This window comes from Anser cygnoides, chromosome 8, assembly GCF_040182565.1.
Source record: "Anser cygnoides isolate HZ-2024a breed goose chromosome 8, Taihu_goose_T2T_genome, whole genome shotgun sequence".
NCBI classification, from domain to species: Eukaryota; Metazoa; Chordata; class Aves; order Anseriformes; family Anatidae; genus Anser; species Anser cygnoides.
This window is the reverse complement of record NC_089880.1, coordinates 19,572,912-19,713,940: the sequence shown is the minus strand read 5'-3', so window position 1 is coordinate 19,713,940 and position 141,029 is coordinate 19,572,912. Positions and strand designations below refer to the sequence as shown.

General features: G+C 37.1%; 2 long non-coding RNA genes across 5 annotated transcripts; one reads left to right on the top strand and one right to left on the bottom strand.

Moving 5' to 3' along the window:
* Positions 1-19,842: 19,842 nt before the first annotated feature.
* LOC106033976 (uncharacterized) lies at positions 19,843-82,386 on the bottom strand. Of its 4 annotated transcripts, none has more exons than XR_010833244.1 (8): positions 81,767-82,386; positions 80,732-80,837; positions 79,858-79,949; positions 33,113-33,154; positions 31,938-32,184; positions 30,115-30,492; positions 29,723-29,904; positions 19,843-23,632 (listed from the first exon to the last, which is right to left on the bottom strand). It is a non-coding gene; the product is annotated as an uncharacterized lncRNA (long non-coding RNA). The 4 variants fall into 4 exon arrangements; XR_010833243.1 differs by lacking the exon at positions 30,115-30,492 and having other exon boundaries at positions 19,843-22,806; positions 23,329-23,632; XR_010833242.1 differs by lacking the exon at positions 30,115-30,492 and having other exon boundaries at positions 81,767-82,384.
* Positions 82,387-123,438: 41,052 nt separating this feature from the next.
* Positions 123,439-136,823, top strand: LOC106033977 (uncharacterized). Its single transcript, XR_001205733.3, has 3 exons — positions 123,439-123,584; positions 132,045-132,096; positions 136,499-136,823. It is a non-coding gene; the product is annotated as an uncharacterized lncRNA (long non-coding RNA).
* Positions 136,824-141,029: the final 4,206 nt, after the last annotated feature.

The following is a 141,029-nucleotide window of genomic DNA, read 5'->3' as shown; positions in this document are numbered from 1 at the left end:
ATAAAATCTCAAGCTATGTACTCATATTCATATTCATTTATCTCCCATGGGATGAAGAATGAGCTGTTGCTGTACTTTCCTTGTTAGCCCATAGTATAGACTTCGTTGAAGGCCAACAGAAGTCAACCAAAAGAAGGCTCCTTCTTACAAGATACTCTGCAAAACATCCAAGGACTTTGAATAAGTGAAGTGAGAATTCACTTTTAAATTCAGTGGGATCACCGCTTCATGCAACAGTACTTTTCTTCCATCAATTTGGACAAAAATTTCCTATTTCATAAGGGAGTTTCTTTGTGGAGTCCCTTTCAGAGACACCTGTCAGAATATCTTCATATTGGTTGCTGTCATTTACGCTACATGGGTTCACTAGCATTTGGCAGGGAGGAATCAGGCCTAGTCTAGGGAAGGTGAAAAAAAAACAAAATAAAAAATAAAAATAAATCAAGAACAACCAGGAGATTAAAATTACAACTGCACTCAAGTCCATGAAATTTCTTTGCAAGAAAGAGGTTTCAGAAACAAATTTATAGAATAACATGGACGTGTATTTCAAATGAACTTGAGCTCCACTGAATCATAGTGAAATGAAGTGGGCAAAATCATTGTTAACAATAATACACAGTAAAAAGTGAGGCTTATGCTTTGTTGCTTTCAAAAGTGTTTCCTTCTCTGAGCTTTGAACTTAGTACCATTATATCAAATGTAGCCATTAAAAAGGAAATCAATCCACATATTCAAATTAATGACATGTACTGTACAAGGAAAATAATAGGTACTGTAAACTTAGGTCACGAGCATGGTTTTTTGTTTTTTTTTTGTATGTTACGAAGCTCTGGGAATCTTGTGGTCACAGTTACACAATAACTCCAGCACAAAAGAAACAAAGCCTTGTTATATTATAAAAAAAATCAACATACATCAAACAATTAAATGAGACTTCATAGGCATAATAATATGTGTAAACAGGAGAATTAAAGATCAAACCAACTTAATTAAATGTCAGACTTTACAAGCATATCCTCACCTATGATACGCAGATTTAAACATATGTAGGCAAGACTCACAGTAGGAAGCATTCTTTGTTTTTATTAATTACTGGCATATCTAAATAGCATTTACTGAAGAAAACATAGGCTTGTCTAATGGAAATGCAAAAGTTCCTAACAACTTCCAAGGTGCAAAAAAAAAAGAAGTGGTTTGATCTTGAACCAATTATAGCTAGTTGCTATAGTTGGAAAGCAGGCATAATTACAAAAGTTTAAATTTTTAAAAGAAAAAAATATTTTTGAGTTAAGAAAAAAATGACTAAAATATAAAATTCTGAAAAAAAAGTATAAAATAATTTCAAATTAATTATAAATTGGGAAAAATTCTCAGATATGAGTTGCACAAATTAGAGCACTGCAGAAAGTAATGATTTGTATGGTCAGTCCCTTACAGAGTAAAAAATGCAAGGCTCTTTTGTCTTAGCACATTTCTGGGATAATATTTTCTGATTATTTTCATTCTGGAATTCTTTTTCAAAATCAGGTAGCAACATACATTTCTTTAAAATACAAACGTGATTTTGTAGAGCTCTGAATTAATTGTTTACATGTCTGAAAGACTAATGGAATGATTTTAGGCTAGGTGGGTACAGAAGGACATACCCAAGACTCCTGCTGAATTCTTGTCAATTCCCTTTCTCTGCAAGCCAAGCTTTGGCTTCTTCAGTGAGGCCACATGCAGGTACACAGGTGTCAAACACATCTATTGTACTAAACACAAGATCAGTGAGAATTCCAATTCACAAAAGAAAGAAACAAATAAAAAATGGCATATTTCCATCTCTTAGTTATTATAGACTATCACTGTGAAGCTTCTTCGTGTAAAGATCAAAAACTATTATCCACTTTATATAATTATCATTCTCATTAAAAAAATAATAAAAAATAAGAATCATACTTAAAATTCAGGTAGAGTTCAGTAATTGAACTATAAGGGATCCAGCCCCAAATTTAGTGATACCAGACATATCTTTCCATTGAATTAGAGGCTATGAATGAAATTTGAGACAACTAACCTCAGGACATACAGTTAATTAAGAACTGAGATGGAATAAAGCTCTTGGCTTTCAAACTGAAAGCTAATGTGTTGCCAGCTGGAACGTATGCCACCCCTCACACTCCCCATGGTAAGATGGTAAGACTGAAAGACTGCAAATACACATTTGTAAACTGTGTAAGTTTTAAGAAAACAGCCAAGCCAGGTAATAAAAGAGCATCTATAAAAGTTATAGCATGGCCAGAAATGACACCAGATGGGAGAAAGTCATATATGCTCAACAGTGTGAAGAACTTCACCTCAATTTTGTGTTTTTGTAAACAGGAGAGTAATATAACTAGAAGACACAAATCCATAGAAAACTACAGGTATCTTCTTCTGGTGCTTATGGAACTATTGGTTGTTTCATTGTAAGAATAGACTGTATAGCACATTTTAAAGTATCTAGGGAAAAATACAGTGGTCATTGTGGTTCACACCTGTACTCATGGCTCCTACCAGAGAACTTGAATTCATAATGTTAGTGGATTAGCTGACTCTTGAAAACAGTCTCCAATCTTGTCCGACATTATGCATTATTATGTAAATCGTCTGGTATTTTTTCCATGAGCAGAGAACCTAATGACCATAATGTAGCTATTTACTGGTACATGAATGTTTTGGAATATAAAATATTTATACTATTTAAGTAACCAGAGAACTGTTTTTCCAGTTTCCTTAACAAGCTCTGCAAGAATCGCTTCTAGAAAAACTTGGAGACAACTTGGTGATTGATGGTCATTTACATTAGGCACAGTTTAGATTAATTTGAAACAGATGTTTAGCTCATGATTGAACAAAAAGCTCTACCTCCTAACTTTAATTAAACAATAAGACTTGGAAAAATCTGTCAAAAAAGGCCAAGTACTTTGCATCTGAACTGTTGCACACATGCTAGTAGGCATCATGTTCATAGAATGAATTTTTACCAATATAGCATGCTACACCCATGGAGGAATGACTTCCTGAAGCCCTGAAAGAGGGCTTTCTTTCTGACAGGAAAGAAAAAGAGAACCAGACATCTACAAGTGAAAATATGCCTGTCTCTGAAAAAAGATGTTAATTTTGCATTTATACATTTTCACCTTATTCCTCCTAAACTAGTAAACTTCTGAAGATAAAAGGGAAGCTGCATTACAGTACCATGAAGAAACACGCATTTAGAAACTGCAATTTAGTTTCAGCATAATTGGTGAGATTACATTGGCAAAAGATCTGCCAAGAGATCAGAATTATCATTATTATTATTATTATTATTATTATTGTTATTTTAAAACCAACAAACAGGAATGATATCAAACTTAAAGCAGTTACGTAACACGCCAGGTAAACACTGTACTGTCTATTGTGCATTCTGGAAAGAATATAAACTTTCATGAATAAAGAAACTGAATTTATTTTTAATTTGTCATCTCTGATATTCATTAATTTATCTGTTAAAAATCGTAAATAGGTAACAAGCAAAACCCAATATCGAAAGCTGATATTCACTCCGTTGTTTAAATTAAACACTTTTAATAAATTAAGTCAAATAATTCACACCTCTGCATTTACTAACTGGTTAGCTAATCCAAATTGCCAGCAAGGATTTACTAATGCTAAAACTGAATTCCTCTGTCCACCTCTAAACCATTTTAGTTATCTGTTATGCAATAAAGCAGGAATAATAGGATTCTTGCTTCTCTAGATTATATATATTTCGTAATTTAGAGATAAAACCAATTAGTATTAGATCCCTTTTAATATCTTATTTTAATTGGTATTGTACTGAACATTCTTATTCTTCTTTGGGTAGCTCCACTAGCAGAATTCTAATATTAGCATGTCTTTTGTACATTTTAACTATCTGAAATGATTCCAGTAAGGATAATAATAAGACTTCTAGATTTTTTTTTCCATTTACTAGTTAGCTAACACTGTAAGACTAATATTTAATGTTATTAATAATTCTCAAGTCAGGAGTTAAGGATTAAATAAGGGATACAAAAAGACTGCTAAGTTTAAAACACTGTTTAATTTTGGTAGAAGTATGCAAATCAAAAACTGGAACAATGCCCGGGAGAAAACTATTTAAACATGCTTGAATTTCTCTTTAGTTCTGTCTAACCCTCAGTTTTTTTTTTCCTGATAAACATTTGCCCTAATGCCTGCTGTGCAAAGAACAATATGAAAAACACCAAAGCTCCCCAAACTGTATCAGTGACTCTTCCTGATACAGTTCCTGAGTCATTATCTTGTAGCTACCATAAGTAGCATGAAAAGTCTGATTTTTACCACTCCCAATAGGGATCCAGTGCAAAGTATTCAGCATGATGTCTTGCACAGAGAAATCAAGATCTAGAAACTACCTTGGTACCTATCTAAACAGTCTCCAACCTCAAATGCTAGAAGAAAAATATTCTTAGTACAGGTTAGAACTTATGTGATTCTACTTCTCATACTTGCGTAAAACTGCAGCCATACAGTATCTTTTATTACCTTGCTGCTTGATGAGCCCATTGACTACTCTACTGATGACAGCTGTCAACAAGAAAACAAAAATCCTAATATGATCTCTTGAAAGATTGTCTAGGTGGGAAAGCATATTCCAAGAATGAAATTGCAGTGTAGAGCATTTGCTAAAGCATTATAACTTTATGTAGCACATTAAAATACATTAACCTTTTTTAATACATTAGACGTTTTCCTTTCCTGACAAAAACTTTAATCTTACAGACATCAAGACAGTTTTTGTTTTGCTTTTACAGCCATAAAAACAATTATTGCGAACCAGGACACTGCCTTAGGAATACTTTGTTATTAAGTTTACTTTTTTTTCCCCCTACATTCCTGGTAATCTTAGCCTGAAACAATTTTATGTCTAACATTACTTAAAATATAGCTATACATTATTTGAACAGAAAACAGAAATAGGTTTTTTGTGTATGTATACACGCACACACACACACACAAAAATAGACAACATGGGTGAAAGAATGATTCATTCTTCTCTCTGTTGCCTTAAGTGCTTGAAAATCCATATTTTCCAGGAAAAATACTTCCATGTTCTATACATACATGAATAAATGCAAACTATTCTTAGAGAACGTACATGGTATAACTGCTTTTCAACCAACGTCAGAAGTACAACAGAGAGTGATTGTAAATCATAGCAATACCATGCCCACCTGTACTTGTTACATGCATTTGCTCTTGGCTGAGAATATACAGCTTCCATCAGTTATCAGATGCAGGCAGACCTGCAATAATATTTTTTTAATTAGCAAATGTGATATAGATTGATTCAGCATTTACTAAGGTAGAGGAAGAGATGTAAAGAGTCATATATACTTGGAAATTAAAGAACAAGTAAACACAAATCAGAGTTCTGCTCTGGAACTAGATTATATCCGTGACATTTTATCCAAGAACTTTTTTCTGTCTCCCCTGCTATTCTTTGCTGGAGATCTGAAGATATAAAACTTCAAAAGTCTTATGGGGACAAAGCTCAGGGGGTCAGAGAGAGAAAAATAGCCTGGATAAAAGGTCATAAGTTGTGGAAAAGGGCATGAAGTAGAATCCAAACATAAGTACCATGTATGACAGATTCCTAGGTGTATTTCCACTGAAATTATCACTGTCAAAAATCTTTGAAAATAAGTGCACCCATGCACCCATAAAAACATGTGAGACAATAAATCAGAGTGAGAATAAATGCAAATGCCACAAGACAGTGAATTGTCACTGATAACAAAATGTTGAAGACATACAGAATACACACTAATGACTTTGCAGTTCTTTCGACTACAATTTTTTGAGGTTCAAATTCTTTTTTATTTTTAGTAGGAGTTTGTGTTATTTTTGCCTTTCAAACTATAGATTGCTGTTGTATGTTTTATAACACCAATATTTCAATTAACACATTATATAAATATATGAAAATATATAATATATACAGAGAGAATTCCATTCTTGTCATCCTTCAAGTATACCTGCTACAACTAATTGTATTCAGAAAATGCAAAAATGGTCTATATACACTTTTTCCTCAAAATGAAATCCAGGAATTGCATATGATATTCTTTTCAGGCAGAGTAGTTTCCAAATTGCTATCTCTCTATATATAATTAAAGATGATACTATTTTGTGTACCATGACTGTTTTTACAGTTTTGCATGATTACCTCAGTATATATAAGTGGCATTATGAACACAGATTAAAAAAAAAAAAAAATTAATCCTTTGATCCTATTAAACTTGAGTTAAAAGTTACCAAACACTGGGGCAGCCTTCACATAAATATAAAAACTCTTATACCACCATTAAGAAAATAAAACTGGTAAGTTACTGAGCATGGTTTCATAACCACAGGAAAAAAATATTTTTCTACGTCTAACACATAATCAAAAACTAGCCCATAAAAATCACGCATGCTTGTTAAGAGAAATAAATACCCATGACCCTGTGAGAGAACAAATCATTTTATTTCATTAGTTACACTGTGTAAGGCCTTCATCAAACAACGATTTATGCATGTGTTTATGCACACAAACAATCTCATGGATAAATCTAGCACATATAATTCAAGACAGATTAGCTGCTACAGGATCAGATCCCAAATAAGTGCTTGCTCAGATGATTGGGAAGCCGTTCCTGAGATTGATACTCAGCCATCCTCAATGTTGGCTAAGATTTAATTGAGTAATTCAACTGAGTGCATTTGAATTTGATTACTTGTGGAGTTAATGCTACACAACATGAGAAAAATGGCAGCTTTGCACCATTAGAGATGACAATTTTTGGTTGATCAACCTGAAGGTATAATCATGCTGCAACATTAATGAGAAGCCTGAAAAAAACCTCAGGGGAAAGAATCAAAGAAATGTTTCTTTAATTAAAAAATATGTTAAAATCTTTAGTCATTATTATCATCAAATTTATTTTCATGCATTGTTTGGGAGAATTAACCAAGCCAATATTGTAGATATCATAGAGTAATGCCTTAAAAAGCTGTAAACATGAAACAGAAAATTACTTCAGTGTGTAACGTTAGCATGCAGAATAAAACTAATTTTTTTTAGTGAACTTTGTTCCTACTTAGTTTCAGTCTTACAGGGGCCAAGAAGATTACCTAGCTTAGCTCACAACAAAATGAATTCTGTAAAATGCTATGATTCCTAAGTTACTACTTAATTTTAAAATCCCATCTATCCTGCCCTGCCATTACCAATTGATGAGCAATAAGGAGCATGAAATCAAACTAATTAAGGGCAATATGAAAAAGACAGTGCATTTTAATGACAGCATATTAATTATGCCCTGTCAACGCACACTACAGCTAAATAAATGGTCACTGCAGAAAATACTAGTGCAACTTATTCTGATTTCATGAATCACCACTCAATTGAATTCTATTTGTCCTCTTAGATTCCACCTCAACATTCCTATAAGCTGTTCCAGCTCACAGAGCTTTGTGAGGAATTTTATATTTAGAAATGTGCATGTTTGATAAAGGAACGCAACTCTCCCTCCCCCAAACAGTTGCCTGAAACAAAATGGCTGCCGCCACATGTGGAGGTGGCTTCTGGGTCCTTATACCACATGGCAGGACAAGAACATGGCTTCGGGAGGGCAGGCCATGTGACTGCCCACAGGGACGTGGCACTTAACCTTGTCTTGAAGATCAGGGCCCTTACACTGCTCCTTTTAGTATCTGCTCTGTCATGTTCTTCTTATACTTCCCTGTTTAACATAGGTTTGGTGCTGCAATCAAGGAGTGACTGTATCACATAATACCTCAGAGATCAGCCACATGTGACACACAACGTGGAGCATACATAGCCCACAGGCTGTTTTCAAAATTCCTTGTGAAAACAAATACATTATAAGAAATCAAATCCTGGTTTCTATAATTCCTTGCAGACAACATGATCATTATCTTCCAGCATACATAGGATAGTTTGCTGACAGAGAAAGATGTCTGCTTTGCTTTTCAGTACGTTGATGGTGACTCACAGAGAAGTACACTGTAGTACTCCATGAGGAGAGTGATAGGATTCAGGCTTTGTGGGGACAAACCAATCTATTTGCATCTTTTTTTTAATAGAAGATTTATATAATTTAATAGAATTATATCACTTTAGGATTTATCTTGAGTGGGTAAAAAGGTTCTGGCCAACACTGACAATGAATTACTGGAGTAGATAGGCCTCTAGTCTAATCCAAAGTAATTTCCATATTCTTAATATCTGAAACTCTGCATCCCACATATTTGATTGTGGAACGTGTTTTCAAACCTGAATTGTTTGAATCTTTTCATATGAAATATATAAGTGTTTCTAAGCAGCAGTAAGAAGTTGGACACTGCAGTTGATTCAGGAGGCCGTTTCCATCTGGGACTGACAAGCCTTCAACAGATAAAAGAATGAGGAAGAGAACCTATAGCCTTGGCTTAGAAGTCCAGAGATAACAATTTGTTTTGTGAATGATATTTAAATATACATATATATATATATAAATGCATATCTCTATATATAAAATGCTAAAAACTTAAGCTGTTCCCACAAGAAAGAGCATTTTAAGTTAATAGCCAAAATGAAAAAGAAAATCCCATATGGAATGAATAATTTTCCTAACATGTCTTTTTTAATTTGAAATAAGATTTGTGATAACAATGTTAATGCTGGGGATTTTAAGTGAAAGAACATTATTCGAACACATTCTTTTAAATAGTCTCAAAAAAAAAAAAAAAAAAAAGCAGCTCCTTTGTTAGGCCTAGTTTAGGCCACCTTAAAGCTCCTTTCAATCAAAGTATAGCTTCTCATTAAGGGAAAAATGATTATTAACATCCTCATTTTGCTTCCTCTTGTGAATTATTTGCATTCAAAAATGTGCACGGCATTAGTTTCAGGGTAAATGCAAATATGACAGCGGGATTTCTCACCAAGCTCCTTTTTATTATTAGCTCTTTTTATGCCCTCCATTTATTATTCCCTCATCATTTTTCACAATGTATTAAAATGTTACATTTCCTAAAATAATAATATTTTCCTTCATTTGGTAATTGTTTCAGTCCAGTCTACAAAAGTCTCCATCACAGTGCCTACTGTCTATAATTTGGAATAGTTTATAATAATTGTTCATCATTGCTTCAGGGAGCCTTGGGCATTAGCTATCATGGTTACAGAATCCCTTCTTTCCCACTGAGTATGTGATTATTTTAGGTAAAGTTCACATGACAGGTGAAGAGGGCAGGGGCACTGACAAAACTTACACTGCGACTACCCATGGTAGACTCTCAGTCTGTGGTTTAAAGATAAATTGGGATGTTTTAAAGTTTTTAAGCTTCACCTGTCCCATGTCTAACAAAAACAAGGTCAGCTCTGAAACATTATTTTGAGATTATTTTAAATAAAACACCAAAACAAAACAAATAAACTATTACCCTGACTCATATTCCTGACATTTTAAGAGGAATGATCTTGGATGCTGAAGATTAGTCAAAACATAGTGTGTTCAGTTAGAAAAAAATTAAGTTACCAGTGGCATACTCTGCCAGGGTTGTATTTGATAAACTGATTACAATTACTTCTTTTTTTTTCCCTGGTCATATTAAAAAAATGGAAATAGATCTGACTAATAAAAGCAAACTAATAAAATCATTTGATCATCCTGATTCACCGCACTTCATCGTGCCAAGCTTCCCTGTTGACTCTCAAATTGTTATTGTCAAATTCTAAAACATTTATTACCTTCAGGATGACTTACATGTCCCTTTTTTCTATCAGTGTTGATGTCCATCATCACACCATCACCACAGTCTAATCAAAACAAGGCAGAGTAAAGTCCACTCTGATACCACCCTGTGAATGTGAATTATTTTTTTTTTTTTTATTCAGAGTAATGTATTCTGCAGTAAAATTATCTACTGTGATCTGTATTGACTTGAACATAAATAACAATAAATTCAGAAACGTATCTAAATATGCGTAGAAAGAGCTGTTGGTATAATTTTTAACTTCCAGGTGAGTCCCTAAAATTTATCATAGGCTCATTTATCAGGATATATTTGAAACATTACTACTGAATTTGGCCTACTGATGTTGAAAATTACTGAGAGAACTAGAACCAATAAGGCAGTTACTAGCAGGATGTATGGTAAAAGCAGATCATATCCTGTTTATATCTTTCTTATGCCTTATTCCATCTCACTTGCAAAAATGCATGTGCCCATTTTGTACTCACGCGTGTCAGTATGAGTAATCAATGTAATACTGAGTTCAAGTAGCATAACTTACTGCCTTGGTATTTGTTCTTTCTCATAAAGTGCTTTCTGAGTTATGGTGGATTAGATTTCTAGAAGGTTTTGTGGAAAAGACTTGGGTTAACTTAGGGTTCATCACGATATGGGGCCACAAGAAGCTGAAAGTGGTGAAATAGCTAGATGCGTGTTGTCCATATCATTCTGTGGAGACCCACTTAGCCAAATTAAAACTAGCATAAGTGAACTTCAAAAATTGTACTACCCATGTGAAATCAAGACAGACATGAATTGTGGGGAGGAGGGTGGATGGTGGGTGAAGGAATGGTAATGGCAGTGAATTCTAAAGACACTGCAGGCTAAAATCTTTGCCCACTGATCTTCTGTTAACAAGGCTGTTTCAGATTAGCAGGTGAATTCCTAGTGTTAGTAACAGCCAATAATGACTTCCACATTGAAGTAAGCTTTTAAACCTGAAAAGTTCTACTCAGTGTTCCTATACTCTCTTTCTTTAAAATCGAAGTTATTTTCTATAGCTTATTTATGTCTTCCCTTCTCTCTCTCTATTTTTTTTTCCCTGTTCTGATAAAGGGATATGCAGCAATTATCATTATTTCGTGTTTTTGAAAACATATTTGGCTCTGTTACATTCCTGTTGTTATTTAACTATAGATAATTACATCAATAACTTATATTAAGAGAAGAGATATTGGTTGCACAGAGCTTATTCCCTGTTTTTTTCAGGAAGTCCTTCAGAGCACTAAGCCTTTCATTTGGGCAAGTAGTACAGCTTATTAAAATAAATTCCCTTTAATGTCATCTAATTCTGCAATGATCAGTTAATTATGGACTCCTGTTTAGTTTTCAGTCCAAGACTAAGTCATAAAATCATCACCTGATGAAGAGAGGAGCATGTTTCGATGATTTAAACCATGCTGTAGTACTCAGATACACCTTAAGTAGTTCATTATTTCAGGAACAGTAAGGAAAGGAGAACAGGTTGTATTGACTGTTTTATTAACTTTTGCCTCCAAACTCTGCCTCCAATTCCTTTACCACATGGAGATTTTCTGAACATTGGACAATAAAGCAATATCTAAAGTACAGATAAGTCACAAACACAAAATCAGAATGTTCAAAACAAACAAGACAATGCCATTTTGCCATTTTCAAGCAATTGTAATGTGATTTTTAGCATTCGCATTAGATTTTTTTTTTTAAGAGGAATTGCATACATGTGATATTTTCTTTTAGAGGTAAAACCACAGAAACCAAACAATCCTTCCAAAACATTTTGAAAGTTTTCTTACTTGAAGAGTGGTGGTTTTCTGTCTTAGAACCTGACCTCATTTTCCTATGCAACTGTTTTTCCTAGTGGAGACAGAAAAGAGTTATTTCAAATATTTCAAAGAGTTACATTTCAGAATAGATAATCTAAGATCTGTCTGGTGTTTCTGTTCCACAAAGCAGATGGCCTTACAACCTTTTGTCAAGCAAGTCAAGAAAAGTTTTTCTCTTGCTCTGCCAAACACTACATGATAAATCTCTCTTCTTTTCCCTCTCAGCATTTGTCTTTAGCTGTTTCAAAGCCTATCAGAATGGGACAATGATCTGTCTTTGGGCTTACGGTACATCTAGATCAGAAGATGCGCCACAACCATCATAACATAGCAAAAGAGGTCAAAGAGATTCACCAATTGAAAGGTCTACCACAGGGACAGGATACAAACTGTAGTTGGCAGAACACATCAGCTACAGGCTAAGAACATATTGTTATTCTTCAGACCTATGAGGCCAAATCCTGACCTACACATCTACTGCTTGTTGGCTGCATAAATATGTTTCCCCTAGACCAAATTTATAGAGGTGGGAAATCTTGCACAGCCCCAGGCAAAAGTAGCAGCATGAACACTGGCTCAACTTTGCTGAGGTCATAGTCTTTACAAAGGACTGATGTATAGAGGTGACCATTAATTTTCCCTGGTATGATTTTACTTTTCTTATTACTTGCAAGAGTTTTGTTCCAGACTAGTAGGCTATGGCTGCAGGCCGGGGAGAATGCACTCAGTGAGATAGAGCTCATAAAAAGTGTGACAAACTGCAATGCCAGGGTTGCCTTGGTTGCAAGTGATGTGCCAAAATTAAATCCCAGCCCAGACAATAAGGACAATGCTATGGCAGTTGGGCCTCTTAGAAACAACACAATGAGACATAAGGCCACTACACTTGGAAGCAGACATTTCAAAGAAAATTACTAACAATAATTGCCATCTCCACAGATATTTTTATTTACTGATTTCACTATTTTTCCTTTTGCAATCAGGCCAGTAAGATACCCAATAAAAAAAATAATAAGATGTTTCTACATGTTTTAGTAATGGAAGGGTGGTCGCCATTAATGCAGGAATAAGCAAAGTTTCTTCAAGGTATTTTTTAAGAGAAAAATATCTCCTTCATCTACCTCTATCTACATCACACCATGCAATTGTATATATTCAATTTAACTTTATTTTCTCTCTCTTTTATTACGTATACCATTCCACCTGCTGTGGAAGTTGAAATGTCTATCAACATATAGAAATATATATATAGGAAGAACTGGTCTGGTTCTTTTATTAGTACTCTTTACTGAAGATAGATTCTTGTCTCAGTTGAACACAGCTCATCCAGGACAGAGAGACTGAGGTCACAGTGTTGATCCATTTGGGCCAAGTCTTTTAAAAGTTTATTGCTGGGAAGTAGTTTTTATTGATGGGAATAGATATTACAGGAAGAGTCAGGGAAGCATTACATGTCAGAAGGGAAAAGAGGAAGAGGAAGTTAGTGAAGTACAAAAGAGTTGAAAGGACATTCATGGAAAAGGAGCATGGAGTCTGTCAAGCACTTCTTTTTCCCTAACTACTCAAGAGGTTCAAAAATACTAAATTTAAGAACATATGAACTGAAAATATTAATTCAATATTCAATTAGAAAATATTACTTCTATAGTGCAGAGTTACGATACAAATTGAATTTTAAAGGTACATTCCCAGGAGAATTTCTGAGGGTCTTGAGTTAGTCCCTTCATTGTCTGCTAAAACAGAAATCTGATTTGACAGTTACCAGGGCTGATGAATTCCCTTTGGAATGATATTAATAAATATTGATTTTAATATTAATATGAATAAATATGAATTCCCTTTAAACGACATTAATAAAAGTCCACGAAACTTCTGTAAGAGAATAATTATAATAATAAACTCAGTACATACTTCTTCAGGAAAAACTCGGATTATTCCAAATAAAATCCAAAGAATTGAACAACATTGTTTTAGCAGGAGACAAATTATATTCTGGTGAACACTGAGAGCAACCATGAACATGAAGCAGGAGGAAAGACGGACTTGTCACCTGTCTAGATTCCTTCTAGATTATAAGTGAGTACACAAAGGGATTTTTCAAATTTACCAGAGCTACCCAGGTGTAACAGCATTAAAACTGTACGTCAATGCTATATGCACCATATTCTCTTTTCACCACCCCAAGTGCCTATGCATATTCCTTCGGTCTTCTGTAACTTTCCTCTGATGTCAATATTATGCCATGCCACTATGCAAGTCCCAGCATTGTGCTCTATTTTGTCACTTTTTTTTTTTTTCTCCTCCAGGAGAGTTCTAAGGCAAATTACAGTGTGTAGAACTCTTGCATAGCTGAACCAAATTTACTAAACTATTATTGCTCGTAAACCAAAACATGAAGAGAAATAACAAGATACAGTCCATTTCATTTTACATCCATGAGGTTAAGAATTTTCCAGATTTTGCATTCTAACTTGACAAATCAAATCCTGAAGCTTTGTCCTGACAGTCTTTTAGACAAGAGCATTTATTTCAGCTTTCGTATTAATTCCTTTATGAGATGAAACTTTTACTTAGTCATATTTATATTAATTTTAGTAGCCAGCTTAGTGACTCAGCTTTTTAGGGGGCTATCTTCTGCTTTCTTTCCTTAAAAAAAATAGAAGCAATTATTTGTGCTTATGAGAGCAATGGGAACAGCAATGCACTAAAGACAAAAATATATGAAATTATCCACAGGAAAATTACAGAGAAGCTACAGCTGCAGTAAGTGTTTCCACTAACTACCCATTCACTGACCTCCTTCTTGAATTACTTACTTGAGTGAATGACACAGCAGAGACAATCTAAAAGACCCGTTCAGATATCACCCCGCTGAAAATGTCAGCTGAGCTTGTTTGTTGAGGAATTCTGTTCATGTTGATCAATTGCTAAAAACCTTAAAACAGTAAAGGCTTAGCAAGCACACAGCTGACTTCAATGACAGCATCTACATAAATAAAAGCACAGATTTGTTTGAGTCTTTGTAGCTTGATTGCTTTACTTGATATAGAAGTTTCCATTGCACTGGGAAAGGCACAGTTTAAAAATGTACAAAAACCTATAGTCTTAACTAGGAAGGACAGTGTCAAGAATAGTATTCTCCTAATTTTTAAAGAAAAATATTAAAGCCAGGATTTATTTATTTAGATTAGTTGGCTATTGTACAAATGTCATTTGACATCAAAAAAAAAAAAAAAGGAGATATATACTAAAATGGGATGGTAGAAAATACAGATATACTATATATTAGTTTTCAAAGCTGACATTTGACTTGGAATGGAGAATGGAAGCACAGCAAGTGAAGAGAAGAATGCTGTGAGTGATTTGAATGAGAGTTACTGGTGTTGTTACCTTGCTGCTGTTGCTGACACCTTTCTATATTAGTTACACTATTTGTATGGGGATGAATTCATCCTGCAAACATCTCTTGCCCTTAGTAAAAGTGAAATGTATGAACCCTTAGACTGTAGGTAGAAAGGCATTTTTTTAGAAAAGAGCAGGTTCAGTAGAACAGTTGTGCTAGCACTTATTAAAACTTTCCAAAATGGTATTTCATCTTGTGTCCCTAATTACTGAACCACACTTCTTGTATCCTGACAGATGAACCTGTTTAAAATTCTTGTGGAGGCTGAAGAGAAATGACGTATCCAGCCCAAAGCACCTTCCACCACATCTCTGACAACATTCAGCTCAAGGCATTCTGACCCCTCAGTTGATTATCTGTGACTTGACAGTACTGTCTACAAAAAATGCCAGAAAATTAGCACTTCTGAATGCCTGTTTTGCATTCTTCAAGTACATTATTAGAATTCTTTTGTCAAAAGAAGCATGCTACATCATTGTATTCATAATAAATGCTCTTTGATTTGTATGACTTTGTGTTTGTAATACACCCAAACAAAGATCTCATTTGTTCTGCTGGCAAAAGCTAATCTGTACAAGGATTTTTTTTTTTATTATTATTTTCTGCAAAAACTGCCTTTCTGAGCCTAGAGATTGGGTTAGCTAAAAGCTTCACATTCATTATCTTTAAGGTACCATGTTAATGAAAGGATTTTAATCATTGACATTGCTATGTGAATTATTATTACACAAACCCCTGCTGTTGAGTTAGACAAAATTAACCCAGTGTAAGGGGCATTAAAAAAAATCACAGCTAATTAGTAAGCTAACAGGAACAAAGAGAATGTATAACAAAGATGTTGAGAGGAAGACACTTACGTAAAATCTGTAGCTTCCATTCCAACATTGATCTTTCTGTATGGAAATCTTTTTTTCTGTCTGATTTGTTCCATTAGACTTGAGCATTTTTATGTTTTGTAATTAGTTTTCTAAGCCACAATGTCTCACTTCTCTCAAACTGTGGAAATCCGAAGGCTCATAATAGAAAATGGAAGATATTTAAAAATGCTTTTAAATTATTTCCCCAGCGATCTATATCAGAAGCATAAAGCAATTCTCTGGATTATTCTAGGAAATTATTTCCATATTCTCTGCTGTTCTCCATGAATTGCAGAATACTTTAACTAATCTAGCCAGGTTCCTTTGAAATGAGCCCTTTATTTTAATGGATTGATACTATTGTCCAGGTTACAATTCCATATGGAGCAGATAAATGAAGCTATAGGTTTAAATCACTGCACGGCTTGTCTTCTACCCTCCTAGTCATGCTGATTTCCAATGGGCAACACATCATTGTGCTGGTGTAAGAGCCAAGGATGAGACGATCAAACCTCAGAGAAGTATTCATGCTGGGTGCCATTTGTTTATAATTGCTCTTTGTAAGTTATAGTTTCAGATAAAGCTCCCAAAATGGAATGAAGAGAAAATAATAATTAAGTCTGTTTCTCTTTTTGAGCCTGACAAAGGCTTTACTTTTTTTTTAACGGGTTTGTCCTTCCGTTCACTATTCCACACATTCCTCCCCACCATTCACCCCGTTTCTCTTTTGTTCATCAGGCTTTTCAGTCTGATAATTAAGACTCAAAATATTTGTTGCTGTTGGGTTTTTCCAAGCCATCATTTGGTTTGTGTTGTAGATGTGGAACAACAATCATCTAGTTCTCTTGTGTGCCAGTAATTTAGTATTTCAATAATCTCCAATTGTTGAAAGGTTTAAAACAAATCAACATTTTAAACAGTTTAACAGTTTTTCTTTGTTGGGGAAATATATGTGAACATAACATTTACAGCATATACTCTTATCCCTCCCCCCCCCCCCCCCCCCCCCCTTTTTTTTTTCTTCCAATCCTTATGAGGGAATTAAAACACAGGGCAATTGCTGAGCATAAAATAGAAGACTCACTTCAATAACATTCTTGCACTGGAGCAGTTTTTACAAGCAGTATCATTGCTTCAGCTCTGCTTGTGCTGGATAATTCCTTTATCTGTATTTATCCAAATTCAAGTAAAATAAAAGAAACAGGTAGTATCTAATATATTCTGAAAGTAGTATATTTCTTCTATGTAGAAGTTTTCCATGTGTTTTCTTACAGCGTTTTAGAAGTATTGGCTAACCGTGCCAAATTGGTATAAGTAAACGTTGTATTAGTTCTGCAGTGTACTCAATAGCTCTGGGGAGGTTAATGACAAAACTGGGAACAAGGTGTTCAGCACCTCAGAAGACATTTAAGAGAGTAACAAAATGTATTTTATTTCCAGAATCCCCGAGTAACATTCTTCTCTCATAACTACCAAATCCATGAGGAACTGTCTGAGAATGGAAGGTGTTAATCAGGCCAGTTGTCTAAAATGGATTTAGAGATCCAGTTTATATAGAACTAAACTGTTTGCCAGTGAATGGCCCAGAGTCAAGTAAATCAGGGATAAATCCTGGAACAGAACCTACCCGAGAGTCCTCGAGTCCTCACTCCCAGTACATTATTCCTTTTTTTTTTTTTAAGTTCAACATTGGAACAAAGGAATGTCAGGAACAAAAAATATTTTTTACTGCATTTTTTTACTGCATTTTTTTTAATGCATTACAGTTTTCCTATAATACAACTTTTAGAGCACAGGAAAGCAACACAAAATTATCCTAAAATTTTATCAAAATCCACATGTGATTCATCAGAAAACCTAGCAAAGACATTTGAGTTGCAGATAAGAGAGACTACGGACACCTCTGCCTTCTTTAGAAATTGGAACTGATTCATTTGTCCAGTCGTGAAATGACTGGCAGTCACAGAAGACACTATCCACCCTTGCCAGTGTCAGCAGCCAGCTTTCCAGTCTTGGAAGTGAGGAACCTTCCAGGCAGTGAAAGATAACAAAGCTGCTCAGTAACATATGGTCTCTCTGCAGTCAAAATTCCTATAATGCCATCCAGTCTTCAGTTAGATTAAATTCTCTCTTTTTAAAAAATAGCGATGTACAGATGTGGACGAAACTCCTTGGATAATCACAGAATTCACAAACTTCCTTTCAACTTTTAGATTATTCTGGCAAAGACTTCCTTTAGATCTTCCCTAGCCACCAAAGTGGTTACCTTTCCTTCCGTGTACTAAATCACCCAGAATAATGCTGACGTCTTGTCAATCTTGCAATGGGAAAAACTATAAATAGTTTTAGCTGTAACAGCCCCTATTTATATACTGGATTAGAGTGAACATGAATTGAAAATAGAAAATGTCATGAAAGGAAAGAATCTGACTTCTCAGATGTCCACAGCAAATCTCTGCTGTCTGTTGAATGTCATTCTTTTACTGATGGTAAATATCTATGTATTTATGAAAATCAGATACAGGTCTATCTATTTATATAGGTATTTTTTCATGTATTTCTATATGTATGCTTTCACATAAAAGTGTGTATGTGCCCTTGCCTGTAAGAATTGCATAAGAAAACTGATTAGAAAAATAAAACTATTGACCCTGATCCATTTGTGGTTTTCAGCTTTGTATGCTATGCAATTATTTGCACAGATTTCATACCGATGTCAATGAAAACTGTATGCGAGCAATGAATGCATGATATACAATAGAAACTTATTATTTATAGCAGAGTTTTACTTCTTCATAAATACTATTTAAGCTAGCCACTAAAATATGAAAATATAGAGGTGGTCCTGACAATGCCAGCAAGCATTTCATGTTATTAAAAATGTTTCTAGCTCTGGTTCTTCAAAGCACTTATGTATATGCTTATGAATATGCTTCCATATTACTACAAATTTAAGTTCTTGCTGAGTGAGGCTGAAATTCTGCATTTTTTTTACATATATACTTAACATTCTAGTGGCAAAACAAAAAAACAAACAAACAAACAACAGCAATACAAACAAAAAACCCCACCACTTCTTTAAGTCTTATACAAATGATTTACGAAAGTTTTTGAATTTTCATCTTTGCTCTGCTGAGCTGCAAAGCAGTTATCAGACCCCATTGTGAACACTTTGGAAAAACACAGCCTCGTTGACAAATTAGTAGTATTTGGTGCTAATATTACTAATTCAGTATTTGAAAGGGCTACTCACTGGGGAAAAATAACATGTTCTCTAAGTCACAGGAGAAACTAGGGAGATAGTTAATGGGTGTTGGCTGTGCTGCACATACTGTGCACAATGCTGCTCACATTGCAGCTGACTGACTGCCAATAGATGTGGAAGTAATTGTCAACAAGATTTATTGTTACTTTCACATTTATACAGTTAGAGAGGAAAGGTTGAAAGAGTTTTGCGAAGTTCAGTGCTGACTTCTACTGAACCATGGCAACACACACTGATTAGCACTAATGCATGTCACTGAAAGAATTTTGCATCTTTGGAGGCCTCAAAAGTCATTCTTTCTTGTCAGAGCAAAATCCCCCACAATCCTCAGTAATTTTCTTCTGAGATCAATACCTAAGCTCTGACTTTAGTTCTAGCTCACAAACTACCAATTTTTCAGAGTACAACTGGAGTTGGAAACCCCAGACATTTTAACACAATTAGGACATTCAGGGGTAATTAAAAAGTAACCACTAGACAGAAACAGATGGATTTTACTTGAAATTAAGGATTGTAAGTTTGGGGTGTAGAGGGTGAGGCACTGGATCATCTTTGCAAAGTAAAGACTTTAGTTCACCGGTTTGAAACAGCATAACGCACATTATACAAATGTATAAACTCCGGAGGCATGAATTTCAACGAATGCTTTTTTTTTTTTTTTTTTTCAGCTTCTGTTCCTGTGGTTTACGCTTCCAGAGAATGTTTTTAACCTAGCTTCACTAAGGCAAAACTGTCTGATTTGCATATAATTTTGTGTGTGTGCATATCTATATGTATTCTAACTTTAAAAGACTAGATTTATTTTACCAAATGCTACAAAATTCAATCAGAAACCAAGACTCAATATCTTGGCATTTTTGTGTCTATCCATAAGAGAGCAAAAAGTTTCATTTTGATGGCTCTTTGTATTGTCTTGTTTGAATCTCAGGTGGTTTTATTTTTTTGTTTCAGATGGAAATCAACTAAGGTGAACTTAGTTAAGTTTTTGCTTTTAAAAGATATCTCCAACTCTGGCATCTTGTTAACTAGCAGCTCAAGACACAGACTCTGACAGGCAATACACAACCTGACTCTTTCAAATATTTCTGCGACGAGAGGAGGGGCTACATCAGAGGATTTACCCAGTGCTTCCAGATGTTGCCACAGTCTGTATCAAGATCTCTGAAAGCAAATAGGGAAGAGATTTAGGCCCAGTTATTATGTGTGAAACATACTCCTTCAACCATGCACAGATACATCTGTGCAATTACCCTATCTGTGATGAAGATAATTAACTGCTCAGTCTCTGAGGTGGACACCTACTTGTTCATTTAGCAGGATATTTTGTCAGTTTGTGTGCACATAATTAGTGCTATTAAAGTCTCCATTTCAGACAGTACTGGTACTGATAATATTTTATTTTATTGTACTTTTAAAGTTCACTGTAGCTAAAGGCAGCAAGAGCGTTTAGAAATGCTTCCTGGAAGCACATTTTTGTTTGGTCGCAGTTCTGTACCTGCCTATTTGGAAGCATGACCCTAATCTGAAAGCTAGGTATGCAAACATATGCTAGGCAAACAGCTGATAAAAGTCTTGCATTCATTTGTTTCTTGCCAAAGAGGGTACAGTTCATTATAAACTAATAATAATAATAAAAAAAATCTCTTCACAAAACTTGATCTTGTCTTCCAATTTCAGGTGGCATTTCCAGGCACTGTCGCAAATGTTTAGAGAATTATCTTAGTAATGAAGGACATCTGGATAAAGAACAAGAGTGTCAGAAAACTGGACAGGAAAACAGTTATGGCAGTTTTGGATTGCAGTAGCTCTAAAATGTCCTAACAAGTACTAATAAATAAATAAATAAATAACAACACAACAATAACAACAACAAAACAACATTTCAGATAAGGGACCTGTTTATCTAAACATTATTTACATGGAAATCACTTTTTTTTTTTTTCTTTTCAGGAAGACATCTGAAATTATAATGCCAGTTTCAAAAACTATATTTTACTACTTAGAAGAAAATGAAAACTTAGAAGACAATGAAAAAATCTGTTGTTAATTAGCCAAATGCTGTTACAAGATACAATATAGAAAAGAGTCTGAACACATTCTTGTGAAAGTAATGGATTGCAACCTCAGTGTTGAATGCTCCTGACAAATAGATTTGGCCTAAAGGTGAAAACATTTTATATCTATGTCCTTCTCTCTTTTATGATTTCCCCTGTTTTTCAAAATACCTACTACTTTATATTACTCTACATAACCTCTATACTCTTATTTCTCCAAAAATATATGAAAATATTGTATTTGAAAATAAGGTTATAAATGTTATCTATGTACAGGAAATATGACTGCTTTTTTCACAAATGCTGAGAGCTCCATAGTCCAAGTACTGAACACGCATTGACACACACACACACACAAACGAATCGCCTCTCCAAATCTGCCTACACTGCCTGTCCCCAGGGTCACTAACAAGCCATACACCCTCAGGCAAATTTAGTCTCTTATAGTCAAATAGTTCCCAGAATTAGCAGAAGTCTGAATAATGTGGAGTGCTGAGAAATCATTGATGACTTGGGTATCTGCATGGGATCGCATGAGCCAGAATGAGAGCACTCATGCAGCTGTAAGAGAATCAGAAGATAATGCAAGGTAAAACAGAGTATTAACAAGGGTAATTTCTGAGAGAATGAGGCCAGAGGGCTAGGTAAATGCTGCATTGCCATAGTGCCCAGAAGAGACTTCTTCTGGCCCTTCGATCTAATAGTTCTGTGTCATGCATATGAAATACATAAAAATTGGCTACAGAAGGATATGCTAAGTTGAGCTGTTCAAACTTTGTGGGTTTGGATAACAAAAATATGTGCCAATTACTTTCTCCCCTAGAGAATCAAATCCAAAGCTTCATCAGATTTTCCTGAACAGCCTTGCAGACTGATAACAGGACATTATTTGGTCCTCATCCCAGGTGAGGAGATGAGATACTCCTACTACTAACAAATAATAATCAGCAAAGTTTTCCTTGTCAAAGGTTAAAATCCCGATTTATTTCAGGGCTCACATCACCTGTACCCCAATATTTAAGTGCTCTAGTTCAAACAACAAAAAAAAATGTTTAATGTTGTAAGAAAACTTCAAAGGAGTCAAATCCTATATCCTTGAATATTACTGTAAGCTAATTGGTAGAAACCTAACAGCCTCAAAAAAGAAGTGCATTTGTTGGGCCATTAAACATAATTTGTATGGGTAGAGATACAGTTGGCCAAATTTACAAAGAAGTCAAGCAATGCAACAAACGATTCAGGAAACAAAAATAAACACACAACAAAAATATTTACTATGACTTGGTTTTGGTTTTAAGATAGCATTACAGGTCTCTCTCATCAGGCCTACCTCTTAGAGGCAGTGAGGGAAGAGCTATATTCGTTACAAAGAACCAGTGTAGCACATACTGCTGTTTGGCAGCTGGATGGCATTAATGCTGAGTAATGCAGAAAGTTTCCAGAGATAACATCTTCATTAGCAGGACTACAGGGTCCTACACTGGCTTGCTTTTAGGCCCACTAGGCTGAAACGCAAATACTACAGATGCAGCCTTTGGATATCCTGAACAATTTTGTTCCATGTTTGCTGTAAAGAAAGAAAAAAATGTTGAGGCATAAAAAAATAATCTGGTGACTGATGCAGACAATCATCCAGTGCCCTGTTTTTCTGTCTCCCAAGCATGTCTGAGGCATTCAACTGTCTGACATCAGCCCCTCACCCCCCTGCTCACCTTCCCTTTTTATGTGTCAGTAAAAACCTAGTACAGATAAATTAAGGTAGTTCAGAGCGTATCCCTTGGTTTCATCATCTCCTCAGTTACTAGCCATAGGACAGATTACAATTTCACAGATGCTAGGAAAGGAGATATTATAGGAAAGCAGTAGTGCCACTACAGATAAGGTTAAGATGGCACTTCCATTAAAAACACCTATTTTCAGTGGCTTATAACTTCAGGCTACAAATTTCTCTCAGGCTGAAACCTGGCATATTTGGGCTCAGGTTGGTAATGGCTTTCCCTGTCTCCTCAGACCATTTTGATTAGGTGTTTGCGATACGAGAATGCAAACAAATATATGTCTCTGGTGGTTTGAAATGGCACTGAAATACCTTTGTTTTGTGAAAGAACCGGAGGGCAGGATGTTCCTGTCATTCTAGCACCCATTTTACTCTCGGCTATTTCCCCCAAAAGATCATTTTAAAGTGACAAAATTCACATCATTATTTCCAAAAGACGTTCAGGAGAGTTGAGGGGTATGCTTCTTGCTGATGTGCTCTGAAGGACATCCTGCGGCCCTCTCGGTGCCGGGAGCTCGCCGTGCTCGCTGGGGCCGTGCTGTCTGGGCCAGGGCTGTGATGAACCCGCCTCCCCCAGCAGGACAGCATTTCGGGGAGTTCAGTATCTTGACCAAAACTTCCACATTTTGGAAGAAGGAAAAAAACAAGCATTGTTATATAGCACACAGACCTCATTATTTTAATGAGGCATTCATTCTAATTGTCTAATTATTTTGAATTCTACCTCATTATTAAAATCCTGTTTTTTCACTCTGATCTTTAATGAAGGATGTAATGAAATCCCTAAATACAGTATAGCTTTTTTTAACTTTTTTTCCTTTCTTTTTTTTTTCCCCTGCTGTCTTCTCTTCTCATAAAGTTTAGATTTTTATTTTTATTTTTATTTTTTTTGCCAAGGATAACAATTTTTCACCAATCTTCCAAAACAATAATGTACAGAAACCTACTTGCCTGTCTGTCTTCCTGTCTGTCTTCATTCATCTCTTTAACCAGCTGTTTAAGAAATAAGCATCTGCAATAAGCCTTTTGAATGAGTATTGTTTTATGAGGTAAAACACAAATTCTGCGTTATGTTTTCCTTTGTATTTCACAAATACCAAGATATGTGCTGAATTACTTTATCACAACCAGTGCATGACCTTTCTATTCTTTTAATGAGCTGAGAGGATGTTGTATCAATCAAAGCATATTTTTAAAGAGTCAGACTCACAGCGGACAGAGTACAAGAGGACAAAGAACTGGAAACAGGAAGAGGAGAGAAAGAAAAGGCATACCAACATCTGGACAGGGAATATAAAAATGACTGAACATCAGTTACTGATATTTTTCATTAAAATATGTATATATATATTTCTGATTACCTTCATCAACTTAATTTTGCCAGCATATCTAGTACACACTACAATGCCTTTGTAGTTCTGAAACATGTGGTATGTACATTCTTCAGGATTCTGGTCTGTTGTAAATGTGCTATGTGCACTCCTCAGGACAATGGGCCCAGATATGCTGTAGAGAGGAAGCAGTATGGATGGCATTGCATTAACTAAATCTCCCTAAAGTCTCTTAGGGACATTGTAGTGATATTTATTTTAGACAGCAGACATTCAGGTATAGACAGCAGTATGAAGCATATGGAAGGAGGTGACATCCTTCTTACTCTGGTCACTCCCAACTCAAAACATTTGGCAGGATTGGAAAGAGACCAAAAAAAAAAAAAGAAAGAGAGAGAGAGAGAGAGAGAAAGAAAAGAGGGTGGGTTATGAAAAATTGGAACAATAATGGCAGAACAAGAACATTAGGAAATTCCTACATGGAACATACCCAACAGAAAGACACCCACTGAAACAGAAAAGCCATAAATTAAATATATGCATATACTGTACTGTGAGAGTACATCAGCAGTGACTGCAGTACACCAGAGAGATACCCACACCAGCTTTAAACTAGTGAGCCAGGGCACTGCCAGCAGTCAGCTACGGCAGCACAGATCTCAGCATGAGCTAATTTACCCAGCTTCTCAGCAAAGTAAATTGGCTGTGCTGAGCTCAGTGCTGCCTTGGTTAGATTGTTACCAGTGTTTGAATTTAAATCTAGCTCAGGTTTCTCTGCATTACACTGCAGGCACTTGACTGATTGCTGGGTAAACCTACCGAAAGACTTGTAGAAAGACAGTTTTTAGATAAATTGTACACCTATGGAACTCCTAAAAATATTATTTAGTTAACAGTATAGTGCAGTAAGACTCTGCTCCAAATACTAGCCGCAGAGGCAGTAGGAACATTCAAGGTAGTCTCACAGAGAATGAAATTGCAAAGGCTATAAAGAAGAGATATTATTATGCTTCAGGGTATAAACCCCAATTTAAAGCTCCTTTTAAACTGCTGGTCCATGTAAGGATTGGATGACAATCCCATATGGTGTATTTTACATGGATGACAATCCCGTATGGTATATTTTATATTCCTAATTGGATATCATGATTAAAAGTACCTTTGCAATGATGTAGAAGAATCTTTTCAGTAAGTATAAGCCATCATTATAAAGAGCTAAAAGCCTAAGTCTAATCTGGTAAAAGGAATAACTTTCTAAGTCAATGTGACTATACCAGGAAGAAAAAAAAAAAAAAAAAAAAAAGCAAACAAACAAGCCAAAATTCCCTAACTTAGGAATGTTTAGCATTTAGTTCTAAATCTCCACTCTCAAATGCTGCCATCTATCTCATATGTTAATTTGGTAGTGAATAGATTTGGCTGTTGTGGTTGTGTCAGATGAACGTATGTTACACAAAAATATTCCTTGAAGAGAATATATGCTTTTTTTCTCTTTGTAAGAAGGATTGGCAATGGTTCAGTGGGACTGTGAAAATACTCTCGAATTAGGCATGGGCTGGTGATAATTGTTAGTGAATGAATGTCAATGGGTGAGAGTTGGAAAAAAACCCAACATATAATGGCAGATGATGGTATGTGAAAATGCTGGTTACGCTGACACAGTATCACTCTATCAGACTTTATAAATGCGGGGCAAATTAAATTACATTAAATATATGGTTATTTAACAACAGTCAACCAAACATTTCTTTGCTGGATAGCAAATAAGGCTTGTATTTAACCAAAGATTAGTGCATTCCAATTTTAATACCAATGCAGTTTGTTTTTATTGGAGGATCTAAACAGCACATTATGTTGACATTTCTATTGCGTATTTAATGAACGCATATCAAATATGCATGGCAAATAAATACTGTGTTCCACGTAAACCTTTCCCACACACTCCCTATCTTTTCTGCTTTGAAATGTATTTGTTCTCATAAAAATGCATATCACTACAATGTAACTAAATCTTATTTCAATTTTTTTCCCAGACAAGAAAAAGAAATCTAGATCATTATAAGTACTGCTGTACTGATGCTTTAAAATGTGGCTCTGAACTGTACCTCTGCCTCTCTCTAAACAGTCAGTCTGGTGAGAAAGTACCCTTCTGACAGAAGAGATTAAGGCTATCCAAAACTCCTTAATCTACTGTCCATATAGAACAGTGCTGTACTATTGCAACTGATGCAACCAATAAAAATCAGACCTGGCAGCAGATCCTAACTATGTTCTTCAGCCTTCCTCGCTAAATGTTTCTTTGTGCTCAGCAAGACCAGAGGAACACTTTGTTTGATAGCAGCTGGTTAGCTCTAAGTACAGGGGTACATTTTCACCACAGTGTTCAACTTTCCTGGATAAAACATTCATCACTCACATCCCAATGGATTCTAGCTGAAATTTACTTCATTTGGAATTATAGGGGATGTGGAAATATTTGTCGGGTGTTTACTATGTAGGAGACTAAAATGTTGTCTCTATTTAAAGGACTATTTAAACATACTGGGAAAAATAATGTATAAAGAATACATAAACATATTTCTACTGCACGTATCTTCTGGCTACTTGTAAACAAGTCTAAAGTTATGAGAATTGTTCCAAGTTTAATTTTAAATGACATAATCTCATGTATCAATTTAGCACTTAGGTGCCCTGAATTTCTTACTGTTTCTCTTGAGAAAAAGACAATTCCTTTATCTGTGCAAAGACATTAACATAAAGAGAGTAATTGCTATTTTTTTCCTTTTCTCTTTTCTTTTCCTTTTTTGATTCACGAGGGCTTTCCAAATAATATTGCAGATTTTTTAAAGGAAAGACAAACATTGTATTTCTTTGGTATCTTTGAGTCCAGAAACAACAAAAAACAGATTCCTTTGCTCCATGGATTCTGAAACGAATGCTTATTTCTGCACATCTTCAGCTTCTGGTATTTATAAAGGAACTTTAACGCTAGTCTGCCTAGTAATTCACTATGGGATGTCTTTATATACCACTGACAGTAATACGACTCATTTTGGGTGATTAACTTAACCCCCAGTATTGCAAGTGCCTTGCTACATTAGCATATCTTTCAAGGAATAGTTGCAATGTGAGAAAATTGCCTGTAGGATTATTTGCAACTAGGAACCTGTGAAATGTAAAATAAAATTGAAGACTATAAAGTAAAACATCAAAGCTACCTAAAATATTAATAGCCAGTACTCCAAAAAGTAATTTAGAAGAATTGTATGAGGGAGTGAAAATTACTAATTTAAAAACAGATAGCCTTGGCAAAATAAAGTCAGAAGTTTAGAACAAACAATAGATAATACAAATTCATTGTATACACAATATGAAAAGAATGCAAGCAGCACAAGCAGCCTCACCAGCTAAAGAAGTCTGGGACAAAAATGCCTGACCAAGCAAGCAAGGAGATCTGCACAAACAAAACAACAAAGTTGCAGTATATTGAATTTAGGCTTCTGTAGAGAAAGAAAAACAAGTACTCTTTAATCCATCTAGTTTTCTGTTACATTTTCATTCTAATTGAACACAGACAGAATTTGCGGGCAGAAGGATTTTCGTTTTAATTGATGCATTCGGAGCTGAGAGACATTGTCACGCTGTTCCAAATCATGTTTTCACCTGCTCTGTGTGGGGCAAACCGTGTTGGAAGTTTCAGTCGGTTTTCTGTGGGAGATTACAGGCTTCAAAGCTAACATTGTGAAACCTGTTTCCCTTTTGATATGCACTTCTTCTTTTAATAAATTTCAGAACAAAGCAATAAACTTAGATGAATCATAAAGGCACAGAAAATAGAAGAAAAAGTCTTTAGTCTTGAATCAGGGCCCAATTCTGCATGACATGTGACGGAACTTCGAGTAGGATTCGTGTTTAATCTTCTTATGGAACCACTGCCTCAGAGAAGATCTTATGTGCTTACATTGCTTACTGCTCAGGGAGTGAATGCCGGGCCAAGAGCAGGACTGTGAACTAACTCCGCGTGAGTCCTTCCGGCTGCCAACCATCCGGGGCTGCCCAGCATCTGAACACTTTGCTCAGAATTACACAGACCTGAAGGTGACTTAAAAGGCCCTATAAAATTCATGGCACATTCAAAACTACTCCAAGTTGCACAGAACACCTGCAAGTGAAAGCAATGGGACTATTCTGTCCTTGTCTGCTCTTGACTTTGTACGAGGTGATTCCAGGTCAAAGTCTAGGTAAGAAGCTGTGATTCACTGAAACACACATTTGACTTCTGAAAGTCTTTAATGTGATGTTGCCAGGGCTGTTCAGTGAAACCACATTAATGTCATAGCAGGTGCAGATTTAAACACCACCAGTGAAATATATGCTGTACAGCAAGGAGGAACGGAGCTGAAGAAGTTGCTGTATATCTGGGGTCATTCCCTTACACAGCTGAATACTCCACAGGCATATTTTATCTGTGACGTCCACCCCACCCCCCCCACCCCATTTTTTTTCCTGAAATGGGCAGTGCCCTAATGCTGAAATTTCCCATGATAAAATATTAGTAAATGTTCTAAAAAACAGTCTGTAGAAAACAACATAGTTTTGGTTGAAGGGCACTGACTCAATGAAGAGGTCTTTGCTTAATCTATAATAAGAGTGATCCTGTTATTTTCCTAGACAGCCTATAGTACAGGATGACAAAAACAACTTGTTTGGGAAGTTCCGGTACTTAAAAAGGTAAAGAATTCTACCAGCTGCTTCTAATATGAGAAAAGATTTTTCTACATTAAATACTCCAAACTAAATCCTTGATACTGTTTATTTATTTTTATTTTTTTTAACTTGTGATTAATATATATCAAGGCCCTATATGTAATCATGCTCACATATATCACCAAACAATGTAGATGAAATTATTACAAAAATAGGGTTGATATGACATTTCTAGCTTATGTTTAAGAGTCAGGGAAGGAATCTTTTTCAAACTGACCTATCCATCCAAGTAGCAGATGAAAAAACAATGCCAGCAGCTATTTTCGGATGACCTACTCTGAGTACTGACTGGAATGCAATACCTTAAAAGAAAGGTGCTTTCTACTCCTCTTTGAGCTAAAATGTGTAGAGCAATAAGGGAAAGGCTCCTTAGATTGAATGATTCACTCTCCTATAATAATGTGTGGGGTCTGTTCTTGTTATGCCAGACTTACAAGGTAGCAGAAAACAGCTTTGAAGTGAGTTAACTGAATCATAGGGATTATTCTATGGAGAGCCTACTGCAAAGCTGCTGTATCTTTTTTTCTTTCCTGCCATCTTCCACAAAGAGATTTTTCCTAATGAATGCTGACATTCATCATATTGATAAACTCATGATCCCAGCTAACCTGTATGTCTTCTTTGGACTGCTGGTTACCAGGAACAATTTAGAGCAGCATGAAACAGTTCCAAAGTCTAAATCAGTGTGGGTTGAGGGGTTTCCCAAAATTCTTTCACATCTGTTTACTTCCATGTATAATGAGCTATTTGATCAGAAGTGTTTCACCCATAATGAGGGCAAATGAGTGACCTGCATAGAGAAATTTGTTATAATTACATTGTCCAAGCATACATTCAAACAAAAGAACAGAAAAATAAAAATACCCAGAGATAATACTGTGATTAAACTGAGGCTAAATGGCCACTGATTTATTTCTATTTATTTTGCTATTGATTTCTAAAATCAATTACTTGATGTATACTAGGTATGCTAGACTCTTTACTCAGGAAATATATTCACCAGGATTTCTTGCTCAGAAGTCAGTGCTGATGCAGGCTCTCATCCACTATGAAATGGAAGGTGATGTCAACCTTTTTGTTGTTGCTCTCGTTCAGCTTTACATTTAGTATTAACCGTAGCTATGCTTCTGTCAGATCTGAAACACTGTGTGCAGTGTTGCCTTCTGCAGATCTGTGATCCTGATGCTGGTGGCCACACAGATGCCCAGACTATCTCACGGAGGCTCGTGCAGTCCTTTCAGAAGCTGAATATTTCAGAAATGCATCCGTATACTGACTGGTTCACCTTTCCTCTGGGTGTGATGCATTTTGTGAGGCTGCCTGCTCTCTCCCACACTTGTGGTCTGACTGCTCCAAGCACTGGGCATCCACGTACCCACTGAAAGCAGTGAGAAACACAAGCGCTGTGAAAAATTCAGCCATTTGCTTTGAAATCATGTGCAAGATTTATATTGTTACCTTACTTTTTTTGCTAGCCAGGGTAGCCAGCACAAAAAAGGCTTGCAACTTGGAAGGGTTTTTGCTTTGTTTTATTTTTATTTCTGAGAACTTCCATTCTATTCAGGACCATACAATTCTATGACTGTAAGAAATACTTGTTACTGAAGTACATGACATTCCTATAAGAATTTGCAGACACTTGACTTCTGTGTGCATGTTGATAACAGTACTATTTATTACAGAAGCCTAAAGTGTCTCTTTGAAAAGAAATTACCAAACATAATATTTCTCTTTGTACAAAAATATCCTGTAAAAAGATTATTTTCATGAATAGCATCACTTTGCTTCAATTTATATGGCTATTTGCAATTTCTAAAGAACCTTTTAGATAGATCTCATTTCTATGAGGATTTGATAAGACAACTCAGAGGAAATAATAAACAGATTCTATTTATAATGGACTTGCTAACTAGCACTCAGAAAAGGCTTTTATGGGTGAGGTCTTTACTTTGAATTGATCTTCACTGGGATAAAACTATTATCATAGGATCCTGTTCAGTCCATAAGTATGCAGGGATTTGATTCTATCTGAAAACAGATCTAAGGAGAAAATTCAATGCTTCATGGAACAGTAGGTGATGTTAGCATACTGGTGTTTCCATTAAAAATAATATTTTGAAAACTAAGTGACTGTTTTCTCCATTTCAGGATTCTTGGAGAGACCTCATAATGTTGTACCTACAATGTCAGAATACTTTATCAGCTGGTAATATTCATACCTAACCAGTTTACCAATGAATGAGAACCTAGCCTACTTTTCTTAGATCTCCTATTGTCCTTAATAAGGTTTATTGTATTTATATACTGAGAGGTGAAGCTTTCAGGGGGTCAGTGGGCTTACTTTCACAATTATGGGAAGCACAACCTTCCAAAAAAAATAGCTTAGCATGATTGACTGAGCTAATTGATGATTTGCACATACAAATATTTAGATATTTAATGAGCAGAGGCTCTAGGAGTGACAGTCAAGTTGCCCATGCCTAGTTCATGATGTCCAGTAGAAATGTAGAAAACAGTAAAAAAAAAAAAAAAAAACAGTAAAAAAAACAGTAGAAAAACAGGACTTTTTCTTTCTTCCAAAATGCAACACCCCAGAAGAAGACAGAGCTGGTATGATACTACTAGTGGAAAATTTAACTCTGCAGCCCCATTCCCACTCAATCAGCAAAATTTTTGTTCGTTCATTTGAAGAGCTTGTTTATCTAATCTGATTCTCCCAAGATGCAAGGCTGTGAGAGATCCCTCCTACTTTCCGGTTGTGTGCGGAACATTATCTGTACTGCAGAGACTTGTAACTAGTTTAGATCAACACTAAATTCTTACCTCTGCTCAAGGACCACAAGGAGCTCTCCAAATGTTTTTGAAGACCTGGGGTAGGAAAATGCATGGCAGCTGGGGAGAATATTCACCCTGAATTGGAGGGGGTCCTTTCCCATAGTAGACAGCTGGGTAACTTTGAAAGTTCAAGCGTGAAGTATTCTCCAATACATTAAAGGTTACTGCTTAAGTCTTCCTGCCCCACACAACTGTTACCATCTGATTAGGCTGTCTAGGACAGTCTCAGGAAACACTGCAGAAACAAATGACAAACACATACTTAGAGCAGTTATCTCTAAAACATTACGAAGGAATTGTATCACAGTAGTGTAAAAGAGTGAAAAAAATAAAACACCTTGACTTTAAAAGCTGTTTTTTTTTTTTTTACCACTGCAATTTGTTGAAGAAAATAAAAAGTATAAAACACTTTACCATTATTTTAATGGATACATCATGTTCCCCAGCATCAAAATTACAAAGGTGTAATTTGTTGTATTTATAACCTCTATCCTCATTTGCAGTGAAAATCTTACACATTTTCTGTAAAGAGATTTCACTTGGAATACTTACCTACCTTGCTATTTTGCTCTTATTTATGATTGTTACACATTTTATTCTATTCTTTCTAAGAAAATAAATGGCAAAAGACTAACTCATTATGCATGATCTCATAAAGCTCTCACATTTCTTAGAAAAAAAGGTTTATGCTAAGATTGGTACTGACAAGCCCCTTTTTAATTGTTAGTAATGTATACACAAAGACTACAGTACATATTATAAGTGATAGTGCTGCTGAGGCTATAGTAATTTTCTCTGTATCAGGAGTCCATGGTGTCATTTTGTTCTCTAGAGGATATGGCTTGATTAGGACAGTCCCATTGTTTCATCTGAAATCTCAGCAGATTAATACTTTCATCAGAGCATCAATTTGTCCCACTTTTCTTTTTGCTGCTCTTTGTGAGTGACACAGCCAAAGGAATGCACCTCTTTAAACTGTCATTCAGTTTAACTCCTCCTCTGCAATTATACTGGCATGCATAATACATCATAACAAATTGGATTTTGCAAAGAAGCAACAACAGAAATTATATTTGCTTGTGGCATAAGATAGAAGCTGTTGTAATAGGAGAGGGAGGGGGTGAGTGAGGGATAAAGAAATGTAATGAATTAAAACCACTTACAGAAAACAGCAGTTGCCATTTATTTTCTCGAGAATTCTTCTTCTTTAGCATAAAGACCAATTGCAAAAGTAAAATGGAGGGAAAAAAAAAGAAACATTAAATTAAATAGCATTACAATTAGCAAAGGCTTTATAAAATGAAACACTGTGTTTGTTGTTTCAGCAGGGAGATTTTCTTCTGGCTTTAGAGGTCAAAAAAACCCTGCCTTAGTTCAAGGAAAGCTTTTTGTTTGAACAAAATTTTTTAAAGAGAATTTGAAAATGTAAAGGACTTTTCACCTGATGAAAAGTCCTGCATTGTATAGCACAAATATCTTTACCAGATCTCCTGGCAGGAATAAGGAACTTCCATTTTCCTTTGCTGAGTAAACCCCCCTCCCTCATCTACCAAACGGTGAGGGTCTTCCAATTCTCTTTAAGTCTGGCAGACTCAGTGGCTCATGATCTTCCTCTATGCAAATGATTGCCAGAGTTACTGAAATGGCAACGCAGCATGTCCTCAAGTAGCTGACCAATGCCAACAACACACCCCCAGAGTGCATGGGACTTCAAGACAGTAACCGGATCAGCTGTCTGCTCCAAATCCCTCAGAAAAGCCAAAAGATGCATTTGGCAGGACATCAGCAAAAAGACTTGGTTTACAAAAGAATTTAGATGAAGCAGAGGAATGTTTCCAATGGAATGCTGACACCATTCTAATGCTCTACCTCTGAGATTGTTTTTCTTCAAGATTGTTTAAAATTTAAAATGCCCCCCCCCCCCCCCCCCCCCAACTTCTGTTAACTTCAGTTAATCTCAATTCTATGGCAGGTAACAGAAAAACAGAAAGGGGATGGGGGAGATCAGCTTTGCAGGGACTAGCAAGAATATCTATGTTCTTTGGAAAAATATAGACTTTTTGTATAGTATCTTTGGCTCAGTGTTTAGAAAACATTTTTTTTTTTTTGTGGGTAAAATCTGAACATTTAATGTGGAAATAGAACTGCATTGTTCAGAAGCTTTGCATCCTTTACCTTTTTTTTTTTTTTTTCTTTTAGTGCAGAGGTGTTACTTCAATAACCTGACAACATACTGGTATGCCACAAAAGTGAAAGCAAAGAACAGGAAATAAGTAAACGTGAACACAACAAGAAAAAGCACAAAATCTAAGAACAGTAAATAGTAGCATCTATGAAATCCCAAACTTTTTTGCACACAGATTTCATAGAGTCAGACATTCCTTGGAATGTTTCATTTTGCTTGAGGATAGTAAGTAGCAGTTGTGTAGGTGGTGACTTTGCATGTCACAGCTATAAGTGACCCAGATATATGGGATATCAGTGATAAAGTGATATAAGCTGCAAGTTTAGACAAGTGAACATTTCAAAATACAGGTTAGAGCTATGAAGCACATCTTTATAGATAAAGGATTAATTCTTATCTCCTCTAAAACTATATCGCTCCAACTTTTACCTTAATGATGGACGATAGCTTCAGGGCCATTGCAAGTCCCCACAACACAGAAGCAGTGTTATACCAATTAGGTGGAGAGCAGAAATTAGCAGTAAGATGACAATTTCTAGACTGATCTTAAAATAACCAGGCTCTTTCCTTCCTATAATTAAGCCAAGAAGTTCCTTTTCGATTAGACTGGCAGGTGGATATAGTTATTTCCAATATGTATGTGTATGTCACAGGTGTAGAAATGAATTAAGAACTGGGAAACAGGACAACCTTATGCGAACAGGCAAGTTTGGCTGCCAATTATTTTGGTTGCATTGGCAGACTGCTATGTCAGATACAGCTACAGCCAAAGCTGAGAAAGGTGGTATCTTCATAACACGTACTGTGTTCATCTACAAATCATATTAGGATGCGGCATTTGGTTGCTTACACAATTATTATCATATTAGTGACCATTTTCAAGATGTGCCCTCCAGCTAATGCTTTTCCCACACTAACACTGCTAAAACAAATCACAGATTTCACTATGAGTAAAATGTGTATCTTTTGAGAATGATTAAACAGACTGAAAGCACATTTCTGTAGTTTAGTATCTTCCTGTCACTAGCCTTTCTTGCAGTAAAACTGCATTTTCTTTAATAACCTTTGGCTTGCACATTTATTTTAATACTAATTATGTGATTGTATTGTTACCCAGATAATTGTGGGAGCTGTCAATTAAATTCTCATTTATGTTCAAGCATGAGCCTGTTCTTAGTTCCTTATGCACATGCATGAAAAGAAGTCTGTCTCTTGTAAACTGTAGTTTGCTTGATATATGCAGTTTTTTTCTAGTTTATCAGATATTATTATGCTGAAGACTTCCATCGTCTTCATTTTTTTCTTCAAGGCAGTACTGCATAAGCATGTACTCTATATTCAATTTTTTCAGACCATATTTTAAATTTCTTTTTTTTTTTTAATGTTAAATAAAAAATAATGAAAAATTCCCAGTGGATTATGTCCAAAGATCATGATCAGGTCTGTATCAGGGTAAGATTTTTTAAAATCATTTTTCCCTTCTGTTGAAGGTAGAGAGCATATTCCATGGCACTATTCTTTCTTAACACTATGAAAATACTTCTAAGTGTAGGGCAGGCAGAATACCTGAATGATAATGGGTAGTGCTGTCCACTACATAATAGGGAATTTCACACAGAAAGAAATGAGCTGAGGTTGATCTAGCTGTTCCTGATTGTCATGCTAATCAATGTGCAAAAAATATAGGATCACCGGTAATGATACCAGTCAGAGCAATATTTGTTAGGTTTTTAACATTTCTCTGCATTATATGTGAACCCAAACAGTACAATACAGTGCAGTTCAGAAAATAAAAGAACTTTCCTTTTTGTCCAAATTAAACAGTATATGGACTAGCAGCAATAGGTGGTGAAAAATAAATTACATTTAGAAAAAATACATCAATTTACTAATTTAGAGTGTAATTAACAATAAGAAAATCTACTTATAAGTTTTAGCCTATTGCGTCCCTTTAAGTGTAAGGTGGACCTGCCACTGAAATCAAAGGAAGTTTTGCAGTTGACCTCAACGAATGCTAAGACTCGCACAGCAGATTTTGCAACAGTAATACTTACACTGATCTGGAGTTGTGGATACTTAGGCTTTGCCTGAAAATTAAAGACCAAAAAAGAAGGCTATACTGCCTTGACAGCCTAATTCACAGGCTACATTATCCTGCCCAGAGGTTAAGTGCCCTCAGATTGCAAAAAAAGCTGTAGTTATTTTCTCATAAAATGCAACATATGATACAGATATTTAATGGTCTCTGCAGCTGGTGAAGAGTTAGTCTCAGAGGGCTGGGAGGTTCAGTAACTTCCTTAACTTTTAAATACTTAATGGACCTCCCCAATGAAGCTAGAAATCTTGTGAGACCAGGCTTTTAAAAAATACCCAGTTCTGCTTACTTCTATCCAGATGAGATGTGCCAAGAGAGCAGCTTATATAATTAGATCCATGGTTGATTCTCATTTTCTAAACCTACAAGCTATGCTTGAAATTCTGCAGTACCAGATGCTGTTATTCAGATGTTATTGATTATAGCAAAGATTTGTTTTGAAACCAAACACCCAGTAACGGTAAGGACTTGAGACACACTTACCGCCTTTTTACACGAAAAGAAGACATCCACTGGAAAGCCTCACCAAATCCTATGGGCTGCCTGGCCCAGAGCTGTTAAACAACATTATACCGTCAATGCAGGCGTTTCATCACAACCTGCATCGTAGCGCTTTTGAATTCAATGTCTTTTCTAGCTTAAGAAAAAAGAGCAAAAATAAATAAATAAAAAGAAAAAAAAACAACCTTAGGACATCCCTGACAGACCTAATCAATGCATCATTGTAGCAAGGACTATCATCGTGGTCTAGCTGTGAAGAATTCAAGCAGTGCAGCTGTAGTGGGGCTGACCAGCACATAGACTAAATAAAGAACCATATTGCACACCCTCAAGTGGCAGAGCGGTGGGTAGATGGTTAAAGAGGACAGAAAACTGTTTGAATCCTGGTATGAGTGTTCATGCCAGCCATCCGGATAAACTGGGACTGTTCCCTTTCTCCTTCAAATATGCCATAATTTCCCCAGCCTTAATGATAAGACCACCCTGCATATCCAATTAATTTCAACCATTGTTTGGTGGTAATCTATGCATACTTTAAAATGCTCATAAACAAGATAGATAGACAAAATTTAACCATAAATAAATGAAAGAGTTCCTAATATTCTGCACCTGAAACAACCTAGAGTAAATCTGGACCATGAAACTGAAACAGCTTAGAAATAGCAATGGATCTTTGATCATAAATAGGTGGAAGACATATACACGTTTATTGTCCAAATGCATTCATTCAACATTTGTTTGTGAGAAGATGCCTTTTTTTTTTTTTTAAGAGAAGAGTACATGGATTTCAGTTCAGTCCTTGTCAGAGTAATAATGAGGAGTTTTACTTCATTTGTGGTATCGTACAAGAGTCAATTTTTTCTCCAGTCCTTCTCTATAGTATTCTCAATCACCTAGGTGAATTTCTCAGATTATCTAGACTTATGTCGCAATAAAACAATGAGGGTATTCAGCTTTTCCTATTTTTTTTCCCACAACTCCACTATACAAAGTACTTAGATAAGATCAGTCCATCTATAAAAACACCTGGCTGCACTTGAACCTAAAAAAGACAGAGTGCTGAGGGGCAGAGGAAGACATTATGAAGAATTTGCAGGAAGGGGCATTTGTCTTCGATTGAAAATATTGGCGACAAATTAGCCAGTTCAGTCCAAAGCTTGAGGGCATTTGGATTCCTTGATGCAGCTAAGTTATATAGCAGTATCCGTAAGCAGCAGTTTCTATTATCACTGATTGCTACAAGGCTCCATCCCATCTTGGCAGATGAAGCCCAGCCTTTGGTTATTTACATGTGTCACCTCTCAGCTGGATTACAGCCATATAATTCCTGGGCATGAAGCCATCACACCTTAGGAAACTCCAATTAGAACAAAATGCTGTAATACATGAGCTGCCCTGAGCAAATCTATTCTCTCCTACACTGGCTCCTTATTGATTCTTATATCAAGGAAAATTCTCGGTTACTACTTTTAAGATAAACAGTAGCCTGGGCTCAAGATTTTTAAAGGACTAAATAAAAGTCTGGGATCCAAAACCTTAAAAAACATCTTTACCTGTTTGGTATCAGAGTTACAGGTTGTCTACACAGAAGACAGAACATCCCCAATGACTGAAGACAAAAATTAATTCAGTGCTTTCTTCTGTGATCCTACTGTCTTTACCAAATACTCATTGTCCCCCCCTCCCCCAAAAGAAAAAAAAAGAAAACAAAAGAAAAAAAGAAAAAAAAAAGAAAAAAGCAAGAAGCAAGAAGCAATCAACAATAATACTGCCAAACTCAGCCTCCCCTACACATGCTTTCTTGCCCCTAGGGAGAATATTTTGAGAATAAACAAGAAAATGCAATAAGGAAATAAGAAAAATTAAACAGATGTTTCCTAATAACATACTGAAAAGCACTCGCAAAAGATTAATGAGTGCAGCACAAAGCACAATGCCTGTACAGAACTGAGAGCATGGACTACCTGACCATGTTGTCACGCCTCCAGTCATTTACTTGTTCTTCTTCCTGCACATATCACATCTATGGGTTAAACGGGATTGCTGATGATCTTAGAGGTCTTTTCCAACCTAAATGATTCTATGGTTCTGTAAAAGAGAAGGTGCTGGTGCCTTGACAAAAGCTTCATTACCACCTCTCAGTGTTCACTATCACCCTTCTAAGAAAAGCCCAGCTCCTGGTAGGCAGATGCCTATCTCCAAATTGGCACCAGTGCAGAGCATCTTGGAACAGGCCATGGGACATGGCACTGAGTTTTTGTCTCCCTTGATGATTTTCCCTCCCGGTGCAGTGAGCAAGTTCGAGCTGGTGCCGGAGCAGAGGCTGCAGTCGCTGCCCGGTCACTGCCTGCGCTGCACCTGTTCCGCGCTGAGCGCAGGGCTGCAGTCTCCAGGGTTACCAGCCGGCACCTTTCAAAAGCACTAAATTAACTCTGAAAGAAAGAGATTCCTGTTGCAACTGCGACGCGTGAGGAAACGATGCCAACTCTATGAATGATGAGTGTTCTGCTTGCCATGTTGAAAATGTTTGTCCTGTTGTGCATATCCATAAATTAAGCAGCTGTTATTTTTTTTTTTCAATTAAACACAGCCCTTACAATGCATAATAGGTCATTCAGATGTGTGTCTAATCTGTCTGTCCTCACTAAACAAAAGACTAGATTCAGGCTTACAAACAAGGAGTCAGTTGTAGCACATTCATTTTTTTTTTTTTAAAAGTAAAAAGTAAAAATAAAAAAAGCTGTAGAGCAGAGTTCTAAAAGGATTAACATTGGGAAAAGCTCCAGACCAATAAAATAAATGAGAACAAGTGTGTCCACACTCCAAACTTGATGGCAAAACTTCCTCCCAGTCCTCTGTGCTATTCTAGAGGATAAAACAGGCTTATGTGTAATTAAAAATAACTATGTATTTCCACTTGCTAAAGTGACCTTCAGACCACATACAATTTTTCAATAAGGGACATACAAAATTCTTTGTTAATTTGTTATCTTGGTATTCAGCTGGTATGCAGTTTCCATTGGACAGGTGAAGCTTGTGTCATAGGTCATTAATCAGCAACCATCCCCCTCATACAAGAAAGCACTGCAATTGATCAGTCATCCTTAAATCTCTCTGAAGTTACTGAAACAGCAAGAGTTCAACTTTTCCTAGAATCTGAGAAGCTGAATTTCATTACAAACAAACCACTCTCCTGCCACATAGAGGCTGTATTAGATAACTCAAAGGAAACACTGGGATTCCACGATGCACATAGAATAGCCTGTCCTTTGAATATATTTATTTCTTCCATCCACTCCACTCCCCAACTTCTATGCTGATAAAAGAGCACATCTAATCTTTATGACCTTGAAAGTTGCCTACAGCAAACACCTGTACTTTTCTTATCCATACAAAATGTGATTTTCTTGGGGCTCTTATTCAATAATTTGTGATCAGTGTTTCTTGGAGCAGAGGGCTCCACGGATGATGAAGGCAACATGTGTCAACAAGAGCGACGCCTCCAAGCTGGAGCCTCCATTCCAGCTGAGCTGAGCTTACTGGAGACTGCAAGCAGATGAAGACAGCGTTGAGGGCAGACTTGAGTCGCTAACTTCAGTCTCACTCTAGGGAAACAGTCACAAGCTTAAAAGCAGGTGGACCACAGTTATACCTCTTTATCACGTGCTGCCACCCTGGGAGGCCACAAAGGAACTTCCAGTCTCATCTCCTTTCAGTCCTCATCTCTCTTTTTGCAGTCAGGATGAACTGACTGAACTAACCTAGTATCTGTAGTATTTAATATCCTGTTTGGCTTGGAAACCGTTCGTCCCATTGCTATGAAATGACCAGCTCTCCAAGGCATTGCCTGTTTTCTTCCCTGCAGTTTTGGAGTGGGTAAGGGCTAATGAGACCACAGTAGTTCAGGCATGATCCAGCCAAAAAGCACAAGGAGTCCGGGCAGCTCTCAGATTTCAAGCATGATCTTGGTGTAGTAATTATCTGGGCAATTCTTATTGAATGAATTCCCACCCAAAGGATTTCACACCTCCCAGGGAGAGTCTGGTTTATTAAAAATGCCAAAGGTCTCACACAAACTGAGCATCAACTGGAATAAAAATTTCTTTAACTAAAATTGAAAAAGACAGTTCAGTGATATTTTCACCCAAGTTTGCTACCATTGCTGGTTTTACTGATGTGGGCCTTTTAATCTGCCAGTAAACTTTGTCTTCTGCTAGTGAGAAATGGGACTTAAAAAAAAAAAAAGAAAAAGAAAAAGAAGAAAAAAAAGAAGGGGGAGAGGAGTGGGAAGAAAAGACAAAACGCTGGAGCTTAAGAAATTTTCTTAAAGAGAATTTACTGAAGCTGTTGGCAGCCCTGGTAGTTGGTGACAATTATGTCTGGGGGAATAAATCAATGCTGGAAAAGCTGCAGACTATTAGATGACGTTTTTCTCAGGAGACGGTGTTCAACTATGTCTCCTGGCATTATCATCTTTTCATTGGCTTTGGGACAGTAAAGAAGAGTGAAGAAAGGATTCGGATCAGAACAAATACAGGACAAAGGCAACCAAATTAAGACCTTCCACATGCATCTCACCTTCCCCAAATCTTCATTGTCTGCTTAGACTGCAAGGATGTCAAATGGGGATAGCTTCCTGCTGGAGCTGCTTCAGGGCCCTGGTAGGTCTGGGCACCATACCAACAGCCACTTACTCTCACCACTCATCCTCTTCCACTCTGATAATCACAGCAGCAGGTTGATTATTGGGTTGTAAAATACAAGGGATTTAGTGCTGACTGCAGCACAGAGTGCCTCCTCAAATTCCTCATTGCAGATGATTTTCATAAAATTTGTCAAGGGTCTTGTCTGAATTGTATTTTCACATAGTTAATCCTCTGTCTGTACAGCAATCTGGCCCTGTGCTGCTTGCACTGCAAAACGCGCCTGTGGCTGACCTCTGTGCACTCTCTGCACATTTATCAGGATGCAACTGGCCCAGCCACCCACTTAGCTGGGCCTGACAAATACTGCTACACACACATGTGGACTGACCACAAAGGAGAGTAAAGACAGTGAGGAAATGAAAAGAATCTAGAGGAGGTAATATGAGATTACTGCTGACAGACTTCCCCTATGCACGCCCTGCAATGTGTAGGAATAGTCCGCGGAAAGGCGTAAGAGATATCTGTGACTTCAGGCCCTGAACTTTGGCAGGGCTCATGGACAAGTTCACTGGGAGCCAAGCTGAGCATTTTATGATAAGGAGAAGTTAATAAAATTGAGAATGAAATTAACTGGTACCTAATACTAGTAGGTATAGTAGGTAGAGCAAATTCTAACTAAGAGAAAATAATAACAAACAAAAAAACAAAAAGTATTAAAACAAAAGTTATCTGCTTAGCCTTAGTGCCGGAGAGCGAAATGGTTGGGATTTTCCCCATCCATTTTCTGGTCCAGCCTGTTAATTTACTATATTTCTGTTTTCCTTACTTTCTTTTTAATTATGGATGCTGAAACTCTTGTCACCTATGATCCCACCTGTGACTATGTTCAAGGTATTTATTCTTTGCAGCTAAAAATCTTTTATTTCTTTTTATTCTTCCTCACAGATTTCCATTGTCTTACTACTTACAGGGCTGAAAAGGACCACAAATAACTGTCTAGAAATGGGAACAGAACAAAGGAAAGATTGCACAAGAACTCATTGTGCTTTATCTTGACAGACAACAATACTCTCCTTAGATCATGTTTCCATCCTGAAAGTTAAGTATGGTGGAAAACAATGAAAGTACTTTGTAAAGGAAACAAAGATTATATTATTCAAGAACGAAAGGAAGTGGTACAAAAATACCTCAGGAGGAGACAAGAAACAAAATGTCAACTACTTCAATATTTATTTTTGGAAGCACCATCATTTTGTTTTTAACTAATATCTAGCAGCCCATATCTAACAAACAATGCTTTCTTCCACACTCCCCTTCAAACACAGGCCATTTCTATTATGCAGTCATTTCCCCAAGTATTTTTAAAGCAGTTTTCCTAGTAAGATGACTGATTTGTGAAGGAGAGAAAAAAGCTTGCTGTGCAGCTGAACTGAGAAACAGGACTTTGCTCACTCTCACTAATGGATCAACTGACAGTAAGAAACGTAGCTGTCCTTTTGTTTGAAGGACAGCAGCTGAGTTAGCAGAATTCAATGAAGTTTTCAGGTGAATTCACCCAAAATTAACTGGTGTTTTATTTAAAAAAGAATATAAAAATCTATTAAGTTTCTTGGCTCAAAAGCTGTGGGAAATACATAAATACACGTGGCTCAAAAGGTAACAGAAATGTATAAATATAAACCTTCAAACATAGAATATTTTTGTTGCTCTAACAATACTAAGGTGCCTGATGACCTGAATTCCATAGCAATGCAGCATATAGTGCATACAGTTTTTTATGCAGTAACATGATCAACCATATTATTCCCACCACTTCTTTCTTCATATACATTTTAAATAGTCTCCATAAACAGCAAAGTAATAACAGGTACTTGCAGGCTTCTGTTACAATTTGTCAAGTGGTATTGCAAAGGTACTTTAAAATCATTGTTTTCCTGTGCTCAAATCATTGCCTTGTGTTCATAGGAAATAACTGATGAAGACGCCTTCATGATTGTATTTATTCCTTTTGCCAGAGCATAAAAAATGTTTCTTAGCAGACTTTTGCACTCAAAATTATTACTCTGCCACTAATGATCTACTTTACAATACTTCCAATATTTTGCTACATATTCACAAGCCCATTCTCATTTCTGAACTACAGGCTTATTACCATATAATTACTTCTGATAAAAATAAGATTATCATTTCATTTAAAATGAAGTATATGTGAAATAGTTCTATTAACTTCAGGGGTGACACTCCAAACTTAAAGCATAGCTATACTTTGGCTCCAGTACTTAGTCTTTAACTCTCAAACACCTGAGCGCACAGAATAAATAAATCCTTGTTTCTCATTTTCTTGAATTCAGAATGTGTTGGTATGGCAGTGTAGCACTGACAAAATATTGTAAGGAATAAATTCTTTATAAGCACTTTCTATTTAAAAATCTGTATTCTCTTTTCTTCAGATAGCAGCTACTGAAAAAACACACCATATTGTAATACTGAGTAGTGAACAATCACTATCACCCCCAGGCATTCTCTAAGTAATGTAGTAGGAGCCTGTGTTTAAACACATTCTGAAAGTCAGACACACATACGCTATATGATAAGCGTCTGTCAGGATGGTGCTATCCTAGGGCCATAGACTCTGAACTACTGCCTTAACCCGCAAGGTAAGATTTTTGAAGATCAGGATTGAAATACTGTACCAATGGGGAAAAGTAAAGATACTATTACCGTAGGAATTCATTACTGGATTATTCAGTTGTGTCCTTTTCACAAACACTAAAAATTCCTTAAAAATACATAGAATCCACAGGAACAAAAAAAATACAATAGTTTTGACTCCCAAGACAGGGAAGGCTGGAGGCTTGCAGCTCCTGGCAACAACCAGAAGGCAACTTCTCTGCCTGATCTGCAATTGCAAAACAGTTTCAGTGCCCTGGCAGAAGGTGAGGGGAAGAAACCTCTGTCCTGGGTAGTGTCAGAGCAGGCCAAATCTGAACCATCGGTCAGCACGGAGAGGATGCAGGAGTGACAGTAGAGTGAGACCTCCCACTGCAGGGGAGGTGGCCCCATCTGCCACCAGACTGGCCGTGTGGGAAGGTTTGCTGCTTAGTGGGGGCACCCCTGAGGCCAGCTGAGCAGTGGAGCAGCCATAGAGGCTGTGCAGTCTCCTTTCTTACAGGTTTCGAGCCCTGAGCAATCTTGTCTGACCTCTGAGCTGGCCCTGCTTTGAGCTGGCGGATGGACTAAAGACCTCGTGAGGTCCCCTCCAAGCTGAATTATTCTGTGATCCCATTAGGGCAGAAGAACACACTACTTGAATTACTGTCAAACTCTGCTATTGTGTCTTCCCTCAGCTACGGTGGCCTTAGATCATGTGCAAAAATGGGAGTAAATGAATGCCAGCCTACGAAAAGGGCTGGCAACAGGAATTTGTACAAAAAAAAAAAAAAAAAAAAGGGAGATGTAGAACAATCCCTTCTATATCATTACAATGTTACAATGTCTTTGGTTTGTAGCTTCAGGCCTGGCCAGTTCAGGTGTAAATCCCCTTACATCAATAAACCCAGAACGAAAAGCAAGGACAATTTTATAATTGTGGCAATACATTGCAGCTGCGATACATGAAAGCGGAGACAGAGACAGCAGCAAATGCAATAGCAGGTTCTGCAGTCTTCAAACCAGCAAGAGGAGTCACTGATGTTGTTATTCCTTGCTCTTTACACCCACACTTAATCTATTCTCATTTCATTTATCCCCACTGACAAAACTTTCAGTTTACTCAACTTCTTTGTCTCTGGCCATTCTTTCAAAGAAGGATTGTGGAAAGCACACAAAGCCTTTCTAGACTCAGCTTGGAAACTTGCTCCAGGCCCTTGGCCAGGAAGCCAGCAGTGCCAGTGCTCTCTGTGGACAGCCCTGAGGAACAGCATGTCAGGAGGCACGGCCAGAAGAAACCTTCCTTTCTCCCTGCACCCTCAGGAGAAGACTAGCTAAGCAGAGAGCTTTGGTGGATGGCCATGTACTCAAATCCCAGGTGTAGGGAGCAGCAAACAGATGCAATCACAAGCTCCTGATGTCAGCATCAACCCACTCTTCTGATTCTTTGCCCTGCCATTTTGTAGCCTGCCATTAAATGCTCAGAAGGTCTGAAACATTTCCAAATGGGAGAAGAAGTGTTTTACAGGCCCTTTTCCCCCAGCTGGTGTAAAGAATCTGTCCTGTTCCATTTAGAAGTTGTATCAATGATCTAAATGACCTCTTCTAGGGTTAAACCCACTTTATCTCCCTCAGCCTTCCTGATGTGAAATCTACATGCCTGGAGTTGCATCCTGGCCCAGTTTCCTACTGGTAGCCAAATAGTATTTAAGACAAACTGCTCCAATGGTCAGACATTGGTGTTACAGAGACAGAGTCAACAACTCTTACTCACTGTTGTAAATCTGCCCTCCCTTTCTCTGGACAGCTGATGCATCACAATGTGAGCAGACCCAAACTAGCTGTACAGAACACTTCGCTGTGGGAGTGCATGCAAAGAAGATGACGGCAGCTCATACCTTTTAAAAAATGACTAATGTATGCCTCTGCCCGTAAATACGTATTTATGACAAAACAGCTGTTTTAGTCATTTTGTAGATGTTTAACTTATAAGATTCCAATCTTATAATCAAGGCGAACAAGTCCCATGAGAACAGACTGAAATATAAATACTCATTTTGGTGATTCTGACTGAAGAATGCTATACCACAAAATTCGAAACAAGAAAGAAAAAAGTATGTAATATGATGAGAAAAATCACTAGTAATTTATGTTTTTCAATCATTGGTATAAGTGGTGAAGCATTGGTAATCTGTACTTACCAATAACTACAACAGCCAATGGAAAATTTCAGTTGAAGAAAGATGCATACATCTTATTCATTCACTTTATTCATGACTGAATACTTCCATCTATCTTATTCCAGGCTTTCTAGGCTCTGCTGTATCACAGAGCCCCTCTGTGAGTCAAATGTTGCTTCTTCACCAGCATTCTAGGGTATGATCAGATTGATCCAGCTGAGAATTTGAGATTTTCCACCTCTGCCTACATATGGAATATGCCTAAACAAATACTGTCATGATCAGGCCACCTGTTCACATGTGACTCAAGCTGGTCACTGTTGCGTTTAATGCCAAGTAATACCTAGAGGGTGATACTAAGAGGGTTCTTAGCAAAAGGCTAGCACTGAAATGATTTTGTTTTCCTTCTCTGCCGCAGGAACCATGGATGATTTTATGGTATTCCATGTTCTATAGATTTACAAAATGTAGCACAGGAAAGGTCCTGATCCATGACTAAACCCTAAACATTTTAATAATATATAAATATAACTTGATTACTGCTTTTCTTTCTTTGAGAAACCTTATTTTTAAACTAGGGATAGCCACACTGTGTGACCTCAAAAGAGTTGCAATGTTACACTAGTATCTTTAAAAACTTTCACAGTATACATCAAACAGAAAATCTTAGCAAACAGGTCATATATATATTTGTTTACAATAAGCTTCTTGTTACACTGTACTCCTAATGAAAAAATGTCAATGTCAGAACACCCACTAGGACAATTTTCACCCTTGCTGGTAGTCCAGGAAGAATTTACAATGACTAAATGTACATGAAGACTGGCTTCTCAGTTTGTAAAAATTCTACCAGTTATGGCCATGATGACTCCTCCTTTGGTAAATGGTCTTAGCCCCACATGTTTTCATTGTAGCCCCTTTGCCTACTAAAAATGCACTTAAATTTAATGTGTATAAAATTCAGACTTTTTTTAAGCTATGAGCTCCGGAAAGCATTGAAATATTTGACCAGATTTCATATATGTATATTTATGATGTAGGTATCTATTTATTGAACTAATGTGTGTGTTTACACAAATTAAAAATTTTATACAAAAAGTATATAGTAACAGATGCTTTATACAGATTAAATGTTATTTTTATATGTCTCTGAAGTCTGTGCCTCACATTAATACAATGGATTGTCAGATTTTTCCATTGTTCCACTTCAAAGCATGCAATTATATTACCTTAATTGGAAGCACTGATGTGTTTTCACCAAAGATGTTTATTTGTATTCTGACTACTGAGATATAAATATGGGACCATTTGCTATATTTAGTTTTCTACTTACATTAATTTTTGTTCTCTCCATTTTGTCTTTACAAACTATCCTATTGAGTTTATTTTCAATGCAGGAACTACAAAATTAAATGAATATAATCTAAAAACTTTTTTCTCATTGGGATCTCTAATCAATTCTATATAGTCAGAGAACTTGTTGAGTCTGCAGAGCGCAGCAGTGAGGAAAAACCACAACTTTTGGACTTGTGAATTGCAGCAAAATCCAACTAGTTAGAAATTCATGCACTGCATCCATTAATCCAAAGGATGCTTGAAAATTTTGTGTGTCATTTGTTATCAGTGCGGTCAGCATAGATACCCAGAACTTTTTACAGTTTGAGCGTTAGTGAAAATACAGTGTACGTGAGATGTTCTGAACTGTTGGAATGAGGATGCAGTTCTTTTTTCAGGATTTTTCGCCTAGATAACATTGTTACCTCATCATACAATATCTGTATCAAATTATACTAATACTTTTTCTAATCCCACAATGAAAATACATTACCTTAAATTTTGTTTACTGCAATACACTTCTGTTTATCCCCATACACACAGAGGTCTGCACACTCTACAATGACACCTGTGGTTAATGGCTATGAGAACAGTGGGTATTCATTAGAGAAAGTCTTACATTTCACTCAGTAGAACATGACATCTGAGAGTATTTTTCTTTAGATAATTTCCTATTAACTAAAAAAAAAAATGTCATTCAAAAAAAAAATCTGAAGATAACTTATCAGGTCATAGCACTGTACATTTTTCATCTAATTAAGGTTTTACTCCACAAAAGGGTATGTCTTGGGCTTTGCTTTGACTCATCTAATGTGCAATAAATGTATTACTGAAGGTTTAGACTTGCTTGGTTTTTGGTCTCCTGGTGATTTACACTTGAATTTGCATAATAGCACCTATGAGACTGTTTCAGAAATGCAATTCCCAACACAAGTCTAAAAAGTGCACATGAAGTACCTAGCTGTAACCTTATACAGTCACATCTGTTCACCTCAGAATTGTCTAATTTGACCTTTTGAAGTTAGCTGGTTTTCTTGATATTCACCCAGCGTTCAACCCAATGAGAAAAACATTTCAAATTCCTCACAATGTACATCTAGAGATGAAATGTCATTTCTCTGGGGGATGATCAGAACACGTTTAGTGTTACACTTGCATTAGTTGACACGAGTGCTGATTAGATGAAAAGGTCTGCAGCCTTCCTAAGCCGACGGTATACAACATAGTGCAGGTACTAATCATGCTTCCCCTTTAGCTTGGAGCATGAAAATAAGTGAAGAAGAATAAAATGAGGAACAAACTATCCCAAATCTGTAGGAGAAATAAAAAAAAAAAAAAAAATGTCTGACAGCTCCATAGATCACGGAATCAGTATCCGTATTCTCAGCACTCATCTGACATTTTGGGGCTATGGTAATAATTTTCAATGGTAAACAGGAACTGAATCAAAATATTGTGAGCCAGTATTCTGGACTTCCCTGTGAAGCTTCCCTATAGGATCCCAAATTCAACTTTCTAGGCACGTTCAGATTTGGCAAGTGACCATATGCTGAGATATTTTTGAATGCTCGTCCCACTGTCTTACAGCTTTTTCTTCCATATGACACAAAAACATTTACAGACAATGGCAGAAGAGTTTTCACATGTCACAAGATGTGCAAGGTAAGAACCTCTTTCAATTTGCTTGGAAGTGGACTGCTGTTAAAGCTCCAACATTAAAGTACCATTATTGAAAAGCCAGTTTTGCTGATATGCAGATATATCAGAGGTGTCTCCCTTAAAAGGGGTCTCTTTCTTTGGACTGAGCACATGTACAGGAAAAAACTGGATAGTTTTGTCCAGGCAAGTGATACTGGCCCCATATGTGGGACTCATCTAACAAAATAATAGTGTGTTCCCTTAATTTCCTTTTCTCTGTGTTCGTTGGTGTGTCCCACTGGTACTACATGAACAAGGCAGATGACATCTCTGTCACAGATCAACCTTGTATGTGAGTGTATGGCTACCCTGCGATGCCACTAAACTGCTGCAGCCCAAATTATTGGTAACAGCAGGTGTGGGAAAAGGGCTGTTATTGTGGAGAAGGAAATGCTTTTATTAATCATACTTAGACACAGCAATACTGCCATAGTAATAACTTCAGCCTTTGCTAAAACATTTACAAAGGGCCAAGCACCTCAACCGTACTGGGACCAAGTGGCTCAAAGATCCACCTGCCAAGGTACAAAAATATGTAAAGGTAGGTAGAAAAGTGGTAGTCAGATAATCAGGAGATGTTATTCCTCTTCTGACAGGAACCAGGACAACCATGCTATACCGCTCTTCTCACTGCATGGGGCAGAAGGTAAGACATCTCTCTTGTCTTCAGAAGTCTATGTCTTCAATAAATAAAAAGAATTCCTTGTCAAAGGATTTTTATAATTTTATACCTAATACATGCTAACGAATTGGGTGAAATAATAGAGCTTCCTTGTCTTTGCTGGCCTGAATGTAACTGTTCTTAGAGCAGTAAAGTTCTGCCTTTGGAAGAGCTCCTTCTCATCCTTTGTGCATCACAAATGGCTTCAGTTCACTAGAGGAGGGCTCCAACCTGCTGGAATCAGTTGTCAATGATACAAAATTAAATGAAGTCAACATACTGCCCTAGGATATCACCGACAGAGCAGATTACATTAAAAATAAAATAAAATAAAATAATTTCAATGAAGTTTTTGTAAGACTTTCAGCAGGTACCCCTGCAGAATAAGATGTAATATGATTCCTACCAATCCGGATAACTTCCTGATAATTTCCTACAAAAAAAAAAAAAAAAACCCTCACAATCAGACAAACCACAATGTCCTTTCACCACCTGCAAAAGCTGAAAACATTTCATAGACATGTCTCCTCTGCAATTCGCTGAATGACAAAGGAAGCTAGGTTATAACACTCATATCTACATTTAAAAGTAAATATGTTGGAGGATTTGCTACTAAACATGTAAAATATACTGGTTTAGGTAAGTATGAAATAATTATTTTTGTGTGGAAAAAGAGTCTTTAATGTAAATGAAATAAGACGGTAAGCGTGGCTGTGTGAGAATGGAGTATTTCCCATTTTGTGAATTCTAAACAGGAATGGTTCACTAAAGATTGCTTCTCTTTAAATGAAACAAAAAAGTCAACATTCCCCATGGAACAAGTAATACGAGCAAAGGTCTCCATATGTCCCTTAATGATGGAACAAATCTTTATACTGCAAACCATAAGGATGATTGAATGGTTCCTCTGTAAAATGTGAAAAGATATACAGGGGAAAATATTTTAGAAGATGCCATACTAAATTAGGAGTTTCACGCCTGTGAAGAAAATCTGAGGAAAATCTATCTACAGGATAGATTTTCACTTTATTACAGTAGAACTAATTATACGTTCATTAAAACAATGACTGTTTTGTAAAACATGATTCTTTCTGCTGCATATTTCTCCTAATGAACCCAAACAGATCTAATGCTAATCTTAACGTTTTATGCATAACAATTAGGAATAAAATATATATGGGTCACAAGCCTGCTTTTCCTTAAATTATTTGCCAATGACTACAGAATTAGGACCCATGTATGTTTTGGTCATACAAATTAACTTAACTTAAAATACTAATTCTCGAACACTACCAGAAAGCTATACCTCATAGTACCAGCATAATAGTAAACTTAACATTTCATTAAAACATTATACATCTACTGATTTTAGTAACAGTTTTTATTATTTAAGAATTCATCATAAAGAGGCCTTTTCAGGAATATCTTTTTTAGATATTTTGCAGCCTAAAATATTCTCAAGAGTTCTTTTTTTTTTTTTTTTCCAATATTACACAATTAAATAAAATTTTATACCCTATGCATCTCATTTTCATACGGGAAATTTGTAAATCATGCATTTATTAGCCAATATTGTTCTATATTTTAAATTACCGTCAAATTACATAAGTCTGGTAACTCCCTTTGAAGTAAATGAGTAACATTTATTCTCTATAAAGCTCTCATTTTAACTAGGCACATTAGATATCATTAGTACAAATTCATTATAAATTATACTCCAGATTTCATACAGAGTTATTTACGCAGCCCTTTTTATACTTGAAAGTTAACTAAAATAATATTAATATCAGTGTTAGTAAATGCCCTGCAGTTACCTAGATTTTAATATGAAATTATTTTCCCTTGTTTTCTGTTATATTCACAAGGCATAAATATATAACTCAGGTTTCTTTCACAACTATCAAATTATCAGTCTAATATTTATTTTCATTCCAATGATATATAAAAATTTGTAAGAGTAATTTAAAATGATGCATTGTAAACTACTATTTTGAGTGTAATTAATTATGCTAAAAGGTACATGAATTCTAATCAGTTGCCTAATTAGCAGTGAACTTAATGCTGTTTTATACGATCCTTCTTTAAGAAGTGATATCTGCTTAACGTACTACTTTCAGCTTTATATGTTAGTGTTATGATACCTACATCCATTACTTTTAGTAAATTAATGGGACAACTCATGATTTTTGCTCTGCCTCCAGTGTGGATACGAGCCCCGACAGGAGCTGTTGTCGCTCTGGAGAGCTGGAGGCTCTGTGCAGGCATACGGTGTGTCACTTGTACTCACATCATACCTGTTGTGCTGCTCATTGAAAGCTGCTAATATGCCTGATTCGTACACCAGAGCTGCCAAGCACCACACACAATAGTACAAAATCAAAGTAAAGAGCAGGACATAGAGAGAAAGAAAGCTCAGTCTTTCACCAACAGCGTGTCACTAAGTCACCCTGGCGAGGCAGCAGGGGAAGGGCAAACACACTTCCCTGCCATACTTGCATGCTCTCGACCTTGCCTGCCCCGGGGGTTTCCTCCAAGGCTCCCCTGATCCAGCTGAGACCCACTTCTACCAGGGCGTTAGTTGGCTTTGCTCCTGCCTCGCCTCAGCCACCTTCTTGGAGGAGAGGCACAACCTCAAACCAACACACAGGGACAGTGAGCAAAAGGAGCCAGCGATCAGTTGATCCCAGCCCTCCACGTCTTGCTGCTGTACCAAGAAAAGCTGGGCTCCCGGCCGTGACTTAAATACCCTTCTCTTTGCCCTCCTCACACCTGTACCCGCACTATGGCCCTGAATGAGAAAATACAAACTAGAGAGTATGGAAAGAAAAGGAATTCCTGCAGCCTCTGCAAGGGCCAGAGTTTGGCCTTAAGTAGCACAGTGCCTGAGTATAAAAGAAGGAAGTATAACTGAGAACAAATTACCAGATTTTTCTGTCAGAAAGATTTATGACTTTTTCTTTTGCCATAGAAATGCCAGGAATGAATAATATCACAAGCATGAACAACAGAATAGATGTGCAACGTGACCCTTATAATTAAGTAAAGGATGCAAATGGCAAATCTAATGAGGGAGAAAGTACATCCATGATCACTTTACACATCTTTAAATATTTGTTTTCTCTGTTTACATATAGATATTTTTCCTTTTCCCCCCTCACAAATTAGGTAGGAAAAAAGAACCAGTGTTTGGGTAGGAAAAGAAGCTGGATCTCCAGCTGTGCCTGCAGCTAGAAAAGCAGTATGAAAGAGGCAAAAGAATTCTTGTGCTCTTAAAAACAGCGAAACAGCAACAAAGGACAAAATAACCTTTTCCCTTTGCCTTCCTTTTTCAATCTTTGTTTCAAATGGGCAAATCACTTCAAAATGACTGTTCTCAAACAATCACCAGACTCACAAGATTTATTCTGTCCACTGAAAACAGAAGAAAATATATGGAAAAGCTCAATATGAAATGTAACATGGTCTGATTTTCAAAAGCTGTCAACTGCCACAACTTCTGAGACCTGTAGCTGTTTAGCAATTAAGAATAAAACCTCACTCAGCCTTGTTAACCTAGTTGTTACATTTAAAAAAATAAATAAATTATAAATTAATAAACTCAAAGAGCTGGAATGTACAGAAGTAAGATGGAAAAACGTAGTTAAAGCTTTTGTCAATCACATCACATTTTCTTCTGGTCCTATCAGTTTTTTATCTTTGATATGGACTTGGCCAATATTTGAGTATCTTATAAATCAAGACTGATTTGAATAAATCTTCCCACCAAAATTTAAGAACAACTGGTATATGACTGCATAGGAAAACAAAACAAAATAAAGCAAAAAACAATGAACCATGTGAAAGAGTGAAAGAGAAGGTAGGACTTCATAACATTATTTCATTGAAATACAATTACAGGCAGATATACTCTAGGCTTGTAAACCTTGAGCTGTCCTCACTGTTTTCCAAACTATATGGTGCCAAGCTAGGTATCACTGCACTAACTTCCCACACTCAGGGCTGAGGAGTACTCGTTGAACAGAGGCAAACTTACAGCTGTAGGTGAGTTCCCTTACAGGGTTAGTTTTTGTCAGCTGTGTCTCCACTGTGGAGTGTGGCAGATCCAAACTGGCCTTCTATACCCATATGTCCTTCAGAAGCATCTCTGGCATCACACCCAAATCACTTTGTATTTCTGAGTAAAATAATCTGAACTATGGCAGTACTCTCACTAGCACATTCTGTAGCTCACGTTTCTAACATGGCCTGGGAATTGTTTGCTGTAAGAATCTCCCGGTATGAAAAATTCTGTCTGCAAAGTGGTGCTACATTTCTGGACTTCTGGCTTCCGCTGGGACCTGCCAGATTAAGTATAATACAGACAGCATCACTGAAATTACTTCCATGGCAATAGAGTCATTACTTGGTGATACCTGCAGATTGATATTCACAATTACAATTCTGAAGTCTGGGGTGATGTTACTCAAAGAAACCCTGTCAGACCCTATAAAAACGACAACATTTTTTTTTCCCCTTAGGATAGTTTAAAGAAAATATTGGGTGTATGCTCATCTCCTCAATGATTTTATTATTTTCACAAGTCACAATGTATGCCAACAATTCATGATATTAATGTTTCACTTTTATCTGCATTACTATTATTTGGCACAGGTAACCCTTCTACTAGTACTCTTGAAAAAACAGCATATTCTGTGCTATAGACTCATATCCAAAGGCAACAGTGTTCTCCTCTCAGTGCCCTGAATAACCTCTGACAAAAAAAAACAACTCACATGTAATTCGCTTATTCACTGCATGGTGTAGTTTTTGTCAAGTCAGAGGCTTACTGCATGTCATCACGTGTGGGGAACCAGAACTATCTGTAGCAAGAAAAGCTTCCAGGCTGTGGTGGCTGTAGAAGCCACAGGGCTTCTGCAGGTTGCATCATCAGATGCAAAGCAATTTGACAGCCACTTTCAGGAGTTTAGAGGCCCAGTCCCAGGCCCCAGCAGTCCTACAGCCACCCAAACAACTCAGGAGATTGAGCAAAGGAACATTTAAGTAGTAAATAATATAACAGTAAAAGTCCATATAAAGGGAAATACAGGTAAATCTGGGGTAATGGCAGTTTCCAAAAAGACTTTATATCTTTATGAGTGTAAGTGTATATGCTATTTTCATTAAGATTACTTTTCTTAGCTACTGTTTCACCATATCTCTGAGGTTGACTGTGGCCCGCTTTCAACATGGCTGTTTCATATGACCTGGAATGGTAACGGTGGAAACACAGCCTCCTAAAAAACCCTTGCATTTTTATAAAAATTCCCCTTGCTTATGAATTATTTAGTGTCTCAGACTTTTTAATGTTGATTTTTTTTTTTTAAGAGGGAATTTAAGAGGTACCCAAACAAAAGCAATCAGAAAACAACTTGGCAAATGCAAAGTGCCAGGATAACATTAGCCTTATTGTTACAAATTAACTTTATAAACATTATAAAACACAACTAAGAAAATGAGGTTAAAAAATACTGTAAGATAAAGTAAAAACAATACATAATTAATGCCATAATAAAAGAGCAATATGATGGAAAACTGTAATGGAACTAAATACAGCACTGTGAAATGCAGCCCATAAATGTGCATAAAATATGCATAAAGGTGCAACTGCTCTCAGTCTGGTCGCACAAAGGAGGATTTCATGAAGTGACTAATGGTTTACTTTTTCCAACCTGTAGTCTGGAAAAGTACTGAGAGACAGAAATTTTATTTGTCGCTTGTACCATTGGAATTGACTGAAGGAAGAGAAAATCACCAGGGAAGTGTTAAGGGGAGGGTGGAGTGAGAGGGGATGCCAAGAAAGCTGAAAGAGCCTGAGAATTACTACAGTCAGCAGTGGGAAATTTCTTTCTATCATTATTTATTCATACTATGGTCATACCTAAGTACCATAATCAGGGATCAATGCCCTGTTGCAGAGGGCTCTTTGGCAACATTTTTGTTAAGGGTGGTATCACCATCTAATTTTATTTGGTGTATTTTAAATGCCATGCCAATTACTCTTCAGCATACAAACCACCTACCAGAAAATACAAGAGAAGGGTTATACTGTATCTTTGTTCTGTGATATTTTATAATCCTATGTAATAGTAGTTAGGCTTTTGTTTAATTAATTACTTTTGTAATTATTGCCCAAGGCCATCAAAACATTACGAGAAGAGGTACAAATTATATTTTTAATTACAGCAACTGTTCAGAATCAGGGCTGCACTGTATCCCAAATACACACTGAGCTCTGTTTTCTACAGACAAGGATCAGTTAACTCAAGGACTCTGCTGTACACGTTAGACTTGGATACGCTAGTCACTTGCTGATCATGAGGGTAACAAAAGTTGACTTTCACTCAATGAGCAGAATGAAGATTTCTGAGACTGACTGATAAAATTTCCTGGGTTATGCTGGGCTTTTCAGCAATGAAAAGATAATTCATGTCCCCTCTTTTTAAGTGGCATCCATCTTCCTCCCCATTGGATATTTGTCCATTGGCATGGACAGATACCTGATTTCACACACATATAGTTGAGACACACAGCTATCTGCATAAATTACTTGAAATCCTGTTCTTAATTCATCTTCAGAATTAATGGCTGAGATGAAGGACATTTTCTATGTTACTTATTTACTATTTTTACTTAGCTTGTGCTCCAAGCTAAGACCATGCTATACTGAATCACATATGGCTGTGTTCTATGCTATATTAATCTTTAGAAAAGTATTTTTATTTTCCAGTATCCTGATATGACATATTCCCAACCAAACCAGCATACAAGCTATGTGTTAGATCCCCTTACTGAAACCAGCGTACAAACAAAATAGAAACAGGTTTTGTTTTAGGATGAATTATGGGAGAGAGGGCACTTGAAAAGTAATGTAGGAAGAAAAGCTTTCTTGAGTATGAGAATCATAACATCATATAACTAAAGATGGTATGGTTTATTTCTTACTACTTTACAAACATGCTTTCACACCATAATAAAAGTACAACAACAATTTAAAAGAAAGAAGGCTGTATTATATAGCATAATATGATAAAGAAAGAGAACCTTGCTTTGACTAGGATGAATTATACTCCTCAAACACACTAGGATTATATGAACTGGTGAACAAAACAGTGGATAAAGAAGAAGCAATGAATATGATATACTTATGACTTTTGAAAGGCTTTTGATAAAGTTCCTCACAAGAGACTATTAAGGAAATTTAGTAACCACAGTGTAAGAGGTAAATTCTTGTCAGTGATTAAAAGCTGGTTAATAGGTGGGAAGCAAGGAGTAGGAATAAATAGCCCACTCTCAGTTTAGAAAAGATTAACAGTGGGATATCCTAGGGACTAGAAGCAAGGCCAATATTGTTTAATATATATACTTATGATGAGAAATGAGCCAAAACAAAACCCTCAGTTCTGAATATTTCTGATGCGGGAAGGTTTGAAATACGGATCTGGCGCTTGAAACTTATAGCTCAGATTTCTTCCTTTCAACAAAGAAAAGCTCAGAAGAAAATTGAGGAACATCACAGAAACACCATACATGTGGTCTAGAAAAAGCAACATTATGTGAAATACGCCATCCAAAATATCTGAATTTCAGCAGTTGTTATTTAAGTATATGAGGTAAACTTCTTTAATCATTCAGGATGATACTGACTAAGGATAAGTTCTTTGAATTACTGCCCCTTCTTGACCTAAGCATTTAGTTGAATTTCAGGTCTCTGCCAGGAGATGGAATTTCTTCTCTGAAGAAATTGATGCAATTCATTCTTCAAAGACATGCACAAAATTCTGCTCCTGTTTTGTTCATGTATTTGTTTATTTAGGGCCAAACTAAAAGTACACTGAAGGTTTTGGTGCTTTGTTGTTGTTTGTGTGTATGTGTCTGTTGCTTTTCTGCTAGCTTTTCACCAGTTTGTTTCACCTTCTTGTCATTTCCTTGCAGACAAAAACTTCCATTAAAAAAAAAAAAAAAGTCAAACCACAGCTATGGATTCTTTGTGTCTGATTGGTTTGGGACAAATGTAACTTAGAAACCAGTAATGTCTAATACCACATAGTGTAACAGAACATAAGGGTAACATAGAATAAGTTAACAATAACTTTGAGTCACTCCTTTGACTATATCATATAAATTAAATCTGGTGAGAAATGCAAGGGACAGAATTCAGTGGTCTTGATAGACTCTTCAGTTCTATGTTCTTGTTGAACTCACACTCTTAACAGCAAATTTATTAGTAGTTGTCTTTCTCTTCATGAATCTGTAACTTTTTTTTTTTTTCTGGAACTTCTATGACTGTTTAAATTGCAGAGTGTATATAAGCAGTCTATATTTTACACACCTTCTCGACCAGCGTAGAGAAATAAATTCTATAATACATTATTAAAAATGGATCTTCTTTCTATTGATAGATCTCAGATGAGAAGCAAGATGTAGCACAAGAGAATATATGAGATTAGTGAGTTGTATAACAGGTCTCACTTAGCATGGATTTATTGCTGAATCCCACCACCATATGTTCCATACTGGAACTTATTGTATCCCGGTACATAATATTTCAGAGATAAATGAAAAGACCAGAGGAAATTTAATTCTTCACAGCTCAAGAGGGCTCACTGGCATTAGGAATTTAATTTGGCTGGATCACTGGGAGGAAGAGGGGAAAGCTGCAGGGCAGGATTGGGAAGTGGAAGGAAAAAGAAATACTGTCCCCTACCCTGGGGTGTATGTAGCTTAGAAGATGGAGGGACTGGGTGCCAGTATCTAAAAGCAGCAGAGACTAGGAGCAGATTATAGACAAAGTAGATAAAACAGCTATTAATTTATTTGCTTCTCTCTCTCTCTCTCCCCCCCCCCCGCCCCTTTTTTTTTTTTTTTCCAACTACAGTTGAGAGAAAGATAATTAGGAAAAGTCAGGACTTGCTCCCATAGCTATTGAGATCTTTCCAGAAAAGCTACTAAGAATTATTTGCTGCCTAAGATTTTTAGATTTAAACAAAGCATTGTATGTAATAGAAGACCCCTGCCCAGTTTATCAATGCAAGTAAAAATAGCAGAGAATGCTATTCTGATGTTCTAGAGAGGGCAGTGAGAGGATATGCTATCATTGCACATAGTGGAAGCTACATTTACATGTGCTTATGCTTAATTGTACTGGTAAATAAAAGATTTTTCTAAAACAGATTAAAATGGAGCAACAAAGAGCACAAAGAGCAACAAAGTCTGCAAAGTTGCCTCTTTAGAGTCTGGATGGCTGTCCTACAAAAACAGTTAACAAAAGCATGGTAATCAACACACAACAGTAGAAATTAAAATTGACAAGCAAAGGAATGAACTATCTCTGAAAGGTATCCTGTTCAACGCAGGTTTTGGGCATTTACAGAAAATTAAATATAAGAACTCACCTGCAGCCATGTAATTATTATAATAGTCTTTAGGACCAAACTGCTAATTTAATGATTACAAAATGCCTGTGCATAATGGAACCTTCTTGTTCAGAAAATCAGTTACCTGTGTGTTTCAGAGAAATATTTCCTTACTTGGAGTGGAAAAATAAGTTTTTACTGGTTTTGTTTGTTTGTTTTTTAACTCCTGTTATTCTTTGTATTTGTCCCCTTCCTTCATGGGCCATTAGTAAGAACAGGATTGTTTTGTAATTCCTGTAACACTTGCCTTACTGTATCAAGCCCACCGATTACATTCAGGGTGTCTACCTGCAAAAAACAGGAAGGATCTGATGCACAGACCATCACTGAATGATGGTCCCAAAGACGTTTGTCTCATTGACAGTGTGCGATTCTATAAGAGAGATCACAGAATCACAGAATCACCTAGGTTGGAAGAGACCTCCAAGATCACCTAGTCCAACCTCTGACCTAACACGAACAAGTCCTCCACTAAACCATATCTCTAAGCTCTACATCTAAACGTCTTTTAAAGACCTCCAGGGATGATGACTCAACCACTTCCCTGGGCAGCCTATTCCAATGCCTAACAACCCTTTCAATAAAGAAGTTCTTCCTAATATCCAAACTAAACCTCCCCTGGCACAACTTTAGCCCATTCCCACCAGGCATGTGGGAGAATAGACCAAACCCCACCTCGCTACAGCCTCCTTTAAGGTACCTGTAGAGAGCGATGAGGTCACCCCTGAGCCTCCTCTTCTCCAGGCTGAACAATCCCAGCCCCCTCAGCCGCTCCTCATAAGACTTGTTCTCCAGACCCCTCACCAGCTTCGTTGCCCTTCTCTGGACTCTCTCAAGCACCTCCATGTCCTTCTTGTAGCGAGGGGCCCAAAACTGAACACAGTACTCGAGGTGCGGCCTCACCAGAGCCGAGTACAGGGGGACAATCACTTCCCTGGCCCTGCTGGCCACACTGTTTCTTATACAAGCCAGGATGCTGTTGGCCTTCTTGGCCACCTGAGCACACTGCTGGCTCATATTCAGCCGACTATCAACCAATACTCCCAGGTCCTTCTCTGCCAGGCAGCTTTCCGACCACTCATCTCCCAGCCTGTAGCGCTCAAGATAATCTGCTCCATGAGCTTCCCTGGCACTGAGGTCAAACTAACAGGCCTATAGTTTCCCGGGTCTACCTTCCGGCCCTTCTTGTAGATGGGCGTCACATTTGCTAGCCGCCAGTCGACTGGGACCTCCCCTGATAGCCAGGACTGCTGATAAATGATGGAAAGTGGCTTGGCCAGGTCTTCCGCCAGTTCTCTCAGCACCCTCGGGTGGATCCCATCTGGCCCCATTGACTTGCATACATCCAAGTGCTGTAGCAGGTCGCCAACCATTTCCTTGTGGATTGTAAGGGCCCCATCCTGTTCCTCATCCCCTTCCACCAGCTCAGAGTACTGGGTATCTAGACAACAACTGGTTTTGCTGCTAAAGACTGAGGCAAAGAAGGCATTAAGCACCTCAGCCTTTTCCTCATCTCTCGTCACTAAGTTTCCCCCTGCATCCAGTAAAGGATAGAGATTCTCCTTTGTCCTCCTTTTTGTGTTGATGTATTTATGAAAACATTTTCTGTTGTCTTTAACAGCAGTAGCCAGATTGAGCTCCAGATGAGCTTTGGCCTTTCTAATTTTGTCCCTACACATCCTCACAACATCCTTATAATCCTTCTGAGTGGCCTGCCCTCTTTTCCAAAGATCATAAACCCTCTTTTTTCTCCTAAGCTCTAGCCACAACTCTCTGTTCAGCCAGGCCGGTCTTCTTCCACGCCAGCTGGCTCATCTTTGGGCCCATGGGGGCAGACCGCTCCTGAGCCATTAAGATTTCCTTCTTGAAGAGTGCCCAGCCTTCCTGGACTCCTCTGCCCTTCAGGACTGCCTCCCAAAGGACTCTACAAACCAGTGTCCTGAACAGCTCAAAGTCTGCCCTCCAGAAGTCTAAGACAGCAGTTTTACAGGTCTCCCTCCTGACTTCACGATGCTACAACTCAGATGCTATTGAATACTAAAACTGTGTACTTCCAATAGCAGAATAAAGAGAGTTCTTATTCCCTGCATTTCAGATAGCTTATTGGACAAATTACATTGTCATGCCCAGCTGGAGTATTGCCACTTAATATTGTATTATGGCATGGAGATATGTACCTAGCAATAGAGACCCATAGCTGAGATAAAGGATTCTGGAGGGAAAAGAGAGATGCACAGTGTATACTTTTTCTTGTCATTTGTTTGACACTATACTAAGAAAAACATCAGCTGTCAATTTTGGTATGTGATAGTAGGTAGTTCAGTGCAAACTAAAATGTCAATTTAAATCATTTTAGTAATTTTTGCATTTGAGTAGAGAGAATGTATTACATCATGAACATAAGAGCTATTTTACTTTGAAAGTGCATTACAATTAACAACAATAGCCCTATATTAAATGAACCTTGAGAAAAAACACTATGCTTTGTGTGTCATCATAGTTATGTCTGCAGGGAAATGACATACAAGCTTTCAACACCTTAAGAAAAATTAATTACATACAATATAACAGACCAAATGGTCAAGCATAAGGAACAGCATCAGTAGTATTGATGAGCTGCTATGTAGCAAAATTTTCCTATTACATCTTTCTTCCACTAACTATATTATGTAATTATAACACGCTTTCTTGAATGTCATCACTGCATATTGAGCTGCTTAAGGTCTCTTACTAATTGCAAGGCAATTCTATGTATCTCATGTAGAGGTGACATCACTTCTAAGGGATAAGGATTTGGGTAAAGCCATGGAGTCATGCATTTTCTCTACATTTCTAATTTTTCTGTGCATTTTAAATTACGAAGATCAATTGATGCTTTCATCTATTATTAAGGATTTAATGGATCCCCTTCTCTCTGTTGATTATGCTTGAGGTAAGATGCAGAAGATTCTCAGCAGAAGGTGTGTTCAACAGCTTTCTGTCGTTAATGATTTCCTAATGAACAAAATTAAGTTTCACATTATCTTGTGTGTATTTGTGGTCTCTGTTCATGTTTGAAACTCAGACATGACTTAGAAAAATATCTGTTCATTTTACATCTCACATTGAAGTTATCTTTTCAAACAGTGATTGTTTTTCTGCTTTCTCTGGAAATTGTGCATCTGCTGAGATCTCTACTATGTGGGCAATAATTTGTATAAGTTATCCCTTTGATGGGTCAGGATCCACAGTACTAAGTTATTTAGAAATTTTTAGAATCCCACAATTCACACTTACAGACAGAACTTTAGCAAGTGAATGTTATGCCTTTAAGTTTATAGAAATATCTACTCCTATTTCTGATATATGGGACAAGTTTAAAAGGAAGATTTCATACTCTTTTTTTTTCTGGCAATTTTGTGTTTGGTCCTTCTTGAGTCGAAACAGATGATGCTTTGGTTCTAGTCAGTACTTTCTAGACAGTTTGAATGCAGCTCTCATGGTCACAATGTGCTTTATTAGAAGAATAAAGTCAGGCCTACCACCAAAGGAACTGTCTTGGACCAAACCAGACTCCCTTTTGACTCAACAAGAATCAGACTGCAAATCATAATATAAAAAGAGAACCAGTAGTACTAGCCTGGGTCAGAAGCCAGAAGATGAATGAAATTAATCCAGCTGCTATTGTGCTTAAAAGCCAATCTCACATTTTTCAGTACTAACTCTTGAGTTTCGAGTGCCTACATTACCCATGACAACAGAGTCACTGGGGAATCTGACTTCTCAAAGAATTCAACTTTGGATCTTTTTCCCCTAGAAATTAATCTATTTCTGCAGGTAAATGACATGTAGCAGCACATGTCACAAAATCAGCCTCCCATATTCACTATCCTCACTTTCTTATGGCAGCTTTTGTGCTGCAAAGTGTCAGTTTGGTTCTTCCTTGCTTTTTCATATTCAGTACAACAGCCATCCATCTTTAGCTACTGTCTCCTGTTGGACAGAACCAGTCCAGTCCTGTCTGACTGGAACTACCGTCTTCCCTAATATTTATTATTGGGTATCTTCTGGGATTTGGACAAAGAATAATCGGATAGGGGGTAGGTGCTGCAGAAACACTCAAAACTTGATTTTAGTTTCTTTTCATTCACATTTACAAAACATTTTAAAAATAAATTATCAATGAATTACACACTATAGAAAATCTCCCTGTGTCTACATCCTCCCCTGCTCAGAGACTAGGTCCAGACAACACGCCTTAGTATGCCACAAAATAACTCAAGCCAGAAGTACTTTTGGGGTCCTACACTTATCCACATCACTTAAAAGCTGACAGGTGATGAGAATACCTCTTACACTGGCCAAGAAACAGAAACAGCTAAGAGTCCTGCAGACACCATTCTCCATGTACAACTCTATAAACATTTGTAATTCAGGCAGAAACTCCTACAGCTTTGCCTTGAATAGGGAGCTAATCAAATGTTACAAGAAAAATAAAGGACTTTAAAAATGAAACTTCCATTTATTTTTTTTCGTAGAAATGCAAATATAATGTTGATGTTTCTGGTATGATTTATTACTATTTTGTATCTTCAAGATAACACTGGCCCATTTTGTTGTTCTACTTGATGAGCCTTTTTTTTTTCTTTCCTTCCCCAGGTAAGGTTGAGCATAGAATAAACAGGTTCATAAAGCTTGCTTAAACTGTCAGCAGATAAGTTACTGCCAATGTTGCCTTGAGGCCACATTAACTTCTACATCTAATTTTTCTTCTGCCCCCCCCTCCATTTTTTTTTTTTTTAATTAATAGATTTTCTTACACGTATACATTTAGCATTTTCTTGTTTAGCTGATGTGTTTCTTCTGTGGTTTCCTCTGTGGGTGTGGGAGAAAGAGATTGATGAATTATAATTTGATGAAGGTAGTTATGGTAGCAGGAACTGAGAAATGGAATATTTGCAAAATGCCAGAGGTGAAGGAACAGGATACACATGATTAAAGTTGCTATAAAATCTAAGCTGTCAACGCAACAATAGCACTAAGAGAGAAATGTTCAAGCAATGTTGGTTTCCTCAGAACATTCAGTGGTGTCATGAAGTGTATTATTTAGGCAAGTCTGTTAGGAGTACAGGAGGTTTGGCCTGGTTATTTTTCCCATTGACTACAAAAAGCATATGTTGATTTATAAAGATGGTTAGCTGTAGGAATTTTGGCCCGGATAACTGGGGATTACAATTTCCTAATACTGTTCAGGATGTAAACTTTGACAGCAGCCTATGCAAGGACTGACTGAATGAAAGGTGAAGAACCTTGACACCAAATCTTGAGAAATAAAGTGCAACAGAAGAACCAGAGAGAAAATGGCTTAGCAAAAGACTGAAGTCAGTAGCAAAAGACTGGAGTAAGCAGGGCTTTAATATGAATTGCATTTCATTTTGGTCAAACATATGGAATCAGAATTTTGGAGCATTGGTGGCTGAGTTACCAGCACATCAGATTAGGAGTGGCAAAGAAAAATCTAGAATCCCATCTTGCTCTTAAGTACAATCTAGAATTCTATTATTTGACACAATTTTCTCCTTTGATCCTTGGTTTCCAAATTTGTTTTTCAAGAGATTAATGCTTTGCTAGAAAAAGTTTGTTTTCAACTCTAAGATTAGGAATGATAGGGGAATACGCCCAAACCACACTATTTCTTTGGAGGCAAAAAAACAAACAAACAAACAGAAAAAAAATAAATGAAGCTCTGTGCGTGCAGACAAAACCCTAGGGCTACTCTAAGACTGGAGAATCTCAGGAGACACACATACTGCTATGTGTCAGCTAGTGTCCCTCTGGCAGAAGGTGGTTAAGCAATGGAGAGGCAGTTCCCATACACAATAAACTCATGTTGTTCTATTTTTATGTGTGCTATGAATAGCTATTGAGAAAGAACTGAACTATATTTTATATATTCTCTTCACAAAACAACTAAAGGGAATAGCAAAAGAGGATGAAGACTGCAAGAAGAAGCAAAGAAAAATATCAGAAATGAAATGATTAAATACAAGTGGTAGAAAGAAAAGTGCAGTGAAAACTGTTGCTTTTAGAGTTATTTAAACAAGACAATGTGAGGCAGAGGCTACAGAAAAAAATAGACTTGTTTTCAAAGAGAGTACAGAATCTGTTGAATGCCTCTTCCCTGTTCATAGCTCAGACTGAGAAACTTTATCTGCTAGACCCGGGAAACAGCACACTTTCCTCACATGGAAAACCTCAAAAGGTTCAGGACAAGGTTCTGTAGCAATGATGAACAGATTTGGTGTCTGGTGTCATATTTACTTTGGAAAGATCCATGCCTCAATGCTGTTGTTTGCCAGTCCAGATCTCTGACAGTGTTAAAATTGACACTACTGCCAATGGTTTGCAAGAAGACTAGGAAAATGAACAAAAAATTTCAGCAGAACCAGATGAGATTTTACGTTATTTCACTTTTTGTCATAAACCTGGAACTCAGACCCGGTTTGTCCAAAAAATGTTTTCTGTGACTCATGTCAAATGTTCACTTTGTCCTTTACTTCTGTGTAACAGGTAACATATGGATTTGCTTATGCACACTGAGGAGCGGGTTGAGTTTGACTTAGAGATTCAAAATCAAAAATAAAATAAAATAAAATAAAACAAATCCACAGCTGGTACAAACCTAGAATGCCACAAACCAAACATTTCCCTTTCCTGCACAGTTTTCCAAAAGATGTTTACTAAATACTGGAGATATTTGTGTTTAAACACAGCTTTTACTGTTTTACACTGCAACTTTTCTGTCCATCCAGCAGTGAAATAAACAATTTCAGGTTTAGCCCTGGAATCAGCGGAATTATTCCAGTAATATTGCAATGTTAGCGGCTTACCTGTTTCCCCCCAATGCAGAAATCGTAGCAGTGCACTTGTTTCCATAGAGACAGGATGATGTTACACAGGGTGGAGGTTTCCCTGCTTCAAGGAGAGAATCTGGCTGCAATGGAGAAAGACTAGCTAACAACAGCAAGAGGGCTTCAGGGAATGACCAGGTACTAGAACTTCACCAGGAATTAATGCTTTGTTTTTGCTGTACAGCTATACAGCTGAGATTTCAAAGCTGTCTAGAATAATGATAGTTGGGGCACCAAAATCACTAGGGCTATTTTTTTCAGTTTATCTAAACAGAAAAATTAAGGATCTCTAATATTAAGTTTTCGTGAAAACTTTATATATATATATATGCACACAGATGAACATACATATATGCACATATATGCTTTGTTGTTGTTTGTTTGATTTGTATTACATTAAGTAAGTTTTTAGGAACACAGTAAAGTAACATTCCTAAACACAATGTACTAGTACTGGTACATGTTAGACTATTTATGTCCCCATCTGTTCAAAAGACAGTCTGATATTTTATTCCTTCAAGTTTTTCTTTATTGTCTCCTCCTTATGTATCCTTGACACTACTAGCTCAATTTGGATACTGAATCATTTCTCACACTTTAATGCAGTCCTCATGTTATCTGGTTTTTACTTTTATTTTCCTTAAAGGCTTTTGCAGACACAGTGGCTACCTCACTGAAAGCAAGGACTGGTACTAGCAAACCAGCTTCAAAAGCTGTATGAAAACAAAGAAATTCTTATTGTTTATCTTTTGTGTTCAAGCTTATTGAAACCTTATTCAGTAGAATGCAGTGATATGAATCAGGAAATTAAAATGAAACTGCTCCTATAAACTAATTTTGAGAAGGCAATACTAGAGAAAATGAAAGAAAACTGGTCATGGTTCCAACCAGGTACCAAATCTGATTTCCTAGTTTTGTTATATGGAGTCTAAGTTCAGGCAAGTAGTTAAAGGATAAACTTTTAGATGAAGTAGCAAACTTGCTATGATCTAGAGGGAACAGACAGGATTACACAGAAACAAAATCTTTAAGACATATGAAATTCACCTGGTTTTATATTTAAAAACCTAAAACTCTTTCCAATTTACTGAAGTCTAAAGACTGTGAATGAAACCCTGCATACTACAAGTTCTCCAAACACATTTCTGTTGACTAAAAGCAAAGCTCTAGACTCCTGTTCCAGAGCACACTCTTGATTTTTTGACTCATTCAAATTCAGCAAATTTTATGTGAGCTCAAGACAGAGATCTCAAGCAAGTGAGACACAAGATAGTGCTCATCGACCCAATTCTGCAAGCATATTAATTACATGTGGGCATAGACGGAAATTCAAAGTGAAAAATAGTACTCTAGAATCCACAACACAGAGACACTGTCCTCCTGTGCTTACTATTCACAAATTCTCTCCTGGGTTTTGCATATAGTATTATCTGTTACAGCCAAGGATATTTCTTACAAGACAAAAAAATAAGGTATATAGACTTAGGTATTTGCAGGCACTTATAACTCCAATAGTACCATAAAGGAAAGAGTGGTCAGTTGTGGAGGAATTATGCCATAAAATACTAGGTCCTGGTACCATAAAACTTGCATCACCCATTCTCTACCAAAGCAAAAAGAATACTCCAAAACTGAGCATTTAAGTTAAGCTCTGTATTACGTAAGACATGTAAAACTGGAAAGCTACCCACAATTCTAGCATAACACAAATTTTAAGAATGACAAAAAAGTAACTTTGAAGACCGCAACTGTAGTTGAAATACTTATTCCACAAAAGCAAAAGAAGGTTTTAAATTGGGATTTAATATTTCTCTTGAAAAATATAATTTTCTTGATTGTTGAATGTTCTTATGTGCAAAGAAATGCATTTTTGTAGTCTTTCCTGAATTCTATATCCTATTAAATTCTAATCTCTATTTTTACCCGTCCAAGTATAATATATCTCTTGTTCAAATGGAGAAATCTCAGGATGAAAACTCTCCAGGAGGAAAGGGACTCAAAATATGCCTGACACTGTTTTCTCCAAAACTCACCAGTTTTAGAAGATCTTTAGGTAAATCTGGTATGATATAGTATGAAAACCCATCTGAAATAATGGGCTCTGGAATATATTTGTAATGTTATTTCTGTAGTTCTTAGTACTTTTGCAGTACTCAGCCAGTTCTTAGACAAAAAAGATATCACAGTATGAAAGCAATCTCCTTTCTTCTACCAACTTCACCAGGAGCTCTTTAGCAAAGAAAGACAGTACAAGTATTGAGCTAATGCAAATTCTCTCTGTCCCAATGTTCCTGCCTAGAAGCTGGAATGCAGTAACACGATGAAAAAAAAAATTAGGTTTCAACTTGAGTGTTCTACCTTTGCATCTGAAAAAAATAGGCATTTGAAGGTAGCTCCCTTCTATTTGACTTTGTATAGAACATTTAGTAATTAATAGACCAAAAAAATGACAATAATCTTTTGATCATTATAGCACTCAGATGGGGCCAAAGGTTCTTTATCCTGTCCCTGATTTTTTGAAAGTTGAACTACTTCAGGTAAGAAAAAAATAGCTTCAATATTAGAGGGTGAGTTGTGTACACCTTAGACATTGGAGAACTTGGCATATAAATTCTAACCCCCTCAGACAGGTGTGCATGTGGTAAACATATATAAGAACTGAACTTTGATTTTTCCACACCTTGAACAAACAGGCAACTTCCAAATCATTCAGTGAAAAGGCAACAGCAAACTGATAACTAATTAAGATACAATCTTCATGGATATCTTTTTATTCAGATAATGCCAAGCAGATGTTGTTACAACAGGGAATACTTGAAATTCTTCACAACTTTGAATTGTAAAACTAAGGTGGAGTCAGATTAAGTTGATCCAACCCTTCACTGACTGTTACGATTGGCTTTCTGGCACTTTGAACCTTGGAGCAGCAAAACCAGGCTGTAACACAGACCAGAATCTGGCTCTAATCCTTTATGTTTTCAGCAGCAGAAAATAAGATTAATACAGTTTTGAATAAGCATAATGAACTTTAAAGGCCTGATAAATTTTCAAAGTTAGGGCCAAGTAGTTGAACATAACGCTATGTGTTTCTGTACAGTGTCTGGATTTATATAACAGACATCTTTACAGAAATTTAAGTGTTGACAGATAAGATGGAATGCTTTCATGTATTTAATGTCCCTCCAGCCCTGCTAAATGGGAATTGTATTCCACAGTTTAATGTGCTTGTAAAGAAAACTACCTTACCAAAAATTTAAAATTGGCTTTATTTTTAAAAATGCAAGAGAAAAGAAATGTTACATAAACATAAACTGGTGTTATCTAAAGTGTTTCAAAGTTTTAATAGTCTCAGTGTTTTTTCCTGTCTATTTTCAGAATTTGTAATAGAAGTTGTTTGAAATGCAATTAGTGAGAAAAGTCTGAAAGGAAAACTTGACAATGCTGTTCAATAAAAATATTTATTGTTATTTTACTGGTCTGAGAATGTCATGATTTTTCCTTTGGGGCTCAGAATTGCACTTTAATACCTTGATAGATCATAACTGTTAGGTTATTATAAAATGTTGACAGATAAGACTGTGATTTGTGAAAGCTCCATATGAATTTTACCTTTAATTTCTGTTAACACTTGACAGAGCTTCATGGCATTAGAACCACAAAGTTCATTGAAATTCAGCAGTAGTTGAGTACCTTGCATACATTTCTCATTTACAGATAACACTTGTACATCTCCTGACACAAAGACTCAAAATGAATCTCGTCAAAAGCTGTAAGAAATACACAGTGTTTTATTTCACAATAAAACTGGATGCATCAAAGGGCCTCTGTGCTGGTAAATTACTCCAGTTGGGCAAAGGGAGCATTTTTAATTGGTTTGCATCTTTTCTGTTCTGACAATGTTATATCAAACACATCACAAAGTAAATAAATGACTGAGGTTGCCCCCAAGGTGGCATGTCAGCAGCAGTGTTCCTGAAAATTATTTATCAAAATCATGAATGGTACATACAGACTAACAGCTTCTGGAATTTTTCATTTATTTGTGTAATAAAGTATGGACAGGCTTTGTGAGTTCTGAATCAATATTTAATGAAGTCTAGCTTTCATAACTGATATCTTTACTTATTAACATAATCAGCTATTTGAAGAAAAATATACCAGTCCTAGTACTAGCATAATAATAATAAATAACAAGTAATAAATAATAAGTATCCAATAAATACATTAATACTAATAATTTTGGCTTTTCCAAAATTTTGTGCCTTAGTCCTACATTACTGACTAGGGTGAAATACTGTTCAAAACTGCCTCTAAAGCAGTGATTCATGGAAGATGGAGAGGTAGCCTGGGAAGAAATTATGAGCAGTTCTTAAAAACTGCATCATGTCGGGACACTGCTTCTGAGGTGCCTCAGAAGTGACACATCGGGGAGAACGACACTCCCCAACAACAAATCAGCCGTAGAAGCTAGAAGTCAAGTGGCTGAAGCTTGGAAATTTACAGACCCCTTGACAATCTACAAGGAAAGAGTGGATAATCCAGATGTCTTTCTAAATATTCTTTCTGCCCTAGAAAGAATGTTTCCACATCCTTGTTCAAAAGCTATTGCAGGGGTTATGATTGCTCTATTTTTCTCCAGTAAATAACTCACGGTCTAACTTAACAGATATTTTCTTGGGAAAATTCTTGAGGATTATGAGCATAAGAAAGTGTCTAATGAGAATCAAATTCTCCTCATTTTATAGATCCCATTGACTTTAAACTATTATTGATTTCAATACAGCCTGCAGACTAAGGGCAGGTTCATAATTTGATATAACAGCTGCATCATCTTTATTATTTTATTCCTAGTTAATTATCACCTAAACAGAACTGGAAGCGAGAACACCATTTTCACCTTTCTAGGTGGGATGAAGTCAGTCCAACTCCATAACCTGCTTCATATTTGAAAGTATCAGACAGCTGGTATTCAGATCACAGCAGAAGGTATTTAGTAGAAATGACTGTCAGATTTGATTTATTTAGCATTATTCAGATTTACAACCAAAGGCTTTTAACCGATGTGAGAATTCTAGAGAGACATTTAAATGCCTTTCTGCTATTTTGATTGTTTGTTATAAAATTTTGTCTTCGACAAATATACAAAAGTGCATTATCTTTTATCACTGTGACCAGGGTCCTTTTGGTTTGGTTGAGATGTCTGCAACATAAATTGTCTGTTTGTTTAAGCTGGAGTTATATGAGACATTCCTTCCACAGCCTGCACTTTTCTAAGGAGTTCCAATACACCCCTAAGATTTTTTGTTCCATCTTCACAAATGTTCACATAAGAGAGCAGCAGGTAGCTAAGTATATTCTGGTGATAAATATACAGGGGCATTTAGCCAAATACTGAATGTGGATTTTCAAATGCCAAAAGTGTGGATCTTTTCCATTTCCCTAAAGTAATCATTTTATTGGCTAATTTGTATATAGGCAGATCTCGTTCTTGGGACAGGAACTAACTAATGAAATGTAGCTAACAGATTACAAATGAAATGCAATAGCTTGACAGATGGACCACAATTTTATTTTTTTGGATGCTGATCTGACTTGATCTTCAAACCTAAAGTTCCATTATCAGTACTTTAAAAAAAAAAGTGTAAAAATAGACTGGTTTGTTAAAAGGAAACCAAACTGAATGGGTAACTTTATTCAAGTGCCAATCTTTGATAACTAATACTTTGGCATAAGGAAAGTATTGTGAATGAATGTAAACAGAAGAGCTCTTTGCAGCAATATGAATGAAGGTTATGAAATCAGAAGTTATCTTTTCTTCGGCTTTATCCTGAACTATTTCAGAAACAAGTGTCATAGTCCTTGATGTTTTCCACTGGAATAAGAGCATGCAAAAGGGTTTAGAAAAACAGTAAGAAAATGCCCCCTCACCCCCCAATATTTAAGAACATGATCAACTGGAGGATCCTTCAAATGAGCATCATAGGGATAAGAAAAAAAGAGAAATACTATTCATTTTTGACAGAGCTGTATGTAAAACTCTAAATGATTTATCTTTACATAATCTATTTCAGATATAAAACTAGTAAGACCTTTCTTTGAAGCATAATCAAGTCAGATAGAGATGAAAACATAAAGGTCAGGATACAGTCTGGAATTCAGATACATACCAAGGTGCAAAACACATACAACTGGAGGAATTTATCCTTAATGGAATTCCTATTCTTGTTCCCTATACCTGTGTGAGGAGGTGTGAAGTGATTCCTGTGAGGTGATTTCCTGTATGTTACCAGACAGGAAAACAAGAAAAATCTGAAAAGGTCTCTGAGTCTAAGAATGGTATAAAAGTGGGATTTAAATCACAATTAAAGGAGAGAGAAATTAGGAATAAATATGTAGCTGAATGAAGATTATCAAGCTACCTGTACTCCAGAATCAGATACATCATAAGCAAATTATCAGAGCCAAAGCCAAGTAAGAATGCATAGTGTTTTATAACACATCCAATAAATTTTAAACCAGGCACATTCTACACAGAATAAATATTTTCGTTTTTTCTTCTATAAAAGATTTATTAAGTCTAAATAAAGGAATAAAGATTACGATTCTACCATTCTGTGTTTGAAGGACTTTCAGAATATGTGAAGTCACTGTAGTAGGATGGAGTCCAGTAACTAGAAGTATTCTAAAGGTAAATATTCAGGTATTGTCACTACATCTTTCCACAAATAATGTCTTTTCAGGCATTATGAGAAAGAAAAAAAAAAAAAAGTGATGCATGTGAAGTAGCAGCTGGTATCTAGCTGTGGCCAGTTACCAATAAAACCACTAAGTACACAATAGTGTAAAATAAAACTGTACGAACAAACAACTTCTGACAGTGATCTATAGCCCCACTTCAAAAAGGAAATCTTAGTTGAGTGACACATCAGGAAGTGTAATAAAAAATAAGAAGCTCAATACCATAGTCCCAGGCTACATCAATCTTTGTTTCCAATGACAGTTTCTGATTTTGAGTCAAACTCTCAGTAGAAAATTGAGGTAAGTTCTTTTGCCCACCAATGTCAGAGAATCAGTATTCATACCATGCCTAATTTTCCAAATAGAAGAGGAAAAGCCTCCAGGATTCTTCCCAACAATGATCAAAGGGTTAATCTCACACAGCCTTTGAAAAGACCAAGATGTGACTCTTTCTAGATATTAAAAATGCTGATCTAAGTTTAATCAAACTTTTTTTAAGCCAATTTAAGCCAATGTCACATGTTTTCCATACCATCTCCAGCTGTTATACTCCCTCTCAGAACCTATGAACATAGCACCAAAGTAAAGGACTTCATGATAATCTCATGTTCTCTTCTACGTCCCCTGGGGGTTCAAAAGCCAGGTAGATACTTTTTTTTTTTTTTTTTCCTATAGTTAATCAAGAAGATGGTATTGTTTAGCTGCTGGATCTGTATTTTCTTACAAGTTGATTATCATCACAATAACCAGACTCCACCCAAGAATTTAAAAGATAAACGTCTCTTTCTTCTCCAGAGATCAGAAAAAGAAGATAGAAAAATGTGTGCCTGCACATAAGAAATTTAATGAGGGAAAGTCAACCGAATGAACTGAGTTTTGCTGAATAGTGGGATGTTGTGAGTCACTTTTATTTATTCCTGTGGTAAGTTTCATAAGCTTAGTTTTCCTATCTGTGCTAGTGAGATTTCTTCTTCTGGTCACAGCTTCATGATTCCAGTGGAATGCAGCTGTCAGAGCTTATAGCAAGGAGTATATTTAAATATATGGGGCTCTGAATATCAGGGAATAATACAATCTACAACACATTCACTAGAGAGCCTGAGTGGAATGCAGAACACAAGAGTGATGTTTTCAGTTGCTTGCAACTTTTACCACTTTGAATTTTTATCATTATTTGATGTTTCTTTACAATGAATGGATTATAATAAACACGTCTGGAGGTCAGAAACCACCATTGCAACATCTGTGCTCAGGAGACTGAATTATACATTTGCACAGTAATATGTTACAAATAGAAATAGAGATTTTGAAGCCATGGTTAATCAGAAATCTGCAGTAATATTATGGGAAACATGATAGCTATATAATATATCTATCACTTATTTACAACACAATATATTTTTAAGGATTCCCAAAAGAAGAGCAAGACTAGTTAGGTCACAGACTGAGACGTGAGAGAGAGAGTCTCAAAGATTTGGATTCATCAACACTACTCTAGTCTCTCCATCTCCACCTGGCAGGAAACAATTCTGTTCTCTCGGAATTGTCTTTCCTCCACTCTTCCATCTATTTACAGGTTTTTTTTTTATTATTATTATTATTATTTTTCTTGCTTTAGTTATAAACCACAGGGCAAGAAGATGAGAAATTTTTACTTATCACAGCCCAAATTCATTGCTACAAAAGACAGAGAGAGAGAACATATTTAAAAGACACAGCCTCATAGCCACCAAATGCCTGAAATGGGAACAAAAAAAATCGGTGCATGCTCAAGAGGCAAAATCCCTCTCCTGAAAACCGGTGGCTCTTGCCTCTCAGTTTCTGTCAAGGTCTCAGGTTGAGCAGAGAGTGCACAACTACTATAAAGCACACAGTCCTTGCTTTGGTGAAAACTAGCTACATCTGGCTTTTAATTTTGAATTCAGTGGAAGATAAAAGACCCCAGCGTTCCACACAGTTATCTTAAGGTAAAAGTCTAGATGTGCCAGGACCTTGACATTATTTGAAAGATCCTCCAAGTAAGTGCTAAGTTGGACTGGTATGAGGCATAATATGTCCGATCCCCTTGGTGAATGTAAAAGTCCCATAAACCAAAGGAATATCACGGAGGACAGTTTTTCCTTTATTCTGGGGCAACAGTAGGTAAGTCTGACATGGATGCAATGTCATGTCATAATTTTATATGACACGTTTTACAGGATCGGTAGCCAACTCACCTATCCAGGAAAAGAGTCAGTAGTGTGTCAAAAACCCTCAACATCTCCAAAAGAGGCTTTACTCCAAGATCTGAATACAAAGGAGAGAGTTGGAAGGCATCAAGGGGACGTGTTCTATTACAATATATTTGTGGTTTGCTCATCTTTAAAAACAAATCCAAAAACCTAAGCATGGCTCACATGCGTATCGATCACTACATCACTTATAATGCCATCTTTGGCCAAAATGGTTACTGGTTCACTACATCCCTAAATCTCTATGGACTTGGAAATAACCACAGAATAAAAAAAGAGTTAGTGCTCAGGTCTTTACAGTAAGAAATCAGACAAGATTCAAACAGTAAAAAAACAAACAAACCACAACAACAACAAAAAAAAGAAATGCTTGATCATCTTGTCCTCAAATCTTTTTATCTATAATATTTATATTAATTCTTTTCAGTTCCGTACTCTGTATGAATTAACTGTACTTCATCTGAAATCCTGAGAATTCTTTCATGTCCTCACTGTTGTTTTCTCTTCACTCCTCCCTGCAGTTTTACATTTTCCCTTTTTTTTTTTTAATCTTTTCATAGTACTTTATTTTTTTTTTCCTCCTCCAGCTTTTGCTTAAGATTTCCATATCTTTCTTAACCATGTCTTTTCATTTCATTTCATGCCTGAAATGAATCGGTTGAAGTAGAGTTTATGGAAGAGTTGCAGAGAAAATATCAGGATCAAGAAGCTTTCGGAGGAACACTAAAAGTAGATATGAAAAGCAGAAATGGTCATTGGATGGCAGAGTTTTTAAGCACACAGCTGTGGATAAGGCATTTATACACGTAGTATGACCATTCAGCTTCTGTTTAATCCTGGAGGTGTTTAAGCTGCATTGGCTCCACTTCAATTTTCCCAAGACATTTAGAATTGAAAACTTAGAAATCAACAGAGCATTTTAGTCTTGACAAGGCTCAACAGCTTGACAATTAGCAGAACGTCATGATGGGGATCTAGAAACTAAGCTGCTTAATATAAAATACAGAAGCAGATATCTAACTGAATAGAGAGGGAACACAACCCAAGACTGCACTCCTTCTGAAAAGTGTCCTGATCACTAAACTATAAATTTATGTTTCTCTGCTCACCAGCTTTCTGTATAATGGTACAGCTGCACCAGAATGAGGGGATGCCACTACTGACTACCTGGTTTGGTAGGCACATTCCCAAGAGGTAGAAATTCCTACTTAAATTTGTTCCACTAAAATAAAAGGGACTGAAGTACTGGAAAATCTGTAAAGAAGCTAAGAATCAAGTATATGCCTGCATACCAAGTGTTAGACTGTAAAGAGTTCTTCCCCTTTTGTGTGTGTTTTGAAAGACAGCAATGCCTGAAACAAAAGGGGAAGAGGTATGGTAGTATATGCACCTCTCTGAGGAGACAGAAACAACACCTCAAAGCCCTTATTGAGCATTCTTTAGTTTCCTATCAGTGAACCCAGGATGGCAGCTTTGAATCCCATGCTGAGGTTTTTAACTCCCCCTTGCACTCATGCTGGCAGGCTTGCCACCCAGCTTCAACTTCTGGATTCACACCGGATGTCTAACGGCTTAAAGTCAGTCAACACAACGTTTGCCTCTCAGGGAATTTAGCCTTTGACAGCGCATACCTCAGCACTCATAAATTGAATAATGTTATTTGCTGCTAAAATCTGGATAAGTCTAAATATGAGCACGCTTACACACTAGTAAGCTAAAAAGATGGTAGTGCTGTTTACTAGTGCTTCAAATTTACTTGCATAAGATTAAGACTTGAATTTGAACTAGCAAAATCAACCCAAAGGACTGACTCAAGATCTCAATATACCTGAGAAACAACAGGCTTCAAAATTCAACCTTCAGTCTCCAAGCTGCCCCTACTGTTGCTCCTAATTTCTGATCAGACAAATGAAAGCAAGTTTATGGCCATGTCTGGAACTTGATAGGTTTTGAAATTTCAGTCAGCATTTTCCACTTTTTCTTCCACGTCTGCTCTCTATATTCCAAAATGTTTTGTGAATTTCCATTGGGTTAATAACATTACTCTTTTTGGTGAATGTCATCTATTTGGTAAATATCATCAAGTGTCATGTATTTGGTAAATAACGTTAATTGTGTGGCCCAGCTAAATAAAGAGGTCAGACAACTGACATGAGTCTTAAGCTGTTTATCACATGTGGTAAAGAGGAGACTGCTTGTACTAAAACAATGGGGAAAACAGTTCTATGAATAACAGACAGTTATTGTCATAACCTAAACCATAAATGTTATGCAGGATACTGACATAAGTATATGTAGCTATTGACACATTAAAGGTAAGATTTGCTCAGCAGTCCCAGATCCAAGACATCTGAAGAACTTTTAAAATAAGTCACTACTTTTGTCACATCTTTTGGTAAGAGGCAGATAACAGCTGTAGTGGAGGATTACACTTTTGTTTAATCTGCTTATTACTGGTTAAGCCAAGTTCTCTGTAGGTACTTGGACAAGAAGATGCAGAAAGATATTCAGGTGTCATTGGATACAGTTTTGAAGTTTACACACTTTTTTAGCCTGGCAAGCAAAAATATTTCACCCAGGATATTATGCATGCACAGGGCTGCCAAAAATATGTTTAAATGTTACAGATCTACAGTGCCATCTGGCAAAGCAGCTTTTCAGATACAGTCTAGAGACACAAGAGAGAGACACTGCTGGATATTTCATAAGGTACATAAGGGAGCTCTATTTCCAAGGTACTGAAGATCTCACTAAAATACAGCAAACCACTGTCAAAAGTATCCACTTATCTTTTCCAAGAGAATAAGGAAAAAGAAGTAGGAAGGAAAAACATCACAAACTCCCTCTCTATATTTTTGTATTCACCTATGCATATGCACTATGAATATATACATATACGTCTACAGACGCACACATATTTTGATGTTTGTATGAAGTTCTCCTCACAAAGGTGACGGGGCTTGTCACCATTCCCACTGATTTTAGTGGGATGAATATTAGAATTAACTATACTGTGCAAAAGAGGATAGATACCAGCTGTTCCTTAAAGGGATGGGGGGGAGGAAAAAAAACCACAAACAACAACAAACAAAAAAAACCACACAACTCTGTCTGCTTGATCTACTTCTCATTCATCCTAATGCTTGTAATTAGCTATTTTACAACAGCAAACATTTTACCAGCTTTATAGCTTTGCATCTAAGGTCATTCAGTAGTGTGGCCTCATTCCCCTTTTCTTCTTCTGTCAGCATTCATAACCTCTGCAGAACTATTTTTCCAACAAAGAAGAGATAATAGTATTTCAAACCTAGAATGTTTTGGTATTATGCAAAGGAAAACTAGCAACTTGCTCATAATATCAAAGATTGCAAAACAGCAGAAATTAAGAATACAATTGCTAATTTCTCATTAAGCTTTAATACAATCATTTAACATTACAAGATAAAACAACAAGAAAAAAAAATGAAAATAAATACAATACAAAACAACCATAGTCAGCAATATGCTCAGCCAATGTAACTTCCCCTGCTTCCGTAGACTGTCAGCAGACTGTTTTTACAAATGCAGTCATATTGACAGTGAATTTGTTTTCATTATTTTTATTAAAAGAAGTATTTTTATTAAAAACTGTTAATACTCAGCATGAAAAACTCCAAATGACTAAGAATTATGTAGTGCCATGCCACTTCATAAACAGTATTAGTCTACTTTTTATAATTTCAAACCTATTTTAAAGCACTACAGCTTTAGCTGTCTGAGAGAGACAAACCTGAGGGAGATTTAGCTGGTAAACAGGATCAGGGATTTTTTCTTTTAATATTATAAACCTTGCCATAGAGAAGTAAACAAACAAATTTTGTCTGCATTATTTTACAAAACAGAGATAGACTAAAATTTACTGGCTAAGACAGCATAATTTTTAAAAGTCTTAGAATAAACTGATGAAAAGCAGGTGCACAGGGTGTAATTTTGGACAACACAAACAGGTCACTTCCAAGATCACAGTCCCCACCCAGAAAGTATGATTTTTCAGGGAGAAATGTTAAGAACCTTGTATTGCTGCTGCATTAGGAATAATGTGATTTCTTGAAATAAATAGATAAGCATCCACTCTGCATGTATTCTAATTTTCTGTCGCCAACACAACCTAATTGAGTAGGTGGGCTTGTTATAAACTCAGAGGAAGGCAGTTCCTCTGTCTGGCTTGTTTAACTGGGTCTGCGCCAGGGCTCTGAAGAATCTGTCATTGAACAGTAAAAGTGAAGTCTATCCTGTGTCACACATCTATAAATAGGCACGTATGTATATGTATGGGCATGTCTCCATGTATTTCATTTTCTAGTGCAAATAAACAAGCATATTTAAAAATTCACTCCTGAGCCTTTCCAACAATTAATTGTTGGCAATTCTCAAACAACACAAGGACAGTTGAACATACAGCCCACATTCTGTTCACAAGAATAAAAAATACATGCATTACATTCTTTTGTTTCCCATTTTCATGGTTCATGTACACCTGGCAGCTAATCACTCCCTGTCCATATTACCCCCAACACCAGGTATGGGTTTCTTATGTTCTGAGCCTCCACCTTGACTGACAGAAAGAAAGAATATACGTGCTTATCACATATATATGAAGATACTCACCACATATATATGGAAACATATCCTTATGTATAGGCATCAGTACAAGAATGATGTTCCTCTGCATAAAGCACTAATCAAAAAAACCCAAAAACCTATAAAACAAGCAAAAATATTCAGCAACTCTTAGCTATCCTTTCCACAGAGGTAGTAAAAGAACCAATTCAATATTGATCTGCAAGCCCTCTCTCCTAGTTGATAAGCTGAAATTCAGATGCAACAGACACTTGGGACTCTAGACTTGATGACTCTTTCTCCTTCCTATAACTATCCCATTAGAAGAACCTTGCCTGCAGCTTTTCTTAAGGGGTCACAAAGAAATTTAGTGTGATTAGACTGGGGCAAACACAGCATCTGAATCTCTTTCACAACAGCAGCACTTACAGCAGCATCCCTCTCACTCTGCCAGCAAGCACCAGCCTCTGTCAGGCGCCATAAAGAAACAGTAATCTAAGATAAAAACCTCTTCTTTCCTCTCAGGATTAATAGGAAGCAAAGCTGAAGCATTGTGCTGACAAGGATGAAAAGGCAATATTTAAATTAGAGCAAAACCTAGTCTACACTGTATGTAATTTGATTAAACAGAAATCTAAGCGATCAGTGTTAACAAGGGTCCACTTTGATAAACAGAGCACCGTTAAGCAAACTCTTCCCAATTAAAAACGCGGCCAGACTGCCTGCTGCTGCGCTCGGTGGAACCAGGGTGGCCTTGGTGGGAACGGCTGCAGCAGCAGCTGGCAGCTGCCCAGCGCAGGGCGAGGCGCCTCTCCTTGCCCAGGTACTTATCAGGGCCACCAGCAGCGAGGCCTGCACCGCTGAGCCCCGGGCGAGCAGATCCCCGCCGCAGCCCCTGACGAAATAGCTGGTGGCTACTCACCGCGTCTAAATTACAAATCCACTTGTGTGAAACGGAGCCTGCCCGGTGCCAGAAAGCAGACAAAGCCTATGCAAAGAGTCAGCCCTCAGAAGGGATAAAGCAGCTCCTAGAGGAGAAACAGTGATTAAATAAAGTCCAACAAATGATGCCAATAAACAAGTTTTCAATTACCAAAGGACACCCAGACAGCCAAAAAGCGGCTGCTAAAAGCTGTAATCACACCACTGTACACTACCCACTTCAAAAAGTACAGAAACATATATTTTGGCTGGAAAAGAACACGTAGAACAGACTATTTAAGAAAATTGCAACCTGCTACAAAAACAAGCTTGAGTGCCTTCTATTTAAGAGAGTGGGGCTGCATTTCAGATCCCATTTCTTACTTCAGGTGAATTATATCTCTGAATCACACAAGAGTTATCTGCCTGCATCTGTTTTTCTTTGACACCATTATATCCCCCTGTCCTTGACCCCATCTGAGACTGACAAGCTCTGGGGACTGCTAATGGGGCTACATTTTCCATGAATATTTGCTTGTATTTATAAATGAATTTACTTAAGCCACATTAATGTCATTTGCGTATTTGCTTTCTGGAAAAAAAAATAAAAAATGCTCATTTGGGTTTTGGTATCTTGAATGTTTACTGAAGTAAATTCCAAAGATGTAGCCAGAGGTATTAGGATCAAAAAAGGCTTTTAAAATGAACTGAAGTGTGCCAGTGCATTTAGATTTGCACAAGACAAATGATTCTCACTCAGCTAAGGAAGAGAAAAAATTTGAGGTTTCCTGACCAGTCACAATTAACCAATATAGCATGAGGAATAAGCACAGAAAGCAGCAAACTGCTGGTAACCAATCAAAACAGATTTATGTGCTAACAAATAGTATTCAAATACTTTTGCAGACTGGCTAGGTTCAAGGATGTAATATGATCATGCTGACTACGTGCAGAGAAAAAGTCTATACTTTATTAGAAACAGAGTTTGTGGCAAATCATTCATTGAGCTGAAACAACTGAACAAAGACTGTCTCACCATTAGGTCATTTGTGTGTGCTCCAATCTCTAGTGAGAGAAAGAACAAGAAATTCATGTCACAAAATAGTTGATCGATGGCTTATCAGATACAGCCAAGATCTTGATAGCGCTTTTTGCATCATAATGACATCTTTTCTCATTTATGCTCCCAGTAAAGATTATAGACCCGGTTGGCACTGATGCTGCCCATTTTTTTCATGTTCAATATCACCTCTTTTCTTTCCATTTTATCTTCAGGCCTTGCTTTAAGCCAGTTATAATCAGGAAGATGTTCCTAAGCACATGATTTGGTAAGAGTAACAGCACTACTGCCTATCAAATGTTTTGATTTCTGGGTATAAACCACAGTCATGTGAGAACCACAGTCTTAAGGGGAATCACAGCCCTGCACAACCCCTTCAGATTTTGCTACCCTCTTTAATAATGTTTCAGAAAATTAAGCATGAGATGTTCTGGAGGCCAGCTGATGCTGGTACCAGACTAATGCTGACACTCACACAACGAGTATGCTCCTTCCCCCACCACAACTCTCCAAAGAGGAATTTAGACACAGCTATGCAGCCAGATGAATATCAGCCTGCATCCTCCTTGGCAGTAAGGACACGAGGTCTAATGTCTGAAGAGAGCTTCTAGCAGACAAAATTGTATTTTTACTGTTTTTGTAAGAGATTTGGGTAATTCAGGTATAACAGAAAAAGTCCTGTCAGACTCTAGATTGAGTTGTTTTCCTTGCTGTGGGTTGCCTTTAAAATCTTTTTATTTTTTTATTTATTTATTTATTTTAGGGTTTCCTAACAACTGCTTTGTGCAAAGGCTGCATCATTGGCAGGTTTTCATCACACACCTGTAGTCACAGACAAATTGCAAAAAAATCAGCTAGAATGAGTGACATCCAAACATATCTGAGTCACTGAGTGACCTTGTCTTTGGTCTCCTGTTTCCTTTTCCTACCAGTGCCAAACTAGGATGTTTCATTCACTGGCTTCCCCTGTCCTTCTCTTTACTGTAATATTAATAAGCTTTACTGCACTCCAGGAAATTTAGATGACTTGAGAAACATAGATGACTTGAGAAAAATGCTGTCTTTCAATATTATGTTTTTACAAACCTACAGCTGATTATATTTAGATCCTGTTTAAGCTCCTTTACTCAACATTCATGAAATATTCCGTTTCTTTCTCTGTATGACCCTCTCACTCTCTTTCAAGTCTTCTTAATTGGTCCTAACAGACAAAATCCCAGCACTGTTACTCCAGCTACCACCAAATACAACCAAATAGATGTGCCAGTCTACTTCTCCAACAGTACTTTTAAAACAAAGTCTCCTAGAATAGGAGCTCAAAATCCCCATGGGATTTACTTGCTTTGCTAGGCAAATCTATATTTGCATGTATACAGTGCTATGCCGAACTTCCACAAATGATCATCATTTTTTTTACCTGACCTATGTCCCCCTGGTAAGTTGTCTCACAGTATGGGGTCCAACTCTGAGAAACTCTGGGAAGACCAAATTTGAATGTAGGTTGGAAAACAGAACATAGGGGACTTGGAACAAGTAATTTTTCTAATTAAAGTACTGTGCAATTCTTAAATTATTTTGCTTTTAATTCCATGTTCACGCAACAGCAGACTAACTGTAAATTACACTTTATTTGGTTTGCTCTTTTAGTAATTTGTCACACTGGGAGAAAAAAAAAAAAGTGCATGTCAGCTCAACAAATTAAAGTCAAATGTGGTTTAATCATTTTCACTTTAGCCAAGACCATTAGCACGGCACAATTAAGTAAATCCTAGGAGCTAGAAGAGGAGTCGGTGAGGCAGAGCTGCCATTCCTGCTGCTGAGCAGCTGCTGGAGAAAAGCTGGGGAGCAAAGGCACTGGTAGCCTCTGCCCCACACTGGGCCCTGCCCACAGCAGCAGAACACCTTTCCTCGACCTGACAGAACAGATGCTTTTTTTGATGTCCCCACCCTGCCTGAATATGTTCTGCCCTTGGCAACTAATGGTCTGGCGTATTTTCTGCCCTTAATAGTCACAGTGAATGAACCGTCCCCTTGCTGTAGAGTAGCAGCCTCTCCCAGACTCCCGTTAAAAGAGGCTGGGGCAACAAATGGAAAACACAAAGCCGTGTCGAAATCAGAGACCAGGTCTTCAGCCTGATATTTTTGCCAGCAGCATAGTTATTTAAAGCACTGAAATCTGGGTTGAGTGCATTTTGTTTTACATAATGCTGATTTAAACCTCAGTAGTCTGAAAATTAGTCTGAATTCTTCCAGATCAAGCTTTTAAAGCACTTATTAAATGAAGACAAGATACATAACATTCAGAATGATCTTACACACCCTCAGTAAATTTTTCAGGTAATTTGTAAGTCAAGCTTTGAGGAAAGACTTTAGTTATTTCTTATATTCTTGCAATCAATTTGGACTTCACTGCTCTTTTAGACCTTTAGGGGCATTAGCATGAGACTTTACCATCGTTGAATGTATATGACCCCAGTGTAATATACTGTGATTCACATAACCAGTGCATTCTATTTTGGAGGACTAACTGTTCCCAACAGACACAAATAATGATAGTCTTTTTTATTTTCTTCTTTTTTTTTTTTTTTCTCCCTTTTCTCTGTGTGTGTGTGTACCTGTTTGGAAAATAGTATTTCCCTACAGCATCTTGCATAGCAGACCATCCAAAAGGCTATACACTCGTGATAACAAACGTTAACATACTGAGCAAAACAATTTCTTCGAACAGCCTAATACACTGTTGTGACATGCTAGCATTGAACAACTCCAAACTCAGCCTCACCAACCCTGCAAAGATTTCTTGAGCTGTCAAACTCTGGAGTCTGATTCTTCTCAGTGTATTCTGAGGTAAGTTGAAAACCAGACTGGGTACAGCATTAGCCCAACTACTGTCAGGTTAAAAGAGCTATATTTTCAAAATACGGTCTTTCAAAAGGTAGAAGGCCAAGTCTCTGCACCTCACAGTTCCATGAGCATGCTGGGGCAGAGTGCAAACAGGATTCTGGGGAAATCTCCCTCTGGGCAACTTCAGAAGGGAAAATGCCATCAGACATTCAAAAGACTTGGGTCCACATTGCTTGCATCACAGAAGGTTAACGATGGGGAAATCAACTCCAGGTAAGTCCCCTGCATACCTGATTTTCCAGGTTTATTAAATGGAAACCAAACACAAAGTAACATCACAGTCTGGGAGAACTGCCTACTCAAAAAGCTAAGGGTAAGAACTCTGGCAAAGTTATACTGAAAACCTGTGTTGTTTGTTCTACGCTGCAAAGGCAGTATCGACCTTTCCACATATTCATTCACAAGTTTCCTGGTGGCTAAAAGCAATAGGCTGCTTTCTCCCTTATTACCAAATGTACTGGGTTCCTTGTACTCAGGTAACTTTGCTGTTTACATAGGGGAGGGCAGGGCATGGTCACCTTTCTTTGTGGACAAGTGGGAAGTTCATAAATTCAAGATTTATTCATATATTCTCATATGGGTGCTTTTTGAACAAATTTACAACAGCCATTATTTACCTGGGAAGTTAAAAGTGAAAATTGGATGACAAATGCAGGGGCCAAATACTTAGCTTTGCAATAGTTTGTATTTAATGTATTATAGGAAATTTGAATGCCATATTCTGTACCAACCAAATCAGTCTACCGTGAGAATTTCAGATTTAAACATATTTTTGTTTATGGAGAAAAAAAAAAAAAGATTTAAATTGTGATCTTGGAATTTTGTGAGCCCGTTGAAGGATGAGCTATCTTCAAAATGTGGCCATAAATGCAATAATTCCTGAGGGAAATCTGTTGGGACTGGACCACTTTGAAAATCTGTCCCCTTTGTGAGTCCTAAAATAGGATCTGTATCCACCTGAAAATCTGCTCCAGTTGTGTGGTGGTTACTTGAAAAACTAGAATGTTATTGAAATTTTCTTCTTGTATGCTTCACTGCATGATCCATGCATAGAATTAGTGTTCATCAGCATGGGCTATATGTCGTGCAGTGGGATTTCTGCTTGTTATCCAGCTGTGAGAAATGCACAAGCTGTAAAATAAGTTAGGAAAGGAGTGAAAGAGAGTGAAACCAATGCAAATGAGCATAGCGACAAGGGAAAGAAAGCATAGTACTATTTCTAAAAAGAAATGGAAGAAGACATGGGTAATTCAGAGTTAATATTTAATAAAGATTTTCATCCCAAATCACTTGGCCTCTTGATGTAGATGGTACCTTCTCACTTTTCCAAATTTGATATTTCTCAGGGATATTTCTCCATGAGAACTGTTTTGTTTGTATATTAATACACGTTCTCCTGTTCAATTTGACAATTTTGTCCCTTCTTTCTTAACCAGGAATTAGCCTCAATACTGATGCAAATGATGTTCCTATTCTAATCTTAGGTTATTACAGTTCTACCTATCCTTAATTTGATACCTACAATTACTTTATGCTTGAATTCCTTGAAGATAACAGATTTTACATGTTTACACTAAGTGCTTACTTATTTAACAAAACGAAAGTTGGAAATTCCCAGAGAGTTCCAGTGCTTGATAAGAAATTAGTAACACCAAAAATATTAAATAATCATAGCCATAAAAACCAAGTTTATTACTGCCAAATGCATTTACACAGAATCTAGAAAACAGCTTTCTAACTTACTCTATACTTAATTTCTTTTGGGAGAATGTGTGTATGTATTATACACAGACTTGTGCACTCTGCAGACTACTTGACAGTAGTCTTTCACTCTAAACTATAAACATATTATGAATTGTGAAACAGGGAAAGATTGGCTGCAGGCAAACTATCAATAAAAATAACTTCTAGAGACCAAGACATTATCTCTTTTTACAAGGTAGCAGCTGTTGTGATCATGACCTTTATTTACAGAAAACAAATTCTTTAAAACATTTATGCTTTAGAAGAAAACATAGATATGTAAAACAGTGCAAAGACTTAAAGTAAGGATAACTGTCCATCGATTTGTTACTGGTGTTTTAAATCAGTAGTGATACTCTTCTTGCAAACTTTTAGTTTTAAACTTATAAGAAATAATTCTTGAAACATCTTAAAAATGTTCTATATTCTCAAATACTGTGGAGAATGTCTAGAGCTGAAAAAATGTTCCCAGAATATTTTATTCCTCAATGATAAAAACCTTTGCTCCCTTATATGTTTAAAAAATGCAAACTTTCTTTATGGCGTTGGTTGAATATGTGGCTGCACAATAACACTGTTGCATGACCTCAGAGATGTCTGTATTCAATGAATCAAATAGAAACAAATGAACTTTCATCAGCTCACCTTGGTGCACAGATAGAAGTATTGGGATTTAACTGAAATACGGAATGTGTTAATGTTTATTAAGTTATCTATCTCAAAATTGTTCCTTAAATACTTTCTTTGAACTGAGTTAGATATTTTTCAGCTTTAAAGGCTTAATTATCACATGTTCCTGCCTTATCTTACACAATAACATATAAATTAGTAACCTACCACTCATCAACCCGAATAAGATTTCTTTGCCCAAACAAACTATAGAAAACACATATATTAGTTTTAGAAATCTCTGCATTTTGTTTACAGTTTCATCTAGAAGCGGTGTCCCCACCAGGAATAATCCCTTTGGAAAGTTAGAAAAAAATAAATAAATCTCCAAACTGGAACCATGTATAAGACTTTGTATCTGAAGATATCATTGTTGATCTCTTAACTACAGGTTTTATCTATCTTGTCTTGTATTATTTCTTCCAGTAACAATAAAATATTCATAGCTAACAATTGTAATTATTTTCCTTTTCTTTAATTATGAGGCTCCCTTAAGGTGCAGTCACAAACCCATGTGGCTAAACTACTGAGAGCTGTTTCCCTAAATAAGCACTGATGAATGATCTGCCAGTCCTTGTGTACGTTTGAAATATTTTTGTTAATTACTTGGAAAGCAACACCTTAAGCACTCTTCCTTATTCTCTCTCCAGATAATTGTAGTGAATAATAATAAACATGGCCACTATAAATAAAAATCCACTTTCCCTTGACGCCCTTAAATGTCTACATTTCTTTTGTGCAGAAAACTAGGGCGGTGGTAGGCTATGATATTTTTCTTGTTCCAGATCCAAGTTGTATTTTTAGATACGTTATTACTGCTGAGGAAATGGAGAAACTCTGCAAAGAGTGTTTGTGTACCACAGTTACATATTTTTTCCATCTGGGGAAAAAAAAAAAAAAGAAAAAAAGATTTTCCTCAGTCTCCTTTTAACATATGGAGTTTGTCACATCAATCATTGGTGGAGAACATGTAGTGGCATCCATGTCATATGGGTGACAGGGCTGTTTTACATAGTATCAGTATTTTAGATTCATGCCTTCCCAAGCTACAAAGCACAGACATTCCACTTAGCAATAGCATAGTTCTTCCAAATAAGAAGAGCTGTCTTTTGTCAAGTATTTTCATCAGAGAGATGTAAAAATGTTACAAGCCATCCAAAAGTAATAATCTAGGTACTTCAACATGCAGTCATTGTCTAGCTTGTACAATAAATTAGAGCTGGGTGCTTATTACAGAGGAGGATCATCACTAGGGAAAGCATTCCCTTGGCACCTATACTTATATAGAAACTTGTCTTGTTTTTGTGTCTGGCTCTATGAGACAGTATTTCAGAGAAGATCACCAAAAATTTATGATGAAATATTGCCCCATTTATTTGTCTTTTAACTTAAAAAAAGTAAGTGGAATCTGTGCTCTGTCTCAAGCCCCCAATGTATCATAATGGGTCTGTTATGCTTTGCCAATTTCTTGTTATAGATCAAGAACTACCACCATGCTTACGGCTCCTTCCCTATACAGAAATGATGCCAGCTGTGTAGTATTCCTGTCCTCGTGTCTGCAGGCTCCACAACATTGCAAGCAATTATCATTTACCCGCGTAAGGCATTCACTGCCAGTTACTATATAGTCCATTGGCTTATTGACCTCTCTGCGAACAGCTAGATAACTAATTTAGGGAATAAATGGCTGTGATAATTATAATTCAATTTAATTTCCTTTCAGTGATACACACGCAAATGTTTCGAAATCACAGAGACTATTAGCCAAAAGGACCACACACCGCATAGTGCCTAGGGCCTAAAAGCTTAGCACTGTGTCCCAGGGGCCTTCAGCAGGGTATGAATGTGAAACTGTCAGTTTCTGTAGAATGAGACTATAATCTTCAAACCTCACCCCACCAGGAGACTCAGCCTGAAAACCCTGAATTTTGGTGGTTCATTCTTCAAAATCAAAATTCCACAACCATGTAACAGGCACACCAGTGCTCACAGATCTGGGAGCCAGGCCTGTCTGGTTGCTTCTCTCATGTGTAAACCTGCCAAGACAATTTTCTATCTATGTCAACTGTCTGCCCTGTTCCAGTAAATGTTTTCTAGATCAGCCTGCCTTCAAAATATAACCTCACAGGTGGAATAAGCAATGCTCATCTTTCCCCTCATGTTTTTAAGCAATTCGGTGATGAGAGCATTATCATAGGACCATATGATTTAATGTCCTCTTGTGCATGGGAATTTGAATCATTTGTCCTAAGAAGTGCCCCATTCTTAGTGGACATCCTCTAGCATTCAAACAACATCTGTGGCATGTAGGCTTACATATTCATTCACCAAGAAAAAACTCTACTAGTTTAATATTAAAATACTGACAGTGAGGTGCTCCAGGTGCTGCTGATGAGATGGTCTCTTTGAAACAGGCCTTTCATCTGCAAGACTTTTCTGCCTGAATGCAATGTGTTTTAATAAACGAGCCCTTCATTTTTGCACAGAGACTCAAGATCTACCATCTTTGTAAATAAAATCCATCAACAACAATTCTTATAATAGCAAATTCCCAGCCAGTCAATATAAGGAATGAATCCTTTAAGCTTGCCTCACAGAACTCCAGGTGGCAAAGGAAAGCAGAAATCCACATTGTCACTCCCAGAGACACAAGCAAAAATTAAGAAGTCATTGTCATATGGGTCCCTGGTGAGCCTGATGACAACACTTGACAAAGCACATGTGTCATTAACGTCCAGGATAAGGAATGTATTCCTGTCGCAGAACTTACTGGCATTAATGCTCCTCTAGGAGTTTGTCTAGAAAAGCGAGTTGTCACTACTGCCTCTGAGTGTCCCTCTCAAAGGAAATGTATAACTTTGCTTTTGGAACGAGACAAATAAAATAAAGCACTGAGCATGACACAGAAAGAAAACAAGGAACCTCTAAAGCATGCATAGAGTTTCATGTCCCTTCCATGGGACTTGTACAGAAAGGGATCAAATGACACAGATGTTTGATAAAAGGCAAGGCAAAGCGCCTGTGAAGAATATGCCTCTGACCGTCCTGCAAGGGAAGCACCATTAGCCTGGGAATTTTGTAAGCACGCAAGCATGTGTGTGTAGAGAACTGCAAATATTCCTACATAATGCATTTTAGATGGTTTTCCTGCTTGAAGAAAATCTATGCAAACTGTCTGCAAAGGTGATTTGTATCCCTGGGTATAACCATTTCATTGGGCTTCTGGCAGCAAGCAATTGTTTGTCAGATGTGATGTTCATAAGACCCTTAACTGTAGTGATACTAGCAACTGCCTCTATAATACTTAACACATAAAACAAATTATAACAATATCCTTAAGATTAGCATATAAGTAATAGTGCTATATAAAAACTCATAAAAACAAAATGTATGGCTACAATAACCATATTAAAGCAGCCATAGTTCTGCTTTAAATAACCATATGAGCCACGTTTGGAAGATATTATTGTATTTACTGATTAAGCATAAGGAAAAGTCTACTGCAGTCATTCGGAACTCAGAAAAAAAGGAATCAATTCCAGTTTCTACATTTTCTGTAGGTACGGGAAGGCCGGTTCATGATTAAAGCCCAATAGAACCAGCTAAGAGAATTCAGTATTCCTTTGACAGTTTAAAAATAATTTAAGCACATCCTTTTTATGCATCCTTTTTTGGCTTTTCTAAAGGGGTGTAATGATGTGTTGCAGATAACAAAAGAACATGACACATGTCATTAACTGAACAGTAAATCATCTTCCTTTCAGCGACCTGGATCTCTTGACTGCACTGGTGACTTAAAAAGTCAAGCTTACACTGATGCTAACCTGGTATAGGAAAATGAATCAGGACAATATATTTCTTTTAAACAGTGACATCACTTAGGGCCTGGGAAACTTAAAATGTAGAATGGATTTGTCTGAATGAGCACCAGACAATACTGTAACTAAAGCTGAGAATATTTTTTTTTCTGGGTAGAAATTTGAATGGAAAACCCTTGCTTTGTCACAGGACTGGTACTTCCAGTTAGCTTAGCACTTTAATTTTTCACTTGGCAGCTGAAGTGCTGAAATCCAGTGAAACTGAAAACAAACAGAAATATGTTTCTGAGACTGGTAAAAGCTAAAGGCAAGAAGATTACCCCAGTAGGTGGGAACCAGTAAAAATGCCTTTTGTAAGGCTCTGCTGAGATGCTCGGGGATGGGTAAAGAGGTGTACAGAAGACCTGATGGGAAAAGGTGTATCCAGCTGGCTCCTGGGCTCCACAGCCCCTGTGATTCCCACATGGAAGCTGTCCTGAGTCAGTGCACCCCAAGGAGGGATGTCTCAGGGACAAGATGCTCCTTACCTTTCTGCCTTTCTTCCAGTACTAAGCTAAGTACAGCGACCCACTAACAGACAATCAGGCAGAGCAGAGACAATAAAAGAAACACCAGTCATTTTTCATTTGCTTATGGACAGGCAACTTATGATGATACTCTGCTGATTACTTTCTATTGAATGAATCACCTTCTGACCCATTCCCCTCAGTCATTTTCATTGTACACTAAATTCCGTTTGCCATGTCAGACCCTCAATTTTATCAGAGCCACTAACACAATTTTCCAGAGCAGCAGCATTAGCTCAGCTTCCTCATTTTGTCTCTGGTGCCTTGTAGTTCAATTTATAGGCGGAAATAAAGACTTGTTGGAACTTGCCTCCTTCCCCCATGGGTAATCTTAATCCAAACCCAAGGGCAGAATCTGGGCCTAACCTCCAGTTTTTTTCTCCCAAGAATTGATATATCAGCAGATGATCCATACAAGTCATATCACTGTCATTGAATGAAAAGCAATTTGCACTATAAAAAGCAGATTTCCAGCATGGAGAGATTCGCAAAGATATCTAAAAAAGGGCACACACTGTTTTCCTTCCTTACAAAAGTGGGGGGGAAGAAGAGAAAAAAAATATATTAAAAAAAATTAAGAATATCAAAGCACCAAATGAACAGAAAATTACACATCAGCACAGTGCAAATAGAAATGTTTGCACTAATTCACTTCTAAATCTTTTTGCATATCCATATTTAGCAGTTGTATCTGCCTCACACAATCAATAAGATATACCAGATATTATTAAAAAAATGAAAATCTATTTTTGTAGTAAGGAGTATTATGCAAAAAAATGTCAATTATTGATAGACTAGGGGACTAGTACATTATTACTATTTTTTTTTCTCTCTGCGTGAAGGTTTAGACCTGTTTACCTACCAGTATCTGCCTACCAGTAGGCCTGACCCAACATGGCATTACTTACTTTAATCATAACATCTGCTGTAGCATTGCTTAAAACAACTTCATTGAGAATTAACTATTGCTGAGCTCTCAAAAATACGCACAGAGAAATTTCAAGTTCAGTTAGCAACTAGGAACTCAGGACATGACTGTGTCATCAGAATAAAAATGAACATTGTACTCAGTGCACTGACTTGTCAGTTCATTTATAGAGATCATAAATAACAATGGTCCAAGGACAGATCCCTTAGGTACTTCTGTAATGACATCCATTAAATCTGACATGATGCTGTTTAATAACACAAGTTGTATGTGCCCTCCTAAGTAGCTAGCACCCAGTTAATTACAGATGATTCCATACCTAATCCACTCAATTTATCCCGTAAAGGAATATAATTTATGAAATAGACAATAAAAAACAAATTTAAATGCACTCCATACACATCCCCTGGAAACACCTCGCACCTAATCTGCGCTGTTTAAAAGCATCTGATTTTCTCATTCTGAATCAACCATAAACATTTTAATGTTATTCTGCCTGAGTCCCTCATTACTGCTGTGGCAAACAGAATGCAGCATCCACACTTCATGCTGCTGAACGGCCAGCACGGGGTACTCCGTGGGTGCACACCCAGACCAGATTGCTGCTGGTCAAACTGTGCCTCTGCCGGGCGTGCTCCACAGCTGCTGAGGGATCTGCAAGTCTGAGCAGGGCGAGCCTGGCTCTGGCTCTGGCTCACGCGCTCTGGATGCAGCCTGTGTTGCCACACTTCTCCCCAAGGAGCAGCAAAAAATGCTGAACGAACATGCTGGTGCTAAGAGGCCATCAATGCTTCTTTTGGAGATGAAGAAAAGGAGCTGACATGATTCCCAGTGACAGGCAGAAAGTGTGAGAGAGGGAGAAAGGTGAGAAAGAGAGGGAGATTGGAGATGCTGCCTTGGCTCGCTCTCCCACTTAAGAAGGAAGGGAGAGTACGATGTCTCCATAGCAACCATCGGAAAGCATGGAAAAGCAGAGAGCAACAATGATTATAATAAGATTAGAAGAGGTCACACAGATCATCAAAAGTCCCCCCAAATCTCAGGCAATCATGTAATAACAGCTGCTTAGTCTGGAAGAGATCCGTGGAAACATTACCCTGCATTCGCGCATCACAAACTTCTTCCCAACTTGCGAGAAATACAAGATTTGCAATTTAAAAGGCAAAAAAGATTAATCTATTATGCTGTGATGGAAAGGTGATTCAGAGAAAAGGCATCCTAAATTGCCATGATAGGAAGGAATCTACTTGCTGGATCTGCTGGGTGATTTCAGGACGAGTACCTGTTGCTGGTGAGCAAGGCAAGCGCAATAAACGCCCACACCTTTCCGGAGCAGTCTGATCTCTGGGAAAATTACTTGATGCCAAATTTAGGAACCATTTTAACCCTCAGGATGTGAGTAAGACACACCAGTGAGACTTTTAACACTAAAAGGAACACCAGTTCACCTCCTTCAGCACGGATCTTGTCTCTGAAAACCTATCAGAATGGGGGATACAGCCTTGGTACTTGTTTCTTTAAGAGGTATTGGTGAAAAAGCAAAAAGGCCAGGGGAAGCATACATGCCAGATTTTAGTTGCAACACTTAATTCACTTCCAGAAAGTGTCCAGATACCACAGTGGTGAATACAACATTAGAAGACAGAAGGCTTCCAAGAGAAGGAACAATTTACTTCTCACACCAGTGGGTGGGTGAGATTTTTTCAGAGGAGAGAAGGAGCACATTCACACGCTCTTCCTAATGGCCAGAGCACAGGAGATAAATCTAGCTGCAACTTGCTAGACAGAATAAAATAAAGATACTCTGTCTGAAACCGAATGATGCTCCACACCTTTAGAAATATGCTGCATGTTGTCATTTCCCTCTGATATTCAAAGCAAACCTGGGGGAGAGAAGAGTGCTTACAACCTAATGCACTTACTCTTGTTATTTAGAGACCAGTGACTTTTAATTTTCAAATACACTCCCATAGTTATATATTGCTTTCAGAACCATGCTGATGAAAAAGGAGACAATGCATGGTATAAGTCTCCACTGAACTGACACTGACCTGAGCTGCAGTTCAGGGTGAAAATCTATAACTAATCCCTGTACGGTTTGTGTGACTGGGGCTGAGAAATAAAGACACTTTTCTTACCTACATCCCTATCCATCAAACCTTATTAGAGAGGGTACTTTATGTTTCAGAACTGCTTGTTTCACAAGATTCAGAAGAATTTCAGTGCACCGATAAATAAACAGAAAAGTCAAGTACATTATATATGTATTCATAGGACAGATTTTGAATTGGCATTCCTATATTGCACAATGGTTTGTGATGCATTTTGTTGCTGTTGCAACTGTTTCTTCAATAGCAGGTTATATCTAATTGGGCAATTTGCATACACTTTATGCCTGTCACATTGCTACCTGCGACACTTCCTCCAGGAGTGACTTGAAAGTGCAAGTTATACTCACATTGTAATTTCTGACTACAGGACACTCAGGAAAGGCAGCTCAGCTGAAAGTATGAAGTCAATATGCATAAGATAGAGTTTTCCCACCCTTGTGTGAAATGCAGCTAAGCTTTATGGCTGCTTTGCTCCAGAATGAGATAATCCACACGGCTGAATCAATTTCAGTTGATTTGCCTTAACCTTCCTAAGTCCTTCTACAGACATGGACTTAATTTGTGTTTTACCAACTCTTCCCTTCCTTCCTTTGCAGCTATCTGTCTCAGGCTTTTGTATGTCAGCTATTTGAAGCACCATTCCCATACCTGTTTTCCTTCTACTGATACTTTCTACAGCTGTGGCAGATTGCATTGTTTTTTTCTTTTCTATTGAAGGGCGGGGGGGTAAAACCCAACGTATTAGCTTCTTTTCAGTATGCTTGGCAGCAAGGCATATGTGCTTCTGCCTCCCACACCATTTTCTCCATCCCCGTATCACCGTTGGTAACAGATGTTTTCTCTGGCCTTTGCTTCTTCCTGTCGCAAAGCCCCTTGCTTCCACTGGGACATTTTTACCCTGTCATTTTTAAGTCTCTGACAGCTTCTTCTACCAATATTAATCCCATCTCATGTGCTAACAAGAATGTACCACACGTGTACAGGCATGTATGATACGTGCCCTGGCAGCTATCCCTACACCAAGTATTTGTGACCGCCACTGGTGTAGAGCCAAGGAAGCCCAACAAGCACACCTGTGTCCCATCCCTGTTTTATATCAGCACTGGTTTGCACCCGGATGATCACACAAAAACTCATCTTGGTCGGCTTCTTAATCAATCCTGCAATATTTCCTCATAAGAAATTCTTTTTTCCTCTTTTTTCATTCTGTTCAGTAAGAAGGAAATATTTCCAATCCCACAGAGGCTAAACAAGTGACAAGTTCGCTAACGAGTGGCAGAAGCGGGATGCATATGATAATGGGAGAAGTGGTGTTGCCTTGTCTTTCTCTCATTTTAATACTCTCTCTTTAACTAAAAAGCACAGAGTAGAAGTTCAATACAGAGCACTGAGCTTTAAACTTCTGCTTGTCCTACAGGGGATTTCCTGCCCTGTCGGGTGAATTCCACTTAATAATACTGGATTCCTGTAACAGAACAATTCCTTCCTGTGGGAATTTAAAGACTTCAAGACTGTTTACTATATTTTAACTGGTGATTTTCCCTGCAGCTTCAGTTGTATTGGGTTTAATTTCATAGAAAATGTTTATTCCCTTCTTACAGTTTTCTTCCACAGTCTCCCTATCTCACTTTTACCTTGCTCACAAAGATCAGAAAAGTTACTTTTAGTTTGTATTATCTAACCAATATGTAGGATGCACTTAAACCCTCCCACAGAGAGGTGTTATTTGCAAAATGTATTACCTTTTCTTTTCTTCAAACACTGTGGGTAATCTCTCCCTTGCTCAAGTCCCTCCAGTGTGACATAGGTAAATTTCACAATAACAAAGCGAGCTCAAACACCACCTTACTGTACATTATATGTCTTCCACGAGACTTTGCTGCACATAAAATTATTTTGGATCCCTAACAAAACAAGCAGCACAGCTCTACACAAACATATTTGTGTACTCTTGCTTCAGTTAAATAATAATTTGCTTATACCTAAAATAAGATATCTGGAAGTATTTTAATATTAAATGATTATTTCCATGTGGCCTAAGCAGCAGAAAAGGTTTAGTAAACCCATGGATCTAGAACCGTGCACAATTTATGAACATTTCATGTGGTCCCAGCCCAGATCCCATGTAACCAGCAACATAATGGGAACTGCTGGGAAATGCAAACCCCCAGGCCAGGGCAGCAGCAAGCCAACAGACCGGGAGCATTGAGGTCAGTGCTGCCAATTCATCTTGGGACCTCGGTGGTCACCCACTGCAGAGCTGCCACCATCACCTACCTGTGGACCCCTGCAGGTGACCATTTACGTTTTACGGCTCTTAGCTATGAGCTCTTTCCAGTTTGTGGCTCATGTGAACAGCAAGTGCAGTCACCTTCAACCCAAAGGTGCCCTTTGTACAGTGCAGATGGTAGCAAAGCAGTGCAAGGGCAGGTCTAAATCACCACAAATCACCTCAGTAATACTTTAGTTAGAGGACAAGACCACAGTAGAACAAACTAACTCTGGGCTTGCATGAGACAAGACAAGGAAGGCAACTGTATGTTTGAAGGAGATATACTCCTATATCCCTTGTATTAGACCAGTCCCTAGGACTGAGCCTGCTTGTGTTAGGGTAAAGCTGGCCCCCATAAGCAGATTCTCACTGCAAGGCTTTCTCGATCACATTCATCTGTTTTAATTTAATGTAGGAATTATTTTGCCTGTTCCTGCCCCCCCCCCCCCCCGAAAATATGTATGTAATTCAAAATAGCATATTGCAAATGTAATTAAAAGGTACAATGCAAAGTGCAAAAGTTCTCTGTTCTTTTCTCAGCTCCACATGTACAGATGTGAAGGAACTGAATGAAGTAGGGAAGCTTCTCCGGTCGTCAAAATAGTAAAGAATATGATTTGCCCATACTTTATTCACTTGCCACTAAATATATCTATGATAAAGTATATAATGACATTAATGTTTTATTTATGCTTCATTTAAAGTTATAGAAATTTCTATTTAAAATAGATTGTCTATTAGAAAATATCAGGTAATAAACATGTAGGTCATTTGGTGAAACATATTTAAAATTATACTTAAACATTTTTAATTTTAGCTTGGACATTATCCAAAGCCAAAGATCTAAAAATCCAAGTACTTCAAAAGAGACCATTTTTTTGATACTGATTCTGTAGCCTGGGACCATCTTTGAGGTACGTAACTGTTCTCTGGTGATATTTGTTAAAATGCCATTTGGAGCCAACCATTTGCACAGCAGACATCATGAAACAATGAAATGTATTTTTTGAGGATGAACTACATTCTTATACCCTAGCAGTTTGGTAAAACAAAAAACAAAACAACAACAAAACACAAACCATTCACAACCCTCAATAAAGTTAGTAATCAAAGCACAGCAATCTTATAACACAGATTAACATATAAACTATTGCTGTAATATTCTCTCCTTTAATCTCAGAAATAGAACAGAATAATATGGACTATCTTGGTCTTACGTAACGTTAATGTTTTAACAGGGAGATGTGCTCAGTGATATAATAGATTTTCCATCTGTAACCTCTTTGATTCTAATGAATGCAATCATTTTAATTAAATGCTACAAGCAATAGAATAGTATTATGCTTCAAATTGAAGAAACCATTTTCAACATATGGCATAAGGTTTTGTATTTGGTCCAGACCAACAGAAAAAAAAAAAAGTGTTTTATTTAATATTTGAGGTTGTAAGACATTTTTATTACCATGTAAAGTTTCAGAAACATTTCTGAACTACAGAAACCAGTTTCAAGTTAACAACTGAGGTTCTGGATCCACTTCAAGGCTAGCAAAAATAAAATAATACTTGAAGTTTAGATCTCTCTGAAGGCTGTGAAAAACACTTTGATATTTTCACTTTGAAAATAGTTCACTTACAAATTTTAACTACAGCACAGATAACCATCTGATGGCTGTTCCGTAGATTGTGTGAAATGAAATCAGCTCCAGCTTATAACATTTAGGTAGTACTCAGGAGTCACATTAGTTAGTAGAAAATCCACAACACTTTTTATTAACTATAGAAGTATGCATCTTGATCTGAATGGCTCATGTTTCTGGAAACATTTATTTTCCATATTAGGCATGTATATCTGCTTTCCATATTATTAGCAGTTTAGATTATGCAAACACAACTCCACCTTATTTGCATATCCCTCCCCATATATTTTAAGGTTGTTCCCGTAGTAACTGTGTATCCTGATGGAAAATGCAGACTTCCTACTTGCAGACCAAATAAGAAACCACACACCAGTTGATATCTGCCTGCATGATGTCGCACAGAGTGCAGAAAAATAAATTTACTTGGTAAACAAAACAACATGATATACAAAGCTATTGGTAGGTGTTTTACCACTGGCATTCATTGCATTACATGGTGAAAAATCTCCCCCTTTATCAATAACTATAAATATAACATTTAGAAAAGATATACTACAATCATGGAGGAAAGCCAAAAAAAGATATTGTTCTCATTCTAAGGCATCATATTTAAGATGAATTTTATTTGCATTTTACTATTAGTGGATGCACTTTTACATTTCTTTTAGCTAAGTTATGCCAATACGGTTTAAAGAGAAGAAATAATTTGCACCCAATTTAAAGTCCCTTTACTGCCAAGTAATGTAAAGCAGCCCAAATTTAAATGAGAATTGGGCCACTGCCCTCTACTATTGTATAACCTTCCAAATCATGGTGTCATCTTACATCTGTACGGAGAGAGTTGGAATACAGTCAGATTGGAAAAGTAATCCTTCATACTCATTTTCCTCCTGTTTTTCACACATGCAAAAGCCTACACAAGGGACAAAAGTGGTGAGGTAGACCTTTGAAATCTAAATAAAATAAAATAAAATAGACAAACAAATAAAAAAAATATTTATTTAAGAATAAGAAGTTTTTGAAGCCAGAATACAGGAATCAAATGTTCCTGGACAAGGGAGGTTAAGATCACTATGCCATTTTGCTATTTTGCATCCAGTCTCAAATTAAATCCCAAGAGATGTAATGGATGCTGTATTTTTAAAGAATGTAATTGCAGAAAAAGTTTGGAAGCTTCAATAGAAGCTTTATGTCCCCTAACTGGCCTTGCCAGAGGGTACACCCTACCTACCTGCAAGTAGCTGGTCTGGCAATGTCCTTTTTTATCAGTTTTCTTGGATCTTAATTTTCTTTGTCAGCACTGGTGCTAATTGTACTTCACTTAGAATTTTGTAACAGCTGAAGCACTCTGCTAAAAGGAGTGGCATCTAAATAGTTAACATTCAAACTGCTGTTGCAATGCTTTTAGTTGGCAAAAAACAGAAACACTTTTTATCTCTGAGCTACAGTTTGACTGACAATCTGCAGTGTCAGTAACAAAGTGCTGAACCGTTCACATTCATAATCATGTCCTTCACAAGCAGAAGGCCAGAAACAATTTCAGAACAGAAAAATCTAGTAAAGTGAAATAACTACACCATTTTCCATCTTAATAGTTGTTAACTTGATTATTTTAAATTCTAGGGCTAAGGCTTGATTTACTGCTCCCAAGTTTCAGCTAATTTCTCTATGACCAGATCTGATGTGACACTGGACAAGTAAGTGAAGGATCTGTGCCTGAAAGGTACCTGGCTGAGGCCCAGACAAGCTCGCTGCCCGTAACAGAACGAGCCCAGCTATTTCAGAGAGGTAACCGCTGAAGCTAAACAAGCAGTACTGAAAACTCACACCAAATCACAAATGGTTTAGGATGCAGGTCCAATTTGATTGGAGAAGGCAGAGTACCACCAGGCTTGTACTGCTTCTGAGACCCAGACAAGTACCCGTGCAGAATTGTGCCATGTGTGGGTGGTGACAATCTGTGTCTCGCTCCCTGCCCCCAGGTGGGTAAAAGCAGGCCCCACCTGACAAGGCCGGTGTGAGCACACATGGCTGTTCGCTGCCTGTACATCCCGCTCTATCACAGCTGCGGAGGAGGGGGAGACAGGAGCGGTAACAGTGTCTGACAGGTGACATGGATAATAAGTCGGCATTCCCGTCACAATCCAGCACCAGTTCTTTGGAAACTGCATTCACTCTAAGTGAGCCTGAGTTTAACAGTCACAAACATTAAATTACCAAAAGAGTCAAACAAGAAAATGGGGCAGAGTAAACTTACAGGAGTTTCTTTTAATACAGAAGACACACTGAAGTAACAGCATGACAGGAGAAGACAGAGAAGGGGAGCTGGCAGTAACATCAAATTGTTTTCCAGAATATATATTTCATATTTACCTCTGCAGGAGAAACCTTTTCAGCATTCATGTGTTAAGCTTCATTTAGAGTCTGGCTAGTCGTGTCCATGTTCACTTGCAAATAAAATATTATTTATGGGCTGATCTTGCAAATATTTACTACCGAACATATGGGTGAATGTTCAGCTGGTGTAAATCAGCAGAACCACCAAACTCATTTACATTAGCTGAGGCTCCAGCGTGTCATGTTTATTACATTAGGGACCCATTCATATGGATAGGATTTACCCTGGTGATAACAACCCATAGGTTGGTTAATCCACTCTACAGGTTGAAGGTGTTTACAGAATCATTCCCCTACTTGTGCTCTGCACAGTGCTGTCATTTAATGGTAGTATTTTTTTAATATCTCATATACGGATTTAAGACCAATGTTGTACCCCTGATATTTTCATAGAAACCAAGAGGAAAGCTAATATTTTACCTTGTAAACCCTTATTTATATGAACAGTCACACAAATTACTCTCAGTAATGAACACCTATACCTGTAAATGTACAGTATAGCGTGTATATATAGTACAGACCCATAGTATAACTCTGAGCACTTCCTGGGAAGCACTTCAGGTGCTGGTCAGAGTCCTCAAAACCTCACAGGATTCACTCAGTAGCCTGATGGGGAACCCACAGTTTGTCAGAACATTATAGCAGCATCACATGGCAGAACGTTATACCAGCATCAAGTGGGTTTCTCAAACAGGAGAGATTGGAAGCACTTTTTCCCAACAGAGCTTCTTGGTCAAAAGAGGGAAGTGTTTACCTTTGTGTGAAGAGCTTTGGTAAAGTTATCTAGTGTAAAAATCACATCAGTCTATTCCTACATGTAAATTAGTTTTACATGTTTTTTTAAAAAATATTTTAAACAAACAAACACACAAGGATGCATCAGTCCCTGGGTTTGCTTTTCAGTTCTGGATGAGGTGCAAAGGTAAAGCTAAAACTTACTAAGGCAGCCTGAAACAGAAGTTGTGTAACAACAGAAACTCCATATCTTTTGTCACTGGTAGTGTGTATAACCACAAGCATCAACATTTTGTTGCTAGATTTGCCCATCCACTATACAAACAAGTTATTACATAGCATGCAGGATAACTGGAGGTAAAACTGAATTTTATTCCCCCCTCCACCCCAGTCTGTCTTTTCTCATTTTCTCTCAATTACCATATTTTCCATATTGTTTCCTGCGGCATTTATGGCTTACATTTTGAACCGTGGATCAAATACTTAAAAAGCATATTTCCCTCCAGGTTTTAAAGTTCTTTACTTTTTTTTTCCCCCACTTTTTTTTCCCACTTTTTTTTTCTTTCTTTCTTTTTCCAGAGAACTATTCAAAGGTGTTGCTGGAGTAAGTAGTAATAAAAGGTAGCAGACAACTGACCTCCTATATATTTCTGGAAAAGTAATTAGTGAAATTCTCAGGAGACCTGGAGACATGGGTGATATATTACCACCTGTAGGTGGTTTAGAAAGGCATATTTTACAACACCCACACAGTCATAATCAACTTATATATTTTAATGTAGAAGCGATATAACAACATTAGATGGAAATGTGTTTTTTAAGCAACATATTTTAGTCTTCTTGGACTGATACTGTCTCCTTTAAAACATTTATTATTATAGACCCGATGTCACAAAGACAACTGATGGTAGAGACAGACATAATCAACTAAAGTTTTCAACACTCCTTATCTCATCCAACAACCAATAACGGTCTCTCTGCTAGGATTTTGCAATAGAAGAAACAATGTAAACTAGGCACACTCATTTTTCATCTTCTCCTTTGGGGATTTTTGCTTGTCATCATCACTGCATGCATTTACCTTTCATAAGTGAGACCTGGAAACTGTCTTCAAAACAATATTTCAGGTAAAATGTTGAAAAGCATGATTGCCAGCCTGTGATTTCAACCAAGACATCATATTTCCCCCTTTAAGACTAAAACTAAATCTTAAGTAGCCTTGAAATCATTCCTTTCAGTACATATACATTTCTAATAATGGCAAAGATTTCAAATTTCCCTTTTTTTCCCCCTTAAATGTAAAAAATGCATTTTCATCTCAATGATCTCATTTTTACATACTTAAAGTACTACATATAATAGTATTACATATAGTACTTTAAGTGAAAATGTCCCAAAAAACTACAAAAAACAAAACATTAGATGGAAATAAACATACCACACAATACTTTTCTCCAGACAAATGGATGGATCAACTTATTACATAAAAAAATAAATAAAACACCTGTACAGTGACCTGAAGATACAGAAGGACATCTGATGTAACTGAGCTAATAGAGAAGAATATATTAAAGGAGAGAACTGACATCTTCATGACACTGAAGAAAGCAAAGAAGTGTTTAGAATGTTCTTTATAGGTATATCTTGAGTATTGCTCATGTGAGAGCCTCCACGGGGAAAAAGAGGGAGTCAGGATGGTAAAAGATGAGTGGCTGCTGCCTCGTTCCCTCAGTGCATTCCCAGAATGACTGAAAATGAGAAGCTGAGATTGCCAAATCTTTCCGCTTTCCTGTATCTGTTGCTAGACATACTGGCTGCATTAACAGGAACATGATGATACACACTTTATACTATTGCTCATCTAATTTGGGGGCTAGACAGTGCAAGAGAAGAGATAGGAAGGTCTGGCATATGTCAGGTCCAAGATTTAGTTCTGCATGCTGTTCTGCTCTCAAAGATCCCTGGATTTACACTTAGTCTCCTTTTTCTGGTGATTTATTGCAACAGAAAAGCTTAGATGAGCTTCTGTCTTCAATTTAATCAGAAATGGTGCAAGGAATGCAAAAGAATAAGTACCAGGAGTAAGTGAATTCAACGTTCAGTTCCAGACAAGTTTGAATGAATTTCTGATTGCATGAACACAGGGCAGAGCCTGGAAATAGTTCTTGATTAATAATGATCATGTTATGAATAGATTTAGCTTGAGGAATGCAAATCAAAGACGATGATTTGTATGAGAAGCCCTCAGTACTAGAATCTGGACTGAGATGACTTAGAATCCATTCAGAGGTATTGATCTATTATCTGGAATCTGTGGAAACAAATCAGTTTCCTGGCATTAAATGTATGAAGATTTCTCTTCATCGATCTGTTTCTGTTTCTAACTGATCTTTTTTAAGAACTAAAATTGATGTCCCCAGAAGCAAGGTGGCAAGAGAAATTTCTTCATAATGGTGAGATCAACACATATTCTCCATGAACTCAAAGTGACATAAGCCAACTTTGGTTTCAAAAGCTGTAAAACAGTCAGAGTACAGTCAACCTGTCCCATTATATTTGTCATTATGCCACGCTAAAGCAGCTATGCAGATTTGGGATTGGGGCTGACGTGCATGACCAAGTGAGACTAAGTAACCTCTCAAGTGAAGGAGCCTCATTTACTTTTGTCCACCTAGATGTATCTAGAGAGAAGGTAGAGTTGAAGTGTAAAAACAAAACATCTTAAAAACAGATCAGATGTCAGTGAACTCAAGAACATTATTAGCTATTTTAACAGTACAGTTAAGCTGGTTATTAAGTTCCTGTTTTTGTTTTTTGTTTGTTTGATTGATTGTTTTTGTATAGTGTGCTTATATTTAAGAGTGACCTCAGTGTTTGTAGTCACATAACCCACTGTGGAGTAAAACCCTTTAATAGGCCTCTGTGCTTTATGTGTTGGATTTTCTGATTTAGTTGCTTTAGTTAAAATACAAGAGCAAAAATGCTTAGCACTGACATTTTTTATCCACAGATCTTAATATATATTCAAAAATACAAAACTAATTTGATACTGAGAAAAATAATTCATAAAAAGGTACAGTGATACAGTGGATCTGTAAGCAATCTGAGAAAAAAATCCAAGTCTTCTGCTTGTCAGAGCATGTGTATCCTGTATACATTTTCAGTAGCAGCATAGCCCAGAACTCTAGTGCAGACAGAACTCAGCAGAGGAGAAAAGATCCAAGTTAGTTAAACTCACACAGAGTAAATTTGATGATCCTGCAAGCAGGCTATTACAAAGACACATACTTTCAGTCCTGTCTCAGTGCATCAATGTCTCTTTTTGTTTGCTCTGTATGCTTTCTAACCTTTTAGATCTATAGCACCAGTACTCAAATGTAAGTGTACAATGACATAGCTGAAAGTTCCAAAAATACCTTACATAAGCACGCTAATTCTGCATCCTGGGCTCTGCTGATGCACTTGCAAAACTTTCATACAAGCCTAGGTTGGACAATTTGTTATGTAAGTTGGTATCACCTCAAGTGACCATGAATCTTGCATGCAGCTGTAGGATGCAAAGTACAACATGAATCTATGTAGGAAACTATTTTTCACCTCACAAATATTTCAGTGTAAAAATAACTCTTTTCCACCTCTGAAAACTGCTTTGCATTTTCTTTCTAAACCTAAGGTGAAAAGATTTTTTTTCTTTTCTTTTTTTTTCCCCACAAAACTAAGAAAATAGGATTTCCCTATGTAGCTGAGAAAACATTTCTGTTAGCTGTCAACACTGCTCATTTGATTAAGTATAAGCCAAATTTTGCATGTGGATTGTGCATAATTCTTGCTCATTTTAAATAGGTGCCATTTAGGAGTAGAGGTTGACCTAGTTTTTCTCAAGAGTACGCATAGGAGCAAGATACAGGAAGAAGTGATGAGATCAATTCACAGCTGATTCAAATTATTATGAAGCCACTAAATCTGGAACACAGTCTCAGATACAGTTTCTTGTAGCTCTCTAGTGAAAGGAGCTATCAGAAATGCCAAGAATTGCTAGTTAATTCTGGAACTGGGACAGAGTTTTGCTTTGGATTTACACCTCACCAATTTGTCATGACTTTGTATATTATTTGCATAAATAGACTTCCTCCTATAATTTTACCAAACACAGATATAAGCAACTGTAAATTACAGTTATTCAAATTAATGGACAGACTCAAACAACATGACATCATAGATTCTATCATAGAATCATGGATTCTACTCAAAAAACATGACATAAAGGTGAATAAACTGAGCGTGAGTTTTGACTTTTGCTGAAAATAACAGAAGTTTGAGGTCTTGTTTTAATTTTTACCAGAGATAGAGCACAACAGATGCATCTCTTCACTCAGGTTTTCTTAAACAGCTGCATTGAGCCATGTGGCAGAAGACACCTGCATTTCATGAATCTTTCCTATTCACGCATACAGTTCTAGCACAAAGTCTGAATAGAGTTTATATCTCTTCCTCCCTCCTTCGTCTTCTAACCACTTTTTGCCTATCTATCGCAGTAGTAGTTTGGTTGAAGCTTTTCACATCATCCATACACCTGATCAGGTGTGCCCTGCAGGAAAAGTAGAAATGAACCCAGAACACGTCCATGCAGCAATCAGCTGCTAAGGAGAGATGTCATGATTTCCAAGACTTTTTCGTCTTATTTGACAGTATTAAATAGCTCCTGAAATCTTACAGTAACACGAGAAAATCAGATTAAGTTAACAAACTGACAATGGTTTTAAGAGCCCAACTTGATTCCACACTGCTAAAATTATGCACTGCTAAGTAGATTTTGAGGCAATTCTTACCAATATTTCTAATAATATCTACATTCTTGCTGAAGACAAATTTACTACCCTGTCTTTTCCAGAATCATTCTTTGTTTCTTACACATACATAGGAATTATTTTCACACCTTCTAGCTCTTCAGTACTAACCCGTCTTAAGTGAGCTCTCAGAAAGACCCTACTATTTCCCTAGCTATCTACATCAAAACTCTGGAATCTAATGCATTTAAGCCTGGTGCTCTGTCAAAGTTAATAGTCATAATTGCCTAATTATCTGCTTTAGTATGATGGTAAAACCTTTTAACATTTCACTTTTCCCCAAGGAGAGTGTATTGCAGTTTCTGGAATGCTGCCTTACCCTTCTTTTGGGAATACTTAGGCAAAGAATTCATTTTGCTCTCAGCTAAATGAACCTTATGCTCTCCCTCTGTAGCCATACTGTCTCTTTGCCTGGCTGTTTTATTGGAAGTATATACATCTATATGAAGATACATAGGAAATTCACTAGCATGCTCTGTTTGACAGATTTCCCTCTCACTTACAGTGATATAATCGCAATGTAAGTCACTTTGTTGAGCTAATCAGAATTACTGTAGCTGTACCATGTTACAATGCTTTAAAGTCGCTTAGATTCAGCCCCTATATGTGCTGAGGTTGTATTGTCAAGGCTACTTAAATGAGAAGAGGCCTGTGATGGTTCTTAACTGTACCGGGAGATAACTTCTCGTCTAAGCTACCAAGGAATGGTCACTGTAGGTGAACTGAACACAGTCCCAACACATCTAGGCTAGAAGCTTCACCACCTTGTTCTTATGAAGTCACTTACTTCAAACCTTGAACACCTCCAGGGATGGGGCATTTCCTCCAAATATTTAATCTAAATCTCCTCTCTTTTAGTTTAAAATCTTTTCCCGTTGTCTTATCACCATCTACTCATGTAAAAAGTCTTTTTGTAAGTCCCCTTTAAGTATTGAAAAGCTGCAATGAGGTCTCCCTGCAGCCTTCTATTCTCCAGGCTGTACAGCCCCAGCTCTCTCAGTCTTTCTTCATAGGAGAGGTGCTCCAGCCCTCTCATGATCTTTGTGGCCCTCCTCTGGACCTGCTCTAACAGGGCCACATCCTTCTAGTGCTGGGGTCCCCAGACCTGGATACAGCACTCCAAGTGGGGCCTCACGAGGGCAGGGTTAGAGGGGGACAATCACCTCCCTCGACCTGCTGGCCAAGATGCAACCCATGATGCAGTCAGCCTTCCAGGCTGCAAGCACACAGTGCTGGTTCATGTGAAGCTTTATGACAACCAGAATCCCCAAGCCCCTCTGCAGAGGTGCTCTCAACGAGTTCTTCTCCCAGTCTATGCTCATGTGTGGGATTGCCCTTACGCAGGTGCAGCACCTTGCACTTGGCCTTGTTGAACCTCATTAGGTTCATGTGGTCCCACTTCTCAAGCTTGTCCAGGTCACGTTGGATGCCATCCCTTCCTTCTGTTGTATCAACCACACCACTCAGCTTGGTGTCATCTGCAAACTTGCTGAAGGTGCACTCCATCCCACTGTCTATGTCATTGATAAAGACATTAACAGGACCAGTCTCAAGATAGACCCCTGAAGGACACCACTTGTGTGTCCTAGTGACTTGTGACCACTAGCCTACACCCGGACATAGAGCCATTTAATGCAACTACCTGGCTGTGGCCATCCAGCCAATAATGAAAGCAGTACTTGGTCCTAATTGGACAAGTTACAAGTTATGTCCCAATAACTGCAGAATTATGTGTCTGTCCCTCCATCCTACTGCAAGTCTCCACTGCCACTTGACCATGGAGACATATAAGGTAAAATCCCGGGACCAGGATATCGACATTACACATATTTTAAAGAGTAACCTTACTACCCACCCCTCTGACAATGGGCTGTCCAAGAAAAGGACTCCACAAAATAAGAAAACTGCAGCAGGATAACTTTTATTGGGCTAATAGAGAAATGACCTTGTGGGAGGACATCCTTTCAAAAGTAGCTAAATCTGCTGATGACACAGAGCTGAGAAGTAGTAAATACAGAGGAACAGAGCAAACAAAGTCATAATGATTTGGATAGAATTAGGCTTATGGGATGCTAAGTAGTTATGCAGTTCCATGTAAAGAAGTAAAAGGTAATGAGACTAGGGACCAAAAATAATCACTGAGACTGAAGTCTAAATTAAAGCACAACACAGAATACAGACCAGGAAAAGGAAGTGGGAATAAGATAGTTTAAAGTGTTTTGCACAATATTTGGCAGCAATAAAAAGGCAAACAAAAGTTTGGAGCAGGAAATTGGATAAGGTAAATGGGAAAGAACAAAGAGAGAATTATATTTTATCAATGGAAGGCATTCTGGCACTACATGAAAGAATTCTGAGGCTGTATGTGGAATATTGTGTGCCATTCTGATCACTGCATTACACTGCAGAAAGGACATCACTAGGATGAAAAATAGCACTAGGTGGACATCAAAATGTCTTGCAATGTGGGAGGAAGGGTTATTCATTCTGAAGAATAGTTAGCCAGCTTCAGCATTTGCGGGTTTTTAGAAAGATGTTTTACAAATCATGATAGTGTTATACCTCATCCTAAGAGGAATGGCATGGATTGATGTCAGGCTGATAATGAATTAAAGTAAAATGTTAAATTAGACATTAGAACATGAAGAATCATTCAGCTAGACAATAAGATACAGTGCAACAGCAGACTGCAGCATTTCTGTTTATTTTAGGTACTCAAAAGCAGACTAGATTAATTTAGTCTGATTCTGCAACTTTTTAAAAGGCAAACATTCTACTAACTTAGCAAGAGTTCTGCATGAGAAATATTTAGAATAACTCATTAGATTTTTAAGGGGTTGAACTGAGTTAAGAGATATAGTTCATACTGACATCAAGGGCAACTTTGTAGCTAAAATTCCTGCACAAATTATTAGAAATGTAGTTCTAAGAGGCTGTGACTTTAATTGAGTATAAGCTTAATTTGATGCAGTCAGTAGACATAGAGATATGGTCAGTGAAAGCACTCATTTAATTAAAGGTAAACATGTGCTTAGTTAATATGGTGGACTGCAGGTAAAAAAAAAAAAATTATAACCCTTTGGCAGTTTTTGCTGTTGTTTGTTTGTTTGCATTCTACAAACTTCTCTTGTATTCTATAACATGTATAGGCCCAGATACAGAAAGGCAGAATACACACATTTATTCTCCTATATGCAAATAAATCCAATGTTAAAGCTGAAAATGTTCCAAAATATGTATGATAACTAAGTCTTCAAAGACATATTTTTAAGCATTCAAAGTATACCACCTAGTATGGATTGACCATGGTTAGCAGTGGGTACTTAAATACCTAAGTCTTCAAGAAAAAAATCACCAACTGTTATAAAAAATATTAGCTACCTAAACAACATTTGAAAATTCATTTACTTTATCTGTAGGTATCTTTCAACCTCTGGACACTACAGACAAAGTCTCTCAAAAAATCTGAAAGCACAGCTTGGTGGTGAGATGCTGTACCAAAGTGTTTTTACAAGAAATGATATAAAATGTTCTGTCTTCTAATACAAGTAACTAAATACCAAAGTTGCTAAAAATAACTTTGATCACACCTTCATCTTTAAGTTCAGTCTTTATGAATTTAGAAATTTTGTGGGGTTTTTTTTGTTGTTTGTTTAGAAATAAAAAACAAGTTAAAGATACTATTACACACACTTTTCTATTAAATTACTGCACAGTTCTATTAGTGAAGGGATATTCTATTTATAAACACCCATAAAATAAATAACTTGTAAAAAATACACAGATAAATGCAAAGCTGTTTTTATGACACTCGCTGCATGGGAAAATGCTAGTAAACCAAATAGTGTACAAAGAGCAGATTTTATTTCTTTTTACAAACTAATATTGAGATGCTGTATACAATCAATATATATAAATAAATGTATTTTGAGGGTTTGTAAGTAGTTTCTGCTCAGTCAGGGCACACCAAAATCTTCTGTCAATAAAACCTGGATTAAAAAATGCCACTGTCTGGTATTTTTGAAACTTCATCCAGCAGAAATTCTGTGAGAACAGCAAAACATCATAGAAATACATGGAAAAATGGAACCCCAAAAGCTCCTAAAATCTAGGAGTGGAATAAAAACAAACAAACAAACAAACCAAATCCAAGAAGCTGAAATAGAAGTGAAAAAGATGCAGAATATATAAAGGATATAAAGGAACAGAGAATCAAATAAATGGGAGGATGCAAATGAAAGGGAACAGAATTTTCTGGAGATCCAGGGTAGCCAGGGGGAAGCCTCCAGAAAAAGAATTACACGGGAGTGTAATAAAGGAGAAAAATAAAGGGGAAAGGCAGAAGAAGAAGGTAGTGAGTAACAAGAAAGCAGAGCACAAAAGCTACACAGTGCAAAGATGAAAAATGTAAAGAAAGCATTTTCTTCCTACCTTTCCCCCTATATATTTGTCCTCTAAAAGCATTTTTTCACTTATAGCTCTCTCTCAAAAACAAAAACAAAGGAAGATTGGACTATGATGGAAATAAGTGTTAAATCTGTTTCTATCTTACACTTCTATCTTCATATACAAGAATTAGACATCTGAATTCTCAAGCAGATTGCTGACAAGCTATGAGGCAGCTTTGCTTGAATGCTTGAAGGCTTAGCATTCAGAACTTCTAGTGGGGAAATTTACAGGTGGGCAAAGTCCCCAAGAACCAGCTCCTACGTGACAAGATATGTATTTAAAGCTTTTCTCTCAAATACACTTACAGCCCTTTGCCTTCCATCCAGCTTCTCCAGAACATCACAGACAGACAGTGCTATGTCTAACATAATCTACAGAATGACTTATCAGTACAGTTGTAAAACATGCTGGAAACAAACAAACAAAAAAAAAACACAACAAAAACAAACAAAAAAACGATAACAGTGGGACAGTTTTGCAAGCGAGGAAAACATTATCTCGCTTTTCTGAAGAACCTGTTTTCATAAATGAAATTGTTTCTCCTCCTCTTTTCTGCTCAGAAAGGCATGATGTACTGACTTCTCTTACAATTGTTAAAAATATTGTGGATAGTAGAATAGTTTTTCCCAATTTTTGCTTTCTTATCGGTTTGGACTTGCAAGCTCTGTAAGTCCTATACATATACGTGGTAACGGATGGTGCATGAACACTAAAGAAAGAAAACCAACCTAGAGAAAACAATTTCTCTGTTTGAATGACTTTTCAGAAAGACAATCCTACATGCTTAAAGGTTAGTCTTAAGTACTTGTCATCAGAGTTCAACAGGAATTTGTTTTTCTCTACCACAAAGACTTCCCAAACCTTTCCAAGGAAAATCAAGGGAGAGCTGTAACACAGACTAACACGCTCATTTGGATACTTCTCTCTTTGCTTTCTGACTAAGAACTCATACCCAATTACCTAAATCCCAGAACACATTTTAACTACCAAACTATCATGTAGTCTAGAATGCTCTTTTGTTTTTGGCTATTAGCTAAAAGACTACAACAAAAGTTCAGCAAATAAATGAATATATGAAACCTCCACATGTGATAAGCCAGCATTTCCTCATAAAAATATATTATAGCTGTAACTACCAAATCATTTCTTCTCGAGTACTTCTTGGATATTTATGATCTTTGAGGAATGTAACATCAGCTAAGCTAAATATTTTAGCAACTGTATGCACATGAAGGATAGAAATCACTAAACCCAGACATGTATATTAGAAGAAGGAATGCATTAGATATAAAGAAATGACAGTTCGGGTCAATGTACATCAGCTCTTGGACAGAAGAAGCGGAAGTGGTTACAGTATACCGAGTAGATAAATTGTTAACATGCCCACAAATGTCCCATAGATTTCCAAGGTATTCTCTCAAGGCATTACACTGTGCTACTCAGTTCCTAGTAAACTAGGCAATTAATACAGTTATGTTATTGTTATAGATATGTATGATGCCGTTTTGACTGACTTCACAAAGATTGATTTCTCCCCTACAAGAAGAGCTATTTCCTGTAACAGTATCACAACAGAGCTGTCTGATACTAGCTAAATGGAGTCATGGTTGTTATAGAAGGAAGCAAAACTCTTTATAAGTGGGATCAGAGTCCCTCATCAGATAGATCCATTGAGGTTTTTGGTTTGTTCAGAGTTACTTAAGAGGCTGAAAGGAAGAAAACATTTGGCAGGCTGTAAAACTGAAAAATATAAATAGTTATGAAAACCTGGAGCTCATGAATCTAGCAGAGCTAAAAAGAATTTGAATCTTTTCTCTCATAAACTTAAATGACAGTAGCAATGTATACAACACACATATTAAAATAGGATGAAATAATACGCAGACCATATAATTTGCTTTAGTTTGCTTTACTTTTAGTTCTGAAACAAACATAAAAACACTTTTGTTAAGGGGTCCACTCCTGGGAAAAAATGTACCCAAACGAGAAGCTTAATAGAGGACCCTACTTCAGCTGCAAATTTGTCAACTGTATTTGATGTGTTCATTAAAGCGTTACATTACATAATTCTAAGTCTCCAGGGTTCCAGCCATTTTGAGTAATTCCTAAGCAGCAGAATGAATTTTCACTATGTGTCATTCTCCATACACTGCCTTCTAAAACTCTAGATTTCAAAGTTTAATTTTATAAGATCTGCAAGACAGACACTGTGACAGGAAAAGGGTATTTTAAGAAAGAACATGCTATTAGGATCCCATAGCCTCTTAAAAAGCGAATGGTCAGTGTCCCTGAAGGATGAAACAGTATGTTTGCTGGAGGATGTTCTGTTTATTATATGAAAAAACCTCCTCCTCCTCTGAGACTTCACAAGCTGGAAACACAGTTTCTCTGCTGTCTGTTACACTTGGGTACTTCTGCTTAAATTATCCATTCCATAGATTCCTTCTTGTCTTAACTTGAAGCTTGTCACATTAAGACATGATGGAACACTAATGCAAGCAATTTTTATCTAACAGATACAAATGGTATTGACTGCTATCTTCCTAAACTTCCTTTTCTATTGGCTTAATGTAAACATTTCCAGTTAAAACATCTAGGAAATCATAGATATAAAATACATTTCTGAAGTGAATACACAGACCATTTACATTCCCAGATATTAAAAGCAAAACGAATATTGCAATCTCCCAATATTAGTATCTACATAAAATAGGTCACTGAATTTAATGCAGAAGATTTTGCATTGCAGACTGTGCATCTCAATCAGCTCCTGTTCCTGAATGGGAAACAGGTATCATCAGGACAACAGTGATTTTTGGTAAAGAGATATAGATCAGCTAGTAAAAATTCCTTTATGTTAGCCAGAATGGCTAAAAGCAAATCCACGTTATAATAAATTTTGTCTCAGCATAGGACAGCCTTTGAAACCTGTGGATTAAAAGAAAGGAATTTCCTCTTATGACTAGTGTATAAAGGTGCTTCTCTAGCACCAAGTGAGGATTATGAAGTGTTAAGGCATCTCACAGTCTCAGTCTAAAAGGCATCAGTCTCGGGCATCTCAGTCTCAAAGATCTCACCAGCTCAGCCCCACAGTTTGTCTGCTAAATGAGCCTCAATGAGCTGACATCTACATCAGGAGAATTGTGGTGTTTCCAGCTAGAGACTGCTAAAAAGGAGGAGACTTTACTTAAATTTCTACTTCTACTTAAATTTCCATATTTAAGAAGAACGGAACAAAAACTGTACAGTGTATACTAGAAATAAACACACTCAAATGCCAATTGTAGGAGCAGGGTTATATAGCAATATAAAACAGAAATACTTTTGTTTCCAAAATTGCTGTAAAGTACCACACTATGGTTTTCATTAGGAGAGATACTAGGCTAAAAGTACTTCTATGTAGACAATACTTTCCCATTTGTAGAGATGAAAAAATTTAGAAATGTTTAGTCAGACAAAAGTCTAATTCAGATTTTATTGCTAAAAACTTCCAGCCAGCAGAATGTAATTTAAGTTACTATTTATATTTTTAACAACAATTCTGTTATGAGTAAATGGGTAAAATACAGGCATGAAGTTATATAAAATAGAATACTTAAATGTGACTAGTATGACTGTTTTTTTACCATAGGAAGAGCTGGCATTTTAGTTTTGAACTGGCTCAGAAAACACCATTCTTTCTTCCGATGTTGGTCCCTTTCTGGCCCTAATTAAATAAGACAGCACTGTAAAATGTCTTTCTACATTGTGCACATATATCCACTGATGTTTGCATGTGTAACAGCAGCTTATGGTGCAACAGCAAGATATTCTGGATGGGAACATGCATATGATTCCAGATATCACAGTTAGCTTTAGTTTGACTCTGTGAGATTCTAAAAGCAGCTGTGCTTTGTTGCACTTCCTTAGATCCCAATAGTGATTTAGTTCTGAGGATTATATATTTGTCTCTTATGTGTCAAAAGTCTTATCCCTTGTGACATTACAACTCTGTTTTTGTATTTAATGTAAAAGCATGATAGCTTCACATTGATGATTGTCAGCAGTTGCTATTTATCATCTGTCAAAAGTTTTCCTCTTGGGAAGACAGAAAATCAAACGGATTATGGCTGTTTTTTTAGTTGCTCAAAGGAATCTTACATGACACAAGCTAAAAAGAATGGCGAAACTGCTCCTGACAACCAAGTTAGCATTCACAGCAATATGCGATTTTATGTACATAACAGGAGAACTGTCAGCCGTCTTGACAAAGCAGCATATTTAAAAATGCTATGTCAGTTCACTCGTCTGACCTCTTGGTTGCAAGACCACCTGATACTGCAGTTGCATATCTCTAAAACTGCTTACGATATTCTCTAGGAAAAAAATGTGCAAAACCAAGACTTCAAATAAATGCGAAAGATGAAATATATAAGAGTAGACAATAAATATTTCTAATAATTATATCTCTGCAATGTATTTCAGTTAAGATTTTTAGAACTAAGAGGGATATACATTCCAAAGAGGAAAAGAAGAATGAGAGAACTAGAACCTGCAATGTGACTTGGTGGTGACCCAGAGTCATTTTGCTGTAGTTATACAATAACTAGAGGAAGATATCTTTCCCTGAAAAAATGAGGAATTTTATCCCATTAGAGTTCTTCTCTTGAAAATGTCTGGAGAATATAAAAATCACTGGGAAGACAATAGAATTAGACTTAGTCTTAGACTATAAATTTTACATAAAACTTGCACAAATCTTTCTGATTGTCTCTACAAAAAATAAGTGAGTGACAAAAAATAAGTGAGGCAAAAAAAATCTCATTTTCTTGCCTGTTTAATGCTTTATATATGTGTCAATTTGTATACAGAAATATAAGATAATTAATTGAAATGTACTCTCTATTTGTTACTTATCAAGATTGTCTGAAGATCTGAGGAATTCAAGAACTGGAGTTAAAGCTCCTAGAGGCATACTGGGGGAAATCTTAAAACTTGTGTACCCATGAAATATATGAGTTAATTTCATTATGAGTAGAGAGACTCTTCACTCAGCCTGCATTTTGGGAACAACCGTGGTCCCTCTTCATGTTATAATGCTGTGAAAAAGGCTATTTTAATGACATTTCATTTGGAATCCAGACTACAAAAGTGGTTTGCTGGTCCAGCATTCTCCATGATCTCCTTAACCTGTTTCAGGTTTGATATCCTTTTATCTTTAATAAACCTAGTGAAAGGGATTCGGTGTTTCACAGATAATTATGCCCCACCTCTAATTTCAGTACATTATAACAGATAGATTAAGGGAAATTCAGGGGAGCAATAGGGATTTAAATGGCATAAAATAGAATAAAAGATTTAAAATTCAGTCTTTTTAGTTTCATCTTATATTGTCAGATAGAGAAACCAGCTTTATTTCAACCTTAATGGTCGTGTGGAGATTACTGGTCAAAGTGCAGAGAATATAAAGCTCCTGTTATAGAAGTACTTCTGAAAAACCTGAAGCTTAGATCTGGGCTTCCACCTTCTTTGAAGCTTATTATGAAAACCTGTTCTATGACAAATGTCCAGATAATGATATACTGTAACAATACCTTGGTTTTCAAGAGCCATCTTACAGACTTGTGCTGCACTGTACCACCATTGGAATTACACCTTTTAAAATATTTTATGTCCTTCTAGAGTTGTTAAAAGTGACAAAAGTCAGAACAGCTCTACAAATCTGAGTTTGAAAAAAGTGATGTATCCTGTACGTGGCCATGGAGGGACAATGCTAATATTAGGTTAGTGACCATCAAAGACCCTAATGATTAAGCTCATTAGAAACAAAAGGAGGTATAACAGCAGAGAATGTAAGTAATGATTTAAGTAATGATAACTTTAAAAAAAATCAACAAAAACAAAAATACCACTTCAACAACACCCACACAAAAGAAAAAAATGGATGGTATGGGTCAAAATTGTACTTGTGCTTTGAAAATATGCCTGAGCCAGTTTCAGTGTCAGGCTTTCTTTTCACTCACGCTGTGAAAATGAAAAATGGATTTTTATACATGACAAAAAGATAGTTCTTAGATGAGGCAGCTTTTTTTTTCCCTGTGTTTAGCATAGATGTTCTACATTATTTAGGAATACATTCATTTTACTTCCCTGTGAATCCTTGATAAGAGTATTCTCTTTCTGTACAGACAAGTTTTGAGGATTCAATGGAATACACGAGGCATACACATACTGTGGCAATGAGTATCATTGAGAAAATTAAAACAAAAACAAAAAAACAGTACTGAGTTTATGCTTTGATGCTTTGTCTGCATTTTCTAAATGAGGTGGAGGATTTTAGTTTCCCTGGTAGGTATCCCAATATTTGTAAACAGGAAGAATGAGAAAAGGTGTATTTAAGCACCTTTGAAAATTCCTGGTTACCAGCGACAGATGAGAGCATTTTAGGAATGAAAACATGGCAAGCCCAGGAATTTCTATGTTTTATTAATTCTTTTCTTTAGATGGATCAAATTTAATGATGTATTTAAAATTCTAGAATTGAATAGGAACCTCTTCTTGACTATGAGAGCAGATATTAAATCAATTTTGCTAGCTGCCTAGACTTTATTTTCACTTTTTCTTCATCATATTCACAGAGGTAACTGCACATATGTACGTGGATGTGTACACAATGCACAGCCTTGCATACACGAGGATTTTCAAGCATACACAAATTGCAAATTACACGGGGGCTACACTCTGGCACATAAAATACCATTATATGTAAGGTCACATTCAATGCACGCATGGATTGAATCCAGCAATCACCATTTTTACATTAAACAGTCATTGCTGGAAGCCCATGATTGCCTACCAATGCTCAATACTCATTTGTAGAGCTTACTCATCCCATACAGCTCTCTCAAATGGCGTCCTTCTTTCTTTAAAGCTACAGGCGAGAGAGGACTTGTCCCATCCTTGCTGTGGGCTTTCTGCACAGCAATGAAGCTGGGATGAGCAGTATGAAAAAGGCAGTGCATGTGGGTGTGAGTCTGTGGGAATTAATCCATTAAGAGAACTACCCCTAGGCAATTTTTTTTCCAAACTCTGTTCTTCATACTGAACAGTTCCTTTTAATGAGCTCTAATGTCCATTCTGATCAATGTCTGCAGCAGAAAGCATTACTGTCACTTTCTCTGGTCATACTGAAACTAAAAGAGAGAATTTCCTTTTTAGTATGTTAGCATTGTTTTTTTAGGAATGCACGATCACATCTCTTGCTAAGAAAAAGCTGGTAAAGCTTTTCTAGTTCTTGTACAAAGATTTTACCTCTTTTTCCTGAGGCATTGAGAACAGTGGGATGTGAATGCCTGCCATGAGAGTCCAGTTTCTGAGCAGATTGGGGAAGAAGGACCCTGTAACTCAGGAACTTGGGCTGGGAAGTCATTAATCCCCCCTCTTTCATCATCACCCTGCTAATTGTGACAGGTTTGATAAACCACGACATCACACACTTTTGATCATTACACCAGTCCTTCAGTGTTGCACCCACTGGAAAGGAATGGGCCTTTAAAGAGCTTCTGAAGGCCAGCACTGCGGGACTGAGGAAAGACGAATACTTTGTATACCAGCTGAGAGCCTGATGTTTTCACTGAATACAATCTGTTGCAAGTTTTAGTCCCTGATCCCACTGTTTCCCATATAGTTCACTGGTATCCACGCCAGCAACTCCTTCCTCAGGAAGTCTCTGACATTCACCACATAATGTTGACCATAATCAGCACGACCAGAGAGTAAGAGGCTTAATCTCTCATGCTGAAAAATCTGCCCTAGATTTATCTAGGCCCTTGTTCACCTAATTTCTCTTCACCTAATACAGACCCATTCCATTTAAAGTCCTCAAATCCATTAAAATTAAAGAATTAAAGATAAGACAGAGGTGGAGGGTCCTTGATTCCTCCAATTACTTCTACTAGTGAGGACCTTACTTAACAACAAAAGAAGGGAGTGCGGAAGCAAAGGATCTTCCTCTTGCAGGCTTTCTGACATTTTAGGTGAACAAAAAAAAAAAAAATAATATCCAAGCTGCATTTGGAGGAAGGGAAAAAAAATCCATGCTCAAAGCCTGAATTAGCATTGTCTGAATTCAGATGCACTCTTCATAGGTCTACATGCTTCTATCTGCTGAATTTAAATTTAAAACATGTCAAAGGTTGCATATATTATACTTTTGATTATAAGAAGAAAAGGAAAATTTAACAGATACCATAGCACTTCTAGAGATCAACAGCCCATTCCTATGTAAAATAAAGCATGTAACTATCTTTAGTTACTGAACAACTTTAACACATATCAGTTCTCTGTGCTTAAAGTCTTTTCCCAATAATAATGACGTTCCCACTCTCCTAGCCACCAGTGAAGGCCAGTAAATTTATATGTTAATATTGAACAGTAAATTCATTCACTTGCAAAAGTAAACCTAATTCCAAAAATTTTCATGTGCCCTGTCTGCAAAGAATTTAAATTAATGTAGTTTGCATAAATAAATATGAATGTCAAGAATTCCAGGCAAAGTCCAGAATAGTTTTATGTTTTTGCAATATGTTCATACTCTTTGCTGCTACATTGAGAATAGACTGTTTTTCATTGCTTCATTCAATATCGTTTTTTTTCTTATTATCATCCTCACCACCTCCACTTTTTAAAGCATCTCTCTTGCAGTGACTAGTGGTCTAACAGAAACAGCTTGCAGCCTTCTTCAAAGGATATTTTCCAGTATTGTTTTGAATACACGAGAAGCAGTAGACGTTACAATTGATCCTCCTTTAGGATCCCTTAAATACCCTTCAGGTATGCTTTGTCCCCCAGCCTCATTAGCTATTCTGTTGGTGCTTGCAGAGCAGTGACAGACTGCCTGTGTAGCTTAACCTTGTCAGCTGTTTCTAATTACTGCAGCAGTGCCGCAAACTATGATCTCTCTATAGGTCTTCTAGACTTGTCTCATGGGATTTACCAGTCCCACCGATAATTGACAACATTCAACCATAAACTTTTAGAGAAGCATCTATCCCTTTAAGAGTCATGTGCACATATCCTGTCACAATATGAAATTGTGGGAATAACTAGAGTTTTTGTGGGAATAACTACTGTTCTGTTATCCGATAATGACTCAACATGCAGGATGCATTTATGCATTCCACACTCAAACATATTTTTGTACTAAATTAATTAAGACAGGGACTTAAAAAAGTCCCTAATGTCTAATTTTTTGGCTCAGGTTTTAAGTTCTTCATTCTCTGCCTTCCCATCTCCTGTACTTTTATTCTTAGATGGCTAAAAAGATAGACCATCCTGCTTTCCAGTTTAAATGGCACCAAAACCTGAAAAACTGAATTCTATTTCTACATAACTTCTACCACATGAGGAGCAACGTCTTGTATCACAGATTTCAGTATTTTGTTGTTACTGGATCTTAACCTTGGACCCCTTATCAGACAACAATTTAGTCACAGTCTTTTTGGTAGTGACTCATGGGTTTAACCAGGAGGATGTGAATCCAAAACTGTTGGGACTATTTAACCTTTGCATTATTAAGAGTATGCATTAACATTTGCAACACTCCTTGCTTGGGTTTGCTCATTTGGCTCTTCTCTACTAAAACCTTCCAATACAACATTTGTATGAGAGGCAATTCTGACTATAGAATATCTATAAGTAGATTTAATTCCTCGGCTATATTACTTAGAAGAAGTTAAAATAGTTTTTCTTAAAAAGTTTTAAATGTATGTCCAGCCAAAAATATATAAATTGTGCAGAGCATCCCTCAGAACTGGTCATGCACTGTATAGATAGTAGGAAAACTACTATTTAGGGTCCTGAGAAATGAATAGGGTCTCATATGCATTTTGAATACTGTGCCTCCAAAAGCAGTTTTCATTGATTATGACTGATCATCTAAATCATCTTACTGATCCTGTGACTTATCTAACACTTTTAGTTCTAACAGTCCTCAAGTGAACTTCATATTTTTTTTTGTGATACTCTTCTGCATAACTTATATTTTTTTTGTTGTTGTTGTTGAAACGCTAGTGCCACAAGAACTGAGCAGTTAAATTGTCTTCATTGTGAACACAATGGGAGGTCCAAATAGAAAACGAATCTCTTCATAAACAACCAGTATGCACAGGTTTGATTTTCTGGCCTTATTTTAAAACTACCTACACAAGTACGTAGACACATATCCGCTTCCAAAATGAGAGACCAACAGACTACACAAAAGGGTAATGACTACTCTGAATAACTGAAGAAAATCACAAATGGTTTACAATACTTTAGTCAGGTTTTCCTAAGCTTTATTACTTTTCGGTCAAATTACTGAAGACAGTGTGATTCAGGAAGGAGAGTCTTCTATAGCCATGCAGATTCTTTGAAAGCTGTTAAGTCAGTGACTGTTCCAGGTAGTTAAGATATGCAGTAAGTCTACTTTCATTTTTAATCTTGTTGAATTATGAAAGTCCAGGTAGAAATTCTGAAGTTAATTGTATGCAAACTTATTGACTTCAGTAAAATTATGCAGATTACTGTTACCAGAAGGAAGGGATTAAGGACTTTGGTTGTTACATAATTAATATATACATGAACTTATTATAATATTAGGTATAGCTATAATGGGTATTTAAACTCCTCTTTTGAGTTCTGATGACTAGCTGGTATTACAAATTACAACAATATTTGTTAATATTAGGTATAATTTCTTCCTATTTAAATTGTAAAAGAAAAGGTTATTTTTTATGATTCAATGTGAATACAGACAATTTTGATACAAAGTAGGTTACTATTTTCTAAATTGTATTTTTATGGTTATGATTTATTAGAAACAGCAGGGAATTTAAATGTATGGATCAGTAATATCAAGTATTTAACTAAACCCAGGAGAGTCCCAAACACTATACCGCTAATCCCAAGATAAATATTTTAATCCACTTTTCAGCAGAGTCTTAAAATAATGCTTCTTTCAATATGTATAATTTTATCATTTATTTTTCTATGAATAGAGTTCCATGGATGAATTAGTTCAAAAGCACAATTTATAAAGAAAATCGATAGTTCTCAATTGAAGACCACTCACAAAATACAGTCAGGTAGTAATTGATTTGTAGCAAAATTTGCTATTTAATTCTAGTCACATGTAACTGGCATAAAAGGATGCACAAGGGATTATAATTTGTGTACTAATGCTCCCAAGTGTATCACCTATGCAATGATCATACTATAACTTCAATAAATTAAATAAAATTTGAAATGAGCTCTGAGCTTGCCAAATGCATCTTTTAGTTAATGACAAGAAGTTGCCATTTGGCTTGAATTTACCACTGCCTTTAATTGGAGAGTCCTTTCATAGCAGGAGAACAAAAAGGGAGAATAATGATACAAATTCAGTTCAGCATGTGCGTAGAAAAAGATAATGATTTAATGTTACCTCAGAAACAAATGGGCCTATCAACTATATTGCATAAGTTGATGATAGCATTTATCTAGAGGAAAATTTCTCTGTGGTATTTCTAGAGGGAACTGGACCACGTTAAATGAATATTTGATTTTTTTTTTTAAACCATCAGATACTGTTTTCTTTTCAATTGGTTCTTGTAACATTTGCAACAAAAGCACAAAATTCTGACAAATTACTTGTGATTGGAATAAGTTAGATACAAACTTAAGGTCACTGTTTTTAAAAAATGTTTCTTCTACCTAAGCTGCTATACTATAAAACTCACTCCAAGCACCATCCACAAAGTTAAGTATTACTTTATATTGTATTGTGATCTTTTGACCTAACACCTGCACATCGTGAATTTATATATCGCGGCTCAGAAGGTGCAGAGTATCATCAACCCTGCCAGTTGCCTTCCCTTCAGTAAGAAACTGGAGAGCATGGAAGGCAGTCAGCTATTGGGTGTATAAACTAAATGATGACACAGTAAATTACAACTAATTAGCTGATTGTCACTTGTGTAACCCTTCACCTTCCATATCCAATGGTAGGAGCACAAAAACACAATGAACTGAAGCAGTTCAGTAGATGAATGCTAACTCATTAAGCCAAAGAAACTCCACTGCCTGCAGTCATCTCCTAAACTGACTGCTCCTAGTGTCTCAACAGCCACTGGAAAGCGGGGACCCAGCTGCTGCAATATGTAGCATTTTCACACAGAAGCCTGGCAATGACCAGCATGATCCATACAGATCATGTCTTTGAGGACTTCAGCTCCAATGCCTTCAACTCCTTTCAAAATGGATTTTTTGCTTTTAGAATATCCAGCTTGGAAGCTCTTTCAGAGAGGCAGCAAAAACGTGTGGTATCATGAACAATTCTGTCAGATGTTATTTAAAAGCACAGAAATACATAGAAACCTCCGGAAAAGGCTACATTTTTTTTTTTAAACAAACAAACAAACCTCTTATTGAGAACAACTTACCTTTAATTCTTGCTTTTAGAAATAATTATTTTTGCTGAAAATAATTCAAAAGTGTCAAAATATTACAAGTGTTACAATGAGAGTCACAGGAAGAATCCTAAGTTAAATTAGCTAGCAGGACGTTATAAAGAAAATATTAGGCAACTCAAAGTCTAGCCATAACAATCATTCCCAGCAACAAGAAGCAAAAAGCATAGAAAGGCAGTATTGCATAACAATACCATAGTGATCTCACATGATACCTCACCAGGATTTCACAGAACGTTAGAAGATGGACTCAGGTATGGGGGGTTCTGTCTCAGACAACAGGGAAGGAAAAAACTTCCAAAATGGTCTAAGATTTTGGTTTCCTCTGGGTTCATTTAATCTCCCCAAACCAATGGTGTGTCATATTTTACAGTTAACCACAGAAAACTGTCCCCTGGAAGGCATTGTCCCTTACTGCAGGCAATGTTACAACCCAAACAGTCACGTAAAGAGCTCCTAATAACATGAGTAGACAGAGAACCCTTTTGTACAGACCAAATGATTTTTAACAGTGAATTACTGTACACTGGAAACCTTTCTAATGCTGCATGACTTCTTTCAAGTGATTATACTGTAAATTTTGGAAAGACACAACTGTTTTGGTCAACATTAGTGTTAGTGGTTTCCTGTGATGTGGTGTTTATGACAGCAGTACAGGCTCAGCTTGCAAATCAGATCAGCCTGGAGGCAGTTCTCACTTAAATGCCAGCACCTGGTTATTTGTTCATATTTTCCAAAAAGAAGAATATAGTTATGATACATTAAACATTTTGGCCGTTTCCACACAGTTTTTGTGGATTTGTTTGTGTGCGCGTGTATATGAGATCCAATATTTTTCTGTCCTTCAAGCATACATTGTAATACCACCAACCTCTCTGGAAGGAGTGATGTTGCCTCTGTTGCCAAGCAGCTTGCACTGTCACATAACTTGAGCATCAGACCCATGTAACACATGCAGTGAGTATAACAGAGTCAAAGTTATGAAACCAAGAGTAACATTTACTCTAATGCCAAGAGTCTATTCAAGGCTTCATCATAAGTTTCACACACATTCCAAGATAATAGTTATTTCAAAAAAAAAGAAAAAAAAGTAGAGACTGTTCAAAGAGGGTGACTTCTCACACACACACCCTCCCTGATCCCAAAATGATTGAAAAAAAAAAAGAGTTTTGTGAATGAAATCCTTTAAATTGATAAAGGCTCTAAATAAACAAACAAATGCATAAATAAAAGGAAGCAGTATGCACTTTTCTTTGCATCAAAGCATTACTATCATATGTGTCGATCTTAAAATAAAGATAGATATTGCTAAGCAATTGATGAGAGCAAATCCCACATGATTCTCCTCCCTGGCAATGTTTCAACATGACAAAGGTATTCTACTTATCCATAGAAGGGAATCATAGAATCATAGAATATCCTGAGTTGGAAGGGACCCTTAAGGATCATCAAGTCCAACTCTTGACACCGCACAGGTCTACCCAAAAGTTCAGACCATGTGACTAAGTGCACAGTCCAATTGCTTCTTAAATTCAGACAGGCTCGGTGCAGTGACCACTTCCCTGGGGAGCCTGTTCCAGTGTGCAACCACCCTCTCTGTGAAGAACCCCCTCCTGATGTCAAGCCTAAATTTCCCCTGCCTCAGCTTAACACCGTTCCTGCGGGTCCTGTCACTGGTGTTAATGGAGAAAAGGTCTCCTGCCTCTCGACACCCCCTTACGAGGAAGTTGTAGGCTGTGATGAGGTCTCCCCTCAGCCTCCTCTTCTCCAGGCTGAACAGGCCCAGTGACCTCAGCCGTTCCTCGTACGTCTTCCCCTCCAGGCCTTTCACCATCTTCGTAGCCCTCCTCTGTACACTCTCCAACAGTTTCATGTCCTTTTTGTGCTGTGGTGCCCAGAACTGCACACAGTACTCGAGGTGAGGCCGCACCAGCGCAGAGTAGAGCGGGACAATCACCTCCCTTGACCTACTAGCGATGCCGTGCTTGATGCACCCCAGGACACGGTTGGCCCTCCTGGCCGCCAGGGCACACTGCTGGCTCATATTCAACTTGCTGTCTACCACGACCCCCAGATCCCTCTCTTCTAGGCTGCTCTCCAGCGTCTCATTGCCCAGTCTGTACGTGCAGCCAGGGTTTCCCCGTCCCACGTGCAGGACCCGGCACTTGCTCTTATTGAACTTCATGCGGTTGGTGATCGCCCAGCTCTCCAACCTATCCAGATCCCTCTGCAAGGCCTTTCCACCCTCATTCGAGTCCACAACTCCTCCAAGTTTGGTGTCATCAGCAAACTTGCTCAAAATACCTTCTATTCCTACATCCAGATCGTTTATAAAAATATTGAAAAGTACCGGCCCTAAAATGGAGCCTTGAGGGACACCACTGCTGACCGCCCACCAGCCTGACGCAGCCCCATTTACCATAACCCTTTGGGCCCTGCCCGTTAGCCAATTGCTAACGTATAATATATGCTTGCATTAACTGAATGCAGGAACTTCTCTCACAGTGTAGCTACAATTAAGGACAGTGCAAGCGGCTCCCAGCATCAGTTCAATAACTGACTTGGTCTGTGGTAAAATGCCATATTCTATGAGGTGAAGGATAAAAAAGGCGTAACAGTTTTCCAGAAATATCCTTTATATGGTAGAGAGGTTGGGAGGGAGGTGAAGGGAAGGGACAAGATGGCAGTAATAGAAGAATGACTTTTATCAAATTCAGTCCATTTTCTGTAAATGTACTTTTTTTACTGTAATAAAGTACTCTTTTCAACGTGTATAATCTGAAGCGTTTTGCCCAGTGTGCAAGTATAGGTGTGAGAGAGAAAGATGACTTTTTAGAAGGTAGTTTGGGCTTCTTCCCCAGGAACTTATGAGAGTCAGTCAGTGCATTTGCTCCATTTAGTTCAGTGAGCTACATTCTGAAGGCAAAAAGCATCTCTTCAGGTAATCACAGGCAAGGGTGATTTTTATAATATCAAAGGGAGGGGTGATTTCCCCAGAAGTTTTAGCACAGGACTAAGCAGGATGGTGCCTGAACCTGAACTGAAAACCTGTTCCAGCATATCACTGTGAAGCTATAATCCGTTTCAGTGGTGCTTAAAGTTCAAGCTGAGTTTTCTGAATTGCAAATAAGTTCCTGTGTAAAGAATATTCCATGTATGTATCCAGTCAGGGTGGTAATGTTGTTATTACAGCACTGTCTGCAATAACTCAGCTGTCAAATTCACTCCAGGCTGAAATTCAGTCTACATGGTCTCAGCTGGCCAGCAATTTCTTTTTTCATATGTGGTATGTTAAAAATGCATCCAGACTGTTATGAGTCATGAGGTGGCAAGAATGAAAAAAAAAAAAAAAAAAGAGAGAAAAAAAAGAGGATTTTACAAAAAAAAATTAAGAAAAAAAGTGTTAGGAAATTTTAAGAGTGTTATCAGTTTTGTCACTCACTTATCTGCACCACTCATTAAATTAGAAGGATAACTTTATGACATCATTTATTTCATCTGTTTATTATATTTTCAGTATTGTTTTCAGTCCAAAACTTCTTTTCATAAAAGCAATTATCTATATTACCTTTTATGTTTAGATCGTTTCTCCCTTAAACCACTATGAGCAAAGCCCACATCCTAGTCTACCTGCAGTAGATAGACAAACTGTGACCTCTGTACCTTAACATCCTAATAAATACATTGACAGTAGTTTTGTGACTAAAAAAAAAAGCTTTTTCTTACTTCGAGTACATACAAAAAATCTTTCGGTCTGAAGCTAACAAATTTCAATTGAATTTAAATGTGTAAGTGGAAATTCAGCGGAGTCTGGAAGCTTAATTGTTGTTAAATACTTTTAGTGAGTCAGCAACAATACTTCATTGAAAGGACTTTGACCAGACTCTCCTTTTACTTGAAGAATATGCAACTTTAATGTGCATCAGTGAAACAATGAAAAAATCCAGGGAGACTTCAAAAAGGATTCAACTTTGTTACTTAGTTTTCATGAATTTTCATAGTTAAGATAATCATGAGTTTTATAGAGTACGGCTGACAGATGCATTGAGAGAAGGCCCTATACTGTGCCTACTGGAGCAAACACGGGGCTAGGATTTTGCAGCTTCAGAGACAAGACAGAATAGTTGCACTTGAGTATCATTTCACTCATCAAATCTCATGTAGCTAGAAATAGCTATAAAATAGAAGATATTAAGTCTCAGCAGTATAAGTTGTTGGATGAAAATGATGGAACATCAGAGAATGTAATACATTGTAAATAATATATTCAATTTTTTAAATACTTACATTATTTAAAATATTAAAAAATGACGACAAAATTAATGGCTAAATCTTAAAAAATAAAGTTTAAAAGATTGTCACTGACTTCCCTATATGTTAATACAAACAGGGCTGCTAAATGAACCAGCAAACCCTATCTTACAAAGAACTTAGTGCAAATTACACAGATTTTGAATGTGCAACACAAGACGTGGGACTTCCTGTTTGAGGCAGAATATTTACAAGAGAAGATCCAATTTTGATGCCAGTGATGGACAACCCATCACATCTAGGCACTTTCATCACTGTAATATTAAATGTGTGTTCTTTTCAACACAAATTTGCTTTTTTCATCAGTTACTACTGGGCGTTGTTACATCTTTGCATGCTAGGCAAAAGAGCCCTTTCTATAATAGTGCTTGGAGGAGGTTGATGATTAAGTCTCACTTCTCATTGTTCTAGAGTAGCACTGCTTTGTCTAGTATAATGTTCTGTCATTACAAGAATGAGATGGTGAGTGTTTATATTTGATGTTGCTAACTCTCCCATTAAATCAGCTAAAATAAGAGCAACATAAGAGTAATAATCAGATGAACAGCTGATGAGAATGTATTATTGTCCATGAGATTATCAGAATGGCAAGACAGTTTATGGAAGCAAATTTATGATATTTTACTGTACCGCAATAAAGCTGCAAGAATTTGTATAATCTGATGAGCTGAAATATCAAATGTTAGCAGATTATAGCAGTCCTCACAGCTCTTGCCAGACTTCTACAGCAGCTGGCAGTCCTACGTAAGTTTGCTGTGCTACATTAGTCACCTTTAAAATATTTAAATTTTCCTTTTAATATACAGTGCAGGGATTTTATGGCAGTGTTAATTACTTGCATGTCATACATGCCAACATTTGATTACTGTTGCCTTATAGTTGTGCTGCTTAGCTTCAGTCGTACTGAGGGGCTTCTAAGCTTGCTCCTTGGAAAGAACTGACCCATCAAGCAGCACATCAAGAGAGGCAGGCAATCCTTCTGCTTGATTCAGTATTGATAAGGCTGCACCTGGAGTCTTGTGCAAGTTCTGGGCCTCCCAGTACAGGAGAGACTTAGAAATACTGGGAAGAGTCCAACAGAGGGCTACCAGGAGGATCAAGGGACAGGAGCACCTCTCCTGTGGGAGAACTGGGACTGTTCAGCCTGGAGAAGAGGAGGCTCAGGGCAGGGGGTTGCAAAGACGGAGCCATGGAGCCAGGCTCTTTTCAGTCGTGCCCAGTAGCAAGACAAGAGGCACTGGGCACAAACTGGAACTCAGGAGGTTCCATCTAAACATCAGGAAGCACTTCTTACTGTGCTTGTGAGGAGCACTGGCACAGGCTGCCCAGAGAGGCTGTGGGGTCTCCTCTTTGGAGATCTTCAAAAGCTGCCTGGACATGGTCCTGGGCACCCTGCTCCAGGTGTCCCTGCTTGAGCAGGGGTGGAAACAGATGGCCCCCACAGATCCCTCCCAGCCTCAACCATTTTGTGATTCTGTGATCATAAGCTACCTGCATTCTGCACTAAGCACAACTCAAAGACAAAGCCAGAGAGCTTGTGAGAGATCTCCAGGATGATGAATTCCATAAGGAGGATAAATAAAAAATAAAAAATAAACAAAACTAATTTCATCAGTGACCTTTACCCATCTTTCCATACAGCCAAAGAGAAAAACAGCAACCCAGACTGACACTTGAACTGAAGAGCAAGAAACCCACATTTCAAGAGACAACATTTTTTGTGTATTTTCCAAGTCAAGAGCTCTCCAGTTCTTAGACTAAACCCAGACTGAGTGTGCAAATTGGCTGAAGATCTGAGATCTTTTGAAAAGCCAGATATGTTAGATGGAGGAATTTATGTAAAATGGCAGTTCAATGGCCCTTTTTACACTTACACGGTTTCAGGAGATATATAATGAAACTTATTATTATTCTAAGTAGTATAATAAACTGAGAACACCTTTGCCTAAAGTGACCAAAAAACAAACTGTTACTGCCTTCTCCATTTCATTTTTGTTTCATATAGATGTGCATTTTATACCTGGATGATTCTTGAGTCGGTTTAGAAATTAGCAGGAAGATCATTAAGACAAGATTTTCACTACACCAGTAGAAAAAGATACTGACAGTAAATCGAGAGGTCCACCAGAGATTTTAAACCTCTCTTTGTGCAATAAAATAGCTGGACCATCTCTTCGGCAGTACCCATGTTGAAGGAGAGTAATGAGTGTTGAAAAAATGAAAGGAATCAATAGCAGTATTGAACAGATATACAAATATTATTGAATTTCTGTCTTTGGATTAAGCTTTTATGGAGGCTGACATAATGTATTTGGACAAGTAGGCCCTTGTCCAATTGTCCATTGGAGTGTTCCTACTGACTTCATACCGTTTTGGAACTGATTCATAGCAGAACTAAAAGTATTCACAGATATGCCTGAAAATTCAACGTTACTGTATATTTCAACCACTTTTATATACACTTTCATTAGAATTTCCAGGAAGTTATATAAGTCAATAGTACCTTTATGAATTAATAGGCATGCAAGCATAACCAACCAATTTTCTGAAGTACTCCTCTTATACTGTTAGAGAGGGAAAACAACACACTCTGTGTTCTTGGTTGAGCTATCAAACACTTCAAAAGCAGACTTAGAGAGCACAATAATCAATAATCTACTTGCTGCAAACAATCTGTAAGCATTGCCTAACATCCAACGTTCGCAGAACTATTTTAAGCTATAATGCACAGCAAATACGTTCCTAACTCTAGTTAGGAAAAAAAAAAAAAAAGCTCTTTCTAATGAGTAGTACAAGTTCCTCAAATACAAAATAAAATTTTGGGGGAGTTGGAGTACCAAACTCTAATATACATCACGGGTTAAATGAATTTCAAAGGACTTTTCATGCTAAAAGATACATAAATGTGCAGATTATTGAGGCAACATTTTAATAGGATTATAGAAAGGCATAATCCTTTTTAATATACTATTAATTTATTGTATTTTTTGAACATCTGTGCCTCTTCCATTTTCCAATTGGAGTGAGATATTTTTAGGCATCTTCACAGGAAATATTAACCACTGTCTTCCTTTACTGTAACTGTCAAAAACCCTCTTTGATTTACCTGTATAATATATAATTTTTTGTATATTCTACACATCATGGTCTATTATTGTTGACTATGAATTAAGTTTTCAAATACTTGATAGGTTATTTGAAATACAGCATGTGCTTGAGATTTTTCATAATCTTTATAATTGATTGCTTCTGACTTTGTCTTCTCATTCTTTTATGTACGTGTCCTTCTATGAACATATTTTTAAAGTACTAAAACGCACTTGACAATGTCACTTTAGAAGAGTCTTTTGTGTCTTATCTCACTAGCTGTAATCACTCAGGAATATTAAAGCTGTGTCTAGTGCTGCTAAGGAAAATGAACTACTTCTGTGCATGGACAGAAAACTGGTGTAACGAGGGCTCCAAAGTATGTAAGAGGTTACACAGTCTGTCAGCTTCGGTTCTAAGGTTAATGCTAGTGAGCAAGAAACTTACAATAGCTGTACTTTCAGATCTGACATGAAATGTCATGAGATAGATGAGGTAATCATAAAGTGCAGTTACTAAGACTGGACTAGTTTGAGTACTGCAGAATCTAAGAACTTAATGCATCTCCCAGTAAGGCTGTTACTTCTGAGATACCAGCTCCTCTTCTAAAATCAGCAAATGATCAGTTCATAAATTGAAAGGGGGCCTATGAACTACACATTTAACAAGACTCATTTTATTTCCTCAATACATGGAGTATATCGAGCAATATTTATTTATTTATTACCTTTCTTTAATTTGTTAAAAAAGATACAGCCATGATAGGAAAGACTAGTTTAAAACATCAATCAAACAAACAAACAAACAAAACACACGCACAAAAGAAAGGAAAGCTCTTGATATATACTAGAGCTATCTGACATATGGTCTGGTCTTCTCCTCACCATTACCAGAGGAAGACAAAAGACATGTACAGAGGAAGACAAAAGGGAAGCTCAGAAACTCAGAACTAGAGAGTTGTTCACAGATACATAAGCAAAACAAAAGAAAAATGGGTTACATATCTTCCTATTACAGAGGTGCCATTTAGCCCTGAGGAGTTCATGCAGCATTGATAGCATATCACAAAACTGGACACAAATGATTGCTAAATTCTTAAAAGCTCTTTCCAATGCAGCACAGTACTTGAACTGATGCAGTATATCACAGGCACAAATTCAGAGTTCTAACAACACACTGGGGTATCCAAGGTCTCATGTACTGATGTAACCAAACAATACATTTTCAATATATATGCACACACATGCAGAGCTTATGCTTATTAATAACTTATAATGCAGTACTGCAACTGTAGTTAATTGTTCTCTTGCTTGCAGTTTTATTTTTGTGAAAATGACGTGGCCCACAAAATATGGAAGACAATCACAGGTATGTTTTTCTTTACTTTTTTTTTTGAGTGGAAATTTAAATTATGTGTAGAAGTCTCATCCAGTGACTCTAACATTCAAAAGAAAGGTACGTCTTCTGTTGACTATCACCTAAGTAATCTTTCATACTCAGTGAATGGGTAGGCTGAAAAACATAACCGATTAAAAAAAAAAATAAATTGCTAATCCCTTTATTTCTTCCCTTTAAGAACATGCATATAAAAGCAGGAACTTTGTCAGCAAGCTGTTGCTTTCTTGAAGCTTAATCTTAATACTTGCAGCCCAACAGTAATGTAGACTCAAAAGATGGGATATGACACTCACTTCTTCGGAAACCACTAATCTCTCATAACTACATTTCAGCTTAGGGATTTGCGTTCAATACCCTTGAACAGAATTATGCTACACGTTCTTAATAGTATTACTTTTATTTTTGTTTGGAGTTATTTCTCAGAAGATAATTTTGTTGATGACTAAACAGTTATTCATAGGACTAAACAGAAGGCTACAAGGATTTGCTTTAGATCTCTGTGGTCTGAGGGACACTGGAGCAAAATGGCAAGGTTAGATAGGCATATGTTTACATAAGGGACTGCTGCAAAAGAACATTTGAATTGGATGCAGTCAAACTGCACATGAGAAAGATCTTATATCGTTATTTTTAATGGATTTAATGTTTACAAAGACTGCCTTAAAAAAAAAAAAGTCTGGAATACATTGCTAGATAAGTGAAACATGGTTCAGGTTAGAGATATACAAACTTAGCAGGACCATTGTATAAAATCCCCATTTATTCATCAATTTTATTAATGTAATTGTATTGTGTTTTCTCAGACAATGAGCATTTTGATTTCATATGGTCATGGTCACCTGAATTCTACAGAATGTGGATAAAAATGCTTTCAGAAATGATCAGGTAGCTGCCCTGCAATTGCTTTAGATATTTTAAACAGATGATCTTCAACACCATATTAAGTTGGGCCCTGGTAATGCCATCTGGAGAAGAAATTATATGTTTCAGCAATAATTGAATGTTTTAATTTGAACATACTAACAGGAGTCCATTTGGCTATTTTAAAATACTGCTAACTGTAGATTCTTCCTAACACCTACTGGTTCAAAACATTACTTTCCTTCTGACAGTTAACTCTTATTATGAACCACAGAGCTGTGTTTTTAATGGAAATATTTGAATTATAAATATAGAAAACCAGCTACTGCTCATGGATTGCAAGTTTTTATATATTTTAATATACATATGCATATTAACACTACAAGTCTCCATATTTGCAAAGATGATCTTGACAGATAATAATTGTTGAATATAATTGATACTAATACTTATTGAAAGTGACCAAGCATTTAATCTTTTCTCTCTCTTTCACTTGCTTTAACTCGAGAGAAACATGATGATTTTAAATGTTCCATATGGTAAATTCAAGATTAATAATTCAACTACCATTAAGCATAAATTGAAACAATAGCATTGTCTTGCCTTACAGTGTCAAGAGTTTTAGTGAACCATTTAACAACATCAGTATACTTCAGATGCATGAACTGTATACATCAGATGCATGAACTGTCTGAATTGACAGTACTATGCAGTGGCTTCCAAACTAACATTTTGCAACAGCTGCAAAGGAGCTGTGAATCAGATGCATTTCACAGTTAGAAATGGTTAGAAAACCACTGAAATAAGTGGTTTTCTTCCAATCTATAACTGCAGACATTTGCTCAGTGCAAAGAATTGGCCAAATTCACAACACAGTGAATAATTTCCAGTGAATATTTCCAGTGGAATGATGTTGATTCACTGACATACAACATGGACAATAACTTCATCTGAACACCCGATCCTAGCAAAGGTAGTATGACTGAAAAATGGCAGTACTTCAACAGCTGTGCAGCAACTCACTTGCCTAGGTAGCCTTTGCTATGGGATAACATTCAAACAAACATACTTTGGCTAAACATAAAGTGAAGTTTCCTCTGATTAGAACAGCAGAAAGTGGCAGAAAGGAGCTATCCCTTAATTTTATTATGGACAAATTTCAGTAAGGATTTAATTTACATTTTAAAAGGGACAACTCTAAACCAAAGGATCATCTGAACTTTCTGAGGAGTTTCCTCAGGTAAAGATGGAAAGCTGAAATTGCTTATCTATCTGTCCTCCTAGCTCTAAGCAGGTGTTTTTAACGGAGCTTAGGTGGACTTTACCTGTTAGCTTTTGATCTTGCCAGTCTCTTCCTTACTAGCATAAATGATCAGACAGCATGCACAAACATTGCCAGTTGCATATCTTTTGAAATTATGGAAGTCAAAACCCAGGCTCCTGCCTGGTACTTTTGATCTGAATCTGTTCCTTATGTTTTCCTCAGATTCATAAGTGTAAAGATATATCTTCAGATGTACAAATGATGTCTCATTTATATTCACTATTTTCAGACCAAATACTTTTGAAACATTTATTCGCAATTAGGGGATTTTAAAAGAACTCCACTTTTTATCATTAAACCAACTGCTACTTCTCTCCTTAATCTGTTCAGATAAATTGTTTTGGAAGAAATGCACAATCACAGACCAATTTTGCAAACACTACTGAATATATGCAAGTTTGAATTAATGACTCAGAACCATAACCTCTCAACCCTAACTTATACTTATTCATAATGCATATCTTGGCAGATAATAATAATTAAGGATATAATTGATAACAACATTTATCAAAGGTGACCAAGCATTTAATAGCATCTCCTTAATTCTGCAGAAAGAAAGATATGTACCTTAGATCATAAATGTTAAATTTATGAGCTGAGGTAAATATAATATACTCAAATTTTATAAATTGCATTTAATGTTAATTGAATTATGTCAAAACAATGTTTCAGGTGAATGGCAATTAAATGCTACCTAATTCTCCAACAGGAGGACAAGATGCATTGACCCTATTATGGAAAAATAAATATCAGTAAAGCAGAAGGTTTCAAATAAACAAATACATTTAATGGAATAAACTATCTCTTTACATAGTGTTGGCATGTATCTTTGTTGTCCACTTCTACTAAAATTAAACTGCAGAAAGAGAAATGTGATGAGGCACAGAGTACTTGCAGATTAACTAAGGGCACAGGGATCAAAAATATGAAAACTGATGACGACAACTGCAATCTAATAAAAGGATCAAAAAAATATAATGAAGTAATCAGGACTGGACTTTGACTCCTACCCCTCCTTCCTGTTAGCCCTATGGAGCTTTGAAAGAACACCCACTCTGTGGTTCTGCAGCACCAAGGAGACCCAAGGAGAGAAATTTCTACTTTCTCTTTACCTGTTTTGGAGTTCCTACAGATAGGCAACTCATTATGTTCACCAAAAGTTTGAGGGAGTGCTTTTAGTAAGAGGATATATTAAAGACAAAACAAAACAAAACAAAAACTGCTTAATTTCAGTGGCAGTGATATTATGAAGTTAAATTCTTTCTCTTTGAGACACGCCCACTCCTTAGATGCCAGACCGCAAGATTTCTTTTGCCTCTGAGCAGAGCCAACATCTGCCACCTGTGTCGCCTGACAGACTGCCATTTGTTTCAAGTATCAGAAAAGGAGAAAAATGCACAATTTCTTAGAGTGTTTGAGAGCAGTATTCATAATTCCCCCATGCTGCTATGTGCTTTTTCTCCTTGGTAAAACCTATACTTTTTGTTATTATTTTTAAATACAAGGCTGTGTTTTTGTTAAAGTTGGCCAGAATTTTTAACATGGAGAAAAAGAGCTAACTAAATGAACTCCTGAACTCCTAGAGACAGGGGAAAGAGGGGAAAGGACATGCCATTAGGCAGAGTGACAGAGCACACCCACAGAGAAGATGACTCAATATCAAGTACAACAGATAATTTCACTTTCATCACTGATTATATGTAGATAACAAACACACACTGTCAGCATGGTACAAAGCAGAACATTTCCATACCTCATAGAAGGTTATGAGGAACAAACAGGAATAAATACACCTGACAGTATATTTTTGACAAGTCCTGGAGATTTTTCCCCCTCCTTTCCCAAAGACAGGGGCTGAACTCCACAACTGTGGCCCTTTCACAGACAGTACCTCTGAGCAACCACATCCACAAATTCTAATAGCAACGGTTCAGTATGGGGAACTTAAAACCAACAACTTTACTCAAAAAGTTATTGGCAACCAGAACAGACCCCTGAGCACCAGTGTAATGAGATCTTGCTGTGGAATGACATAGTGAGTTGTGACATTCTGTATTAGTTTCCATTTCTAAATGATCTCAGGCTGTAGCCACATGCAGAACGGATTAGAGCAATCTTGTTTCAAGTGAGAAAAACGTGGCTAAATGTGGCAACATTTGTACAGCAAAATTTTATTCTTCTCACTAGGCTATGGTGAAAGAGTGAACTCCTGGCCAAGACTGTGGGTTGCGCATCTGGACGCAGCTTAAGATGAGGCAATTACTTATCCTACAATAGCTCTGATACTTCAAGATGTTGTACTCCATGTGTATCCTATTGTACAAGTCTGCGAGGCACATGTACACAACACATGCTTTCCTGGCAGCACCAGCATTCAGCAGAGCTATGCTTGTACATTCTGCTCCTTATGTTCCCATATGAGAGGAAATAAAGGCTAGGATAACTTTGCCCAATTATCCTCGCAATGTTAAGCCTACAGTGCTGAGAATTCCAAAGAGTCTGGACAGAAAGCTGGGTAGAAAATCTTCATTGACAGCAACTGTACTGGTGGTAAATAATTGTTTTGTGGAAAAGAAAAAAATCAACTGTTTTAGATGGAGCTTTCTACTTTCTTGATTTTAATATAGCTGCCCAGCGGATGCCTGTTCCTAAGATGTAAAGAGTGTTCCTTGTCATTGTCTGGTGGCTCTCATTGACTAGCACATATCTGTAGCATGCAAAAACCATCTCTGCCACCTATACTCTGACACTTGTGTGTGTATGTGGCAGAGGGACAACAACCTACCAGCCAAGCAGCTGGAGATGCACTATGTAATCTAGTTCAAAAACGCTTATGTTAAAATAATTTGACTTTCACTTTTGGTCCCCAAAACAGGAATAAATAAATAAATAAATAAATAAAAAATAAAAAGCCTGATGTGTATTTTCCTTTTGATGTAGTAGAACAAAACTCAGAAGTTGTAAAAATATTCTGCTCTGGCACTGAGTCTGGATGAGAAGGTTAGGACAGACTGTTTCCAAATGCTAATCAAAGACATGACCTTCAGTCAGGACCCTGACAAGAAGGCAAGGGTGACACAAACTGTATCATAATATAAAATGGCTGATGTTCAGCACAACGAGTAATACCTGCTCCACATACAAAATTTTGGACTGTTCAGTCTGTATGGTCAATATAAAAAATAACTTCCTTGCTGATTTTTGGGTCATTTTCTGCTTTATATAATATTTAAGATGTAAAGATGGGTCTTTTTGTGTTGTATTTTCACAAACATCCCTGCAAAACAGAGTTTGGTATGCCTTTATGATTTGGTGAGAGGTGGAACCATCCTAAATCTAGCAAGATAAAAGAAACAGTCTGTTAGAGCTACTCTCCCATCCCCAGAAGGTGTTATAATTATTTCACTTTACTGTACTGTTGCAACATTAGGGTTTGAAGAAGTTGGAAAAATAGCTACAAAGATGAAGTTTCCCAGAAATGACTGTAGTAGTAGAGCCTTAGTTTGCTCAGCATATATTCTTTTAATTTCAGTGAGCATTTCAGTATTTAAGCACCCAGTCTGAACTCAACCATGTTATCTTGTTTTCCTGATCTTGTTTTTCCTTCACATGGCCCAAATTTAGCTTTTTAATCTGCTGACCAATTGAAGCTGGAAATAGAAGAACGTAAGGTCACAACTTCCTTGAAGTGCAGGATCATGAATATAGGCTAAATCACATCTTTCCTCTACCATACGGCTACAGTAAGGATTACTGCATGCTTAACAGAGGAGACTGTTGTTGGCAGAGCACTTTGTGCTGTACTAATCAATTAATTTGACCAACACTAGTCGTAAAATACAAGGGATTCAGAGGAACGAAGCTGTGAGTTTTCCCCCTCTTTGTTCCTGCTGCTGCAGCTAGTCAGGAAGCCAAACAAATGCTGATCTTCCCAGTTTTTAAAGTCAGCATTATCAATCCAGCAGCCACGTATGGGTCATCTGCAAATGGAAAAGCAAATAATCTGCTTATAGGGCTTCCACTTTGTCTCAAAGCCTGTAGGATTCCCACACAGGCTGTGGGACTGCACAATGCAAAGCTCCTCGTTACAGGCTGCAGTACCTCTGCCTGGAATGTCAAGGAAAGACCTTTGTGCTGACCCAGAAACTGCAAACGTCTATTTCTTTTCTTTTTAGATAAAGGAACTTTTCTTCTCTCTCAAGCTTTTTTCTGGGGGGGGGGGGGGGGGGGGGGGAAGCAGCATCTTTTTAGCTTTTTTCTTCCATGTGCATTGTCCTTTGCAATCGACTTTGACTCACTACCAATACATAGTGTTTTGTACTCTTGGTTTCTCTTTTGATCACTCCTCCAAAAAAACAAAACAAAACAAAACAAAAACACCAAAACAAACAAAAAAAACAAACAACAAAGCAAAACAAAAGACAACAAGTATCCATCTCTCATCATTACAAAATATCCTCTTCATCTAATGTTCCTCTTTAACTAAGGAGGAAGAGCAAATCTTTTTTCCTTCATTGCTTCCTACTTCAACATTATGACTTCCTTTCATTTCAGTTCTCTTTTGTATTGTATCTTCACTCTCAAGTATAATTTTCAGAAGATGGCGCATGGGAAGCCAGGCATGTGTGCAACAGAGATGCCATTCCCTTCAGATGACTTTTAAAGCAGCTACAGAATGAATATTCTTTATTTGGTCACATGTATTTCCATAACTGATATGTCTGCATTTCTGATTATGTTCTGCATATTTTGATCCTTAAATTTGATCAATCCAGATTTACCAATGCGATTGTGATTTTTTTTTCTAAATAGCTAAAATAATACACCTTATAAATCACATGCTTTTTTAAACACAGGGTTTAAGCGTTCACACCATGACAATGGCTCTGTTATCTGTGGATTACAGTTAGGTGCTTTATTTGTGTATTCCCCTGAAAAACACTCAGACACTGCAATTACTGTAGAACAAGCAGTATAGCTGATCAAGGGCTTTTGTCCAGACTCTTCAATGACATCCACACAGTGATTTGCTGTGACTGCTTACAGATCACCAAATGTGCTGCAAGATTTTGCTTGGTTGGTATACAAAGCTTTAAGTCACCTACAAATGGCAGAAAACAGGATTGCCCTCTTTGTCATCCTCCCCAGGATTTGTCAGGCATGTACCTGCTGAATGAGATCTGGTGACTGTATCTTGATATTCACAACAAATATCTTAAACTCTTCCATTTATTCTCCATGTACCATACAAGACTTTTGGTAACTTCAAGCACTCAAATTTATAGGTCATAAAGCTAATTGAAAGGTTTACTTTTAAAACATTGGCTAAACTTCCTGTTTTAGCCACACCCCCAGTTCAGGTTTTCTAGTTTTGCTCTAGCAAAAACCACAGGAGTCACAGTAAGTCATAAGTTTTAGAAACACTCTAAGTACAGGCTGGTGTCTCTCTGTCTCTATACTGTGGTTGTTATTGCAGTATCAAGGATCCAGGGAATTACAGGCCTGTCAGTCTGACCTCGGTACCAGGGAAGGTTATGAAGCACATCATCTTGAATGTCATTACAATCCAGAGATCAGAAGCAGCCAGCATGGGTTTATGAAAGGTAGGTGCTGCCTGACTAACCTGATCTCCTTCTATGACAAGATGACATGCTTGGTAGATGAGGGAAAGGCTGGGGATGTTGTTTACCTGGATTTTAGTAAAGCATGTGACACTGTTTCTCAGAGTATTCTCCTGTAGAAACTGGCTGCTCATGGCTTGGACAGACGCACAGTTACTGCGTGAAGAGCTGGCTGTAGGGCCAGGCCAAAGAGTTGTAGTGAATGGAGTTAAATCCTGGAAGGAGGTTGCAGCGAGGCAGGTGTCAGTGTTTTCTCAGGTGACAAGCGATAGAATGTGAATAAATGGCCTCAAGTTGCACCATGGGATGTTTAGATTGGATATCAGGAAGAATTTCTTCATGGAGAGTGGTCAAGCATTGGAATGGGCTACCCAGAGAAGTGGTGGAGACCCCATCCCTGGAGGTGCTTAAGAGATGTGTGGATGAAGCACTAAGGGACCCAGCTTAGTAATGGGATTCAGTACATCAGGTTGATGGTTAGAATTTATGATCTCAATGGTCTTTTTCAACATAAATGATTCTATGATTCTTTGATTCTAGGGCAAAAAAGTGGTTTTTAATATAATTTTGACTTACCATTTGGTAACTCTAGGGCTTTTTTGGTCACACACACACACAAACGTATATTCTACCTTAATATGTTAAGAACTGCTGCTTACAAATATCTTGTTTTGGAAGGAAGGATTATCTTTGGGTTTAGTCTCTTCCACCTTCTCTGTAAATCTGCCATATGACTGATCAGCCACTTAACTCTGAAGCTAAGGTGTCATATATCCAAGTCCAGATTCCTTATCTGTGAAATGGGTATAATGACATTCACTACTTTAGCAAGTCAGTGTAAGAGGTGATAAATGTCACACAACCATCTACAATAAATCATTACAGGTGCACACGTTACATGGACAACCTGCTTTTAAAAGTGCTTCTTTGTAATCCAGCAACAGTAAAAAATCCTGATTATAGTCTTATTAGACTTCTGCATTGTATGGCTAAGAGACAAGACATTTTGCTGAGTGCATTCTTTACATTGAATTACAGGAAGATGCAATATTAATATGAAGATCTATTTATTTTCTCTTAGTCAAGAGCATACCCTA